This window comes from Lingula anatina, chromosome 1, assembly GCF_051362555.1.
Source record: "Lingula anatina isolate TDL-2025a chromosome 1, LinAna3.0, whole genome shotgun sequence".
Taxonomy (NCBI): Eukaryota; Metazoa; Brachiopoda; class Lingulata; order Lingulida; family Lingulidae; genus Lingula; species Lingula anatina.
In genome coordinates, this window is record NC_141767.1 from 32,611,447 (window position 1) to 32,736,490 (window position 125,044).

At 35.7% G+C, this 125,044-nt stretch overlaps 15 protein-coding genes across 24 annotated transcripts; 8 read left to right on the plus strand and 7 right to left on the minus strand.

The window, feature by feature from the left end:
* Window positions 1–3,891: 3,891 nt before the first annotated feature.
* On the minus strand, window positions 3,892–19,234 carry LOC106163113 (hematopoietically-expressed homeobox protein Hhex). 6 transcript variants are annotated; one of them, XM_087001505.1, is made up of 5 exons: window positions 18,897–19,234; window positions 9,181–9,822; window positions 6,138–6,328; window positions 5,168–5,218; window positions 3,892–4,744 (listed from the first exon to the last, which is right to left on the minus strand). In XM_087001505.1, the coding sequence occupies exons 2-5, from the start codon at window positions 9,764–9,766 to the stop codon at window positions 4,562–4,564; spliced, it is 1,011 nt and encodes a 336-aa protein (XP_086857631.1). In that variant the 5' UTR covers window positions 9,767–9,822; window positions 18,897–19,234; the 3' UTR covers window positions 3,892–4,561. The 6 variants fall into 6 exon arrangements, with proteins under 6 accessions (XP_086857631.1, XP_086857633.1, XP_086857634.1 ...); XM_087001507.1 differs by lacking the exon at window positions 18,897–19,234 and adding an exon at window positions 14,616–14,781; XM_087001508.1 differs by lacking the exon at window positions 18,897–19,234 and adding an exon at window positions 14,408–14,559.
* Window positions 19,235–26,558: 7,324 nt separating this feature from the next.
* Window positions 26,559–28,131, minus strand: LOC106173782 (zinc transporter ZIP1). Its single transcript, XM_013555021.2, has one exon. The coding sequence runs from the start codon at window positions 27,682–27,684 to the stop codon at window positions 26,635–26,637; it is 1,050 nt and encodes a 349-aa protein (XP_013410475.2). The 5' UTR covers window positions 27,685–28,131; the 3' UTR covers window positions 26,559–26,634.
* Window positions 28,132–29,188: 1,057 nt separating this feature from the next.
* Window positions 29,189–31,081, plus strand: LOC147764269 (zinc transporter ZIP1-like). Its single transcript, XM_087001410.1, has one exon. The coding sequence runs from the start codon at window positions 29,943–29,945 to the stop codon at window positions 30,978–30,980; it is 1,038 nt and encodes a 345-aa protein (XP_086857536.1). The 5' UTR covers window positions 29,189–29,942; the 3' UTR covers window positions 30,981–31,081.
* Window positions 31,082–32,817: 1,736 nt separating this feature from the next.
* LOC106173785 (zinc transporter ZIP1-like) lies at window positions 32,818–35,029 on the plus strand. The gene has a single exon (XM_086999295.1). The coding sequence runs from the start codon at window positions 33,187–33,189 to the stop codon at window positions 34,234–34,236; it is 1,050 nt and encodes a 349-aa protein (XP_086855421.1). The 5' UTR covers window positions 32,818–33,186; the 3' UTR covers window positions 34,237–35,029.
* Window positions 35,030–35,584: 555 nt separating this feature from the next.
* LOC106173794 (uncharacterized) lies at window positions 35,585–39,045 on the minus strand. Its single transcript, XM_086999294.1, is given in 7 exon segments — window positions 35,585–35,918; window positions 36,339–36,432; window positions 37,180–37,313; window positions 37,565–37,689; window positions 38,099–38,226; window positions 38,637–38,729; window positions 38,731–39,045. Coding segments are annotated over 7 exon segments (969 nt in total). The 5' UTR covers window positions 38,998–39,045; the 3' UTR covers window positions 35,585–35,790.
* A 93-nt stretch (window positions 39,046–39,138) lies between these two features.
* Window positions 39,139–45,776, plus strand: LOC106173792 (uncharacterized). The gene is made up of 10 exons (XM_013555031.2): window positions 39,139–39,295; window positions 39,566–39,655; window positions 39,891–39,961; window positions 40,171–40,235; window positions 40,480–40,594; window positions 42,506–42,584; window positions 42,760–42,971; window positions 43,358–43,597; window positions 43,934–44,083; window positions 44,985–45,776. The coding sequence occupies exons 1-10, from the start codon at window positions 39,220–39,222 to the stop codon at window positions 45,372–45,374; spliced, it is 1,488 nt and encodes a 495-aa protein (XP_013410485.2). The 5' UTR covers window positions 39,139–39,219; the 3' UTR covers window positions 45,375–45,776.
* Window positions 45,777–46,164: 388 nt separating this feature from the next.
* On the minus strand, window positions 46,165–57,432 carry LOC106173778 (nucleolar protein 6). The gene is made up of 24 exons (XM_013555014.2): window positions 57,277–57,432; window positions 56,747–56,873; window positions 56,469–56,611; window positions 56,052–56,168; window positions 55,666–55,848; window positions 55,083–55,254; window positions 54,804–54,944; window positions 54,442–54,605; window positions 54,087–54,207; window positions 53,729–53,898; window positions 53,447–53,562; window positions 53,083–53,260; window positions 52,625–52,747; window positions 52,174–52,322; window positions 51,676–51,910; window positions 51,319–51,427; window positions 49,337–49,491; window positions 49,041–49,204; window positions 48,642–48,794; window positions 48,283–48,380; window positions 47,913–48,127; window positions 47,282–47,482; window positions 47,011–47,112; window positions 46,165–46,667 (listed from the first exon to the last, which is right to left on the minus strand). Exons 1-24 carry the CDS (start codon window positions 57,313–57,315, stop codon window positions 46,518–46,520), a joined length of 3,525 nt encoding a protein of 1,174 aa, XP_013410468.2. The 5' UTR covers window positions 57,316–57,432; the 3' UTR covers window positions 46,165–46,517.
* Window positions 57,433–58,380: 948 nt separating this feature from the next.
* Window positions 58,381–64,047, plus strand: LOC106173803 (maltase A3). Its single transcript, XM_013555052.2, has 11 exons — window positions 58,381–58,915; window positions 60,442–60,621; window positions 60,778–60,923; window positions 61,100–61,225; window positions 61,450–61,572; window positions 61,835–61,950; window positions 62,143–62,338; window positions 62,551–62,736; window positions 62,904–63,038; window positions 63,243–63,454; window positions 63,631–64,047. Exons 1-11 carry the CDS (start codon window positions 58,486–58,488, stop codon window positions 63,782–63,784), a joined length of 2,004 nt encoding a protein of 667 aa, XP_013410506.2. The 5' UTR covers window positions 58,381–58,485; the 3' UTR covers window positions 63,785–64,047.
* Window positions 64,048–66,327: 2,280 nt separating this feature from the next.
* On the plus strand, window positions 66,328–70,701 carry LOC147764270 (uncharacterized). Of its 2 annotated transcripts, XM_087001606.1 has the most exons (10): window positions 66,328–66,494; window positions 67,498–67,572; window positions 67,819–67,925; window positions 68,178–68,279; window positions 68,461–68,602; window positions 68,937–69,115; window positions 69,344–69,463; window positions 69,705–69,752; window positions 70,004–70,076; window positions 70,437–70,701. In XM_087001606.1, the coding sequence occupies exons 2-10, from the start codon at window positions 67,528–67,530 to the stop codon at window positions 70,515–70,517; spliced, it is 897 nt and encodes a 298-aa protein (XP_086857732.1). In that variant the 5' UTR covers window positions 66,328–66,494; window positions 67,498–67,527; the 3' UTR covers window positions 70,518–70,701. The 2 variants fall into 2 exon arrangements, with proteins under 2 accessions (XP_086857732.1, XP_086857731.1); XM_087001605.1 differs by lacking the exon at window positions 66,328–66,494 and having other exon boundaries at window positions 67,302–67,572.
* A 1,455-nt stretch (window positions 70,702–72,156) lies between these two features.
* Window positions 72,157–73,764, plus strand: LOC106173793 (transcription elongation factor SPT4). Its single transcript, XM_013555032.2, has 4 exons — window positions 72,157–72,321; window positions 72,561–72,667; window positions 72,888–72,943; window positions 73,123–73,764. Exons 1-4 carry the CDS (start codon window positions 72,253–72,255, stop codon window positions 73,242–73,244), a joined length of 354 nt encoding a protein of 117 aa, XP_013410486.1. The 5' UTR covers window positions 72,157–72,252; the 3' UTR covers window positions 73,245–73,764.
* Window positions 73,765–73,831: 67 nt separating this feature from the next.
* On the minus strand, window positions 73,832–76,724 carry LOC106162188 (uncharacterized). Its single transcript, XM_013539369.2, has 8 exons — window positions 76,571–76,724; window positions 76,271–76,402; window positions 75,872–76,022; window positions 75,308–75,548; window positions 74,828–74,993; window positions 74,520–74,620; window positions 74,202–74,242; window positions 73,832–73,991 (listed from the first exon to the last, which is right to left on the minus strand). The coding sequence occupies exons 1-8, from the start codon at window positions 76,653–76,655 to the stop codon at window positions 73,841–73,843; spliced, it is 1,068 nt and encodes a 355-aa protein (XP_013394823.2). The 5' UTR covers window positions 76,656–76,724; the 3' UTR covers window positions 73,832–73,840.
* A 1,153-nt stretch (window positions 76,725–77,877) lies between these two features.
* Window positions 77,878–85,943, minus strand: LOC106173779 (A-kinase anchor protein 10, mitochondrial). 3 transcript variants are annotated; one of them, XM_087001327.1, is made up of 15 exons: window positions 85,730–85,943; window positions 84,634–84,774; window positions 84,072–84,170; window positions 83,209–83,766; window positions 82,851–82,949; window positions 82,491–82,575; window positions 82,081–82,204; window positions 81,428–81,564; window positions 81,044–81,188; window positions 80,688–80,787; window positions 80,183–80,372; window positions 79,898–79,980; window positions 79,711–79,748; window positions 79,159–79,283; window positions 77,878–78,914 (listed from the first exon to the last, which is right to left on the minus strand). In XM_087001327.1, the coding sequence occupies exons 1-14, from the start codon at window positions 85,752–85,754 to the stop codon at window positions 79,176–79,178; spliced, it is 1,932 nt and encodes a 643-aa protein (XP_086857453.1). In that variant the 5' UTR covers window positions 85,755–85,943; the 3' UTR covers window positions 77,878–78,914; window positions 79,159–79,175. The 3 variants fall into 3 exon arrangements, with proteins under 3 accessions (XP_086857453.1, XP_086857452.1, XP_013410469.2); XM_087001326.1 differs by having other exon boundaries at window positions 77,878–78,922; window positions 79,170–79,283; window positions 80,673–80,787; window positions 85,730–85,942; XM_013555015.2 differs by having other exon boundaries at window positions 80,673–80,787; window positions 85,730–85,942.
* A 1,622-nt stretch (window positions 85,944–87,565) lies between these two features.
* Window positions 87,566–91,102, minus strand: LOC106173809 (uncharacterized). 2 transcript variants are annotated; one of them, XM_013555059.3, is made up of 2 exons: window positions 90,951–91,102; window positions 87,566–90,642 (listed from the first exon to the last, which is right to left on the minus strand). In XM_013555059.3, the coding sequence occupies exons 1-2, from the start codon at window positions 90,953–90,955 to the stop codon at window positions 89,223–89,225; spliced, it is 1,425 nt and encodes a 474-aa protein (XP_013410513.2). In that variant the 5' UTR covers window positions 90,956–91,102; the 3' UTR covers window positions 87,566–89,222. The 2 variants fall into 2 exon arrangements, with proteins under 2 accessions (XP_013410513.2, XP_086854406.1); XM_086998280.1 differs by lacking the exon at window positions 90,951–91,102 and adding an exon at window positions 90,765–90,931.
* A 394-nt stretch (window positions 91,103–91,496) lies between these two features.
* LOC106173788 (uncharacterized) lies at window positions 91,497–107,839 on the plus strand. The gene is made up of 27 exons (XM_024076410.2): window positions 91,497–91,515; window positions 91,660–91,729; window positions 91,938–92,198; window positions 92,361–93,202; window positions 93,456–93,574; window positions 93,725–93,892; window positions 94,070–94,206; window positions 94,457–94,653; window positions 94,812–94,910; window positions 95,292–95,417; window positions 95,776–95,935; window positions 96,162–96,413; window positions 96,686–96,937; window positions 97,280–97,520; window positions 97,746–97,899; window positions 99,354–101,550; window positions 101,717–101,870; window positions 102,183–102,387; window positions 102,558–102,691; window positions 102,937–103,058; window positions 103,263–103,379; window positions 103,508–103,678; window positions 103,927–104,097; window positions 104,307–104,527; window positions 105,171–105,254; window positions 105,484–105,648; window positions 105,948–107,839. The coding sequence occupies exons 2-27, from the start codon at window positions 91,661–91,663 to the stop codon at window positions 106,153–106,155; spliced, it is 7,026 nt and encodes a 2,341-aa protein (XP_023932178.2). The 5' UTR covers window positions 91,497–91,515; window position 91,660; the 3' UTR covers window positions 106,156–107,839.
* A 5,186-nt stretch (window positions 107,840–113,025) lies between these two features.
* Window positions 113,026–121,292, plus strand: LOC106173812 (LHFPL tetraspan subfamily member 7 protein-like). The gene is made up of 2 exons (XM_013555061.3): window positions 113,026–113,900; window positions 120,739–121,292. Exons 1-2 carry the CDS (start codon window positions 113,432–113,434, stop codon window positions 121,059–121,061), a joined length of 792 nt encoding a protein of 263 aa, XP_013410515.2. The 5' UTR covers window positions 113,026–113,431; the 3' UTR covers window positions 121,062–121,292.
* The last annotated feature ends 3,752 nt before the right edge of the window (window positions 121,293–125,044 follow it).

Below are 125,044 nucleotides of genomic sequence, written 5' to 3' on the forward strand. Positions count from 1 at the left end.
TGGGATTAGGGCCTATATTACCTTTGAGGTATGAATTGAGGGAATACAAGTATTTTTCTTAGTATTGCAAGAGCGAATCCAGGATTAGTAACTGGACAAACACGCAAACCTTTATTCTCTTTTTACCTCCACCAAGGAGGTTACATGTATGTTTTCACCCATGTTTGATTGTTTGTCTGTCTGTCATCAATATAACTCAAAAGTTATGAACCGATTTTGATGAAATTTTCAGGAACTGTCAGAAGTAGGCCAAGGAACAGATGATTAGTTTTAGTGGTGATCTGGATCAATAATCAATCAATAATCAAAAATGTCGAAAATTTAGGGGTGAAACGGCATTGGATGGAGACTTTGCTGCCTTGGCGGAGGTCTGCGCTCTCTGAGTGCTTTTCTAGTTGCTTTATTATTTCTAGCTCTCTACTGTGACAGGGGCGGATCCATAGCTATTTTCTGACAGTCTTCCAAATTATCTTTATTGATCTATCCTCCAATTTTGACCGTCTTCCAACAGAAAAAATAAGATACCTTTTAATGTAAACTTGAAAATCTGACCGTCTTCTGGAAGACCCAGAAGACGGCCTAAATCCGCCCCTGACTGTCAGCCTACACTCTATTATGAAAATTATAATGGTAGCTTTTACAATGACGACAAGGAGCTAAAATGCATTCGGCCAGATCACAGTCAACCTTTACCAAAACCTATACGGATAAATGCCAATCTACTACTAGTTTTGCTGCGTTCAGGTAGCTCTGCAATGCGTGTCCATTGCGACAGACCCTGACAGATGGGAAACTGACTGCTGGTAGACAAGGAAAAAGAAAAAAACTAACACAGCTCTTGAAATAATTTTTTCAGAAATGTCTAGGGTGACACCTTACCCCCATCCCACCCCACGGAGTATACGGCCCTAAATATTTATTTTGAAGCATGAAGCATAAGAGAAGTAATTCGTCTCTATCGCAATTGTGCACTGATAGGGCGTTTTGCCTTATGCCTGATGGCTAGCCAAATCGTGTATTCAAATCGCAAAAGACATGAGCCGATACTAGTTGATCATTAGTCAGAGGTGTAGGGGGCGAAACTTAATTTATGATAATCCTTGTTTACTTGCTCAATAAGGTCGCATTGAAGAAGCAATGTTCAGATAATGCTCAGAATTGTGGGGATTATTGTTAATCGCAATTTGATGGTTTAGCTTGAAGTAGTATTTGAATGAGATTCATCCCGGGGCCGATATTAGGGGAGGATTTCTTGTTTAAGAGTTACGAGAGACCAGATTTGAATTTTCCTATTCGTAACAACACAATATTTTACCTGTGAACGCGTTCTTCATATATATATAGTCTAAGGCCCATTTCGTGTTTAAAAACTTGTGAAGGTAGCATTGCCAAATATTGTTCAAGAGCAGACCAAGTTCAGCTGGAATGCTTGCGTTTGTACGCGTGAAACACTAAATATTACTGCAAAACGCATACCGGTATTTATCTTTTATCATTATTCATCAAAATGGTTTTCCCTATTTTCAGGAACGCGCTTGCCCAACATGATATGCCTTATATCTTTTTAAAAAATTTTTCTAGTAGAGTTTCCTAAAAAAAATACACTGAGCACAATTACCTGTATAAGCCCTAGATAATAAAATTTGATAATAAAGAAGTGCCTCAATAAAGTTTGTCGCATCGCCCCCGAAGAGGCCTCTCGTTTCAGGTTCCACCTTCACTTGCAGCCATAGTGACAATCTCGCCCGAACTAGTGGTTCATTACAACTGTCAACAATTTCAACTAATTGAAAAGATATACAGTGCCCTTATCTCTGCATTGCGGAATACCTGGCACCATAGTTGAGACCCAGGGGTCCTATAAAACGGCTAATAATCAAAATAAGACCTACTATATCCTTAATACGGCATGGGAGTGATACTGGGAAAAAAATCACAAAATTGATTTTGCTGAAATTTGGCACCAGATAGACTGCGACTGGTGGTCAAAAATTTCAAGTTATTTGATTCTTGTCAACAGCGCGTAAGTAATCGTGTTTTAAAGGCATAGGGCACGGATTATTGGTGCGAAATACCCAAAAACGGATTTTGGTGACACTTTCGACGCTTTAAACTTATTCATTATTTCGAAACATGTAGGCCTACGTCTTCCAACGCGCTTCCACATTCTCTTATGAAGTAATGGGATTATTTGTTGCGATCTCTCTCCAAATAGATACATATGAAGCTAGAGTAAACTCCCTGTTACGTGTTTGAATTGTTGAATTGTTTATATCAGAAATAAAATCCCCATGCCCCCCCCCCCCAAAAAAAAATGATTATTAATAATCTCCCATGCAACTGAAAAGGGCTTAAAAACTGCATTTTCCAAGAATTACTGAATGCAAATTTGACCTTCTTATTTCCCCTCCAATCCGTAAACCACAGAATGTAAGCAGAAAATATCTGTGTAGATTTCTTTTTTTTTTTTTTCGTGAAATATTGTAACGGAACTCTGTAGTATTCAATTAAAGTACTCTATACACTATACATGTATATCGTGGCATTTGATTGATGATTTTACATAGATACACGCTTGATATGAATATTTAAGAAACTGCGACCATGACCTCAAATTTCAAACCTTTTTTTTATTTATGAAGTTTCAGGTTTTTAATATGATATTCCAAAGTTAAATGACTGCTCTTAAACATGATTCTCGTTTTATTTTTATACATATTAATTCGCGCCAATGTTTTTTGTGTTAAAAAACTGGTAAAACCCACGGTTAAAAGTGGTCAGTGCCATTTATTTGAATTCCTAAATATTTTAATAGGCCCACTGAAAAAATAAATATTTTGTAGGTCTAAGTTACAAAATGACAAATTCTTTCTCAAACGATGCCAGGCCCTAGATTAAGGACAATTGCTCAAAGTGAAGTCTTAAATCATCGTTTTTTTGTTTGTTTGTTTGTTTTTTTTACATTATAAAATGTGCATTACCAATAATTGAGAGCAAGATTTCTGTTTATAAATATTTTCTATTTCCTTTACAGCAAAGACAAAATGTAAATGAAACTTGATAAAAAAAGACCATGTTATATAAAACAGACTATAAGAACCACTTGCTTTTTTTCTCTCTAAAAACCCCGAATCCTTGCTCATTTTACTAGTAGGCCTATTGGATAACATGCGAATTAATTATCATAATTATCAGTACTTTCAACAAACAATTTACAACAGTCATATAACAGGGGTGGTGATATAAATAGAAGCCTAAAGAAATAAAGCATAAATTACGAAAAATTTATCAAAGTAATAAACTCGGATCAAAAACAATAAAACTGAATGATCCTCGCTTAATCGAGTTTATATGCTTTTTTTGTGTGTGCTATGCGCTAACGGTAGCACTGGCGTCGCATTTATCGCGGTTTTAGTCGATATCTCCCACGTTTGAATACAAGTTGCAACTTGTTGAGTCAAAGACTATACGCACTAAAATATATCTAAATTATTCAATAAAGTGCCTTGTTGAGCTATAGTGTTAGGAACAACAGTGTTTGTCTGGCATATTTACGATGATGTAGCAGTTTAATTGCAAAGTCATATCCGATAAAGAAAAAAGTCAAGATTCGTTATTACTAAAAGATATTTGTAATTAGGTACCGCTTCAAATTGCTTCAATCTAACAGCTCTTGTTGTATCAAAGAGGAAGTATGACAAAACGCTTTCAAAATATTTTTATCAAAAATATCTGATAAAACTTTTAATTTATAATTTCTTTGCGACTCAAAGCGTTATTGTTCCTTATTCATATTCATCAATTAAATGATTATCTTTGAAATATGTTTCAAGGGATAAAACTTTCTCCCCACTCATACCCCATGTAAATGCAATTATCACAAGATTGTACTGAATATATATTTTTACTTTATTACATAAATATATAAATATATACAAGTACATATAAAGTCAACTTTTGTTGTTTATAAGTACAAAGAACGCGCGCGCATACGGTGGTCCACCCGTTTTTGACGCTCGTTATACATGATAACGTTACGGTATTCCTACGTACATGTACTAGTATGTGATTTTAAATGATAGACGGGTATATGTTAAGCAAGTCAGTATGTCGTCAGCGTTTGTAATAAACGTATATGGATATATGCAGTATGTATTAAAAAAACATTATGCAAAGTATTGCCAATAAATAGAATATTTGCCTGCATGTGTTGCATAGTCAACAATTTGTTTTGGTCAAGTCAGTGAATGCATGTAGATGCGCAAGGGTTGCACACTCAGGAAGGCTCTTGTGGCCTTCAGCACTTTTCGCTTAAACATACCACACAAAATAATTTTAGTATTTGCTAAAAATAAAATACTGTGTTTTTTTCTCATAGCTGTTTTTAATGCTCCCATATATAAAATTTTGCTTGTTCGCCTGGTGTGATATGCCAAGCGCAATGTTTACAACGGTACAGGCCGTCCACACGTGACAAAGTGCAGATGATTATTAACGGAAGTTCAGATCTGAATTGAGCCCCAGGAGGTCACCGATAGAACGGCGCTTCATTCCCCAGAGTTTAAGTTTTCGATGGGTTCTCGTCACAAATATCAACTTTGACTTCGCCGCAGTCTTCGGTCGATTCGTCATCTTCGTTTTCGGAATCTGAGATGTCGCTTCCCGGATGATCGCTCGATGACGTGTGAGAGTCTGCGATTATTCCTGAATCGTGCTGCGTGTCGTCGGACTTGTCACTGGAATCCTACAGAAGAGATTTGAATGAAATATTTTTTCCATTTTAAAATCAAAATATTTTATGTGTTCTTTATTGAAAAAGAATATGTTAATATCCGTTTCAACCATTACATCTATCACTGTTTTCCAAACAACACCGGATTCTTTTACTAAGCTCGTATGACCATACACAGAAGGTAACGGTATTTGACTTGGAGGGAACTTTTTAAAACACTATACGCCTGCGAAAGTCTTTTTTTTTAATCCACGACCAAAATGTAGCCTGTATGCATTTCAACTACTTCTCTTTAACTTGCTGCTATATTTATTGATTGACACTTGTCAGAGATACTGTATCATAGTGTCGACGTTAATTTTTTTCTACAACTTCAGTTTAAGATAAGTTTTATTTGTTTTAACATTTGATTGGGGGAGTAGCATTCGGCTTTACCTGTTTTAGCCGGCGCCACTTCGCTCTTCTGTTTTGAAACCAGGTTTTGACCTGAAAAGGATTTCGATGTACATATAACAGATCTCTTCGAAAGAAAAAATTAACTATAGTCATTGCAACAAGTGATTGCCAGACCATTAAGTTCTTCATACGGCAACCGAGAAACGTAGACTTATTACACTTTTCTCTTTCAAAAGAAGTATATGGTCACTAGAACTGCTAAACTATCTAAATAACAAACACTTATGTCGCTAAGAATTAAAAATTCATTGAACAAAAGCAATGGCATAGTAATAAATTACTCCTCCTTGTCAGCGATGTCCCTTCTTATCCACTACGTGGGGTTTCAAGTAAGTTCCACGGCTATAACGTCCGAATTGGTCAACATTTATTTCAATTGAGACTTATTAGACGTGATCAAAATAATAGAGGTGGGCCTAATCGGAAGCAATAGAGAAGTTAATTTTCTTCAATGTTGTTCTTTTCTCGCGAAGAACTGTCAAGCATCGCCCCCTAAATAAATTCCATCTACAAAAGTTCCCTGTGTAGGGCTCTATCACGCTGACGATTACATTTCAATCAATTTTCTGAGTAAACAGAGAGACTGAAGATCAAATTTAGGATAGGTAAGATAAGTTCGACATTAAATCTGGCCGCATAATCTGGTCGTCGTTGAGCCCCCTGTGTTGTCGGGTTGCTTTCCTAACCTTCATTTCGACCAAACTTGCTGCTCACAGAATATAGTGAATTCACTTCTTTATTAAATCCGCAACACAAAAATGGATCGCGAAAACCGTGCCTTAATTCATCAGTACAGTATCTTAATTTTATAACGTGATTATTCGACAATATCGCGGATTTGCAATGGGAGAAATTCTATATGCTTTTATGGTATCGTGCTTTCAAGGTGACACTTAAACTGAACTTAATGTTTACGATACACCTGTTTGTATTGTATTACTTTTCTTACCTGTCTTTCAGTCAGTTGTAAAACTTTGGCTAATCTTTTCCTCTCGGGAGGCGACAGGTATTTTTGACTTTCAAACTTCTTTTCCAATTCCACCGTTTGGTCGTTTGAAAACCGTACTTGTCCACCTTTCCGTTTGTGAAGACTGCGTTGCATAAATGGATTCCAGAGAAATGGGGCTGCTTTTGGCGGAACTGAAGCAAAAGGCAGAAAAAAAGCTATTAAAACATTTCGAAAAAAAGTACACCAAAAGCAATAAACAGTTGTCTGTTGGTTAGTCACCACCATTTATATCTATGGTTTCTATCTGTTTTGAAATTAGAATAATTTGTAAAAGCACAGTGGCTTCCGCTATGTTTATCCAAAGTATTTTGCACTCTGCCCCTCCGTCTTCCCTTTCACCATGCGGTTCACCCGCTGTAATCACAATCTTATCTTGACTAAAATATGGTGCATCAAAAATTAATTTTTGGATTAAGTTTGATCCTTTAACGAGACAAAGAATCCATTATTCTTAAGGTGGCATTTGAAGTGATTGATTTTTAAATCATTTTGCATCAAGTTAAATGCAATTAGGGGGAGACCGGGGCAGACTGGCGCCCATAGACCGCCTCGTCTCTGCCTCATAAGGAATTGTGAAGGATATCCTGCACGACAAGGCATAATGTGCGTAAAACTCTGATATTAAAAAAGCTTCTTTTATTTCTTTAATTGATTCTAGCTCTTTTTTCATTATAACCAATTTCTCCCAATATTCCCGTATCCAGAAACAAGTATGTCTGTCAAACAAAGGCTAAACTAAAAATATCTATGATTTCACTACTCGGTGAATTTCTATTCTCTTAACGCGTGGATTTTTTATTTGTTCTGTGTTCTTTTTTATATTCTTGCCTGTCTGCATTCACTTATAAGTACGTTTTCTAAAGATCCCACACTCGCTAAGTCGATGTAGTCGCTGACATAAAAATTTCTTTCTTTAAAGTGGTGCTTACTTAACTCGGTCATAAAATCGCGCGTTTCCTGAATCACTAGTGTGTCTGAAAAATGAACAACCTTACTCTCATATCCTGACCAATATCTCTTTTAGCATATTTCCGTGGTTATTTTATCTTAGCTTATTTTACGATCAATCAGATTGCAGTGTTTTCCGGCTTCGTTATTGTATTGGTTACATTGTTAGCTGTCGACTGCCAATTAAAGCACTCTTAAATGGATACATCGTTGGGCTGAGTGTAGTTTTTTGTTTACAAAATACCAAGAATGTCTTCTATCTGTGTTGACTGGGCGGTGTGTATCGCTTTAATATTGAGCGACCAATTAGTTGAAACAATACCGCAAGACATTTTTAGCAGCATGCGGAAATTTGGCAGTCTTTTTAAATATATTTTAAAAGCATGCCCTTGAAGCGCCCATAAAACAAATCAAACATTTTGGGCACTTGGCGCTAAGAAGTATCGAGCAATTTTAAGACCAATACCGGGGACGTTTTTGGGCAAATAGTAGGCTACGTCATTTCTCTCACTAACAACAGAGGCATTGTTTTCAATCACGAGGCACTAGGCATCGAACGATTCTTCCGACTGTCCCAGCAATTCCTCAATCTACTAGCTATCAAGCTCTTACACGTGGTTGTTGGATGTTTATGGAGGAAACCTCCACTTGTCGACACAAGGAAACGTAGGAGGCCTGGCCGACACAGATAAGACACTACAAACCAAGAGCGTGATGTTTTTAGAAGTGTTGGAAGAAAATAAGCACAATATGTTTAGTGTGTTCCGCTTTATCTCCCAAACGATTGGCTTGTTTCCCTTTTATTTAAAACAATAAAAAAAATGAGTGGTAACCATAATCTTTGTTCAACTTTCTTTTATCATACGAAGACACAAGATGCGTGATTGTATCATATATCAGTTTCGGGTTCTGTTTTTATCAAGTAATGAAAATAATTCTCTAAAAGATGGAAAAATAGGGTAATAGACCAAAATGTTTTGTCCTGTAAAAAAAATAAATATTTGCTTATAGTAGTACGGCTATTTCGGGTAAGTTGAAACTAGTCTTCTTATATAACACAAATTGGCCTATTAAATGAAAACTCGAAAAGAATACTTTAATAAAACAATTGTACTTTATTTGATATTTATTGATATATCATTGAAGCTCTTGATGCCAGACATTTTATTCTTTTATTACCTGTGCGATATTACTCCAACTTCGGAATTCATGTGATATTTTTGATTTACACGCATACACACTTATTTTTCTTCGATATATTAGAGTATAAATAGTACATGTACATATATTATATTTCAATATGTTGACCTGCTTTTAACACATTCATAAATGTTAACAAAAGATTTTTTGCCCCTTGTGTCTAAACTTTAAATAAGTTAGCTGTTCAAGCAGCAGGGGATTCCAGCCTTTGTACTTAAGCGAACCAGGAAAGAGCAGTATTTGACATATTTGTTGTTTGTCGTGACGGGAAGAACTAGAGAAGATAACCCTTAATTTGTAAAAAAAAAGGCTCATATAAAATCAATAATTCTCCTTGTGTCTGTGACCTTTTGAAACAAAGCACTACAGCTGGCTTATAAACGAGGAAAAGGTCAAACGGAAGACATGTATATTTGGTTCAATATCGGCGTGTGTGCGATAAGTGGCTCAAAACATAGTGTAATCTGGTTTCATAGGCAAAGCTAAAACTAACCATTATTTTTGAATGGTTTAATTTTGCTTGCTTGCTTGTAAATCATTTTTGATGAATTTAAATTGAAACAAGTTAGTAAACCGAAAAGTCATACCTGTTAAACAAAACTCTATATGCCACATGCTCGAACACTGAGAAAAGTAAACTGCCTTATTCTGGCTGCAAACAATTTTTTGCAATTATGATAAAATCCTACAGCAGCATGTTATAGAAACCCTTCAATTGATCTTATGTGGATGGTAATAACTTCAAAAGAAAAATAAATAAAAAAAAACAATGCAAGAATACCCCTAACTTCAAGCTAAATTAATCAGGACACAGAACACTAAAATGGATACCTACATTGCAGCCTACCTTTCGCCAGTAGCCCTTGCCTCTCGAACAGCGTTTGTGCATAGTCGAGTCGTGGGTAGGTAAGAGAATAGAAAGGGTTCCCTAGCCCGTTAGCAAACCCAGACGGCAGCCCATTAGAATACCCCGCAGCCGCGTGCGCCGCCAGGTAGGAGCTGGCGATAGGGTTCATTGTCTCATAGAGGGCCGTGGGTTTATATACGCCCCCGCCAAGCCCCGGGGAACTCGGCACGTGCACAGTGAGCGGAGATGTTTGCAACGCCGCTGGGTTGACTGGAGTCGGTCTTGCAGGGTTTTGTGGTGTGGCACTGGTGCTGATCCCAGTGTTATTGTTTATGTTCGCACTGCTTCCACTGCTGGCAGTGGACACCGCAGAGGACGTTTTCGTTCCAAGAATGTCATCTATCATGAACGAAGAGGAGTGTGCTGGGGTGTGTTCCCTAAAAGCCCCTAGCCCGATGGGTGGGGAGCCGCTGAACGTGTGTAAGTGCAGGCCGGCCGGCAGTGGCTGGGGTGCGTAGAATGCCGTCGCGTAGCTGCTGGCAGGGTCCCCATGGGGGATAGGGTGCAACATCATCCTGCTGAGATATCCTTAATGATGATGACGACGACCGGTATAAGTAGCTTCTCCGTCTAAAATGTAATACAGAAATGGAATAAGTGAGTTTATAATTTATAAATCACGTGCGCTCATTCGAAGTGTTTGTCATGGCTCTTTTGGCACTTGACTGTGAAGCTTGTCATCGGGCGAGTTATCATTTGAACCGGATAGGGAAAGAGTCATTGCATATCAGTTGACATGTGGGTGACTCAAGTCTGCAAAGTTCCCCTACCATAGAGGCATGCACAGCGCTTCTTCACTGAACGCCACTGAGTGCAGAGGTTCTTATTTACGAAGTCCGGTTTGGACCGTGTGGCGCTACATGTGCCTTTTCATGTAACTATTGCGTCCTCTTATCTCGCGAATTCTTAACTTGACGTGGAATATTTTGGGTAGCGTGGTTGCCGGCTTAATTGCCTAGTGTATTATACCGGGCTATCTTTAACAACCAGAAACGTGTACCGTTCTCACCACTTCAAGTGGCAATGTGCGATATGAGGATGAATGACACTGCACTTCAGAGGGGTGACAGCTTATCAAAACGCTTCACGTCTTCTTAATTACCACAATGAGTGTGCAACCGTAAAACAATACTAACATCTCTCCTGCCATTCATGCTATTTCAGCGCGCCTATCGGAGCTCATAGTTTGGTGCAGCCCATGAAATGTTCATGTCAAACCGAAGCCACGCCCCTTCTGGGGCTGTCAATCGACCTGTCCACGTCAATCCTAATATGCTTTCTTTTCTAATCCCTAGGAGGAGCAAATTGCCTTAGTTGTTAGAGACCCAATATACACTAACTTATGTTAATCAGATTGTTTGCTATACTCCCGCTATGGCTCCGCCTCTAAACAATGATATCCAGTGAGATGATAATTTTGCGTTCAATAACTTGTTGGTTTATTATTGACCATTTATCACGACTCACTGTCCAGAGGACTTCAGTAAGCAGTGCAGAAACTGTGTGAAAATCAACAATTTTTCATTGAATAGATTTGAAAATTGAAAGAAAATCAAGAGTTTAGACATCTGACTTTTTACTCTGGTTTTGACCATAAAATACACTAGTTTACTTATATTATATAAACTTGCATGGACTGCAGAATAATGTTCACGATTCTCTGCAATTGCTCTTCTCAACGAAAAGAATGATACGTGACTTAATTAAAGAATTAACAAGTGTGAAAGCGACACCCACTCCTGTGCACTCAAATACAAATTACACGATATCTCTCCTATCATTGTCTTTAACCAACATGTAAATCATTACCCTTTTTCTATCAACAACACCGCTATTTTTATTCATAAAATACCACACTCATCAGACTTGGGTCCTGCTAATTTAGGCGCAGTAGCCATAATGTACGATGTGTCTACCGATAGCAAAGTGAAACAATTTATTCTATATTCGAAACAATCAGTTTATCACCGATTATCGTTGTGTCAACAATTAAAACAAGCGTGTTTAGGTGTTGTATCACGGGGTGGAAGCTGATTGCGCTCGGTGGCATCAAATTAATTGCATGTGAATTCTTACCTCCCCTCGTTAAGATTGGTAATATAAATAGCAAATGATGCTCTGTTTAATTTAATTTTTTTTTTCATGTTCATTGTGCAAAGTGCACCTTTAGAACAGAAATATCTCTAAAAAAGATCAAATCGACAGCTGTTATTCAGTGATCACTGCAATCACTAAGATATACGAGAATTTGCCATGTGATTACTTAGGTTGGAAATACTGAGGTCGCTATTACCGCAGCTCGAACGAGGAGCGTAGTTTCTTCACCTTGGAGAAGCGGGTCTTAATCGCACCGTGATGAGAAATTACCAGTCTGCCTATAGCTCTATCTACCTTGGGTGATTAGCTCTATAGACTTCTCTTGATATACAGGTTTAAGAGCGGTGGCAGACAAACTTATCAAAGCTTAATTTATTAGGTTTATGTTTGCCACTGGCGCCAGCGCGGCTTGACCCGACTTCGGATATATGTTTGTACACCTTTTGCAAAGTTGTGTGTTTAGCTCCAATGGTTAACTCCTATGTGAGTGATAGTGTTTGTTTTCTCATTATGGCCGCGAAACTGTATACTATTACATATGTTCTGTCATTCAGCTGTAAAGGCAATGATTCTGGCAAAATATTTGATTTTTTTACACGGTATTGATCCTTTCACGTCACGTCAAAATGACACATCCCAAAGATCAATTGACAGGCATTTCGCGGTCAATTTATTACGCTGTCTTTTAACGTGCCCCTGTCATGCTACGAAAATATTTTGAGCTTCACTTAAACCATCACAGAACAAAACCACAAAGCACGACCTCGTGTTTTGAAAATTTCTTAACTTTGTGACTTAAGAAGTCGGGTTAAACCTCGACGACGTTTACTAAGCAAATCGCAGACAATTAAGAAGCGTTGCTTAATGACTTTGAGGAAACAATATTTTCATAAACTATTGTTGACCGTCGGATGAGTGGGTACTTTACAGAACCAACAACTTCTGAGCGTAGGGGCTAAACGTTTGTCACCCGGCGCCTAACACTTCACGCCTTTGTCCATCTTGAAAGGGCAGAGGAAAAGCACACCTCGTTGACAAGCTTAGAGGATTGGCTTATGGCAGGGTGGGGCATATCACAAAATTTTTCTTTAAATTTCGATGCTGAAAAAATATTAGACATTGAAAGTAAAAAAATGTACAAAAATATTCATGCATTAAGACGACAATTTTGTTCGAATACAGATAGTGGAATATTTCAAACATTTTGCATATACTATTTTTATGCTTTTCCAAAATTTCGACAAGTGCCCCCGTCTAATCCGAGCTCGCGTCGCGCGGGTCGTTGTGAAAACGTCAGCTTGATTCAAGTGGTCTCGCTAGTTGACGGAAAAGGTTAATCAGATAGAACAACGGGTTAATTAAAGGTAAATTTAGCTTTATATAATGCTGAATAATAACGAGTGCTTCCGTGAGTGTTCGCCAATTTGAAGAGAATACTTGACTCGCAATAAAGTGGCTTCCGAGTGGACAGGCATTCAAAGGAGTGAACTTGGCCATCTTAGATAAATGTCCCTTCTTCCTCACCCGGTAAATTATCAGATTAGAAAAAACAATGACAAAATTTATTAAACGGCACTGATAATTTTCGCTTGTCATTTATTAGGAACAAATTAAGTGAAAGATATTGGTTTCCGGATGAGAAAAATCAATCACATCCATTTGCCTTCATCAAATTAATTAATAATACATGGCCCGTAATCTGAAATTTGAATTTAATGGCATTATAGACATAACGGCGAATGCAATATCCAATCTAATCTGTCAGAACAATAACGTTAATAGACAATTACATTTACGCATTATCGGGGTCTAGAGTCCTTAATCCTATTTCTTAATGATGCCTGGTCGATGGAGGTCCTAATCGAAGTGTTAAAGAGAAACAATGGAATACGATATACGTGTACTCCCACAGTAGTAAAGAAGATAAATTTCACTTAATCTTTTGTGAAAACTTGAAATACCAGCTAGCGTTTTCAGCCATTGTCTTATGTTCACAAGCATCACATTAAATATGTAGTTGTTGATTAGACGCTGTTTCATTCATATTTAGCTTCATATAAAGATATTGTTAGATCATAGTCACTGTAAAAGGTGCTCATGCCGTAATAAATAAAAATTAAAAACAAGGCTGTAAAAAAACGTACATTGGATATACAAAAAATAGCGGAAGCACATATTACTGACTTAATCGACGTACTCAAGAAATTTCAAGAACTCACAGCCTTTCTATATTTCGAATTCTAAATTCAAATTTGCCCCCCCCCCTCCCCGCCAAAAAAATGATAACTGTTTTTAGTCGAATCCATTTCTTTGCATGTGAAAATGCCATTGTCGAGCAGCAGAGATTTTATTATTCAAAAGGAATATTTGAAGCAACTAGAAAGAAAATGGAAAGTTTAGGACAAAAAAAATGTTAAAAAAATATTTACCATCTCTTGTAGTAATAAGTTAGGGCATTTCCCTTATAGGGAGGACTCTTACTTTTCGTTTTATTCAAAGTAGCAATTCTAGAGAAAAACGGAAGACTTGATGAAGTTTTATCTTTACAGTACAATCGCTTTTTCCAACTGTCATTTCTATCAAAATAAAAGGATAAATACTTCCTGAACAAAATTGTGACGTCTTACTTTAAATCACAGTCAAGCGGCCTTGTTGGGAGCACTGCTTCTAGTTCACATACCTGAAGTCAATCAACTGATCAGATCTAAAGGAATGATGTATTTTCCATTTCTTTATAAAAGTCACAATATCTCGGTGTTATATCGTAAAATAGCTACCACAAAAGTTTCGTATTCTATTAGTCATAAACGGTAGCAAAGAGGCCCATATCAGCTACTGTGAAAAGGTCAAACTGAAGTTGGTGCTCCTATATCTCTTTATTCAATACTTATCCAAAAACTGACAAGCACTTAGATACCTAATTGATACGCGCATGATTCATGATTGCCACTACGATTCTCTCCAATTCAAGTGTCATTCTGCAATCATTACTCTGCTTGTGAGAAAGGAAGTTAAACAGTTTGTAAAAATGATATTTTAATTAGATATATAGACGCACCATTGTTCCTTGCGCTGCTCCTGCACTTTACCGACCAATACTCTAAAATCCTGACCGAAGTGAGAGAAGACTCTACCTGACCCACAGGGAAGTCTGGCCCGTGTCATGGCTGTCCTTTTACAAGACAGACTGGGTTATCAAAGTATATAAACACATTAATTCTACAGCTATTAAATTCATCGGTGGCTTGTCAACAAACTAGACCTACCTGTAGTTGAAAACCTCGTGTCTGAAAACTCTAGTCCGCTATCAAAATAATGGTCGTCGAACCTGGCAGCAGACATCGACGGGTTATCATTTCAACTTGTTCACGATGACATTATCAGGATCATTGCGCTTTAATTACTGGATAGTGCACAATTATAGCCCCTATCGTTAATCAGTCAGAATCAGAGCATACTCATACTAGTGTTATCTGCATGGGCGCTGTGTTACACCCTCCCCCGCCGGGTGCAAATATGACGTACGTCCTTGTAATAGTTTATACGTCTGTATTAGGTCTATTTTTGAAATTGATACTTGATGCACGTTTTTAAAATTCGTAAAATCAGATTCAGATTTTCATACTGCATGCAATTAACACATAAATACATTTTGTTTTCTATTTCATTTTCTATCTTTTATCTTCTATTTTCATTTTATTTTTGCCCTTTGGTGAGACGCTGTTATTTACATGTATAGCTGTGGTCTCTGCCTGGCTTGTATTATTCACATGCTGTACACCTACATTTCCTGATAAATAATGTATCAATAAAAACGATAATCGATACGAAAATCACTGTGATTATTAGACCTTCCGGTTCTCACACTAATCACGACATGGTGGAGAACAAGTGCACACGATAATAATAAATCTTTTTTTGCAAGAACTGAAAGTTTCTCACGCTTAATTATACAACCCCTCTTTCGCCAAGGACAGAATTTACATGTACAGCGCGACTAAAACGTCTAGGAAGTGGATTAGGGGCCAAACATCACAGATTGCTGTAAGAATTAAATTAATATAATGTATGTTTGGCATATCATTGAGGAATAATACCCATATCATTTGGACAAACGTTGACCAGTCTGAGTCATCTTGACCACAAAATGTCCAATGGTATTTACAAATTGTCGAGAGTTTTTAAACTAAAAACTTTTAACTTGGTCTGCGCAACTGACCGAAGTGCCGAGCTAAATCGCACTTGTATTGGAAGACTGCTATGCGGAGCGTGTGCGTTCGACTCCGCTGTAATACTCAACACGATTCCGGTGTCATTTCGACGATAATTGCCGACATTTACTCCTTTCGCCATTGCCACGAGTAGTGCTTGAGATTGCTATTTATCATATGTTTAGGAAAGTATAATTGAATTTGGTTTGAATAAATGCAAACTTTGTGATTAAGATAATCAATCACTGTGACATTTTGCTGTCAATCGAAAGATATGTGTTTTCCCACGAACCTATTCGAAATCAGTTAGAACGGTTAATGGCAAATTATTTAAATGTTGTTTTTAATTCTGTACAAAAAATATTCGCCATGCAACTAATCATTAAAATTTCGGGTTACACATATAACTTAGGAAGCTCAGGTTTGAAATAATGAATTTTTAAAAAAATAATATTGACTTTTTATTCCATACAGCCCTGTCTACAAACATACAAAAAAGATATATACAAAATAACACAAAGTGTTACAAATTCAAAATTCATTGTGTGCACACATCTGAAAGTCGATGACCAAGTATATGTGGGAGACATATTTCAACATGATTTTTACACATTAGAGGCTTATGATCTACGTTTTGCACGCTTAGAGTGTTTTTCGCCGCACTATTTACATAAACAATACAAACTTTGAAAATATTCTATCCCTATACGTCTACATTAATGTCCGACAATGGCGTTTAATTGTTGTATTTAGTTAAATATGTCAATCAATTTCACGATGCTGTTTTTTCATTTCTTAATCAACTGTCATATCATTTTGTCATTAATAGTTGCCATGAAATTTTGACATTTTGTTTGACATATGTAAAAATATCTAGGATAATATTTACGCTTATATGTCTGTAAATGTTTGAAAAATATAAAGAAAAAATAAATTGCAAAATATAATCGAAATCTTATTCAAGTACCGCTGGACATAAAGGTGCTTCTTGTTGTGCATGTACATTCCAACTTATGCTAATACAACTTGGAATATTTATCTTTATATTTCGTTCATTTATAACCATTTTATAGATATTTTCTTTTACGAATTGCCCTGTAGTCAATGCTATATTATATCTATGTGCTAATTCTATTTAACGACACACTCGACTCTGCTTTTTAAACAGAACTTGCTTTGAGAAGGATGGTAATCGTTAACACCACCGGCTCAGGTGTTACTAAATACATTTACCTTTTGTCTTCTTCTTGCTTCTAATTTAACTAGCAACGCTGCCCATAATTAAATAAATGGAGTGAGTAAAATTTGGAAAAGTCTGTCAATATTATGCTTTACGTGTCAAAATTCACAGTTCGACAGTTTACAGAGAAACTTTATTTTTGGATCTAAAACTCCCACATTTACATCCATTTTTGCTCACAGCTCACTCGATCACACCAAATTTAATAGCATATCTCCACTTTGAAAGCCGAAGCACCTTGTTTGCGCCTTGGTCAACTCCAAACAGCCGGAGTCATAGCCAGACTGTGGCGGACTACGGGAGCCACGGGTCAAACAATTATGCTTTTTTTGATTAAAATTTCACATTTATCGTAGACTACCTGGGTTGTACAAACAGTATAAAGCTAATATTGGGGTAATTAAACTGATAACCAATCAATCTACGAGCAAAGTGATATAGAAAGGGGTGCTGTTTACGACAGTTGCGTCATTGTAGCGCTATACAAGCGTCTGGGCTTTGAGAACCTGATCTACGAATATGTGAAATGAAAAATATAACTGCTTTAGATTTTTTAAGTGTTTTTTTTTTTACTTTCTTTAATGTTTTGTCAAGTTTAATTTATCTTTTAGTCGATATAATAAAGATTGCCAGAAAAGCATCCATACTTAGCTTAACTGTTGTGAATGGACAAGACTTAATGGCGTGTGATTTAATACATATTCCGATTTCGTGCTTTTTTAAAAAATACTATTACCGTTATTGTTGTCTAAAAAAATATGGAAAAATACAGGGATAATTTATTCAGCAGACAAATGTAATAGGCATATTACTACAACCTTTTATGAAGACTCCACCCTTAAATCCCACTGTGATATTTGGGCACTTTGTAAAACGTCATGAAATGTCATTTAAAACGGGGATTACTCTCCACCGCATAACTGAAAACAGGTTTTTCACTAAATATTTGAAGCATTTATGCGGTTGTGTTTGCCGAGGGAGATGGCTATAAAACCTCAGTTTTGTTTTGTAGCTTCCCACCTGAAGATTTTATGTCAACAACTATTAAATTTTATATCATTGCTCGGCAATTTTTTTTTACACAAAACGTATGTTATATAACACTTTTTTCTGGAACAAATCCTAATCCATATCTTAAATTCTATTGCATTCACGCGAGTAATAGTTTATATTTCAGGCATCAGTCTCGCATTTAGAGAACATTATTTTTCTACTTTAAATAATATTTTTAGTTAAAGAAACCAATCTATTTGGTTTAAATTCTCAGACATCATTTTTGCAATTCAAATTATTATTCAGAATTTAGATGAGTGTGACTTGGGGACGGCATTGGTGTAAATTTAAAATCAGGTTTATGTAGTTTTTTTTAAATTAAAAAAAACTGTTTTCTTGATCTTTCCGACCAGTCGCGTTTGTGTGCAATAGTTAGATTTCACGTTTTCATAATATTTATTGATAGAAGCACAATTGTAGTAAAAGTTATACTTCTACATATAACACAAAAAATATAAAAACGTTTACATTGCTATTATTTATGACATGATCATTGTTTTTTACTTGACTCGGGATAAACAGTGGAATGTAAAGAAGACCTGTATTTATTTAGATTTTAGAAGAATTCTGATGGCACATATACAATGAACATGACTACCCTGCAGGTTCCGGGACACACACACACACACACACACACACACACACACACACACACACATCAACTGTTTGTTTATAGATCAGTGAAGACAATACTTTTTAAAAATAGTTAGATGTTTTACAAAAGGATATGTATCATAAACACATCTCGAATAGAGCGCGATCACATAAACAAATTATGTGTTCCGCCTGCTATATGCATATATTATGTGCAGTGTTTGCTTAATAAGGCTTATCTAATAATCAAATTTGATTGATCACATAACATTACTTTGCTGAGATTATAAGTACGCAATATGATATTTAAAATTTCAATAATCAAGAAATACTTAAAAGCGTCCAAAAAGAAACATTACTCTTTTTGTAAAATTGAAAACAAATGTTTATAGCTATATTATATTTTACTGTGTAATAACCTCAGTGAAAAGTATCATCCACCTACTTACCTAATTTTGACCACTTGTTTGCCGTGCGAAACTTCCTTCTTGAGGATTGTGACCTTCTTTACGTTTGAACGTAGGTAATTTTTTTAAACAATTACCCAACCTGAATTTTTCTGTGGTTTAAAAAGTCTTGCGCAGATGTTAAAAAAAACTGTAAGCGATCAAATAATCAAGCAAAGGGAAAAACGAATTTCCCAAATAACATTCAGCGACTAAACGTCCAATTTTGACAAATATGTTAAAATTTTCTGCGTTGTTTTAACTTTTTCGACCCTGGCAGCATTGAGTACTCCCAGACGACGACTGTTCTCTTGAAGAATTCCTGGCCATCTGATTGGCTCTTACGAGTGCTCCATGTATAATTGAATTTCACAGACAGGTGTAAAGGAGGCTTGAATAAGCTGTGAAACACACGGCAGTTGTCTGCAGGCTGGTAACTATACTGAGGCTTCCCCGGGGAGGACACTTTCCTTGCACTGACCACCATGATCTGTACGTGTACTGTGCTGATTAAAGTATATGGATGTAAACTGATAATTGGCGCATCCAGTCATTTCGAACAATGTTTACAAAACGTGTGTGTCTTTGTGTGCACATGCAAGGTCTAGTTTTGTGTGTGTATAAGTTAAAGCAACTAAATAAATATTTTTGTCATCGAAAATACGAAACTTGTGACTATCTTATCATTTTTCCATAACAAGAAAATGACTTTTTGATTACAAAGTATGGAAAGAATAATTTTAATTCCCGAATTTTTTATTCCAATATATGGAAAAAAAACCATTTTCAACAGTGCACTTTTTTGATGAATAAATCTTTGTTAACGCATTCTTCACTTCAGTTTAATACATGATTATCAATTTATCAGTTTCAATAAGCTAAGGAGTTTTAGAGTAAGACACCACCATAAGATTTCGGTTTGAAAGCACCACTTTGAGCCCCGAACACTGATGTGGTAGTGCCCAACCCGGGGCCGTTTAATAAATCTGTCACCACGAGGAAAGATACTTAGTAGTCTCCCACTTTGTGGCACCAGAGAGATCAACCGATAAGCCCAGCTTGGGGTCCGATTTCACTGGGAGAGGCGGATTTAAAAATGTCAAATCTTCTTGCCCCGATCAAATCGCGTTCTGATTAGGTGTATTGGTAAGATGCAAGCCGAATAACCCTCATTGTTCCACGTGGAGTGTTGACGTTGGTTACGCGCGCTGATCCACTTGGTCTGGCGTTACGTAAGCATGAGCGGTCAACGACGGAGTCAGGTGTTCAGAAATAGGTAAAATGAGACCCCATTGTCACTGTTTCTTCTGAAACTGTAACGTTGTGTACCCATATCGCGTAGTGTCACCTAGACGTATGCCTTGCCAATAAGCCCTCTCGCTTTCAAGAAGCATTGGAGACGGTGCCATTGCTTGAAATTGAACGTAACGGCATGTTGACTTCAAAAAGTCAAGAGTTAGAGGAATTACCAAAGGGGGGCCCTACGTTTAGCCAAATACCTAGTTGTTTGAATTTCGCATTCTACTTTTGATGGATAATATGTTCAGAATTATATCAAGTTTCAGCAATTGGCGTGCATTTCTAGAGTATAAAAACAGACAACTATTTTGAAAGTACGGAGATGTCTATCTAGTTAACCATCTATAAGCGCGATACATATGTTTTCGCATTCATGCCAACTGTTGTAATTGCATCAGGTTTCTGAAAGGAGCATCTTTTCCTTCCACATAAAATTTTATTTTTCTTCCAAAAAGATGTCTTTCCCTCACGAAAGAGGAGCCGCTTTACTGCATCATGCAATACACCATTCCCAGCATTATTACGTCAAATTAAAGCATCGTTACAAGTGCTTTGAAACATCGTTAAATGATTCCATAAGACAAATCAAAGTTCTAAAATTAGTACTTAAGTAAGCTGTGCGATTCCAATGCTAGCTGAAACAAAAGCAAAAACATCCAAAACAAAGAGAATCAGACGTGTTAGACGTTTTCAACAAAGCACACACACACACACACACACACACACACACACACTTATAAAACAACAAAATGAATTTTAAAAAGGTGGTTTTAAGAAAATTAGCAAAGTGATTTAGTACTTTAGAAAATACATTTTTATAAGTTAACACTAAGAAGAATGAATCAATTCAAAATGACAATAATTGCCTTCAGTGTCACCCTCCACTCCCAGTAAGATTGGTCATAATGCGGACTTCTGTTTGTCCAGAACCATCATATCTTTACAACTATATCTGAAGAATTGGCATCATATCTACCCTCTCAGCGGGAGATATATTGGCGCAATACTTCTTAAATAAGACAATAAATTAAACGGGTAAGTGGTTCAATAACAGACAAGTGCTTATTACACTTGCCGAAAGCGCTCCGAACGCAACAGAAGCTGTGAAGTGGCATGTAAAAATATAGGCAGCTGAAGTGGACGACGCGATTATTAATTCACCTAACAAGATGCAATAACAGGAACAGGTGGTTCTTAACCTCTCGAAGTTGGAATTTCAAAGGTTTATTCTTTTATGGATATACTATTTATAATTTATATTCGTTTATCCTTTCTTTTTGTTTTTAATATTGTGTGAACGGCATTTAATTAATACTTATCAAATTTGAAAAAATAAAATTAACAAAAGAAATCGATATTACTAAAACAAAAACTCGATCAGTCTCAATGCATAATTGATCGTAATTAATGTTTAGTTTCCATTTCCACACCTTTTTCTCAAGCACACAATCATGGTTTAGAAAATAATGGCACAAATTTATAACCGTCATACCGAACCCTAATAAACATGTTTTGTATTGTATTCATTTGCCAATTATTGATTAAAAGTCATTTCAGGAAAAGATTGGACGAAAATATAAGTGCACGTCCTGGCGGAGTATGATGCACTGAGTGCTACATTGGGATGTCATCAAGAAATTGATACGTGCTCGTTAAACAGCACAAACATAATTTGAAAGTGGTGCAAATCCTAGAGGCGTCATGGCAGTCGAGGGCCATGTTTGATCGCGAAATTGAGAACGTATCAGACTCTTGACTCGAAATAAAAATGCAAATGGTGATTGATGGCGATGGTATCACTTGCTTATAAAACTGCCTCCTTGAGCGGATCGAATTTAGGAAGGATGATGCCGTGTTACTGTATATTTTGTAGTTATCTCTTCAAAACAAATGATATATACTGATTAAATAGCGCATCGTGGGTTTGTGAGTCACTGCCATAATATCTAATATAAATGTCTCGGTAGCTAGACTGTATTAATATACCAACACGTTTAGATGAATTTCCAAACAATTAAGTAGCCGTTTGATAGCTGAACGAACGACTCCTGCGTTGCTCCTATCATATTCAAACGTTTACTTATATATTTAACAATTTCATTAAAAGTAAGCTATATTTCATTAGAATGACTTGATCAAGCGTAGTACTAACTTAGCCCGTCGTCTTATTTATCTCAAGCACTGATAATGTAGACCCGCCAGCTGGAAATTTATCATCATTTTCGCTGCATTATGGCATTAAGTTCCAATGAAAGTTTTGATAAATTTTAGCTCTTGAGAGGAGGGGATTAGTGAGTTCAATTATGCGGATTAACGGGGTTTCACGGCAGTAGAATATACCAGACATTATGTCGCCCTGTGCAGATCGACGCTTATTTTTGAGAGGACACCAAGAAAATGTAAGCGTTGGATTTATCGACATGAGTATACATATAACGATGTTTTTACGATTATTATTAAAGTGTTTGCACTTTTCAATATTTGGTAGTGCATATTTTAACATATGAAATATAGATTAATCGAAGAGTTTCACTCCATTTTTTATATATGTAGTTATAAAGGAAAAAAGTAGAATATTATTTGATTTAAATAATTTTGTGCTAGGCAAATAAATTTTATTTGCCTAGCACAATCATTAAGTATTAACGGTGGCTTATTGTTTACAAAAAATGATGTTAATATATGGCAAAAACTATGACAATTCAGAATATTTTACAACTTATATTGTTGTTATTTCACATATACACAAATGTACACGAAGTTTGACGGTGATTTGGTGGTTTCCTTGTTGAATATAAATCTAAAATTCAAAGTAACTATAACTTGTTTCTATCAATGTTGATTAATTGTTATTAGAAAAATTACAAACATACTTGTATATATATATACGTTCTCCGTTATGATGTGTAAGTGTGAATAACCTATGATACCTTTGAATTGCATCAATATCTCTAATTGATTCTTATTTACTTGAACATTTTCATCTTTGTCATTTGTTTTATATTATTTCACAAAATTTTGAAGTATCCATAGAAATATCCATTCTATGTCTATAAATAAATAAATAAATAAATAAATAAATAAATAAATAAATAAATAAATAAAAATAGCCTACTGACCCTGTGGGTCTCCAGGTTGCAAGAATCTACATTAACAATGCGTAGTAAATGAACAAATTTACATTGTTATTCAGGCCCGGATTCAGTTTTACTAGCCTTTGACGCACGGTCAGTGATTAGCCTCGTGGACTAAATAAATTTTGAAAAGATTTCAAAAGTGGAAATGCAAAAATTAACGATAAAATAAATATTGACATGAAAACTATTTCGAACGGCTTTTGGTAGCTTTTTCGATACTCTTCCCTTTTACAACCAAGATTAGCTACACAATCAATTTAAACACTGAATACAAACGCTTTTCATATGGTATATGTGCTTTTCCATAAGGCGCCTCAGTGGTGTTCTTATTTTCTTATTTAATTCATTATAAGGCAATATGGTATAACGGTATATGAAGGAAACTCCCTTACTTTACCTTGTAAAAATTAAAATAAGTCTACACCAGACTCCAATGAAACACTCAATCGATGTTTTAAAATCACAAGAAAAGGTAATAAGTAAAACTTCTGGATATATTTCATGTAATCAAGAAATTGAGAAAATGGCTTCAAAGAAAATAAAAAGTATTAAAACAAAAACAACAACTTTTGCGTACAGCTGTCATGGCTGTTGTCGGTCATAAATCAATAGAACAAAATACTAGAATTCTTTATACACGTGTATATTTCAGGAAGCATTCGGATGTGATCGCGAGACCAGCCGGTCTCTCTACCGCAATTAGCACAATTTGCTTAGCAACATAACAGGAGAAGCTTATTAGGTCAAATGTACCCTCTACCAGGGCCACAGATTGATTTTTCACTAGATATTAACAGATATGTCTCTGGTTAAATAGATGGCTTATCTCTTTACTGTGTGCTCGCCTCAGCAAAAATGTTCACAATAATAACTGCGGCCCTGGTAGAGGGTCGGTCAAATGTGAGTCAAACGGTTCAATGCATGCAAAATAATTTACAGAGAGAACTAATGACCCTGATCATAGATAGACTTTACTACATACTAGAACCAAAGCAAACTGGCAAATACTCGCTAAGGGCATCTGAAACTTTTAAAAGACGAAAAGTAAAAATTCAAACGATCAATGGGTGACAATTTAATGAGTGCATAAAACATGCAAGTTTCATAGCTGACAGGCAAAGCAATATTCTTTTCTTATCATTTAGTAATTTTATCTATCTGTGCCATTATGTCAACATATTTATCCATCTCTTCTTTGGTTGTCAGGTTATTTTAATAATAATAATAAAAAGAATAATAATATGAATAATAATAACAATAGTGGTGATAGTTGTGGATCTATTTCTGTTCTTGGTTGGTGTAGCTGTGAGCGGTTCAGTAAAAAAGAACAGCTTAGTTATAGACAGCAACGCTACCACTTGCCCTCTATATTGCGTCCCCTTTATATCATGAAGACGCATCGTTAGGTTTCGTCGTGTATCAGTCTGTTCTTAAAGAGTTCAGTATACACTTGGACATAATAACGTTATTATGTCCAAGGTATACATCAAGGTCTGCACATATAATATAGGCCTACATACATTGCAAATAAATAAAAGAAACAGGTAGTCTAGGTACATGTATACGTGCCATAACCATGTTGTAAAACGGAAAATAGATAAGTATAAAAATTGGGTATATTTCAGGTATATAGCATTAGCAATCGTGTGTTGGGCAACGATAGTGACAGTAGTGACAAGGACAGTGCAGGTGATAAGGTATATAATATATGTATTTGCAGGAACTGACGGTGAGTTTATATGAAAAACATTCATACAATGGCGACGACATATTATATGATATTTCATTATTAAGGGATTCATTTTCATTACCTGCCCAAGTGAGCAGGCAGACAAATTACAAATCGTTGTCACGAGGGCTTTTGTTATCGAGAATTTCAAAGGTATTCTTAAGCAAACACAAGCTTTTTATCAGCCCTGATAGTACTTTGGAGGGAGGAGACATTCCCTATTGTAAACAAGGATGCGCATGCCTCTTGTATCACACTAGTCAGCTATCACACTAGTCAGCTATCACCATATCGTTTGAAGTTGTCCTAATGGCCGATAAAATTCATATTATATATCATCAAATTTGAGCAATGGTTTTTATAATTCCATAATCTCCCTTTTAGTGACCACATGCCGATCTATCCTCCGATAACAGGGGTTTCCTAAAAAGTATACACAATTATAGTATATAATACCCCGAGTGTCAGAGCAACGTAAAAGCTAGCTTGTTAAATATATACCTTGTGATGGAGTCGCTTTTACTAGTATTGCGACATGGGTTATATATGAAATCAAGATCGAGCTGGCAATATCGGAATCTAGAACTTACGGTAGTATATAAAAGCTATACAATAATTTTGTAACATAGTACTAACGCACCCTTGCGGTTCGAGGGTATGCTAGATCTTCGCTTTACTGGTTACATGTATGTCTCTACCACTAGCACTTATTGTGTGTCCTGCAACAACGTAGCTCCATATGAACAGGGAATTATATCCCAGACGATATTATTTCCTGATGTGAACTAGTGCATCGTCCGATTACTGATGGGCTTATTATGCCAAATCATTGTGTTGCAACTCCAGATAACAATAGAACAACTATTGAGTAACTTTATTAATAATGAAGGGCAAAACGTAATCAAATTTTCATTAATATTTAGTTCCTGTATTAATTTAGCTCCTATGGCTGAAAAATACGAAACTGGTATAAAAATCAGATCGAACATCTGCTCCAGCACACACATAGATTTACAGTGTACGCTACAGACAAGACAATAGTCTTTAATTCCTTGCAGTGTGCGAGCTCTAACACAATTTGTACATAGGCCCTACTGGTGACGACCTTGTGTCACGCAAATTTTTAGGAAAATCGAGGTAAATTCAGCAAACCAATTAAAACAATTCCCCCAGTGCTCTCAAAACCAAACATTTGGAATGGCGGGTCTAAGAAGTAGGTGGAGGGCACTTGACTTAATAACTTCAATATAACTGCATGCAGACAAGCCAATCGAGGTGAGACAACAGCATCTTACCCTCCCCCCCCCCCAACCCCACACAGACGCAGGTCACATGTCAATTGAAAATTGCACCTTTATCTATTTTGCATGTATTTTTAATAGGAATAAGATGTTTTGGGTATTGAAAAAAATGTTGAAAATGTCTTGATCATGTTGCCAACTCTCAAACATCATGCCATTAACATATCCAGTTTTTCGATAATAAAAATAAACAGTGGAGTTACAGAGTAATCCTATGATACTGGTTTTAATTGAAATATTTTTACATTAATTGAATAGAATCACAGCACATTTCTTCAGTACTCAAAGAAAGCCAGTAATACCATTACACACACTCCGAGTATTATAAACAGAATTTTCCTCAAAACTTCTGGCGATACATCTCCCTCAAGTTCAGCACCGAGAATTTCAAAGAATGTTATGTATAAAAATGATCCTGTGCATACACTCTGTAGAATTCCATCTACAAATTCACTGCCCGAAGTTTTGGAATATGCCACAGCCATTCCAATTCCTGCCCCTACAGGAGTCGCCGCAGAAAACGTTAAAATAAGGACAAAAAATTGCCAGCGTTTAAAATTGTCAATCATCCTTAAACTCAACGAGAAAGCTATGAAGCACTTATGAACCACCATAGCTCCAAAAACTGTGGAAATATCTATTTCAGTCTTTTGTATTCCCAACGTTATTCCTTCAAATATGGTGTGAACCAGAAGTACGAGAAACAGCAAAGACACCCGAATCTTGGCAGTTCCAGCATTATCTCTAGGTTGATCATGATATACTTCACCACTAGCATGGCGTCTCGATGTAGTCTGACTGTCAGGAGAAATTTCATCCGGTGCTGGTTCAGGATCTTGGTTGGAATTCACTGAATCTCGGGAATGTTTACGATCTTCTGTCAAATCATGCTTTATAGCCGCCATCTCAATGCTTGAATACTGCCCTTTATTTGATTGTGGAAAAATATTAGTTGCTTCGGAAACGTCAGTATTTTTATCAGGCGCTAGTCTTTGAAAACAAACCTCAGCAATTTTCTCAAAACTCAAACAAACGAATAATCCCATAAGAACTCCAAATTCCGTGATGGGGAATATGGTACGGACGGACGACTCTTTCACAGCATTCTCAGTATGCTCTCTGGCCTCTGGAATCAAATGCATAAACGCTGATCCAAGAAACACACCACCCGTAAAACAGTTTAGACCCCCAAGAAAGGCAGTGTTGAGAGATCCGTCCTTAACCTTTCGATGCCATCTCAGAATAAAAAACGGGAGTGCGCCAAATAATAGCGTAAGGCTGAAAAGTGCAGCGATCAAAGCAATGTGAAGTTCGATGAAGCCCATATCTGAATCCGGACTATCGAAATGTTGACTGAAATCAAAGACTTGCAGAGTAAATGGTGTCTGTAAAGAATGTCGCCTAAAGTCCGCAGCAAGCTGCTTGATGACGTGAAGCTCACGAATCACTCTACGGTGTATTATGGTGTACTCAGGCGCGTAATGGAAACGACACACTGTTGCTCTTCCATTCTTTCTATCTTTTCATTTTGAGCGGGTTTTTTGAGGGGACCTTGCCATATAACACTAGGCCTATATATGTATATCACGGCGGGTTTGTGGATCTGATCCACCGCGACATGATCCAAGAAGCAAGGCTTAGTACGTACTTCCACAAAGTCCGGTTTATTCCTTGTTGAGAGCTGGGACCTCCAGTCAGCTTGCTCAGCTATCTGGTGTGGCCAAGTCCATTCTTCCCTCTCAAAGAATACATAAAAGTTATATAGCCTATTTGAACAATGAACTACTGTTAGAGGTAAATGGTCTTAATTACAGATAGGAAGATGACTTAAGTTGATAAAATTATAATGAAAGAGCGTGGTCAGAGACCATGCACTGTCTGACCATTAACTGTGTAGATAAATGATGTATCTGACCCATTAATTTTCATAACAGTACAGTTGTGATATGCACATGAAAACCAGTGACAATTCATTGTCACAGCATATAGGCATAGGGACCATTCCCATAGATTTGGATCGATCTATCTCCCTGGGGAGTCTCACTAAATGCCTATCAACTTAATCGTCTTAGACCCCATTCCCAGAGATTAGATCGATCCAAACTAGATCGACCTAACTCCCCGGGGGTTCACGCTAAAAAGCTGTCAGTTAATTACCCCTGACATTTAGATCGATCTATCCCCGTTGGGAGTCTCACTAGATTACTGTCAGATAATCCGGCTTAAATGTCCGTCCCGCCTACTACAAGCTGTAAGGGGGTAATTATCTTTACCCCCTAGCTGATACGGTAGGCGTGACAGACATTTAAGCCGGTTACGTGGTAGCAATTTAGTGAGACGCCCCAAAAAATAGACCGATCCAGATGGATCGATCTGGCATGGAACCCAGTTTTAGTGTTATATGGAAGATCCCCCTCAAAAAGGCTGTTCAATATAAAAAATACGGGTTTTATACATGTTACCTTCAGGGCCCTCTTTCCTAGGAGATGTTGAACGTATGGTAGAAAATTGAACTGCACTTTTCGACCATCATCATTGTGCCTAGCAATTAAATTAAATTGTTCACAACGCATCTTATATTTTATTCCTAATTGACATTTTTAATCAGACCCCATCAATTAAACATCCAAGGATGCACTATTAACAAGTGCATAATCTTATATGGAAAGAGAAAATGATTTTAAATACGGCCTTATAATCACTGAGCGCATTCAGATCAGCGGACTCAGGCCGCATTCAGAACAGATGATCCGCGGGTCAAACATGCCGATCCCACTTGAAAGCGATGCCACTCATTCCCTAGTGATCTCCCGCCTCAAGGTGCGTCAATCATTTATTTTTCAACACCAAATAACCTGTAATCTTTTTATTAAAAAAAGTCACGCCCGACTTAGTTGTCTTGTCAGCTGGCTCAGTTGACAATGACATGAGTTAACTACGACTTTTATTTCATTTACCAAGGTAACTGGAGGGTCCTACTGGGTATTTTCGTTACCCGTGACAGCCAATTTCCCCCCGCGATGCATGAAATGTTCATATTATCTAGCGTGATCCGTGGAGCACCTCATCCCCATGACTCGTGAATGTGGCTTTTTATTCCTTGTTCTTCATGAAACGAAGTTATTATACTCAATGATTCGTGATTTTCAACTCACATAGTTTGTAATTTAAATGAGATGTAAATTGAATTTTATACACTGTGATTTGTGATTTGGTGATTTTATTTCCCGTGAAATGTGAACACTACCACCCCAACCCCATGGAACCCTGTAACTGAAACACCCGTTTATACGAATATTGTTCAACGTGATTCACATAACAGCAGCCCAACCGAAACTACTTCACAAAGCGATCACGTGTGAAGAACGCCTACAGTGCAAAATAGCATGTGACCCAGGCTGCCTTCACATTGCAGGAATCAATAACCCGCTTCACATAGCGCTGTACTCCGGTTGAATAATGGCAGTGTAACGGGAAACATGCAATGTGAGACGGGAGTGTTGCCGGGGCTAGACAAGAGGGACGTCACTGACTAAGTCAAAAACTTTTTATCTTATGAGTAATAAGCAAACTTTCTGTCACTATGAATCTAGTTGGGACCAAAGTCCTCGTTTTGGCTATCTTTTTAGCGCTAAAGATTTTATTCGGACTACTTCCTTTGTTTGTGACCCGTTGGTGGACTCTATACATCGCCAGGGACATGGCGCTTTATAATGCACTACTTGGATCCCTCAACTGTTTTGCCGGTGGGGTATTCTTAGGAGTGGCTTTCTTGCACCTGATCCCAGAGGCTAGGGCCGAAATGGACGAAATAATGACTGAAGCTAAAATTCACACCCATTATCCTCTAACTGAACTGGTGGTGGTAATAGGACTCTTTCTTGTGTTGATTTTTGAAATGGTTTTGATGCTGTGTGTAGACCGCGGCGGCTACTTACTTCGACATCTTCATGGTCATTCTCACCACGATGCGGACATGCCGACAGACGTGGGGAAAGTGAATTTAACAGACAAGAACTATGAAGAGGACAAACCAAGCGGACAGCCGGGCGATCCCACATTTTCAAGTAACCCAGATAATAACAGTAGTGGGACGCTTCCTGAACCCAATGTTCTCGACTGCACAGACCGCACGGAGTTAATAGCAGCCAAGACAGGGGCAGTTCCAAAAATACGTATTCTTCTTCTGTATCTTGCCCTTTCATCACATACTGTCTTCGAGGGGCTGGCTCTTGGATTGCAGGACAATAGTGTCCAAGTATGGACTTTATTTGGTGCCATGATGGTCCACGTAATTATCATTACATTCACCCTTAGTATGAAACTGGTGGAAACCTTCAGCTTAAAAACTTTCCTGATTTTCATATTTTGCTTTTCGGCCATTTCTCCCATAGGAATTGGGATCGGGATAATTATAACTGACGTTGGACAGGACACCTTGGCAACGGGTCTAACAACAAGTATTCTGGAGAGTCTAGCTACTGGTACATTTCTGTATGTGACATTTTTCGAAATTCTAAAGAGAGAGCTTGAAAGTGTCACACCATCACAGGGATTGAGAAAAACATTTTTCATCGCTCTGGGTGTTGCTGTAATGGGAGCTCTTGCAATCTTCGAATAGCACAGTCACTAGGTCCAGTGCTTTTCACAAACTAGTTTTGTTTAAAAAAATTAAGTAACGACATTCTAAAATTGCAATTCTGACTGAAGCGCAAAAAAGGACAGGCCTCTGTGACTTCTGTTCACCTTTAGATTTTATTTATAAATATTCTAAAAACATACTTGATCACAAGAAAACTGGCTTTACTATCCAATAAAGATGTCTATAATCATTGACATACGTTAGGTAGTTCTTCACCGACCTAAAACTCAAAACAAAAAATTACTATGTGCCCCCTACGCTGGGAGCACTAGGTTAATCTATATCATACATATACATATATTTTTAATTCAGTTTTCATGCGTGAACGCTTGTGTGTAAATAATAATAATAATAATAATTTTTGCTTGATATAAGCAATTTATTGGTCAGTTATTTAATGGTATCAGTGCTAATTGGTGACACTAAGCAATGTGGATTTCTAAAAAGCATGGAAATGCTGATTAACGTCGTAACGAATAGGCCTATCCCTGCTCTCTTTGCTTTAACAATATGCAAGTCAGCAAAACTTAACTGTTTGATAAGATATGGTATATTGCAATGATTTAAGGTACACAACTGATGACAAACAAAATCACAAATGATCAGTCTCTCACGTTAATTTTAACCCATATCATTTACCAGGGTCATTTGGAGTAATGTCTTCATTCAATGTGCAAATCTGAGAATGGGGCCTATCTATCGCCTTCAGGGCCCTCTTTCCAACGAGACTTTTAACGTATGGTAGGAAATTGAATCCACACTTTCCGACCATCATCATTGTGCCTAGCAAATTGTTCACAACGACTCATATATTTTAAAACCGATTCCTAATTGGCAGTTTTACTCTGACCCCATCAATTTAACTTCCAATGGCACGTGCAAGATAAGCATAATCTCAAATGCAAAAAGAAAATAAGGTAAACCACAACCTCATAATGATTCGCGCATTCTGGTCTATCTTATCTGTCAAGGTGCGTTAATGGGGTCATTCAGAATAGAAGATCCGAGTATCAACTGATCCAAGGATCAAATATGGCGGACCCTACATGAAAGGAAAGCCGCTTAATCCTGTAATGATTTCTCCGCCTCTCACACGCCTCCCCTTGTGTGTCGTCCCTGCAGGGGCACAGTAATTAAATATCGGCTTCCTTCGACCGGACGCGTGGGGAGGCGTGTAAGAGGAGGAGAGACCATTTCAGGATTAAGCGATCTTCCTTTCATGTCGGGTCCGCCATATTTGATCCTTGGATCAGTTGATACTCGGATCTTCAATTCTGAATTGCCCATATTTACTTATCAACTCAAACTTTCTTTTAATCTTTTAAGTGCTGCTTATAGTTTCGCAAGTTCTTTATAACACAACATCTTTTCAATTTTTTTTAAATGTCACGTCTGACTTGGGTGTATTGTCAGCTGGCTCACCCAAGTCAGACGTGACATTTATAAAAAAATTCACGTCTGACTTGGGTGTATTGTCAGCTGGCTCAGTTGACAATGACATATGGGTTAACTGAGTATTATTCGGAATCGACATGTTTTTGCTGTCGTGTTGTTCTTTTATTTACCAAGCTAACTGGAGGGTCCCTTTGGGTAATTTCTTTACCCTCGAAAGCCACTTTTTATTTCCCCCGCGCTGCGTGTAATGTTCATATTATTTAGCGTGATCCGTGAAGCACGCCTGAAGTGAACGCGGCTTTTTATTCCTTTTCCTTCGTGAAACGAAGTTTATTATACGAAGTGATTCGTGATTTTCAACTCGCCGAACTCGCATTCTATGAGATATGAACAAAGACTTAACAACGATTTGATGATTTTATTTCACGTGAAATGTGAAACTACCCCCCATGGGACCCTCTTACTGGGCCTCCCGTTTATATTGTTCAACGTGATTCACATAACAGCAGCCCAAGCCACTTCACAAAGCGATCACGTGTGAAGGCTGTGATCGTCTGCAGTGCAGAGTACAATGAGACCCAGGCTAGGTCAAAGGGTCGCTTTCACATTGCAGGTATCAATAATATAACCCGCTTCACATAGCGCTGTGCTCAGGTTATATAATGGCAGAGTAACGGGAAACATTCGATGTGAGACGGGAGTGTTGCCGGGGCTAGACAAAAGGGACGTCACTGACTAAGTCAAGAACAGATTTTTTATCATATGAAGTATAAGCAAACTTTCTGTCACCATGAATCTAGTTGAGACCAAAGTCCTCGTTTTGGCTATCTTTTTAGCGCTGAAGATTTTATTCGGACTACTTCCTTTGTTTGTGACCCGTTGGTGGACTCTATACATCGCCAGGGACATGGCGCTTTATAATGCACTACTCGGATCCCTCAACTGCTTTGCCGGTGGGGTATTCTTAGGAGTGGCTTTCTTGCACCTGATCCCAGAGGCTAGATCCGAAATGGACGAAGTAATGACTGAAGCTAAAATTCACACTCATTATCCTCTAACAGAACTGGCGGTGGTAATAGGACTCTTTCTTGTGTTGATTTTTGAAATGGTTTTGATGATGTGTATAGGCCGCGGCGGCTACCTACTTCGACATCTTCATGGGCATTCTCACCACGATGCGGACGTGCCGACAGACGTGGGGAAAGTGCATTTAACAGACACAAACCATGGAGAGGAAAAAACAAACGGACAGCCGGGCAGGCCCTCGCTTTCAAGTAACCCAGAAGATAACAGTAGTGGGACGCTTTCTGACCCCAATGTTCTCGACTGCACAGACCGCACGGAGCTACTAGCAGCCAAGACAGGGGCAGTTTCCAAAATACGTATTCTTCTACTGTATTTTGCTCTTTCATCACACGCGGTCTTCGAGGGGCTGGCTCTTGGATTGCAAGACAATAGCGTCCATGTATGGACTTTATTTGGCGCCATGATGGTCCACGAAATTATCATTACATTCACCCTTAGTATGAAACTTGTGGAAACTTTTAGCTTAAAACCTTTCCTGATTTTCATATTTTGCTTTTCGGCCATTTCTCCCATAGGAATTGGAATCGGGATAATTATAACTGATGTTGGACAGAACACCTTGGCAACGGGTCTAACAACAAGTATTCTGGAGAGTCTAGCCACTGGTACATTTCTGTATGTAACATTTTTCGAAATTCTGAAGAGAGAGCTTGAAAATGGCACACCAACACAGGGATTGAGAAAAACATTTTTCATCGTTCTGGGGTTTGCTGTAATGGGAGCTCTTGCAATCTTCGAACAGCACGATCACTAGCAGGCCCGTAGCCAGCAATTTCAAAAGGGGGGTTCGTTTTTTTGAAAAAGTGGACCTTTTCCCATAAAAACTTCATGTACCTAGATCAAATTTTTACCCAGAGTGGACCTTTTCCCAGCAAAAGGGGCGGTTCTTTCGAACCCCCCGAACCCCCTGGCTACGGGCCTGCTAGGCCCAGTGCTTTTCACAAACTAGTTTTGTTGAAAAAATAAGTAACGACATTCTAAAAGTGCAATTCTGACTGAAGCGCGAAAAAGGACAGGCGCCCGCATATCCTGCTCAGTGAAATTGAACGAATGTGAATGAAATTAGTTAACCAGCATTGTATTAAGCAATTTTCACGAAATGGAAGATTTTCCTGTCGAATTTTGTCAAAAGTTGTGTAATTGCGAATTGATTAATGTATTATTAACGGACTATATTGCATTAATGAATTAACACTTTATATTTCGATTCTCCTGTGTTTAATTTTTTTTTTTTTTGATTAGGTTATCATTAAGTCGTCCTTCGAAAAGGGATCCTGGTAAATAAATGAGATTTTGCCTCTTTACTAATTATGCATTAGTGAAATACACGTATGAATGTAGTAATGAAGTGATCTTTGTGATTCATTGCAATTTTCTGCTATTACCGCTGTTCATACTGTAACATGCATGGAAATCTAAAAACTGGATACATGCATGTCCCTATGTGACTTCGGTCCTCCTCTAGATTTTTTAAAAATTATATTCTAACAACGTACTTGTTCACTGCAAACTGGCATTACTATCCAATAAAGATGTCTATAATCATTGGCATTCGTTAGGTAGTTCCGCACTTATATAAAACTCAAAACAAAAATTAACCATGTGTCCTTTATGCTGGGTGAACTAGGTTAGTCTAGATCATATACACATTTTTAATTTACAGTTTGCATGCCTGCGTGCTCGTGTAAGAAAACAAATATAAATTTTGCTTGATGTAAACAATTTATTGGTCAATTATTTACTGGCGTCAGTCCGGTTGGTGACATTAAGCCATATGTAATAAAACAAATATAAATGTTTCCTTGATATTAGCAATTTATTGGTTCTTTACTGGTGCCAGTCTAGTTGGCGGTACTAAGCAATATGTAATAAAAAATATAAATTTCTGCTTCAGCAATATGCATTTCTATAATGTATATTAATGCACATTGTCATAAGGCACATTTCTGTTCTCTTTGCTTTTTTTAATGCAAGTAAATAAAACTTAACTGTGAGTTAAGAAATGATATATTGCAATAATTAAATGTACATAAGTGATACAAAACAAAATCACAAATAATCAGTCTCTCAAGTTGATTTCCATCATTTTCATTTTTTCAAAAAAAAAAAAAAAAATGCAAGGAAATAAAACTTGACTGTGTGATAAGAAATGATATATTGCAATAATTAAACATACACAAGTGATTAACCAATCACTGGGGTAATGTCTCCATTCAATGTTCAATTCTGAGCACTCTCAAGAAGGCTTATTCATATAGAGAGAAATTCCACAGATCTCAATCTGAATTTTAAAAAAATCATTTAAATTTCACACTTTTCTTGGAAGAAATTCGGCAACCATCATTCCATAATAACTTGGGTGGTAGTTTACGAGTAGCCTATGAGTCCAGCTGTCCAGTCCTGCAGCCTGTAGCATACCATGCAGCATCACCAGCCCTGGAAAACAATACACATGAATTCAGACCAAGACTATTGCAGACAGGAAATCTGCAAAAAAAAAAGTTATCAGATGACTAGATTTCAGTGAAACCACCATGCACAGAAACACAGGTATACATACTGAAGTTAAATGTGTTGGACAGTTTATAATAAAAAATCCTTGGGTAAAGAATCCTGGTTATGATGATGTTTTCAGGCTGATGTCTGGTCTAAAAAAAGTCCTGCTCTGAACAGGGCATGAACAGCGAAAAAAAAACAAAAAAAAACATTTAATTTACAAATGAATATAAGAGTAACAGTTGATATTTCTTTAACAGAAGCTACTGTTTCTGTAATAAGTGTACTCCTACAGTAATGGTGGTGCAATGCTGTAAATTGTTTTGAAACGTGCTTATAAATAAACATAAGACTACTAACCTGTGTATCCACAGGATTTAGCCTCATCTACATAGCTGGCTGCAGTCTTCAGGAGAGCGTCTGGCTGCAGTGTAGATGCCCAGGTTCCACAGGCCTACAGAGTACAATGACATTACCATGTTGTCATGCAAACAAGAAAACATTTTCCTTCCAAACTTAAAATAATTTGAACATTTTCTCTCATCATCTATTACAGCAGTCTGTTATTCTGTGTTTGTTGTTTAAATTGAAGAGCCTTTGTTGATTGTAATCGTACCATGGTAACCAAGTTAAAAGACTGCCACTGAACATAATATCAAATGATTTTTCTCTGTAAACCACAAACACAAGAACATATGGTGAATTGAACTGAACCCTTAAAAATGATGATAACTGATGTAAGATTTATAGATATACTCAGACATAATTATGTTAACTTAATTTAGTTAAATGTAACCACAATTAAGCTTTAATGTATTCAGATGTGTGTGTCAAGTTGCATGTCAGCTAGAACAGTTAATTTTAAATGCAATATGTTATATGGAAGAAGTGGAATACATGTGCAATTAATTTTTAATCTATTAAGATGTATATAAGCATATGGCACAATGCACGGCAGTTATGGAAGTTAATTTAAAATGCAAATTAAGATCAATCATAAAAGAGGCAACAGAGCAACACAGAGAGATACATGCATAGACAGTGAGATAGACAGACACACTTAAAGAGAATCTTACAGTAAAAGAGTTTTGCAGAAACAAACCATGTTACAGGAAATTATAAATGCGTCTCAGTTGTGTTGTTTTTGAAAATCAACAAGACCCTGTATGGCTGTTACAGAATATTAAAGAAAGTCTCCAACCTTGTCAAAGGGCTCCGAGGCATTAGAATACCCATAAGGCCCTTCTTCAGAGTGGGTGTGGGCCAAGTCAGCACTGATTATCACAACAACTTTCTTGTCAGCTAATTCTTCTAGTTCCTGGTAAAGCTTTTGTCCTTGATATTGAAATAAGACTTATTAATGAATAATTAATGAATTCAGTGACATATGCAACCTGTCACAGAAGTGCTTTTAGAAGACAAATCTTAATAACAAATGTTCTCATCTTCTACACAAAACAAATCTATATACTTATTAAAATCCATATTGCATCTCAGAATGATTATCATAGCTCAATGACACTAACTGATTGCCTTTTTAATAGAATATAAAAATTTTAAAAAAATATTCACATGATTGAAATTACCTAACATTAAAAGTTCTGGTATCATTTTTACTGACTCTTTATATCTTTTTGAAGGCTGTGAAATAACAACTATCTTCATATTTTTCAAGTCCTTGATAAAACTGAGATGAATCACTTCTGCCCACCTGAAAAGCCAAAATGCTCAAATCTTCATTTACAAAAAAAAAAAAAAAAAAATATATATATATATATATATATATATATATATATATATATATATATATATATATATATATATATATATATATATATATATCCTCGTTTTTAATAATCTCCCAATGCATAATTTTCCATATAATTAATTGCTTCCAAGACAACTTGCATCATTTTGGGATCAATTTCAATAATTTAATTTTAAAAAAATTAATAAATTTAATTACAATATAATTTAATCAATTGATTGTTATGTAATCTATACTACCCTAATTGTAACATTTATATCAAAACAAATATGATAGTTAGGATATTTATTTCCATCTACAAATGGTTTGTGGCAGTATTAATTAGATTAAGTTTAAGAAACATCTCTCTGACCTCAAGGGGAAAGCGTCGTTGCTCTCCCCTGGTGGGCCAAACGCGCTCAAGCCAGTTACGTCAAATTTCTGTCCAGACAGATTTTTTAAGAGTCCATTAGTGGTATTTACATCAAAATTAGCCGTCATGTAGGGGTCCATGTTCCACCCTACCCAGGTTCTTCTAATATTCTACTTGTCACTGATGCTTGGGAGAGGGAATATAACCACAGACTCACATCTTCAGTCCCAAGTCTAAAAGTCCTTTATTAAGTCCAAGCATTCAGCCTTTATACACATTATCTCCTGAGAATCTATCTGCATGCCACAGTGGCAGCAACTCATTTAAATACTAATTGCAATGCAATAGATAAGAATTGAGGGCTTCTACTTTTAAGTTATATCAGTTCTACTTATCAGGTATACCTATACAGAGGATGATAAATATTCATTCAAGACTGAAGTAAGGTGAATGATAATATGCTGACTGATTACAATTATAAACATAATATGTAAATGAGTGATTTCATCACATGCATTTAGTGGAACCTAACAGTCAGTTCATAACAACAAGGCGGGCAGGCACAGTTGTCAGTGTCTGCAAAACCATGCCCAGTAGGGTTCATATAAAACGCAAATCTGCTGAGATCAGACGTACACTCCATGCGGGGTGCTTAAAAATATTACATCTGGTTTCTTTTCTGAAATTTGATGTCCAATATCCACGCAGGCTTTATGAACTTCCCAGGCTTGTTGTTTTGCTGTTTCGTTTGTCGTATTAAAATAGGAAGGATCTAAAGCAATACCACCGTGGGGGATAACAAATGTACCGATTATCGCCATAGCTTCACTGACAGGGAAGCTTAAAGCTGCAACTAAATGTATTCCAGTAAATAACGTCTGTAACGTAGACACAACCATTAGGCCTGATTGCCACACACACGGTTGTGTGGCGGAAGGATCCCTTTTGGTTGTGGTGCAACAAGAGTTAGTTTGGTTTGGTATACAAGTCATAAAACAAAGAGATTGTAAACTTCATTGAAATTGGACATTATCTTAAAAACTTGAATAGTTTTATACATTTCTGCCTTGTAAGACTATTGTAAAAAATAGTCCTCTGTATCAGGTGGTGAGGTGGTCAAGATGGCGGCCTCCATGTGCTGCCGTAGACTGGAAGGTCTATGGAAGTTAAACACTAATATGCGCCTGCAGTATATCGGTAATATTTATTGGATTGCTGTAAGATATACCGGGTCCTTTACATCTCCACTTTATACCTCAAATTCACTACAGAATTGAGTTTGACTGCCTTTTGGTTTATTCCTAATTTGCCTAGTACTACCCGGTGTTGTGCATTGGTCTACTATTCAAGTCGTATGCCTTTTAAGTAGGCAGTCCATCTGTGGCTCCATACGGTTCTATTTACACACGTTCACTCAAAGACACACCCGTTGTTCACATAATATTGACCCCTTTATTTTAATTGTAGGAAAGAGGACCATTCTCTCTGATGCATACCGATGTGATAAGGCTTGGAAGGTATATCTACAGGCCCCAACACTGAGAGAGGTTGATGCAGGTGTGCAATTAGACATTTCTGAAAACTGTAAAATCAGATCTAGGAGACTTTCTGTAAAGTAGTAAATTTTCTTATCAAATATTAATAACTGATTTGAATGTAATGTCACTGGGCATTATATACAGAAGTATGTTATTTTAGTGTATATACCAGTACAGTGGGTTTATAAGTAATATGCACCTTGGATGTGAAATGTCTTATATTATTTATTTAAACCTTTTTTTTTTATTTTCAGTTTCTTTCCAGAATGAAATTTACAATAAATACCAAAAACTAAAGAATGTCAGTGCAGTAGACATTGATATTGTGAGTATTTTTAAAAACAGCAAAAATAAAAAAAAGTTTACTCGATCCACAGGAAATGTATGCAGTAAGATTTAAAATCCATTTTATATATATATATATTTCTGAGACTATACATAATACGTTTATATTTTCACATATGCTTGGGGTTTGTGCTTATGTTTTAGAAAATTCAGCAGCCTCTGGCAACATCTATTTGCATTATTTTTCAGCTAGCCCACGTTCTGCCTTCAGTACCACCAGTTCAGTTGCCATTTACAGTGGAGCTCTTTGAAATGTAAGGGAATGACAACCCTGTTTATTGCCAAACATACCATTCTAGGTCTTGTTTTTAAGATTAAATATTACCTAAGGCTACAAAAACAGAACAAGAAATATAAAATAATGTTCAAGTTAAATGATCTCATAATGACTATTTTAATTTGCCAAATGTTATACTTGATCAAATATGGGTTTTGTGTATATTTTGTTTGACAATTTTTAAATCATGCACATTATACAAATGCTGTTATTATAAACAGGTTCAGACACTGTAGGGAAGCTGTGGAAGCGAAAGAATCATATCATTATGCACTCATTCGCAGTTGTATAGAAATGAAGAATGAAAAAATGCTCATGAGCATGCTAAGTAAAAAGGTATGTATCACTACAGGCTCTTAAGGATATTGTCACCTTTCGCCCAAAACCCCTTATTTACTGCCTTACATACATTATTTTGGGTAATAGATAAATTTTCAGTGTTCAGTGAATAAATTAATTAAATTTAAACATATGTCATCTTAGAGGTGATGTCATAATTGGGATTTTGGGGTAAAAACTGAAAAATTGGTTTCTCAAATTTCTCTCTCAGCTGAGCACCCACGATCACTGTTTCAACACCAATTTAATGCACCATTTAGTACTCCAAAACCAGTGATTTTTCTTAAAATTCTTAGTTCGATTTTATCGTAAATAAAGCAAAATAATGTTTCAACACCAATTTAATGCACCATTTATTACTCCAAAACCAGTAATTTTTTCTTAAAATTCTTAGTTCAGATTTTATTGTTGATAAAGCAAAATAATACCTTTGTTTAATGAAAATCTGTAATTAGGGGCTTATAAGGCCACACTTTTTTATTTTTATGGATGACATCCTCTGGGTACCCCAAAATCGGTGCGAGAGGGCGAAAAAAAAAAAACGGTTCAAAAAAAAAATACTGCTTAAGTAAAGGAATGCTGTCAGTACACAGCTGGAAACACAAATTTTACCACAGAAACACGTATCAAACTAACAATATGTCTTTATCCATGCTCTCAAAATATTAAAGCATTGTGAATACTTCGTAGAAATGTAAAAAAAAGCCATGAATAGATATACTTCTTATTACAAAATCTATTAAGGTTATTTCATGCATTTTGTTGGTATAGCAATCAATAAAACAAATATCAAACAAACAGTGTGTCTTTATTTGTATTCTCAGAATATTAAAGCATTTTGAACACTTCACAGAAATGTTTAAAAAATGATGCAAAGATATGCTTAATACTACCAAATCTATTAAAGGTCATTTCGGACGATGCCATTTTGTCTACTTCGACTCACACGGCCAAACTGTCAGGTGGCCTGTCCGACCTTCAGCCCACCAAATACCTCGACGCCCTTGTCGACCCTTTTTTCGCTACAGAAAACCTGGTAGCCTATGTGCTGCTTTGTACAGAATGTCACTGAAATTTTTCGGGCGATAATCGCTGGCGGCCGCCAGCCTTTCGCACAATTGTAAAAAGGTGATATCTCCATGCCCAATATCAATGGCATACCAATCCAAAACGACGGCACCCGTTCTCTTTATGACTTTAATTGTCGTGTAATTTGAAAGTAATCCTAGAGATGAATTTGACGGCAAAGCGATTCCACGTGGCGATAATGCGCATGCGCAGAAAGCTCATTTCCTGGCAAATTCAATAACGACGTTTGCGCCAACCGACTTCGTTGGGGGCTGGGGGGGGGGATTTTTTTTTTTTTTTCGGAGAACGGGCGAAAATCGGTGCGCGCGCAGGATGTCATCCATAAAAATAAAAAAGTGTGGCCTAACTCCATAACAAAAGCATTTAAACCAAAATGATGGCACAAGATTATAGCTCATATACTTGTGATCAACGCTGCCAATTTTTGTGTTAAAATCTTGTTCAGGGATGAAGTTTCTCCCAATACTAATTGTATCTCACCTCAAAATAGAAAGGTGTGAAATTGACGATTTAACCTTTGAGTTGTCTTTGCTTTTACATTGTAACGAGAAACATAAATGCCAATATTTCATATTTTCATGGGTGTTTTTAGTGTTTTAAATCAGCACAAAGATTGAATAAGATGCATTAGTGAATAATTAGATGCAGGAAAAAACTCACTATAGGTTTCTGGATGATATTAAAGAGTTACAATATCCTTAAGTATCTTTTGGTAAATATTCTACATAGTTTATAGAGGGTGCCTGAAATGTTAATTCTAAATATAATTTTTAGTCAGACTTTTACCAACTAGATATTTATACCTCTTCTGTTTTACAGCTTAAATATGGTGTCTTTCCTGACAACTACTCTGGCAACATCCTTATGGACCATCTGATAAAACAAGAAAACTATGCAGGTATGGAACTGTTAATAATTCTTATTTGAATGAACAAAAATGAGTTCAAAAGATGTACAATAGTATGCAATAAATTTTACTTCTTTAATAAATGTTTGTGTAAGACAGTGCAGCTGCATCCATTTTAAGATGCATTAAACTGATATTTTCTTTACATTTTCCTCGTATTATCTAGATGCAGCAAAGGTAAGCTATGGGTTCATGCTACAGAATGAACTGGGTCATCCATCTACCAGACTTATGTGTTTATACTCATGTGCCTTACATCTACAAAATGGTGCTGTAGTGAAGGTTGAACCACAGGAGGAGCAGGAGACTGTTTTAGAGGAAGAATCACAAGCTACTAGTGAACTTATAGAAGAAGAAAAAGAAGTTGAATATAAATTGGTAGGTTATGCTCTGCAAGGTGAAGCACCATATATTTATATCATTTTGTAACTTACCATATATCAGTCTTTGGAAAAGAAGGCACAAATTAATCCAATAAGAAAGATAGGACACTTTTGGAAAATTGTTTTGCCAAAGCAAAACTGCACTGATAAGTTATTGAGTCATTGAGCTGCAGACTGCATTGCATTTGAGGGCATTTATTTTTAAAATTATATTTGTAAGTTAAAAGGGGAGCCCCCACCCCAATAATAATAATAATAATAATGGTGCATAAGAGATTATTTTAATACTTAATTTTCCTTTGCTTTTGTAAGCATTCAATCATGACATCAAATATTTTATTTCATTTCCATTTTGGTGCCAATTAACTCCTCTCATTTCAGAGACCTGTACTTTATATCTCTCTGCCATACTATGATGATCACTTTGACATCCGAGATGATGTGCTTCTGCTGGGTAAAACCTTTCATGCCCTTGGACAGGTGTTGCCAGAGGAACAGAAGTTAATGAGCCAGAGCTGCAAGTTCTTAGGGCTAGGCCTATACCAAAAGTTTGAGAAAGGACTAGAGCTAGGGAGAAATATTCTAGAGTCAGATGACAAAAATGTTTTATCAAAAATGGCAGTAAGTGCTTTTGGAAAAATACAGTCCATCCATTGTGTGTCTATTTTAGACTTTTTTACAGAGCCAGTGAAGAATCTCGATATACGTATATTCATTATTTATAGGAATACAGAAGTATTTACTACAGTGATTGTCACGTTGAAAATGTTATAACATGATGGTCGTGAAGAACCAAGAATAAGCTGTTTTTTATGGTGGAGAGAATACTTGAATGTACCAGTAATTTATAGAAAACAGTTTGTGAATTTCTTGGTCAGAAAGAAAGTCTCATTTAAAAGTGTACCAATATGTCAGATGTATACATGGTTTAAAAGTTTAATGTAATTTTTTCAATAGGTTGAGTTTTTCACCCAAAGTTTGGAGAATGCTCCTACACGGGAAGAAGAAGTGCCAGATATAGATCCAGGGCTGTTGAAAATGAAACATGTAAAATACAAGTTGAGACTGACTGAAAAAATGAAGGAGGAGCGTTTGTCTGAGCTAAAGGTATGATATATAGCAATTTGTAAATTAGTCATCTAGTTGTATTTTACGTAAATGAAGTTATGAATCTTTTACTAGTCTTGGGTAGATTCCATAATGAGATTTAGAATAGCTTCAGCTGTGTGCTAGATAGACTGGCCAAAGCCTCGTGAGATGAAGATGCATTAGATTTTAGTAAAGTTTATTTATGTAAAGGTATAGTTTGAAGATACGACAGTGAGTTCACAATGTTGACTAGTTATGTTGGTAGTATAGTTTTGTGTGAAGTTTTTTTACATTCCTCTTTATCAGATATTAAATGGATAGCCACATTTCTGCTGACATTGTATGTTATTACTAAGCTACAGGTGGCTAAAGAAAACTAGCTGGGTTAGGCTTCGTTCACATGCAATGTCTATTTTGTAAATTCTATTTTCTATTTTCGGTATGTCTTATGATCACGCTCTGTGCCCTGAATATCCTGCGGCGTAATTACTGGCAGCGCGAGCCAGTTACTATAGGTTACTATAAGTAACTGGCTCGCGCTGCCAGTAATTACGCGGCGGGATATTCAGGGCACAGACTGTGATCATAAGACATACCGCGAATAGAAAATAGAATTTAGAAAATAGACATTGCATGTGAATGAAGCCTTATTTTCTGTTGTCTCTCACTTTTTTTGAAAATGACCGAGTAGATCAAGCCAAAGTGTTGAGTCCTTGACAAGTATTTTATTACTGTCATGGTAATTAATCTTTGGCACATTAATGCCAGGCTAGCATTCTGTAAAACATCCTGATGCATTTAACTTGCTTGGAATTTGCTTGCTTCTGGTACATGTGAACATATGCATGTATGCCCATGTGAAATACTTATTTTCATATTTATTATTTAAAATCAGCAGAGATGTTTTATTCCATTTCAGGATTTAACACAGAAGTTGTCCAATGAAGGAAAAATTGCTGAAGATGATTTATGCGAGGTGGCGAAATCATATGTTGAAAAGGAACTTCCACAATATGAGGAAAATGATATAAAAGCCCAAGAAGATTCATTTAGAAAATGGAGTGAGGACAGAGAAATATCTGTTGATAAACAGATTAAATATTACCTAAGGCTACAAAAACAGAAAGCCATTCATGTACAACTGAAGAAGTTGGAAATAAGAGAAAAAGAAATGGAATTTAGGCTTGATCCCAAACACTTTAAAAAGCTGACTAAAAAGCAGAGAAAGCTTGAAAGGTTGAAGGTGAAGGAGCGTGCCAGGGCAGTGGCCGAACGTAAGAAGAAGGAAGAGGCTGGATGGGAACTTTGATTTCTTGTGAAAATTTCATTTCAAATTTTTTCATGGACTCGTTTTTGGCATCCCCCCACTTTAATTATTTTTTTATTGCAGTGTCTTGTCAGTTTAACTTTTTTTTGTATCAATCAATTTTTAAGCAAAAATTATTGAAATGAAATTAATAAACATGCGTGTAATATTATAATGAGTAAAAAGGAATTGTACTACGCAACCCTGCTTTGAGTCATCCTTTCACATATTGCATTTGATAACATATTTCTCATATCACACATTTACATAAACCAGTCAATTACCAGAAATAAAATAATATTTTGTAGTAAAAGATAAAAAGATCTCCCTTCTTTAAGGTGTACAATTTTACGTGGTTATTGTATTTGTGAAATAAATACCTTTGAATATACTGTATTAGACAAATTGGCATGTGTTCTTACCTGTGGATTAAATTTTTTTTACATTTGCATTCTAATTACTATTTCTAATCACCATTTAAAACGGGCCAAACAAAATGTTTTAGATAATTAATCAGCTGCAAGTCTTAGTAAACTGGTGGATGAAATTTGCTGCTTTGTAAGCATGATATTCAATGAGCATAACAGCTCAATGGGATTTTTTTGTTTTCTCTGGAGGGGGGGGGGGGGGGGGGGGGGAGATGTCAGATCCACAGAATGGACAATTATAGAGCATAAAAACACCGCTTAGATTTTTCCTGGGTCAACTGTAAATTTCTCCCACTATCCAAACCAATACACTATGAAAAAAAAAGTGAAAAGGAAAAAATCCTTTTAAATTAACAAAGCCAGTGTGGATTTTCAGTAGCACATATAAACCACTTTTACTGTCATATATATTCAAATGAGACTGCTGAGTGATATAGCACAGAAAGAAAGAAAATATCTGTACAAATATGTTTCAAGAAATATGAAATGTTGTCCTTTGGCATTTCTCTAAGGTATACTATGTGAAACTATATGATGGCATTTGGTCAGGTTCTGTGGCAAAATTCTGGCTGTAAATGCATCTTTAATGGTGCTCCATAACCAACTTGGTAAATTATATCCGGATTCAATTGTGATATTCTGGTGAGAATTCCTTTATCCCAGTAACAAGTCATAGAAAAGATTGTTGAATCTATATATAAAAATCCAGAGGTGCACATCAGTGTTTTTTCTTTTTCACCTCTATGTGTCTAACTAGTCCAGTGCCAATGTTTTTAAAATCCTCCAGAATCACATCGACATTTGTCTTGAGACTGACATCACTGTTTTCTCCATCTGTGACTGGTGCTCGACAACTAATGTGAGACAGCTGAAACAAAAAGAAGCCGTCTTTGAAAAAACCCAGTTTTCATAAATACAAGCAGCAAATAAAATGGTCAAATATACATTGTATACATGTAAAATGTTCTACTATACATCCATTTAATTTAAAGGTGACAATGGTGCTACTGTGATGCACTTTGCCATATTTTCTGAACTGAATCTTGTAATGCATTAACAAAACTCTATAAAATTTCAGAGAAAATCTTCTGTATGGTGCCAGTTATGTCTGTAGATCTACAATAAAATATTGACAGATTGGAGCTTCATAAAATATGTGCAATTCAGTATTCATTTCCTTCAATGTAAACGAAAACACTCAAATCACTTGCCTTAAATGGCTGGGTTTCAAAGAAGGCTGGCTTCCACAGCACAGCAATGAAATCCCCTCCAAGGCTGTCATGGAAGAACAGAGCAAATTCTGAGAAGGTCTCCTGAAATTTTATTTAGAAATGAAAGGTAAAATACCAAAATATTTCATTTGTATGAAAGTACAACGATGTTGAAAATTGTAATGCTTACTGCATATAGTTACTAACATCCTTACGTATAACTGAACTTATCCTTACATATAACAGATATATCCTAACATATCAAACTTACCCTCAATTCTTTGAGGTAGATCTGCACTGGGTCAAAGTTAACCACTGGCATGGTTTCTTCCTCTCCTCCTTTGCTGTATTCCTTATAGCTTGGAATGAAAGTCTTTGCAGTGGTGTCTACAGCATGATAATGTCTTGCCAGGTTCTTGGTATTCAGCTGGATAATAACATCGTAGGCATCCAAGGGTGGGCGAAATATTTGCTGAAAAAAATGTTAAATAGTGAAATAAAAAGAGTGTCAAATCCCATTCATGTGATTCATAAATGAGAGAGTGACTGTTCTGATTCATCGAAGAGAGTGATATCACATAAGAAAAAACGCAAAGGAGGACCAAGATTTAATCTCTCCCATATCTGGGATGAGGCCTTTACACAAATATCTAGTCATCTGACCAGTCACGTGACCGGCCTATCGGGTCACAAACACTCTTTTCCCAGTTGCAGATCAAATTGTTGTGTAATCATTATCAAAGTCCAGTTACTGTACCAGATTTACTTTTTCCTGTTATGATTCATAAACATCTACATCATCTAGTATTCGAACTTAATGCAAAATACAATTTAAAAAATCAATATATATATTCTTTTTGAAATTGAAGTTAGAAAAGCAAAAATGTCTCCAGAAATTTTACCTTGAAATCAACTATTTGGTGAGTTTCCATCAGTTGTTCCTGCAGGACAGCGAGTGATTCTCTAGCTAGTAGCACTATTCTCTGCAGTATGGGCACAGTGGGCTTATGTTTAGTGAACATGCTGCTGTTTTTGTCATATGGGGTGGCTATGAACATCAAGGGAAGTGTGCTCCGCTCCTTGGTGAATTTTGTCCGAATTTCTGTGCATTCTAGATCTGCATAAGATATGAAATATTTTATAAATGCTTTGAATATACAAATGGTGAAATTGAAAATACAAATGGTGACAGCTTTATAAAATAACTAAATTTGTTGCCTTTCAATCATGATTTTGGCCATCACATCACATGCGAACCCAATATTTACTTACTGGTTAATTCATTGTTGAGGTTCACTATTAGAGGAGACAGGGACCAGTCATGGTTTGATAGGAGATGGAGAAAACGCATAAGGCCAGAGGCCACTGAGCTACAGTAAAGAGAAAATAATGATTAATAACAGATTGGTTGCAATATCATTTCATAGCCTGAAATTGTATGGTTTCAATATTTCTGCATATTAAAATATCCTAAATTATTACGTGAATACTGATGTCTTTTGAAACAATGGTATTTGTTCTGTTATTCAATTTATGTTAGCTTAAATGAAAACAAACTTGTGCAATTTTGAAAAATATGAAAAAAAAATAAATAAATAAATAAATTTAATGATATTTGTTTGTTTCAATACCTGGGTGGTGTGAAAGGGGCCGGGCACAGGTACAAATAGGCTACTAGTAGTTCTATAGCCTCCTCTGCTATATGGTCCCCTAACAGCTGAGCACACACCCATCTCTTGGCCAGTCTCACTACACTGCTGAGGGCATGGTGCTGCTGTTGTAAACTGGAGAAACAAATAACAGAAATGACCGAGTAAAATATATAGTATAACTGAGCAAATTTCAAAGTTGATTTAATTGGTTACGTATCACTGACCCTAAATAAACTTATTAATTGCACCGCTAACCTAAATGAATGCAAAAATGTTTATTGGAAAATGGGACATATCATAAGACCCTAAACTCAATAAACAACATGATAAAATGGTTGTTTTGCATCATTTTTGCCAACATTTTTTTTAAAAACATACCCATGCATTGCAGTGCTAAACTTAGGGAGTGTAACAAGCTCCTTTTCCATGGCTAATGATTCTTCAGTTTCTCTCATTGTAACTAGTCCCTCTGTTGTCTTCTTCATTTTCAACATGGCAATTTCTTTTAGGTAACCAAGGGTGATTCTGAACACAAAGCCATCCTAAAACAAACAGCAATAAAACTATTTTGTTATTTTTTGATACATGTAAGTTTCCATTACGTAAAAATTGGCATGAAAATATCATTACTAGAAGTATTCATCTAAACTTGTTTTCTGTAAAGCTGCACTTACCTTGAAAACATCCACATGGTCAACATTAGCACAGCTAGTCATGGAATGCTGTTTCTTTAGCAGGTTTGCCAACTGAATGTGAAAAGCTGCCTTGAGCCTCCTGATTGCCTCAGCATCCTCTGGCCATTTCCCACTGGCCTCTAACAGACAGACCACTGAAATTAACAATTCAGCAAAGCTGTCAAATGTACAGACAAAAAGCAGGAAATAACAAAAAAGGCTACTGTCAATTCTGATGCAAAAGTACATTATGTTAAACTGCAAATTCAACATCAAATTTTAATTATGCTCAACAGGTAATACCAACGTAAGTTAAATGTGTAACAAGCATAAGGCTTCAGGCCCATGGGAGTTCAAGTTCACACTTTGAAAATGTATAACTTCCAGAAAAAGAAGCCAATTAGACTGCTTTTCCAACTCAGGCTGCATGTCGATTTTTGAACTTGACCTGCGTTTTAGTAAGATCGATTACTCCTGAGAGTTTCATGACAACAGGCCTATCGGTTTTCCTTGAAATGTGTTTACAGTGTTGCATATATGTTGAAAAGTGAAAAAAAAAGCATAACTTCTACAATAATGGCCCGATCATCCTGATATTCGAACTTGACCTGCATTTTATGAAAATTCATCAGCTCTATAAATATAAAGCCGAAAAGTAAAACTGCCTTCCACTTATCATGTTTACAATGAAAGTGCAAGGCGCCGGCGTCGGCGATGATGACGACGACAGACGCAGGTGATGGCAATATGTACAGACACATTTATATATATTTACTGTACTGTTTGAGAACAGTAATTGACATGGTTTTTCTTAAATGGTCACAATGGGAGCAGTGCCCAAATTAGGTTTTTTTCAAATTTTGATGCAACATTACATAATTTTTAACAGCATAATAACCATCAATTTTTAATAATAAAATATTAGTATCATGGATATTCAGAAAATGTGACTAGCAAAGGTCTTCAGGCCCATGGAACTTCAAAGTCACAACTTGAAAATGCCAAAATGTAAACAAGACAGCACTGTTCTGAAATGGGTTTATTTCCATTTTTAACAATTTTTAACATAAAACAAAATTAACAGTTTACTGCCATTTTTATATGACCAACTAAGAAAATTGATGAGATGGGAAAAATATCAATAGAGCAGTGTTAAATGTCCAATTTCTTCCATTCTGAGATTCTGAACATAGTGAATGATTCAGTCTGACAAACTGCAATGATATGAGTTTATTTCCATTTTTGAAACTTTATTACACAATATACAATAACAAGTTTAACATAATTTTTACAAAATCAACTAACAATGTTGTAAAGATGCAGGAAATGTCAAAAAAACACTTTTACATATCTTATTAATTAAATAATGAAACTGTTAACATGCCTAAGAATTGAATCTAAGGAAATGTAAAAAACAGCATAACTTCTAAAATAATGGCCCGATTATGCTGATTTTTGAACTTAACCTGCATTTTAGCAGGAATGACCACTCCTGTGAGTTTAATGACAATTTGCCTATCTGTTTTTCTTATATTGTGTTAACAGTGTTGCATATATGCTGAAAAGTGAAAAAACAGCATAACTTCTACAATAATGGCCCGATCATGCTGATTTTCGAACTTGACCTGCATTTTATGAAAATTCATCAGCTCTGTAAATATAAAGCCAAAAAGTAAAACTGTCTGCCACTTATCGTGTTTACAAGGAAAGTGCACGGCGACGATGGCGACGGCGACGACAGACGCAGGTGATGGCAATATGTACAGACACATCTGTGTCTGTACATAAAAATGAACAATGCTCAAAATGTCATGTTAATGGATTTGAAGGAATTTCATTTAGATCATAAAATCATGAGAAAGTTGTGTTGTTCCCACTGCCAATCGAACCAGTTCCCTCTGCACTCCTCTACATCTTTTACAATTGATCTTATCTACATCTGATACAATTTTGATCAAAAGGAAATCTATAACATGAATTACCTTTCATCGATTTCACCCAAGGAGGACAGGGTTTGTCTGGCAGAGGTAGTTGTCTGCCACCCACTACTTTAATTGCTGCCTTGAATGTAGCTGGCATTGCTGGAAATACCTGAGGAATACATTTATCTATTAATAATATACTCAAGACTAGTCATGCAGATAAAATGCCTCTAGTTTCTTTGTAAGAACCACAGGACTTAGTTTTGATATACTAATTTCAACTATTACTGTCTGTAGCTCTTCTCCCTCTCTCATCTTAAATAAAAATAGAATAAAAAGAGATGAACACACACACACACACACACACACACACACACACACACACACACACACAGTATGCCTTAATAGTTAGCTTACATCAGCATATCTGAACACAGGATCGGTTCCCTGAATGGTATGTATAGCAAGAGGCAAGTCCTGTAGGTTCCTCAGGACCTTACAAAGGTGATCATAGCTTCTGGTGACATTATAATGCTGCTCTTCTCCCGTGCCATATAACAGGGTGGATTTATTTGTAGGTTGTGGGAGACATAATAAAGAATTCAGCTGACCACATGTATAGTGTATAGTGTCACGTGGGATCTCAGCATGTCTAGAAAAAATGAAAGTTGTATCAATGTACCAAAGCTTGCAGTTCTGAGTAAACATCAAATTCAATCCTGCATCTTTCTAAGAGATATAAATTAGAAAAATGACTCTCTCTCTCATTTGTTTATTTTCAAACAGGTAAACCTCAAGTTTCTATTGCATTTCTTTGTGACAGTTAAAGAACATTGTATCATTTACAACAGAACAATACCAAGGAAAAAAATCAAAGACATCTTTTTTATTACATATGTATGTACCTTCCCTTACCTGACCAAAATGTGTTTCATAATTTTACCACACACAAGTCTTCTATCTGCCAAAGTTTTGCTGGACCACACAACTGCCTCGCAGATTGTGCCATCTTGAAATCGTCTCAGCTCTGAAATATCTCCCCAGAATTCTCTGAATGACTTTGCCTAAATGAAGCAAAAAAACTGACTATACAAAAAAAGTTAAGATAGAAGTCCCTTCTCCTTTACACATTTCACTGATTTACATCATGAGTAATTTATGAATAATTTGACCAGAGTATTTGGGATATAACACTAAAAGATTGCAAAACAATCTAAACTAAATATAACTTCCAATAACTACTTTAAGAAATGAACAATTAAAATTTTTCATATTAATTGCTACAGGTAAGTGTCTAAGTTTAGAATTTTGATATTACTATGAAGGCAGAGATAATTTCTACGAAAAAACTGCTGGTTAATACTACCTCTGGACTGTCTGCAGCAGGTCCTTTGTCTAGAATGGTGGTGCATGACTCAGCATTAAATAGCAATCCAAATGTGAGTGACGGCTGGTCTGACCATGATGGTGGAGGTTCACTGATAGACCACTACAGGAGCAGACAATAAATTATTAGGACATTAATTACAGAGTATATTATTATTATTAGTAGTAGTATTGTTATTATTATGGGGTCCAGGAAAATGAAAAAAATACATTGGGTTTTTTCTTTGCCTTGTCAAAACAAAGCAGATTGCAGTTGTTAGGGCAGTGTCGACAATTCTCATAGTCCCACACCAAAGTTCAACAACCAAAGGTTTATTTCAACAACGTCCATACGTAAGCAACATTTTTTCCCTAAAATAAATTAAAATATCTTAAAAACAAATATTGAGCGGAAACTCTCTTCCATCCATCAAAATAAGATTTACACAGTAGCCATACCTGACTGGCTTGTGCAGGTTTCTGAGTCACCAGATCCACCCTCTTGCCAAAAGCTTTCTCCAGTAACTGCAGCAAACTGGGCAGACACGCTGACACATAGTCCCCACCATGATCTAACAGCTGGTCCTCAAGACAGAAACTTGCTACTGTTTTCTTTAGATTTTCTACATGTGTCAAACTGGAAATAAGTTATACTATCAGAGTGGATTTAAGAAAAAAATGATAAAACTGATATATCTCCTTTATTTTTGAATTTACAGTCATTTTACTTGTCACATAATAACACATGTGACACTTCGTTAGTTTTTGCCCAGAACGTCATTTTACGGACACTAATGCTGGATACATCTCTTTTGGAACTTACTGAAATAAGTTGTCAAATTTCCTGATGAAAGGTGCCGGTGTCATGAAAAGGACCTCAAAGCTGTCAACAGCACCGTTTTCAAGAACTTGTATGGCCAGACCGGCCTCATGTTTCACCTAAAATATCATGATGATGTCAGTGTATCATTTGAAGCATAGTTGAAAAACCTACGTAAAGGTGAACTAAAGATATACAGTAAAGAACATGCTTTTTAACAAGAATAAAATGGGGGGATATGGTATCAAACACCTTTACCTTAAAAACAATACAAATAATATTTACTCTATTAAACATCTGTCTGCTCATTTCTGCAGTGATATTTATGTAGCCTGTGGGGTCTACAAATACTACTTCAAAGGACTCGTGGAAGTTGGCCAAGTGAGGTCGCTTGGGGTCATCTACACCACATACATCGGCTATACTGATTCCTTCCTTACACCAATCTGATTGTGCTGGAATAACATAATAATGGTTATTACTGCATGTCTTTACTGTTTAATAGCAATCTTCATTTATTGATATTTTTTTAATACAACCATAAGCAGTTTCATTCAAAAACCCACAATCTCACTTTACTTAATGTTCTCTAAAACATTTTACCAGTGGTACATAAATATTAATATTGTTCATAAGTGCTTACCAAGACAGAGAAGTGTGTTTCTCATGATTTGATAGCTACTCATTGCAACATTTAATTTTCTCTTCTTCAGTAAATATCCAACATACATGGACATAGTAAATGGAGTGAAGCAGCCCTGGCCCTGTTATTCAGAGAAAAGAAAATAACAAAATTAGGGTTGGCAACATATACCATGCATGTTTCAATACAAAGAAGAAAGGTTCGCTTGTCACTTCTCTCTCTCTCTCTTTTGTGAAAATATCTTTTTAACATTTTTCATTCAAACTGCAACATAGGACATCCAAATACTTATTTTACTTCCACTGCAATAAAATCATTCTATAATTTCTGTTCAAAGCACTTAATCCAAACCAACCTGATCTAACTCTCTCTGATGTAGCCAAACTCTAAGTAGTGCAATCCCTTCCTTCACACCTACAGAGTCCTCTATGACTTTATGTAGGAAATGGAGATGTTTTTCCAGAGCCAAATCAATCAACACTGACGTATTGTAGTGGGGAGTAGCAGGCTGGCCAGATTCTTAAAGCATACACCACAAAAAATGGGTTAATGAGGAGACATAAATATATTTCACATCACAAAATAAAGAATATAAAAGATAAGATGCATAGAACACAAAAGTTTACCCTCAATTACATGGTTACTTACTTAGTACTCTAAACAAGCAAGTTCAATCTCAATTAAGGTTAAAATTGGTATCTCAGGAATCAATTTTACCTTCATCTCCTTCTGTTTCCTTCTCTGAATTAAACCACTGCATCCTTACGTTGTTTTTTTCAATGTCAAACCTGTTCATCTTAAAGGCACCACCCTCTGCAGTAGCATGAATATGGATCTTGACATTTTTGGACAGTTTACCTAAAATATTAAACTTTCATTATGATCATCCAAAATTAAAGTTTTACCTTAATACTAGACATAAAGACAAGTGAAATTAAAAACAAGATGAAACTCATTTTAATTTAAGCGAAACACTTGTTAAAATGTCTAAAATACCTTTTGGTGATATAATTATGATTGGCTTCAAGTAATTTCCATGGTGGTATGAAAACTTCACATCTTCCACTACATCTGTTTGCTTGCTCAAGTAGCTGGCCAGGTGAGTCAGGTACAGAGCTCTCTTTCTTAAATATCTATGGTTTAGATAATCTTTGGGCTGAATGCAAAGCTGTAAAGGCAAAATGTCACACTTAATCTTCAAATATCTAATTTGCTATCAAATACTTTATACACGTGATCATCCCAAGGCATTTAAAAATTTTTAAATGCAGCCATCCAGTTGAACATGTGATTAAGATCAGCTCACAATGAGAAACCAATCTACTTCCTCTGATGTCCAGTCCACTTGACTTAATTCGTGTTCCATGCCCAATGGCTGGAGTTGCTACTTATCACAATCACATGGTCTGCTGAAATAGCACTGTTCCAAATCAAGCTGTCACAATTAGACTGGAAATTTGTTATCAAAAGAAAATTCTGCCTTATATCATATGTCATTAAAGGTCAAAAAATCATTTTGAGTGAGGACATAAAATACTTATTTCTTTTTTAGAATTTCATGAATATTGAATAGTTTTACCTTTGGGATTTCTACAGCCAAATCAACAGAAATAAGTGGTTTGATTGCAACACCAAGTAAAAAACTTCCAACCACTTTGACTGATTTTGGTGGAATAAACTTGAACTTCCCCTTTACTCTGAATGGCTCCTGGATAAGAGGCACTTTAATTTTTTTCTTTTCTGTCCATTTCTGGTTAACAAGCTGAAAAGATAGATTTTCATACAAAATAAAAGCAATACAACTATTAATATATCAGATCCATATAACTAGGAGACAATTTACACATAAAAAGTACTCATATTTATATTATCTATTTGCTTTATTATTATACTTTATGACCTCATTATTGCTGGAAATTTAATGTTTACAATAACTTAATAGCATTCTAGTTTAAGTATCCCTACATCATGTTCTTTTCCTCCTGGTGTTTTCATTATTGCATCCTTAAGACTATATAAATATGCTTCTACTTGGTGTTTCTTTTTCTCTTGAAGCATGACTTCTTTTAATAGTTCAGTTATCTAAAAAAATAAAATGAAATAAAATTTATATATCATCTAATAACAGCATAAAGGCAAAAAATGAACTTGATGTGTAGCTTATTTATACATTTTGGTTTTTTACAATATCTTTTCGAACTTTTCAAAAGTGAACATCAATTACCATTTCCAGGTATTACCAGTATACTTAACAATATTTAAGTTTTAATGTCATATTAAATCCATAAGCTTTGCGAATCATAAACTGTATATTTAATAAAATGCTACCTTGCTTTTTCCTCTGATTTAGGACAGACAGTTCTACTACCTTGCAGTATATACCTGCATTCTGAAAAGACTTGAATGGAACAGATTCTCTGCCTCCTTGAGTTCATTCAGTTCTTTGTTGGTGGGCTGCTTATACAAGACCTCTTTAGATACCTTCCTCATCTTTGGTGGTGGATGAGCAGTAGCACCATTCTGACCTATAAAGGATTGGACATCAATATGCAAATTGACTTAAAGTAGTGGTTTAGTTTTATCTAGAAAAATATTGCACTAGCATAAATATCTTGAAAGTATTTTCAACCAAATACATAGTTCTGTAAAATTAAACATGCCTATTTTATCCTGTTCACTCTTCTTCAAGTTTTTCTGTTTGGATTTGATATTGGACATGGCTGCTGAGATGTCATATGCATCTCCCTCATCCTCTGATTCATCTGAAGATCCATTCTCTTCAGAATCCTGTGATATAGAAAAAAAATAATTTCAAAGCTGAGAATCACTTCAGTGTAACCAAATTTTAGTCCTCTTTTCTCAATTCAAAAGTAAATGCTTAAAGGTACATGTATCCTAACCTTTAAATCGAAATTTTCCTTGGAAAATATGCAATTTTCTCATAATAATTGATAATAATTGCTCGACCCATCCATGTTTTATATAATGCCTATTAAAATTTGGAAGATTTTTATGTTCTTTAAATCACTTGCGCCGGGGTATGTACAAATCCTTAAATAAACATAAAGCACCCGAAGCCAAACGTTCCGTGGCAAATTAATACACTATAAATTTAAAAACTATATCTTAGGCTGTTTGAACGTATGGCACCACATATAGTTCTATTTGGAAATGTATTACGAAGCACTACCTGTGGTTCTTTTTCACTCAGAGCTCGTTTTAGTGGCATTGTAAAGACGTCCCTATAAATAAACAATTAACAGTACATTTTTATAGCAACACGCTTTCTCAGATGGGCGCAGACATATTGAAATGAAAGCGAGGCAGCCGGTCCTTGACCGCAGTGGGATTTTACTAAGGGGGAGGGGGGGCAAAGATGATTTTTTTTTCCCTCAGCAAAATCAAACAATAAATTAGGGCATTTTTTACTGTTATAATATGTGCAGCACAGTGGTGGGAAAGTTGCTGTGTTGCTTTGTTTAGTATCGTTTCGCTTACAAGTAGGTGATTTCGAGGAGAGAAAGAGGATACTGAAAAAAGGTCTCTCACAGAGGGGAAGGACACGCGCCGCGGCTGTTCCCCCTGGACAATGCCGTACACTTCACAACCACTGACGGACGTATACGTAAGACTAACGAATTTTTTTTCTTTTGTTATAATTGTTTTCAAGAAAATAAAATCGTGAATAAAACTTAAACAACTTGGATAGTTTATAGACATTAAATTAATTCAAGAGACCTGATATTGATTATATTTGTGATGACTTTTTTTTTAATAATGAAAAGCTTATGAATAGATATTAAAGTCTGACGAAAGAAAGTGCCTCCTGGCCGGGGGGAGTAATAAAATTTTTTGATCTAACATATGTTAATAATAAAACTTGGCTATCATCCAACATGCTAGACATCCTACGACATTGTGAATAAAATAATAATAATAATCTTTATTGAGCACTAAAATGTCTACAAGTTACAATTTACAGGCTCTCTATCTAATCATAACAACTTTACAACAACTATAGAAATCTATACAAATACTTATGGAATGATTACTGCATGGGAACATTTTTTCTAAACGGGGAAAAACGGAGAAAAAGAATACTAGTACGAAAAACCCTCTCTTCCATGTATTAAAAGGTTATTATGTTTCAATAAAAACGTTTTTTCTTGACAGTTTCATAAAAATGACGCAAAAATAATGACATCGACATGAATACAAAATATCTGGGCTAAATTATACACGTATCTAGGCAAGCAGTGCGTATTTAGAATAGTGTGACGTCAATATAACGGGTTCGCCCGCGCAGTGGCATTTCATCAGCCACGTTGCGAAGGGAAGCCATATGTGTTAAGCGTGTTCAGAAGTTTCAAGCTGATTTTGGCGAATTTTTTGACTGAAAATGGCAGATCAGACACCAGAAAAAGTTGACTTAGACAAGACCGAGCCAGTTGCTGAAGTTTCGGACGTTGATCTCGATCTTCACGACGACTCTAAGGTGAAATTTGTGAACGGCGGGAAGAAAGATGAAGCCCAAGTTGAAATCGGCGTGAGTGATAGTGCTTCGGTCGACGCCTTCGTTGGGTTGAACAAAGAAGAATTAATGAAGTACACAGATGATCCGTTTTGGGTGAAGGTCCGCTATGTTCTTTTCATCTCATTCTGGGTGATATGGCTGGCCATGCTGGTAGCTGCTATTGTCATCATCGCCATCGCACCAAAATGTCCGTACAGGCCTCCCCTTGAATGGTATCACAAGTCAACCGTCTACCAAGTTTATCCCAAATCTTTCTTGGATGGAAAAGGAGACAATGGAGTCGGTGACTTAAAAGGTATATTTCCTAAGCATTATTTCATATTGAACAGTTGTATACTATTCTCAATAAATTTAACCAGACTGACCAGATCAATATTTGCATTGACCCACAGCTAGCTAGTCTTACTAAATCTAACATAATATATTTTTTTATTTTTAGAGCGAGAAATTGTTAAAGTATGTTTCTACTGTGTTCAATATGTATATAACTAGTTAGTTTTATTGGAGCTTATACATGCTGTACATTCCATATGTACATGTGGTATTGTTTATATAAATATTGATTTGCTTTGTTACTAGTGGTCATTCAGTGCTACTTGCAAATGCATGTATGGGCCTTTGTTAGCTACTCTTGATTCATATTGCTCAGTCCAGGGAAGTAATCATATGCTCCACTGCAGACTGATAGTATTCCCACATCTAATCTAATCTAATCTAAGGCTCTGTTCTCACAACTTTTAGATCGATCTATCACCGCGGGGAGTCTCACTAGATTACTGTCAGATAATCCCCCTTAAGTGACCGTCCCCGCCTACTACAAGCTTTAAGGGGTAATTAACTTTCGTGTCCGCCCGGCTGACAGCTATTTAGCGTGAACCCCCAGGGAGTTAGGTCGATCCAATGTAGGTCGATCTAATCTATGAGAATGGGGTGTAATAGTCTTGAAGCAGAGTGGTGTATTGATGATATTCTTCACATGGAGCTCAATTTCGTAACCCAAGCCAGATTTATATCCCTGAATAGAGGGCACCTCCACATCTGAAAGATAAAGATACCTTTCAGCTTGTTATTTGATCATGTATCAAGCTGTGATTTGACTGCTTACTGGTTTTGAACTGAGATAGTGACCAGTGCACTGCTAAATAAGGCAGCATGTTTTTGCACCTGTTGGTCCTCTATAGATAATCACCCTTCTCAATTCTCTTTTTGTTGGACATGTACTTTCAATAGGAAGTATATTTGAATAGAAACAAAAACTAAAAATTGTCATGATCCCTGTTTTAAGGGAATAACCCTAGTCTTTTACTAGTTGCTGGTTATCAATCTTTTTATAATCAGTTTCAATAGCACATAACAGCATGTGTGAACTTCTTAATCTGTAGGTTGATTAGAAATTTATTTGTTGATAATGATTTTAAAAGTCCAACTCTACTGTTTTGTAGTAGTATTAGTCGCTGGTATTGTAGAGATGAGTTGTCTTACACCCCATTTCCATAGATTAGATCGACCTACTTTAGATCGACCTAACTCCCAGGGGGTTCACGCTAAATATCTGTCAGCCGGGCGGACACGAAAGTTAATTACCCCCTCACAGCTTGTAGTAGGCGGGACGGACATTTAAGTCGGATTATCTGACAGTAATCTAGTGAGACTCCCCGCGGGGATAGATCGATCTAAAATCTATGGGAATAGAGCCTTAAATTAACCATAGAACACCTTTAGTCTTGAATCCCTAAATCTGGCTTTATTTGTTAGGAGATTTGTTAAGACAACACTCATATGTAAATTAAAGAGACTAAATTTTGATAATTTTCTTTTCAGGAATTAGTGACAAGCTGGACTACTTCTTATCTGCCCAGGTTGGAGCCATCTACATCAATTCTATCTACAAGTCGGGCATGAAGGACGGAGGCTATGATGTGGTTGATCACAAGGACATTGACCCTGTTTTTGGAACCATGGCAGAATTTGATGATCTGCTGAAAAAAGCACACAAGAAAGGTATGGATATATGTCTTCAGGGAAATAATATTTATAAAATTCCTGCTTCAGTATCAAGTTTTTTTATTGATATTTTAAAAAGATGGATTTATTGTACGTAAAATATTATTTATTTATTTATTTATTTTTAATGAATGATATATTTTATATTGACAGAGCTCAAAGTCATCATGGACTTCATTCCAAACCACACTGGCAAGAACTGCAGCTGGTTCCAGTCTAGTGTGAAGAATGAGTCCAAGTATGATGACTACTACATCTGGCACTCTGGTGGTGGGCAAAGTACACCTCCAAACAATTGGGTATGTGATTGATATTTAACAGGCCTTTATTTGACTAAGGGCACTAAGACTTGAGAGAAGAAAATAAACTTTTTAGATGTTTAATTTTTTAGGGCGGTAATCATAATTTTGACATAACTGGGGCAATGGCAGCTATTTGACTATCTCAGAAATGAAGTCTCTGTATCATTCTTCAGTTGAGCCGTTATGGTCATCGTGCCTGGACATGGAGTCCAGAGCGTGGGCAGTGGTACTATCACACTTTCTTGCCTGACCAGCCAGACCTTAACCTGAGAAACCCAGAGGTCCAGAAGGAAATGGCGGTAGGTTTTTTTTTTTTTTTTTCTCTGATGATTCCAACTTTTCTGTAAATCTACATTTTACCATAAGGAGATAAAAAGACCGACTCCTAAAGAATTATGTAAAGGTAATTTTTCGATATGCATTAATATCATTGACGTGTAGTGGTGATTTCTTGTATGATGGAAATATTGAACTGGCAGTGGGAAATATTTCTATTCTGTTTGAAAATGGTCACATCTTTCAGGACATCTTGCGTTTCTGGCTGAACAAAGGTGTTGATGGCATGGTGGTGAATGCAGCAGAACATCTGGTGGAAGCAACGAGCTTCGAGGACGAACCTGCCAGCAACGAACCTGGCCTTGTTAATGTGAGTATTCAAAAGAAACCAGTCTTATCTAATATATTTGTAAGCATTTTCTGTTTGTGGAAATAATATAAAGGATGTTTATGTAATGGAGAATAGAAATGTTGCCATATTTAAAAGAACTGTTATTTGTAGTACAGGAGAACCAGGGGCAACGTTTATATAGTCCCCCCCCCCCTCCTGGTTGCACTCAAATAACCTTATAAGCATGATTCAAGAATGAACTGATTTTAGTACCAATACATATATTTTATTGGTATTTTAGGAATCTTATGAAACCCTGAAACATCTATACACTACTTTCCAAAATGAGTCTTTTGATCTGATTACCAAGTGGCAGGCCATTGTAGATGATGTTTCTACTTCCTCTGAAAAGCCTAGGTGAGTGTCTTCAACTCTCATGGTGGTTGAAAGATATAATATTCTTAATAGATAATGTAAAATCACTTGCTCTAATCCAAAAAGGTATCATCTTTGACGAGAAAAGCTGGGTATCTCCATTGACTTGGTATTTTAGAAAAATAGACTGTTTTCAAGCAACTTTCCTTTCAATTTTTCTCCTCTCTTTTCCAGAGTTCTTTTGACGGAGGCTTATGGTCCAATTGATGAGATGGTGAAGTTCTATAACTTCAACAACAGCAAGGGTGCAAAGCTGCCGCTGAACTTCAACTTGTTGTCAATTGACAGGGACTGCAAGGCCAGATGTCTGCATAGTTTGATCAGCAGTTGGATGATTGAGAAACCAAGTGATGCCTGGTCTACTTGGGTGGTGTGTATTTGCCAGTGCTATTTATTATTCGTGAATATATTTTGCTGATGATGTAACCTATTTGATGTACATAATATTTTTCTCATATGTTGGATGGGAATATGTTTTGAGGAAAATGTTTTCTTGAGTTAGCACAATACTATATGTATACTTCTCAAAAATCATTTATTCAGGTAAAGAGAACTGTTTTAATGCAAGAATTTATTTTTTAGCTTGGCAATCATAACAGCCATCGTGTGGCTGACAGGAAGGGAGAAAGATACGTCAATGTGTTGAACATGCTTCTGATGATGCTACCAGGAACACCTTTTACCTACTATGGTGAAGAAATAGGCATGAAAGATGTGCAAGTCCCATTTGCCAAGACAGTGGATAAGTTTGGTAAAAGTTTTGGCGAGGTTGGTATATTTATAGTGAATTGGATTTTATAGAATCTGATATAAAATCATAGAATCATTTCAGGTACCGGGTGATTTTCTATCAAACTTTGATTGATTAAATAATTGATTTAAAATAAAAAAAAAGTTGTTTTAATGAATGTGTTATTTTCTTTGTTATTTTTTAGGCAAACTACGTGAATTTCACTCGTGACTTTGAGCGCTCCCCTATGCAGTGGACAAGTGGTAACTTCTCTGGTTTCACTACATTCAGTTCCACTTGGCTGCCTGTTGCATCGAACTACAAGGAAAATAATGTGAAGGTAATGTTTGTGGACTGTCAAGATTGTACAAAAACTCCTATAAAACTGTAACTTAATTCTTGAATTTAAACATGTTTCCATCTGCTGTTTTTATGCTGCATGTTATTTAAAAAAAATCTTTTTACATTTTGTTACATGTTTTCAGTGGTCAATTATTACTGTGTAATGGTGTTACTAACTAGAAATTTATTGTCAAAATTTCAGGGCCAGGGGAGTACTGGAGCTGGCTTTACTCCACTGGAGGTGTACACAGAGGTGGCCAAGCTGCACTCTCAGCCCTCCGTTCTCTTTGGGAAGCTTCATTTTGCTGTGGTCACAGAGAACATCCTGTGCTTCCTCCGCAAAGCAGAAGGGTTCCCAGGCTTCCTGGCTTTCTTCAACTTCGGAGACATGGCTGAAGGCGCCTTGACTCTAAGGTAGGGGGCATGAGATATTGATTTCACTGGTTCATATTTTGTTATTTGTTGTTTGGCTTTAGAAATTATTTGATTTTACAATACTAATCAATGATAAAATTTTCTGAGGTATAAATACAGTATATATAGACAGAAGTTCAGCGGTTTCCGTAAAGAAAACGTGTTACTAATTTCAGTGGGACAGCCGATGGTTTGGTCCCCAAGAAAGGCCTGGTGGTGGCCACGTCTGGGAACTTGGCCAACACTGACTACAAAAATGGAACCACAGTGGACCTGAGCAATGTTCACCTGGGACCTGCTCAAGGCATCATCTTCATGTTGGATAATTGATTGATGTTGAATAAATTAATGAATTAACGCATAATTATCTTTAACTAAGCCATTTGCGTTGTTACTGCAGCGGCCAGTAAACAGACTGTTTGCTTTTTTTCTCACCTTGTATTTGGTTTTAAATTAATGAATTAACGTATTAATATCTTTTACCGAGTTATTTGTGTTCTTTGTGCAGCGGCCAGTAAATTGTTTCCTTGTTTGTTACCTTGAATTTGCAATGAGATAAATAAAACTTTCTAATTTGAGCTCTTAAAAATCAATCTCTGCGTGACTTGTACATTTGTATGCAATAGTGGTGTACTTTTTGGAATCACTTAATCACTAAAATTGCAATTCTTAAATCTTTTTTGTGTACAATGTAACGTTATTTTATGTAAACTGGACAAAATATTGGCTGTGTCGATGTATGGGCCGTGTAAAGAACTTGTCTACCCACTATCTTATGCCTTTGGCTGCGATCGCCAACATGGATTTTAAAAAAATTATATACATAAATGAGAAATAGTTGTATGGGATGGATAAAAGGAGTGAAAGGGGGTAGAAACATGCAAACACTAATAAGGGATGTTGGAAAATGGAGCTTTGTCTGATCTTGTATGGAAAAGAACGTTTCATCCCTTAGCAAAAGTTTATCAAGGGTCAGGTCCCTCTACATCAATATTTCTTACTACCCCTAACAACATTATTAAAGCCCAGACTGCATTCTAAATTCATACATCGTTCTAGCGGGGTTGGTCCAACTCCACGGGGATTCTCGCTAAAGTGGAATCGGCTTAAATGACTGGCCTCCTCGAGCAGCTAGGGGGTAATGATTTGAGAGAATAATTTGTTGGTCTATTCCCATCCTGCTTCTATGTGTGGAATATCACATGCTGATGTCGAGATTTTTACCGCTTTTATTTGTAACTGTCATACAGCTCGCTATAGAATTCTTCGGCCTATTCTAATATCTTGTCGCAAAGAAGTTATTCAGGAGAGGTGGGGTCACGTTCGAAAATTTGTAAGCTGCGCAATCTTTGTGGAAATTCAAGAATTGTGCTTTATCCTATGCAGAAGTGCCTACTGAAAAATTAAAACATGATAGTAGTGTTTATTGTCTCTGTGTGATTTACCTGGAAGGAAGGTGAAATGAATGAGATACACCTCGAAAAGTCAGTAAACAGGAATTTTTGTCCATAGTAACACAGTAACATTTTGCGATATCCCCAACCACAGATAAGAGGGCGTCCGTAGGCAATGGCTTTTCACAACACAGAAATAAACCTACCTTCACACAAGGTTAATTTTTAGCATGCTCATGTGGGGGCCATGGACAAAATTTTAATTTATCATGTTTTTAGCCACGTAGAATAAAGTTAAATAAATAAAATGAATATAAAATGTGCAATACATTTGTAAATAACACAAAACAGAAAAAAATTACGCATGTACATGTATGATTCCCGTATGCATGATTTAAAAGGCAAAGCGAACTGTGACGTCATTTACTCGTGCGGGAGTTTGCGTGCAAGCGAATTGAGTACAATTTTTGATTTATTTTTTTTTTATTATTTAGTTTTACTTTTAGAAATATTTATGTCATTCATTTAATTTATCTAAATATCTAAGGTTCGGGTTCTTTTCTGGAAGGAAGGCACGATGCTTCCGATATTGAGAGGTGGAGGGTTCGGTGCAGTGTACAAGGCACTGAAATCACCCAGATAAACTTATAAAGATGATAATGGGAGTTACCGACAGTAGCAGTAGCATGGTAATACATCCATAGTAGTAGCAGTTTTTAATTTAAACAATAGCAACTGAGCTATAGTACCTGGGTAAATATTAATTAATTAATTAACTTTTTATTGTAATTTTTTTACTGATAAAACATTCTTCTAACCGTTCAAAATGTTTCACATTTAGTTTACAAACAACCTTGCATTAAAAGTACCAACTTCTGAGGCCTATAGCTATGCAAGGACCATGTACAATGAAGTTTCCTTTATAAAGAAGATAGACAGCAGCTTCATTTTAAGATGTTTTATCAGTTGGATACTAACGATTCAAATATCGATTAATATGTAAACTTACATTTGTATGAAATGGCAGCGGTCATTGTAGAATACTTTCTGATACTTTCTATTTTATCTTGTTCGATAGTACAAGTAGGCCAATCTATTTTGCAAGAATTGAGCTATTTGATCAGAAACATCCTTTTTTTCTGAAATGTGATTTAAAAATATGTGAACAAGAGTCTCATTTTGACAGTTGCTTTGATTTGTTTCTTAGGGAAGAAGTTCTTCTTCAGATAGTAAAGTATATTTCCACGTGCGTCTGTATGGCTATTGGGCACTTGCACCAACAGAACATAGGCCATTTTGATTTAAAAACAAATTACGGGGTGATCAGTATGCAAGGGATCCCAAACTAGTGAGGTTATCATATATATATATTGTTTTCTAAAATGTTGTTAGTGAAACATTTGGAATATGCTCAACATTTTAAAAACAGAAGGCCGAACACCCCGTTTTTTTTTTTTTTTTTTACAGTGTGATCTAGGGTCCATTCACCCTCTAAATGGGGCCGCGAAGAGCATCCATACGGTGCGGTTAATGAACTTCACCCTCTTCAAGAACATGATTCCAGAGGTACTGAGGGGTGGCGCCCCCTCGTTGAGAGCAGATTACTACGCCTTGAGTGTCATGTTGTTTGAATTAATGGAGGGAAGGTAAGAAAACAAAACATCCATTATGTGCATGATTCATAAACTGCTCATCGTGAAAATGGGCCCAATTTTGATGTGAAATATTGGGTCAAAATGAAATGTGAGTAGTTTGAACAGGAAAATCAGAATATTGGAAAAAATGGCTTGCCATCATCAATAATCCACGGAAATTCCCTTTCCTAAGTTGGCTGAAAGGACCTTTGCATGGAAAGTTCATATTCTTTGTTTCTTTTCTGTTTTTTTATAGGCCTACAGCGATAGGTCTTTTTCTCCTCCATTCCCACTGCTCGGAAGAAACGGACATGTCGTAAACAAAGCCGCCGCAAAACAAGGCGACCATAGTCTCATGGCATCATTTGTCACCGAAATTTTTATGACAGTCACGAAAGACCGTCACAGACAAAGTTAGAAGATCGTCAACGGAATCTTGAAAAATTTCAATTAAGGGCGCATGCATATTTCACGTGATTGATATATCCTTAAATGGCAAAACATATTGTGACGTCATTGGCCCGTGCCGACGTTACTAGGCAGCACAAAAGCTATTGAAGAAATGCTGCGCGCAAGCGAAGTGAATACGACGATTTTCTTTTGAGTAAAATAGACGATATTAACAATGATCGTTGCGTCTCATATGGCCTTTTTAGGCATGAAATACAGTTACATGTATATTTTTCACAGAGAAATATTCAGACTCGAAAACGAGGTAAGATATTGCTTTTGAACAGAACAAAAATCGATAGCTCGGTTGTTGGTTTTAATATATCTGTATACTTTTTTCTTATTAATCAAAATCAGATTCCGTGTGGCATCTTTAAGTTAAGTTCTAGAAGTAGTCGGGCCATTTTATTTAAGTATCTATTTTACTAATTTTGATAGTTTCACTCGTCAAGAATATTCAATTTAAAACGTAAGTCCTGATAACGAGGATATGCTAAGATTTAAACGAATTTTAATCTACAGTTTTACACTTTTTTTATCAATTTCACTTTATTCAATGATTAAGGTTCGGGCTCTTTTTTGGAAGGAAGACACGATGCTTCCGATTTTGGGAGGTGGAGGATTCGGTGCAGTGTACAAGGTATTCAACTTATCATGACAAAAAAACAAAAGTGATACTGGGATAGCGGGAGTAGCAATGGTAGCACTAGTAACGTTGGTACACACAGGCATGGCAGTAATTATAGTTTTAGATTTTTAAAGCAGTAGCAGCAGAACAATATAAGTTTACAGTGATTAATCATGTACTAATTTTACATTTTTATCTTTGCAACTATTATTTACGGATATGACTTTCCACTAACCGATCGAAATATTTTACGTTCAGTTCAGAAACAACCTAGCATTAAAGGTGCCAACTTCTGAGGCCTATGCAAGGTTCATCTACAGTGAAGTTTCTTTCATGAAGAGGATAGACAGCAAATTTATCTTAAGGTGCTTTATCAGTTGAATACGAACAATTTTGGAAATATGTTGATTACAATTATCAACAAATTTCACAATAACATAAATTTAATGAATATAAGAACATATTAGACGGATAAAAACGTCATAAATGGTAACTGTAAAATCTCTATTATATATCATACAATGAGTCTTAACTCTGTAAAGATTCAAAATTTTTCGTCAACCCGATATATATTTGTGTAGTTTATCTGAGTCTGATATGAGAAATTCCCGTTCCAGACTAGTTCACTCCTTTAACGTTCGACCTGGCTTGCCAGTTCTACTTTCGGAATTATGCCCTATGGACCTGGAAATTCTCCAGGAGTACTGTGAAAGATTTTTGTAAGTAATTATGTAACTTTCTTATCTATTAATAACCCTTTCATTTTTCTCTAATTTTTATCTTGATGGATCTTAAAAATATCTTTTTCATAAGAAATACGTTGTTCAAAATACTTATTACCTTAAATGTTGACCAAAATACAGTGTAACATACTGACAGTTGCTATAATTTATTTCTTAGGAACAAAGTTCCTCTTCAGATGGGGAAGTATATAGCCACATGTGTCTGTATGGCTATTGGGCACTTGCACCAACGACACGTAGCCCATTTTGATCTAAAAACGAACAACGTCTTGATTAGTCTCCACGGGATCCCTAAACTGGTACGATGTTCGCTTTGTTGTAACTCAGTTTGTCTATCTGATTAAATAATTTTAGATTATTGGTCAGAGTCTGTTCTAGCTATAACGTTCCTTGGTTGGGCCTGATTTCGGATGAACTGTCTCGCTCTTCGCTAAAGCTCGGTTTTAACTTAAAATAACTGTACATGTGTCACAGATGTGTAATAATCTGAATGAAAGCATGTAATGACTGGTCAAATATAATTTTGTATTACATAAATAAAAGAAGACTTTGGATGTAATGAACACTTTCATTTTGGTAACCAGAACATTCCCTTTTTTATTTAATTTTTAAATGCGGAGTTCTTTCTTCCAGTGTGATCTAGGGTCCGTTCACCCGCTAAACGAGGCCGGGGAAAGTATCCATGGGGTGGAGTTGATGAACTTCACCCTCTATAAAAACATGACACCAGAGGTACTGAGGGGTGGCACCGCCTCGTGGAGGGCCGATTACTACGCCTTGGGTGTCATGCTTTTTGAATTGATGGAGGGAAGGTAATAAAAAAAGATACAGTTATGTGAATAATGACTGAACGGTTATTCATGCCAATGGTACTGACAGAAAATATTAGGCCAAAATAACATCCCTTCCTTCTTTAGAGCTGCTAGTGGTATGAACAGGAAAATTAGAATGTAGGCAATAATTTTTCCAAAAAATACTTTAGAATTTTATAATAGTAGGGAGTGTTGTAAAGCATGAATAATTTTAGTCAATTTATTTAGACACCCACTTTGGACTGAACTGCCAACTAGAGCAGAAGCCAGAAGAAAAATCCTCCAAGGCACCATCATCTACACAGATACAGAGCAAGCCTTCAGGGATCTGATTGACAGATTAGTCTGGTAGGTAATACTACAGTATGACGACAGGCAATGGTTATTCTGGTTCAAAACATTAGCTTTAGATATTTTCCATAGCTATGAAATACCATGGACAACTTTAAACCAACATAAGCATCGTTCTGGCTGAGATACATGTACACAATGCACTGAATCGTTTTAACTTTTGTCCTCCCTCCTCCACAACTGGTCTTACATTGAACTAGTTACTCTGATTGAACTGTTTCTCACTATTTCGTTTCAGCCACGTAGACCAAAGAATTGACAGCATGACTGGTCTTTTAAGTCACCGGTACGAATATTGTAGAATTTTTTTTCTAATTCTGGTTGCTTTGAGATCTCATTGTAGCTGACGATTTTATTTCAATGCTCTCTCTTATTTTATAATTTTGTTTAAATTCATTTTCACGTGTTTATTTTTTTCTATTTTAGTCTGTTCACCTTATCCGTTTGTATATATTGATCTATCTTAAACAATTTTGTCGATCATTATATTATATTATATTATATTATATTATATTATATTATATTATATCAATGCAGCTGGCTCTGTGACTACTACGTGAATAATTTTCCAACCGATATGGTCACCTCTCCCATTTTAGACATTGCTCAGGTAAAAGCCCGCGTATACGCCTTATTTACTACTGTCATCTTCTAACAAAGCAAATACTCACTTATTGCTGAGAGTGACCTTTGACCACCCTGAGCTTCAGAGATAACTTGACACGATGAAGATAGGCTATAGTGAAGAGGTTAGTGTCAAGTTATCTGTGAAGCTCAGGGTGCCTTTGACGGACTTTATGGAATTTGTGTATTTATATAATAAGTCAATACATCCACATGCCGTGAAAGTCTGTATGAAATTACAAAAATTGGGAAGTATATTCTGTAAACGTACACTAAAACATTCTATTCATGTGATATTGAGATATTCTTTATTGTCTGACTATATTCAATGTTTTTCTTATGACAGGAGGTGTCGGCGGAAGAACAGCTGGAGATGGGTCCTTTGACCGCAAACAGCAGCGTCCGCAATATCGTTGACAATGGCTAGAGGACTGCTGCAAACCGCCAGCTGCTTCACTACTTCCTTGCCTTTTTTATGATTTATTTTGAAGCAGTCATCTCTGTGCAACTAACTGTTCATTTCATTACAAATATAGAACTTATAACTTTACAACTGTTTAGAACTATATGCACCACTTTTATATAAAAATATATAAATGATAGATGATATAAATTTAATTTGGATTTGGCATAAATAAAATTGTTCTTTACTGGCCAAATATCAATTAATCTATATATTGCGTTTGTCATTTGTCATTAATCGTTTATTGATTATGATATTGCACGGGATACGGGAGATATTAAGAATGACCGTAATTTTTTTAGTGTTACCAATCCGTTGTCTGCCTTTCCTCCAAGGCGCAAATTTTCGAAAAGTCCCAATTTCGCTACTTCTGCACGCATTGAGACAAATGGCATTCAAATAAATTTCGAATTTTAGGAGTTACGGGCTGATGAGGTAAAATGCACAAGAACTAAAAACTGCTTACAATGTATACTATTGATTCGCATTAGAATATACCCCAAAGTCATTTTGTCTACAACCTACAAAGCTATTGATCTATACCTTCTTCAGACCTTAGAAATAATAAAGCCCCTCAGGTAGTACCTGCCCTGATGTCGATATTTTCTCCCTGGCGAGCTTAACCTTACGGGAAATATTTAAAACTTAATTATTGAATTAAAAATGACATAAAACAGCGAATATAGGTGCAGAAACGGGTCGAGAAATGATGAGTTGGGTGAAATTCTTTCAAGGAAATTTCGCATAGGATATCTTTATTAAAATTGCCATGGTTCTTAAATTACTTGATTAGTTTTATGATTTAATGATATCATTTTATTTATATTGTAAAGCGCAGTTAAAGAACAAAATTTCTACTTCCAAATAAACCTTCCAATGTCCGTTTCATTTCTTTTCTTGAACGCATCATATTTCTTCCCAGTAATGTTAGCTTTCCTTACTCTCTACTTATATCTTATGTTGGATCCTAGCTAAACGATCCTTGGAAGGTATTCTATATACGGCATTTTCGTCTCTTTCTGGTACTCGCGAATCGTTGGTCGACCCGTCCCTTTCTGGTACTCGCGAATCGTTGGTCGACCCGTCCCTGAAATAAATTAGTTCTAAACCAAGGAGTTATAACAGAAGGAGATTACACGCAAGCCTCTCTATTATAACTCCTTGTCTAAACTAATCGTGACATTTTGAAGGAAATATTATAACAACATTAGGTTTATTTGGGAGATAGGGATGTCTGAATTAAAAAAGATAAGAAACTTTACAGGATGTTCAAACATACCAATTTACTTTACGACATTTTAAATCACGCAAACCTATAGAATAGAATAAAACACGAGAAATATTGTCAAAAATTCATGAAAAGTAAATGAAGAGCACAAGAGGTCACCATTCCAATCTTCTGATTATTTCAATTTAGTTATACCACTCAAAGTACTAGAGTTCACTAGAAAATCAGTCCTATATTATCTGTAGGTCTCTGCCGTTTACAGTGTCCGTTTACTGATAGTTGCAGAGGCATGCTAACAAATGCTAAGGCAAACTGCACCCTGTGCGCCCCTTATTATCCATCAGCAATCTCGTCTTGGTTAATGTGTTATTAGCATCGATGACATACTACGATTCTTTGGTCAGGCAAGCATAACTTTGAGGTAATATTCACATCCTGTTTGTTTAAAAGTGGTTTGAAATCTAGGAAGATATGTCATTGGAGACCGTCCCAAAAGATCTGAGAAACTTAAGAGCATGTTTATTATGTTCTCTTGTAAAGGTAAGTAGTTGGAATCAAAGCTTTCTTTTCCATCTGCTCGTGGCTAGCCGAGCCATTGTCTACGAACTGCGAGTAGTTTTCAAGCCTTGCACAACAAAATATTACCTGGCTGCATACAGCGGAATTACAACATTTTAAATAACATCTTACGAATTTAAGCATGATTATAATGCTCACTGTCTGCGATATAACTTTTTAAAAACATTTAATCATTTGTTTCTGCTCCCTATTGTTTTCAGACATTTGAACAGTTTGAGCGCGATGGCTGTGACAATTGTGAGGAGTACCTGCACATGAAAAATAACAGAGATGCTGTATACGACTGCACAAGTTCAAGTTTTGATGGGTTAGTTTGTGATCATTTGTCACTGTAAATTGAAGTTTATGTTTTAATTCTGAAAATGATTGGTATTTATTAGTATAGCTATGAAGTACTGAGTAATAGTTGGGAAATATATTGTAAATTGAAATGCAGTACATTTTATGGCGTAGGACTTAAGCATGTTGATATTTTTACTGATCAAACTAGTTTTTCTGTAGATTTAACAATTATTCATTTTTTGTAGGTTAATTGCAGAAATGGGCAATGAAGACAGTTGGGTTGCCAAGTGGCAGAGGATAAGTGAGTATCACAAGTTACCAGTGTAACCAATCAATGCTTTATGCCATCAGTCTGTCTCAAAATTAGCTCAATATGTCACATCTGCAGTGTTTTTCAAATATTTTCGAGTTATATAAATACATAAAAGTAGCAGGACAGGAAAGATTTGAATAATACTGCAATGTAAATATGAATTTCAGATCGTTTTGTGAAAGGATGCTATGCAGTATCAGTGACTGGACGGTTGCCACCAGGGATAGCAAGAGAACTAAAAAGCAAAGGCATAATATACAGATCAAGAGACACCAGTCAGAAGACATGATAACGTCTGTCTGAGACTTTATGGTGGGGACTTTGTAGCAACATGTGGGAACTGCCAATTGTGGCAGGAACTGAAAATCTACACAAAGACTTATTGCCAGAACTGTGTACACTAGTCTGTGGGCAAAAGAGTTGGTTGATGTTGAGATAGGATCGTAGTTCTGGTATTAGTATTATACTTTTTTTAAGTCTTGGAATATAATTATTTGTCTCAAAATTGAAATCTACTGCAGGTAAGGCCATCATTCCATTTTGAGATGCACAGCCATGTTCAATTTTTTTAACTGTTCAGCTGTGACCATAAGCCTAATGCATAGAAAAAACTTTCAGAATAGCACATAATGTTGCTAAATTTCTAGAAATTATATTTTTCTGGAAAGGTTCACAGATGACCAATACTAAGAGATTTGTTGATATTACTGTCACTTTATTACAGCTGATGTTGGATGTTAATAAAGTAACAAAAGTCAAGTTTCTCAGTGTTAATTAAAAGACTGAATAAAGAGCTAATGACATCTTCATGGAGTTTTTTAGTACATAAAAAAATTCTGGTTTTACTATAGTAATTGTGTCCTTATCTATATCCCAGTTCTACAACTAACTTTTTTTGATCTGAGCGACTATTTTCCGCATGCTTCTGTCAGCAGCAGCAATATTTTGTTGAATAACTTTCTTTTCCAAATCTAGGGCTGGACGCACTGACACACATTTAAATGTAGTTCCATCATTATTGAGGCTTCCTACACACCTAAGAAAGGAAACATAATTTGACTGTTGTGTCAAGTTTACCATTTAAAGGATTTCATTGTTTTCAACTGAAAAAGAAATTCCATGATTATCATAAATAATATGGATTGACACAGTCCTTTGACCTGAAGAGAGAACTGTTTGCCTTGTGAAATTACCTCTCATCAACAAATACAAAAAGTATCTACTTAATTCAAAGAATGAAATATACCTTAGCAATTGTCCCCTGATCAACCTAGGGAGGGGGCGGTCCTAAATCGATATTTGTACATGTTAAAAGTCAGTCATGAAATGTGCACATATTGCCATATTGAGAAGACAGATGAAAGGACATATAACTATTCACCTCAACAATGGATGTATAACATTATTTTGAATATTGAATTTTTTTTTATTATTTTCAACCTTTTAGGTAAATTTTCCAGGAATAATAAAATATTCTTACCAGCTTACTCATCAATGTAACAGTAGCACTGTGAAAAGGGTATGAAATAAAACTTGCGGCAATTTGCCGCTGATGTTCACTTACTATTTCATAAAATGTGCATAAAATTCTCTGCTTGCAGTCTTTCAATTCAAATGTTTTCCCAAGGTTGTCTGGGGTAGAAGATATGGCAGAGTCCAAGTGAGCTGAAAAGGGCAGGACTGTTTACATATAGCAAAAAAAAAAAAAAATAAAAATAAATAAATAAATAAAAAATAAAAAACACACACAAATAATAGAATGTAGAATGTTTTATCGATTAATATAATTACAGATTGTTCCATGTTTTATATAGTTTGCTATGCCTTTGAAATGGCATAATAAAAACTAAACCACAGAAATTACCAGCCTACCATATATTTCAAAGATAAGAGGAATGTCCTTCTTGTATTGTGACCAATGCTTCATGCCTTCTATGGTGGCAGTTAGGATCTTTAAACTTGTGTCAGGTTGAACAGGCTTGTACAATTTGGTATCAACTGCTTCATTTTCTACTGCAGCTAGGCTTCCATATGGTGTCTAGTTAAATATGAGAAAAAGAAATGCTAGTTACATTCATAGGCCATCTAGAAAAAATCTCAGAAAGCAATGGCAGTATGGGCCATGTATTCAACAAAAACCTGTTACTGGCAATCCTTCATAAGATTATTTGTTTAACATTTTCTACACATTTAGCTCAAACCATTTCTCACATAAAGATCATCAATTTTTTCATAGAAATAAAACGTTAAAAATTAAAATTCTGTGTATCTTAAGGCCCCTAAAAACTGCAAATCAACTTTTTACTACAAGTAAATGCTTACATAACAGCTTCATTAGATTTAGGCACATACCTGTTGAGCAAATTGTTGAAATTGTTGTCTTCTGTTTGCAGGTGGCATACATGGCAAACCATATGAGTGTGGCCTTTTCTGTGGACTGGGTTGAATTTGTGGCCTTCCATACTCAGATGGCATATGAGGCATACCATATGGCTGCTGTCCTTTTAGTGGACTTGGGTGAACAGGGTGCCCACCACCACCACCATCATGTTTTGTCACATGTTGCTTACTGACATATGAACTTGGAACAAGTCTGAATGAAACAAACTACACATTGTATAACCAAAAGGGAAAATGCATTTTCAATATAACTTTATTTGGAATTTAAAAAAAAGATGTATTTTCAAATAAGTGAAAAAATTAACTGTATTTGATGAACAAAAATGTTATCATGAAAACTGAATTAATATGTTTTCTTTGAAATGTTTTGTGGTTTGTTTTGTACCTTCTATCCTGTGTTGGTGGATTTTTCTTTAAGTAGTTCATTGTTGAACTTGTTTTTGAGAAACAAAAATGTTATTAATGAAAATTGAATTAATATGTATTCTGTGAAATGTTTTGTGGTTTGTTTTGTACCTTTTATCCTGTGTTGGTGGATTTTTCTTTAAGTCATTCATTGTTGAACTTGTTTTTCTGGGATAAGGCATCAATCCTGATTTGGTCTCTGGGGCATAGCTTTTCTTTCTTTGATCCTGTTGTATAAAACTCCTTCTGGATGTATGGCCAACTGTTCATGCCAACAGATTTATGTTATCATATAGATTAGTTTTTGTTACTTTAAATATATATAAATATATATATCCCAGTACTACTGTTAGTTCAAAATGTTTTATTAATGAAAACATATAAGCCTTGCAACTATAAAAATTGGTGCATTACATTTTTTATCTACACGATTATTTATCTCCCTGTAACTTATGGTGAACTAAAATATCCAGTTTAGGTTCTGAGAACAACTTGAAATTATCAACTTACCTTGATTTTTTTCCAATTCCCCAAAATAGTCAGTATTTGGCCATTTATATTGTTTTTGAGGTGCCATTTGGCTCTTATTGTTCTGCATATATGCCTGGCCTCTTGATGCCCATGGCCTCATTTCTTTTTCACCTTTTATGAAATATAAAATATCAATGCTGTGATTTAGATTGCATTTTTAACCATTTACGTTATGTATTTATGTTATATATAACCCATCTAGTTATATTATGTGTGTATTTTACTGAAGTGACACTGCACAAGTTCATTGTTACAATGAAAAAACATTTGTTATCTCACCAGCTCCAATACCCAAATTATGTTCCATTGACTGCAAAGCCTGTCTTGGCCTCTTTCGTTTGTTAAAAATAGGTGCGAAAGTCATTTTCCTGCCGAATTAAGGAAGTGTAGATCTACATAAATTTCCGTGCAGTTTCTCTCTTATCGTCTGCAAGTACAACACGAACATTCTTCCCTCCAAACATTAAAGAGTGAAAATTCCCTTGAAAGACGTTCTATTGACGTATTCTTACTGAAATCAACCAAACCACCTCATCTCCCTTTTGCTATCTTTTAAGTTAAAATAATCTCTTTGTTAGTTTTCCTTTTTCATGTCTGGTAGTTTTTCCTGGATTTTTATTGAAGGGTTAAGAAGCAATGGAGGAGGAGGTGGGGGGGGGGGGGGGGCACTATGGGCCATACTAAACTGCAATAACGTTATATACCATTCCGACAAAATTTGTACCTGGTTTTCTCTTCAACAGCCAGAGGATAGCAGCAACATATAATATGAATATCAGGGTAATTTTCTTGACTGATTGGCACAGATTAAAGGAAATGAGACGTCCATGATTGGATAGACATAAATAGAAACTAGACAGCAAAGCTTGCAAATATAAAGACACTAAGCCAGCAATTTCAAAGGAGTGTTCTTTTCTTAAAAAAAAAAAAAAGGTCTTTTAATCTTTTTCCTCCTTCGATCTTTGACCCAAATTGAAAAATTGGCAGAGAATCTAGACCAAAACTTGGTTGATGAGAGTTTATCTTTTGCCAGCCATAAGCTAGGTTGGTTCTTTCAAATCCCTCCCCCATCACCTCTCCTGCCTACGGGTCTGAAAGGGAACAAATTTAACGAGAAAAGGGGAGAGAAAGAACAGCCTTATGTCGTCAGCAATGGACATTTTTTTTAATATATATTAGATGGCTGGACCTAAAGCAGTGAGTATACATAACCTCTGTTATTATCATGCCTGCAAGTTTCCAGAAGTTTGGAAATGGACAGGTGTTCTGATAATAAAGGTCACTTTTCAGTAATCTCTGAAACTCATGGTGGAATGACATAGGTCAAAATTCAGTTCTTATCTTAAAACTGAGTCAAATGTTCCTTTTATGCCTGCTCTTCCATACATACTTAGTAAGTCGATGGACCAGAACAGATCCAAGGGGAACAAACTGACTAAGAAATTTTTAATGTCTTAGTGCAATTTGGACTTTTGAAACTATTAGTGGTCCTTTCTCCATTTTCAAGGTGGCAAAATTGACCTTTTCTTTAAAAGGGATCTCCCACCCCATCCCAAGATCAACCTCCTGTAGGAAAAGCAATAATATAAAAACACAAATATTTATTTATAACAATTTTATATCTATTCATATTCTTATAATCATTCAGTTTTAATTAAATATCAACATTAGCACATGGTTCAAGCAATAATCTCATTCATTCTTCTTGTCATCTTATGACGTGCATTACACATCAAGTAATCACAGTTACTTTTTTAAATGTACCTTTCACAAATGACAAAACACTGTCTTAACAATAACAATCATTATGTTATAGAAGCTGTTTAACAAATAGCTACTTTTTGTCCTGAAAATTGAATGTTCAACTACGATTTTTTTTAAATTCAAACTGGCTTATAACTCATAACAGTAATAAAAAAAAAATGCAGGGAAAAAACATTAACTGTAATGCCAATTTCTAAATTTTATGAAGTCCTGTATTGATTATAATCATGACATACTCATACGATGTATGGCAAAATCATACGTAAAAGAAAAATAAATGTTTGTTTAGTTGCCTATACACTTTAAGAGAGTGGAAGAGACAACAAAATTAACAGATATGCGTAATATTAATTCAAGTTGTTTTGGATGGTGTTTGATGTTGGTTACTTGTCTTCCAAGTAATGAAAACGGACAACAAGACTGAACAATCAGTACAATCACAAGTTATCAAACTTAATACAAAAATATTTCCACTTGAACTACAATTGCAAATCAAAACAATTACTTTTAGATCTTCAGTCTATGTCTGCTAATTAACAAACTAGAGATCTATCAATAATAAAATAACCTAAAAAGTGAGTTAATCTTTAGACCTGAACTAGACACTTGTGCATTATGGCTGGAATTTCATATACATATACCGTGATAAATATACAAAACATTTTAAATCGGATATCATGTGAAATTGATTGCTAGTTTTAAAATGTCCAGAGGAGGAATTTTTAGTTCAAGGCCAAAGAAAGATGCTCTTTAAAGTTCTCAGGTCTTTCTTCTCTGAACTTCTGGTGGGTTTTATTCATGTTGCATCATTGGTGTTACTTCTTTGCATATGGATCCAATGTATAACTCAAAGGCAAGTCTGAAATCCATCAATGGGCAATATTAAAAAATTTGATCAAAACAATAGGGACAGGATTACTGGTGCAAAATACATTAAATATCAATTGAACTTACATTTCCAATTATCATCTCATTATGAGTTCAAATTCATGCAACATGTATATTTGAAATATCCCATATTCCTTGCTAATCAACCATCTACCTATAGATAATTAACAATGAGACCTTACTTGTACCTTGAATTCTTCACACAAAATACTTACCATTTATTATGTGTGGTTCAGTTAATATTCCCTGATTTCTGTTTTTCTGGAGTGGATTCTTTATTCTGATCAGTAACGTCTCTAACAATCATTTGAGCAATCTGCCATGCCATGTCTTCCTGAGCCTAGTGAAAAGAACAAAATCATAGGAATCATCATCAGCATAATGAAATTTATATTACATATTCAATTTCTATCTAAAATAACATCCATTGCTTTAAAACTTTTTTTAAAGCTTTTTTTTTATGCATCTTTCATGAAGATACATGTATTAGTTACAACATGAGTGATCCACTGTATGCGACATACAAAAGAATACTTATATTGAGGCACAGCTGAGATATAATTTGCTCTCGTATGCTACGTACAGTGGACATCAAGTAGTTTTAACTGACTTATATCAGGGTTTGTGCTTCGAACAATAGGATGAATGCACCAAAGCATATGAAAATACAGGCACGCCTGTATGCAAAATACAAGTGCAATTATCCTATGGTTTGAAGCACCAGTCGTGGTAAAAATTGTTTAATACATTGTTCCATCACTTCCTACCTTGTCTTTTTCTTTCCTCTTCTTTCTCCATCTTGACTCTAAAAAGGAAACAGTTTCTTTTAAGTTTGAAATGCAAAACATGGGGTAGCGAGTTCTAAAACTTTGTCATCATTATCATCATATGTTTAATAAATCTTCAAACTTGTATTGCTCTTTTGGCATTGTATATTACTAAATCTGATCTTACCTTTCTTTTTGTCATGGTCAGGTTCTGGTTCAAATTCTGAGACAAACTGCCCAAATTCATCCACTTTCCCAAGAGACATAGTACTGTTGAACGAAATAAAATATAGTCAAAAATTTGAATGTAAATAGGATGAATTCGCCAACTATCATAATTAAACAATTAAGCAATCTTATCTTGTAATCTTAAGTACAACGATCCACTGATAAATATCTCCTTGGAATATTTTGGCCTATCATTCCATCTTACATCTAATTTGACCAGAAAGTCACATATATCTCAACTAACTTGGCATTTGTCCTTGTCCATAAGGGTACATCAGGGTTCAGTGTATTAAAATCTATCTGTATATCATCAGTGAATTTGTTAAATGCTTTCTGTTGCTGGGACCCTGTGGCAAGAAGTGTATTCTTTGTGTTCACATCCCCTCCTGTGCTATGGCTACCAATGCTGTGAGTGTCTGAACTAGCATCACTTCCTAAATGAGAAAGTGAGAAAATGCATATAAGAAATCACTAGTGTTCTCTATTCATATTAAATATGTCAAAAATACTGTAAAGAGATCTCTTTATTCTTTTCATTTTTTGAAAATTAACTTTTGTTTTTGGAAATTAACTTTGGGCATTACAAAGATATATAAATTTATACATCAATTACTGAAACTTTTGGAACACACAACTTGCTTAAGTGTTTGTAGACATGCAATTGTTGTAGCTAAAACAGCCAAATAGGAATTGAGACAAAATTTTAGAACTAAAGTACAGAAAAACTTAATTACCAGTGCGTTTCTTACGAGTTTGTGGGACTTGATCATGGTTGGCTTGAATTGTACTGATTAACTCAGATAAGTATTTGTAGTACAATTCACTCTTGTGAAATTGTGGGAAATAGTTCTGGAAAGAAAATTAACCTTCATTTTTGAAAACATATAAGTGATTTTAAACTTTTCAGGGATCAATCTTTTTAAATACACCATTTTTTTTTCAAAAGACCATTCTAAAATTGTGTATCATATTAATAAAAGAGTTCATCATATAATGAGAATTTCAGGCTTAAACTTTGTATTTGTTTTGTGGGTAACTTCAGAAACTGATAGTGTTAAACTTATATTACAAATAATTTATATTATCTGCTTTCTTTTAGGCTTACCTTTTCTAGTGATAGAAAGACTATGCCTTTTGGCCAAGCAAAACAATCAGGCAAAGGACCACCTTCCCTGCATATATTGGATTCAACTTCAAACCGCACTTTATCATCAAACCCAACTTGACATGTAGCTTGCAAGGAAAAGTATCTGAAGAGAAAAAAATATGATAAAATAAATCGACTAGACTTTGAAGACTTACAAATTGTTTAGCTGTAAAACATCTCATTATGTTTAAATACAGTGAGGAAAATCCTGTTTTATGTAGTAATTGAAGTTCAATTTTTGGACTAATTAGCAAATAAAAAAGGGTATTTACTCACAAGTTAAAACATAACTGGCATTACCATTATAATTCTTTTGAAATAAAAAAAGGAAGAAAAAATTACTTGTCATATAGCACCATGGCATCTGCTTGTGCTTCCTGCCCATCATACCGCCCATGCTGGGATGCTAGGTGTTGCTGAAAGTTATCCAGAGCCAGATACAACTGCAGCAAATCCATGGCACCTTCTTGTTCCATATACTGGAATTAACAATTTGTTGAATGAAGTTGCAATGGTGCTACATTCTCAAAATTACACATTGTACTGATTAACTCAGATATAAGTATAAATATTCAAATATCTTGAAAGACGAATAACAGTCACACACTGATACTTGCACCTAACTATTGTAATTACTTGATCTTTTCAATGGGCAAAAATTATCAAGCTTTCTAATACATAATATAATCACAAAAAAAAATACATTTCTATATGGCATTTGTGGTGCTTTTACTGCATAGAAGTGAACTTAAGAGCAGCCTGCTTTTTAATTTATTGTTAACACTCAATGAAATGATCTAATGCTAAGAAATTATGACTTAAAAAAATACAGTATCTGTAAAATTCACTATTTTTCCCATTGAAATCATGCTATCTCATAGGTTATCAGAATAACATTTGAATTGTATGAACATTTGCTTCTGTAACTTTAATGTCTCCAATCACAATAAATATGCCTACTACTATCATTTTTCATGCAATAATCACTCTCTCACCTCCATAAAGTAAAACATAGCAGTGTCATTGTACAAAATATCTGCCAAGTACACATCTCCACTTGTTAAAACATCTATCTGGTGTTTACAGTGAAATTCACTTCTGAGGAATTCTGGAAAATACCTGAAAATAAATTTATAAATAAGATAACCATAAGCTTTTACCTGCAATTTCACTAACAATAAGTGTTTTCTAATGGAAACTTAATTTAAAAAATCAGACAGGATTTTACACTAGTTGAAGGAGGGACCAGAAAAACTGGCAAACAAGCAACTGCTGGCAGCAACTAATAAAATTAAAAGCTTACAAAAAATTTATTTTCAAATATTTCTTTAGTTGTGTTGAAATATAGTCTATTATTGTGCTTATTTCTCAGGAGATGTTCAAATATCTACTAGTATGTGCTTACTCTGTTTCCATGATCCCTAGTATTACTTCTTGGCACTGAATAAAGCAAAGAGGGTCCACATGTCCATCTTCTCTACAAATTTTGCCTGAAGTTAGATAGTGTCTTTATTTATATCATCTATCATATCCATTTCAAAATTGTAGTCAAATAATATGTTATAATATTAATAAATTAACACATGTATAAAATCTCATGATGTAATATCTTAAATCTGATGTGTGAGGTTAACAGATGTGAAAATACTGCAAAATTTCTCAATAATATCTGACTGCAAGGGTATTTATATCAGTTGCCTGATAAATGTACATTCTTTATAATAAGATTGAATCATGGACTCAATGACATAAATGAACAACTTACTAATGGCCTCATTTCTAAGCTCCTCAGTTATTGGTACAGGATGTGGAGCATCATGAGACAAGTATTTGGAATATATGCAGACTGCATCTTTTTCTATACCTTCAAATAATAACAAAAAAAAAACTTTACAATAAGAATGTGTCATTTTCTTTTTTCATTTTCTATTGGTACAGGATGTGGAGCATCATGAGACAAGTATTTGGAATACATGCAGAATGCAACTTTTTCTATACCTTAAAGCTTAAAAAAACTTTACAATAGGAATGACTCATTTTCTTTTTTTCTTTCTTTTTCAATGAAAACAATGGATATCAAATTATCAATTACACAGATTCGGTTAAGGAATATAGACACTCACTTTTCCTGAGTTTGTCTCCCAGATTATCCTTTGAAGTTATCCTTCCTGGACTAGGTTTCTGCTGAATATGTTCCCCCTGAGCACCATGACCAAGTCTATCTTTTGCATCTTTGCAGTCTTTGTTTTCATCACTGTTAGAATTATGTCCTGTCACAGTATCACTTACTGTTTGCACATCATTTCCGGATTTGGCATTATCCGTATCCGACTTTTGCCTTTCACTGTTAGCACAATCAGTGTCCTGTGGTTTGTGCTGTGGTTTCTTATTGCTGTCATCCTCTGATTGCACATGTTCACCAGAACCAGCTGGTGGTTGTTTGGACCGTTCTAGTGTGGAATTCTTTCTCAGTGTCTGCAAAGAGTGAGTTCTAATTCGGCTATATGAAGATGCCTGGAAACTCTCAGCATCTAACCAAAATTTGATGAGATGAACTGCATGTTTTGAATCCATGAACTGAATGAAGTAAGCCAAGGCATCCTTGTCATGTAGCACCTCATGAATGGTTTTAGACAGACGGGAAGAAGTGACTATAGGATCTGTATTCTGAGAGCTAAACCCTGCAATAAAGCAAACACACCATGCTTAGTATAAATGTTTTAGCATTCATATAACATAATTTTCATAAGAATATATCAAATATCTCTAAAAGCTTTAAGGGTTAAAACTACCCTATATTTACAGATTCAATTATTTCAAATTGAAAATGACAACAGGAATAATAATTTAAAATACAGTCAAAAGCACTTCAAGTAAATTTTTGCAGGATTAAATTTAGCAGAAAAAAATACGACTAAAAAATCAAATATATGAAAAAATGCACATAAAGACTTATCGAAACTCTTTAACCTCTACATAAACTGACCTAGATCTCCCCCTGTGTTATCTATGTGGCTGGCAGACCTAAGTAACATAGGCTTCGGCACAGAACCACTAGGTTCTTTAAGAGGGTTATCAGGAATTCCTTCAAATAAAATTATGTTAGTAGTATAACGTAAGTGTGAGAATCATTTAAAGAACTAATTTCGTACTTATTTATTAGTAAATTTTATATAAAAGCTGCTGTAGAGTACAACTAAGTCTGTCTTTGAACTTCAGCCGTACAGAAAAAAAAAGCTATCAAATCACAACAAACAAATGAAAAATAACCATTTACTAACTTTATGCATCTTGCATATTTACTAATTTGAAGTTATGGTTTCCATGCAATTGACAATATTATCCTTTTGGTAAAATCATGACATGAGTAACCCATGCATTGAAAAAACAATTTTAACAACCTAACAAAATTGCAAATCAATTTACTTATTAGTTATTTATTATAGTTAAATCTTAACAAAAATACATAAGAACAGAAAACATAGCAAAACATAGCAGAAAACATAGTCAAGAGATTAACAGGCATTATTTCTATATTTGCTGTATACCTATGTCTCCATTTGGTGATGTTGGACTACGCTGTAGCTGGTAAGCTTTAGATGCCATACCAGTTATCTCTTTAGCACCCTGTACAGGAGATGGTTTGTTTGGCATTTTAGCTGTAGTAGCTTTATCTCCCTTGGATTTAGCTAGAATGAAAAAACAGGAAGCGATTATGTGACAGTGAGCCAGACATAAACAGTAGCAAGGCTTTATGTATGTATATGTATGTATGTATGTTGTATCCTTGAAACTCTGACAGTTGACTGATAATGTATGTGATAACAGTCAGAGTTCATAACTAAGGGTCTAGAAATTTATCAGTGGACTGGCATTTGATTGCGTGATTATATGGGAAAATACATATCAATGAAAAGTATAGCATTCGTGTACATAAAATTAATGAGCAAAGACTTATAAAGCCAAAACATTATTTTAAAAACTCAATTATTCAATATTGAGTAGTTGTTCAAAAGGGAACCTACATACGTTTTGGTATTGACAATGTAATTTTTTCGGTCACATCCCCTTAGGTCTCTGCATATTTGCTCACATGCACAGTATGCACAGTACTCCCCCACCTCAATTATAGCAAAATATGCCAAATAGTTACTCAATGTTAATTCTAAAACCCTTTCTTTAAATACTTGGAGCCAAAAGTGAAAAAAAAAATTTGAATCATCATTCTAAACCAATCAATGGAAGTAGCAATGTAGGTACTATCATAATTTCTTTTGCTTGAGAGAGTGACGTTACAAGAAAGCTATGATGTGGTGGAGTAATATAAAGCAATAGCAGCATATAATCCAGTTAAAATTATATCATTTGGTTTATGTCCACTCATTGCATAAACGAGTATGAGATAACATATATTCTTCAATAAATTCAAAGGCAAAATTAGTTTCCTCATTGTACATAACCAACAGTAGCAGCTTTTAATGGGTTAAAACAAAAAGCTATGACTGCATTAGTGAAAATAAATCTACATCAGTGGCAATAACGAATATTGGAGGTTTAATCTAAATCGTTACACTAAAATACCAAAGTCAAACACATGTTGTGATTTTAAATTAAACTTGAATTCAACTTGACAAACAATCTCACTTGATTTCCGTCCAAATAAAGGCATAGTTTCTGCGCCTTTTGTGATATCTTGTTATCTCCACTGTAGTTGCTCTAGCAAGAGCTTTTTGCAAAATACTATAACCGCATCTCACTGGTGTTAAAAACTATGTAAACGAACACATTTTTTCAGACTGTCTGCAGCAAGCGTACGGAGGTCGCCATGTTGTTTCCGCCAGGTGCAGCAAATGCAATGTCCCCATTGGAAATTGAACTAGCAAGTTCAACTAACACAATGGGTGCTGAGACACGAACTTAATTCCATGATATGCAGGCAAAATTAAATCAATGTTTTTGTTTCTGTAGTATTCCACGAACAATTTGAAGTACGTATCTGTGGGAATAGTGTCATACGTTTAATCAAATTAACTGCGATCAATGATAATTCAATGACACTGCGTCTAACATTTTCATTTTATTGACTGTGGAACTTATAGTAGACCTATAGTACATGTATATATCCAGTTCTATTCACAGTAGTTTGGAGTCAGGTGCTGAATCATGTGTTCACAACATGATGGTAGAAAACACTGAGGTTATTTGCAAAAAATAAAAATAAAAATAAAAAAAAAAATAAATAAAACCCCTCATATTAAGACTACGATTAGATCAATTCTTGTTGGAGTTTATGTATTTGGTGCGGTTCAGTATTAATTTCTAGTGCATGGGAGCTGAATTTGAATTATTATTATTATTATTATTATTGCTGGACATGTTAATTAAGGCGTTTAGCCATCCTTAATATTCGGTGTGATATTATTTTTGATGCAATTGGATAGTGATTATTTAATTTAAATACATATTTGCCTGGTTCTCACATATTTCATTTACTTGGCTGAATTTTTTTTTTTATATACCCACAATTGTATAATATTCAAAACTGTTTCTGTAAACATTATTTATGTGATGATCTGATTTTAGTGAGACATATGGACCTAATAACCAAAGACTGGTTATTTTGTCAGTCTGGTCTGAAATTTTTTGTTGTATAATCAAAGGAAAATTCCCAAATTCTCAAATAGTTGCCAATTCACTTGCTCAGGGTTTTTTAAAAGAATACTATTCATAAACTTCCAATGCTAACAATATTTAAGGTCTTTTTGCCAATCAATGCAATATAACTACATCAATGGTCAATAGCTAGGTGACCCAAAAGCCTTAGTATTATAACTTTAACATTCCCAATTTTTAGGTGTACTTGAGACTGATTGTTCAGGTGATCTATATAATTATTATAACTAATCATGATGGAATTGTCTCCTTTGTTCAATGGCTTGAAGTTGTGTTACAATAGTTCTGTTTTCAAGTTATCCAAAGCAAGAAGCATCTATTGCCTGACAGGGACATTTGGTAGGCAGGACACTTGCATAATATTTGAGTGCCTTTTTAGCCCAACCTCACACTCTTATTGTTCTCACAATACCAACCACACCTTCCTTTCCCTTCACACTGAAAAATAAATACACATTGTCCCCATAGCCTAACAAATGACTATAATACTAGTGTAGTGAAATTGTCTCTGTTCAGCAACTGGCAATACAAAATTACAATATACCCAAGTGGAAATGTAACCTTTACACATGAATAATTCAGAACCTCAGATGGCAATGAAGCATTTAATATGTGGTTTATTGATGAAGGGGTTAAAAGGGAAATTCTACATTTTCTCACTAGATCTGGCTCATATTTTCCCTTCAACAGATATTCTGTATAACTCAAAACACCACACCGTGTACATTTAATTTAAAATCTTTTAACCAAAAATATGTGACGTTTGTAAGTAGCACGTCTGCTTGAGATTACTAAAAAACACTTCAGTGAAAATATTTCTTTATTTGAAAACATGTAAGCAACTGAGAGCTTACAAAGATAAATCTGCAGATCATTAACACTTTCAATTTGCCAGTGCAACTCAAATAAATGACTTTGTTTTAAAAACAAATGCATCATTAACTGAAAAAGAAAACTGAAAAAGAAAATCAAAATTAATTTATAAAAAAAAAGTGAACCAATCTAGCACCTAAGCTACTGAATTATGTAAACAGATTGGGTTTTTGCATAGCATGGTCTCCAGGGTTGTCTTAATGAACAGCCAACTGTTCAAACACAAAAAACTTTTAAATGCAGAAGTTACTATGTAAAAGTATGAGATTACGTGAAAACATGACTACTGAACAGCAGTGAACTATAGTGGTATTAACTTATCTCAATCAGTGTTATATCGACCCCCCTCTTAAGATTAAGAACAACAGCATGTTATAAACACTACCTTTGCTCCAACTCCCTCTTATTAACCCCATTTTGATAAATGCGAAATGTTGCATAATAATGCCAGCAACTGAAGCCATTTGCCCATTTTGTGGCATATACAAATTTTTTAACCATAATTCTTCATTTTCAAAAATTACCTGACAATAAAAATATATTTTGGTATATATGTGACTAAAAATTGACATAACACTGATAAATCTTATCAATATTTTCGAAAATAAGTAATATTTGCACTAAAACTTCTAAATCTTATTTTGCTACTAATTTTGAATGTATTCTTCTGCACTATGTAAAAAAAATATCAAAATAAATAATTTCCTACTGGGAACATTATTTTGTTCTAAATGCCAGGAAAATGAAATTCCTACAGAACAGAACGGCTCACAAAAATGCACACTTAAAATTAATCACCATATTTAACACTATCATGACCAACAAGCACAATCCATCTGCATATATTTCAAGGGGCAAAAGCTTAACAACAAAATAATTACATTTTTTTTTAGTAATGTTGCAATTCCATTAGGAATAAAAATGCATATATCAATTTAAGGAATGCCTGTAACAGATCTCTCCAATTACTTAAACAATAAGAGCATGTACATTTTTAAAATATAGTTTTTTTTTCATATAATATGCGCAATTTAATTGTTTGTATGGTAATTACTTCATTAATTCAAACTGTGCACAATTTTTCTCAATGTTTTCTAATTTACACTTTACACTTTTTAGATTTGAATTAAAAAGTCTGAAAAGTGAAATGGCTTCATATCAGAAGTACACATGTTTCTGGAATGATTTATTCAAAACTACAAAAGAAATAAAATATTAGAAAAAGTGTGCAGTTTGTACATCATAAGTAATTACTCTCTGATAAGTTGCTTCTAATAAAATATTTTTTAAAAAATTAACCACGCAGATATAAAGTAGAGAATGTTTCCGTGATATAGGAATGTAAATACGATTACTGGAAATAAGATAATACATGTAGATAAAAAATATTACCAGCAGTTAAACATCTGACAATTAGTTATACCTCTAAATTGTGCAAGTAAAATTATGCAATTATTGACATGGTCTGTTAATTCACAGTGACACGACTAGAGATATTGGAAACTTGCACATAATGTAAGCCAAAATATCTGGCCATTTCATCTATAGATATTTTCACGGACATAAATGACAACACCAGTGGACAGCATCCTCAATGATATACTTCCAAATTTGGCATACCCCACAGAGATATATTCATTGCCTTTGCCATCTTGGCAAGACCCTCTGTCTCGATGTGATGATCAAATATAAATGGGGGAAATATAAGACCTTGCTTGTGATGAATAGCTTTTATCAACAGAACACATCCTCCAACCCCATCTATTTGAACTACATCTCCTTCAGATTTTAAATCTGGTAAAAAGAGCCTCTCACTCTGATCATATCCTTCTAGCATGAGATAATCTGGAGATCGAACTTTCTGTAGGGCAAGAGAGGACTTGGTTTCACGCCATGTATTTCTGTCATAGAGATGAACATCACCTCTCTCATCCATTGACATGCAACTTGGAACCACCACGTCTTTTTTTGCAGCCAAAAGTTTTTGTATCAAGTCACTTGGAAAACTGGTTACATCACTGTCTATCCATAGTGCCCAGTCTTCATCTCTAAGTCCTTCAAATATCAAATTGTTGCGTGACTTAGCCAAGTGGGAGCGTCTTTTTAACTGAATTGATTTCCTGTGGATTTCTGACCAGTCTTGCTTTATATAAAAATTATCACTGAAATGGAAGAACTGGACTCTACGAAACTCGTGTTTCAGTCTATCTACTACAACCTTGACTTTTTCAAGAGTCCCATCTCCACTTGAGTCTTCTCCAAACATGACAGAGATCAGACTGTGTGGGTAAGACAAAGACCTAATAAGGTTAGCATAGCGATCTAGCCTACTCTCAGCATTAGCTATTGGAGTAAGTATAGCAATTTTGTCTACGTACTGAGGTGACTGAGGTACAGTGCCCTTCGAACTACTGGTTTCTTGCACGACCACTGAATTTTCCTTTTGACTTGAATCTTGGTTCTTGACATCAAAGTCACTCAGCAGAATTTTCATCTCTTTTGCAAGCTTATCTAATCTGTTGTTGATATTTGCTGCATCCTTGTTAGTTTTAGAATCACCTGGTTCTGATTCTTGATTTGTGAGCATTTTCTGGGAGACAAATTTTTTATCATCAGCACCAAATACATCTTGCTTATTCCTCACAACAGGGCCACGGCCATGTAACTGTTCTCTTTCCCAGTCATCTATGACAGTCATCATCCCACCATGATCTGGCAGCTTCAAAACTGAAGTTCCATCACCCTGAGGTACATATTCATTATCTTCTTTTTCTTTGTAAAACTGATCGTCTGGTTGCTGAAGTTTTCTTTTTTCCCATATTGGAGGAGCCAATATAATTCTTGTTTCGTCTGGATCTTCTTTTGTCCCCGATGAACTTACAAAATAGAGTAAGAGCCAGCAAAACACCAAGGCTAAGGCCAAAAGTAAGGCAAGCTTGCCGTGTCTATGAAGCCTCATCTTACCAGCGTGGTGGATTTCAAACAATGTGAAGCACGAAGTTCCTTTCCCGCTGAAATAATACAAAGTGAATGTACATATTCGAAACAAATGTTTCATCCGCTGTAAAATTATTAGAGGTGACAGGAATGAGAGGGCAACCTTCTAATATCGAAAAAAACACCGTCAACTTACTGTAACGTTACATGAACTTCACTGCAGTGCAAGCGCAACTCATTTACTTTTTCTCTACTCCTCTAGAAACACGTTGGCGCCGAACTTAATTTAACAAGAGAATAAGAGCTCAGAAACTATGCCAAATACTATTGCAGTAATTCTTCGTCAGAACTGATGTGAACTAACAATGGGTTTTGAACTTACAACATAGCTGAAGACGTCAAAACGGCGCTGTCTGCCGCCTCAGCAGCGAACTACCAGCAGAAATGGATTACCAATAGGTGTCTACCCTCTCTTTATTTATTTCAAGACTGTCCAAAACCAAGGTTTTATTCTCGAGACCTCATAATATTTATCTTTGGTGGCATTGTAGCCTTTATCTCATAAAAGTTGAATTAGATTCCTCACCACCCAGATTATGATGTAAACGAGACACTGATAGATTTAATACGGTCTGCTTCAATTTTTAGCCAATAGTCGGCCCTTCCTTTCGAGTGCCCTTGAAGGCGGCCATTTTAAATGATATAAACTATGGCTTTTGAATGAAAACAGATTATATATCCTTATTATCAAATGTAGAGCAGGTAATTGTCTTTTAAAAGTTTTTCAGTGAGTTTCAGTTATTACCAATTGTGTATATTTGGATAACTTGCATTTAAATTGATTTGACTGCAAGCTATTTAGTTTGTCGTCTTTGGAATCTTGACCGTCTGCCACCAACTTGACCAAGACTGCTTTAATTCAAAACAGCCTCATCTTACCTTCGTCTGTAAGATATAATTTTCTGATACTTTTGAATACATATCTGACATGATTTAAGTATACTCCGTCATACAGGTCTCTGATGTCTATCAGGAAACCAACGTTTAAAAACCAAGGTTTTAATAATAGAATCTTTCTAATTTAATTCTAGAATGGCTGGTGAATTGATTATAGAGGATCTGAAGAATGGCCAGATTCACAGCCTAGGGTTACTGTTAAAGGTAAGTATAATTCGCTTTAAATGCTGTTGTTTACTGTAATGAAGTGAAATCCAAGGAAAGTATAAATAATTGATAAAAAAACTCAAACTAATTGTCTTTATTTATAAGAGACTTAATATGTTTTGATCTCATACATAAATGTCTAAGATGTGATACAAGTAAAATGCATCTAGAGTCTAAATGAGAGTGTTTCATCCTATTTTTCTAGGATTATCTTGGCCCTCTCTTGGAAAACCCAGATGTGTTTTCAGCTACAGAAAAGTCCCATTATGGCATGTTTTGCGTTCGTTTTCTACATGCCAGTGTGGTCACACTGGATGCAGTGAAAGCCAGTGTTGTGGATGAACTGTGGTCTTCTATTGAATCCTGTTTACAGTGTATCCATCAAACATGGGAACATTTAAATTTTAAAGAGCCACTGACAGTACAGAAAGTGGTCTATCACATTTTAACTAGAGGATCAAAGAAGGTAATTATTTTTAGCAAGTGTCAAATCACATGACTTTGAGTAGTATGTCATTAACATTTAGAACTGTCCTTAGTTTCAATTTTTCTAATAAGTAAAAGTGAAATATGTCTTTGAAATATGGAATATGTGTCAGATAGTAGATTTTCTCGCTTTAATTCACAGGTTTCTCTTCGGTTTGTATTGGAACTTGCCCAGCATCTCTTCAAACTGCTGAAAACAACAATATTGGATAGCAGCGAGAGCCAGACATTTCTTTCCATTGTTAAAAACTGTTATGCAACCTTATGGAATTATGCCATGCAGGGAGAGAATGGATCAAATTCGTTAGAGATGCTGATGATAAGACAACTTGCATTGCAGTTTTACACATTACAAAACAGAGATCCTCATGAGCTGGTGGAAAAAGTCAAGGTTGTTTTAACAAGATGTGTGATAGGAAGAAAAATGCTACATGATCAGCTAATTGATTGCTGCATGAGGTTTCGCAAATCTGTGACAGATGTGCTTGGGGAAATGATAGCAGAGAGTCATCAAAATTCTGATCAGATGCTGGAGTGTCAGAAAGCATTCTTGTTGACTGAGGTTTATTTCATACAGTTTTTAATGAAGTGCAAAGCTACAGATAAGGCAACACTGCTAATCAAGGACGTTAAAAATCAAAATGAAGAGGGCTATTCATCTAGACCCAAGGATAGTGCTAATTTTGTTTCAGAAGTATGTGTGTCTGTATGTGAAGCAGCTGTGCTTGTGAAAGAAATCCCGCTGATGAAATTTGAGGGGTTACAAAAACTCTGGGACAATTTAAACTTGGATATAAAAGAAATGGCCAGTGTGCTTAGGGAACAGAAAAATACCTTAAGTACGGAAAGTGCAATCCTTGAATCATGCTCTCTTCTGAAAGCTGAATTAGACGTCCTAGTGAAGTCAAAGTGTTTTCAAGAAGCTACCTCAGAGGTCATAGACAGTATAGCACAGTTTATGGAAACCTACATTACATTGCTAAGGTATTGTATGCAAATTAGTTTGTGGTATTTTAAAAGTAGGATGTAAGACATCTTGACTGGCATTAAGATTTAATCTGTCATTATAATTATAACAGATTCTTGTTAGTATATTGTTTGTCCCTCTTAAGGCTGACAAGTTGAAACACTTATTCAATATTGAAATAGATTTTCTTTAGTTAAATTTTCTGATATAATATGCTTATCTAGAAATCATTTCTTCTTTTTCTTGTATACCTTGTAATTAATTTTTTAGAGAAAACTGTCTAAAGCAAGACTTGGGCAAGAAATCAAGCCAGATATTGAAAGGCAAAGAAATTGAGGCTCGGACCCTACAACTGACTGTTCTTTTGGAACGACTAATCAGGACACAAAGTGAGAAAAAAAGGAAGTACTTCCTGTTGCCATATTTCAGTTGATGAAATATTTACATTCTGAAGGTCATTTACTTGCTTGTAATTGTGCACACTTACTCTGAAAGATATTGTCACTTTGTTAACTTTCATGCTTATTCACTTTGTGTAGGGTCACCACTTGCTCAAGGGGAATCTAAAGGAGATCTCACAAAAGATACTAACAGGAGTTATGTGCAAAAGCAGTGTCTTCAGGCAGTTAAGGATTTGGAAATGTGCTACACTTCAGTAGAGAAGACAAGAAAATGCAGCATGACAGGACAAGAGCATTACTTTTTAGGTTTGTTTTAAAGTATACTTTAGGGTGGCAAAAGTGACATAATTGCAAACAATTGTCCAAGAAGCACAAGCAGATAAAAAACTAAAGACTGTTTGTTGTGAAGTGCTTATTCAGTTTGTTTGACATGTTTGTTACATGCCTGCATTCATAATGCTTTGTTATTTTTTTTTTAATTAGGCTTCCATGCATACAAATTTGCTGGTCATTTTTTTATGAATGCTGAGTACTCCCATGCAGTGGACTTCTATCAGTTTGCCTGTGAGCACTTTGCAGCATGGAGCAAATCTGATTCTGACAGTCAAAAGGTGTCTGAGGTAGAGTATCTTTACTCAACGCTCAAAATGTAAAGATGATAATTTATTGAATTTTGTTTTTTATTGTATTATTCATTTTGTAAATTAATAACAGGCTTTTAAATCAAATTGTATTTCATTATTTAACATATAAGATTAACTGAAGCCATGAATTTCAACGTAATTTTAACTGAAATGTAAGGCAAAATGCAAATTGGCTCTATCAGTGGTCAAAAATAGTTTAAATTTAAATGTTGACATGTATTTGCAGTTTCAGCTGTACAGGCGCTTTGAGTATCTGGCAGAGAGTTTGCGTAGGTGCGGCAGGTATAAGGAAGCAATGGAGGCTGTTGTTCAGGGCGTTCTGTTGGATCAGGGTCCATGTAACCACAAATCTGCAGCAGAAATATGGGTGAAGATTAAGAGGGATATTTCTAAGGCGGAAACTAGTGAACAGTTGAAACCAGGGTCAGTGCTAGATGCATATGTTTTTACTTAAGTCAGCAAACACTTTTATGTTTTCTTTCTCATTTATCATGAAAGTTTTTAGCACGGAGTCAATACCTTTTGTAAAATGGTGTAATTTCTGGTGTTTTATGTCTCAATGCCTTTTCCTAAATTTGTAGATTGCTGCTGGATGCTATTGAAGAAAATGGAGGAGACCTTCAGGAAGGAGACAAAGTTGATTTTCTCGAAAGTGAACTGAAAGCTCACAGAAACATTAAGTGAGTTATATTTTCTCTCATCTTGCTTTTTATGAAATTTTATTAAAGGGATAATAACTCTTCATATTAGATCTATATTTCACAATAAAAACATTGTGAACAACTCATAGAAATATAATATATTGAATTCTGTTGTACCACAAAAACGGCAGTAATAGCTATTATTCTGATATCTGAGCTTGTCTTTAATATAGATAATTTAAAGATATTTTGTGGCACATGGTAACAGGTGTTCGTTGAGATTTGTGAAATATTACATATAGATATATTAAGTCATAATTCTGCAAAAACCATTTTCTTACCAGAAAGTAATACCGAAGTTTTAAAGCTAATTTTTTTCCTTACTTGCAGTTAAATTACATTTTCTTTTGACTTGGCTAGGACTTTGAATCTTGAAGACCAGGGAGAAATAATACAGAAATTGATCGACACCTCCTCCAGTCCTGTGGTGCAAGCTGAGGCTTTGATTGACAGTGCAGTGCTCTTACTGGCTAAAGAAGACTGGAAGTATGTATCTTATGGTACTACCTGTTTACCTTTTGTGGTAGAAAAGGAAATATTTAGGGTGTTGATTTATAAAAAAAACCATTCAGTTTCTGTTTATGTCATTTCACTGTTGCTTTTTTTTTTCTTTCTTGCCCTGAGCATGTCTTGAGAGTTAAGTATTGGTTTTTTAAAACTATTTATTGCCAATGCATCTTAAAGCAATAAACAATCTATTGTTTTATCAAAGGCAATATTTAATTGAATATTATTATAATTCATCTTTGTCTTTCTTGAAATTCATATGTTGCCAATTTATCAAATAAGGGATTGTACCATTGCCAGTAGATTTATGTTAATATTTTTCTTCCCAAAAATCTAGGTCTCCAGTGGAAAACTGTAAGAAGGCAATTGCTCTGCTTGAGAAAGAACAACAAAGAAATGGCAAAAAATATACAGCGTCAATATTGAAGGATGTGTTGGCAAGAGCATTTTTCTGGCTATATGTATGTGAGGCAGAAAGCATAACAACTGAGTCACAGGTATATACTATTCAATCATATACAGATGTTACACTTACATTAACATAGCAGCTAGATTATTTGGAAATACCCATATGATTTTCACTTTATATACCACCCTTATGTTTCTGTCTGTCAAGAAAATTTTCATGTGAGATTAAAAGATACAAATGGTGCTTTATAAAGTAACAAATCAATTTTTAGGTAAAGTTTTTTTTTTAATTTATCAATGCATTTATTATTTCAGTCTAATCTGGGAGCAACTGATGAGGCAGTGGAACGTGCTGGTTCTCCAACACCTGAAGAAGAAAATTGTGTACTGAATGGCCCAGTGTTCACACTGCATATGGAGAACCAAGCCATTGCCAACCTGGATAAAGCACTTGACCTGTGGTCTGCTATACTACCAGATGGTTGCAGAGCAGATTGTGTGAGGGACTGTGTTGTAACTTCTGAGGGCCTTCTCCAGGTGGCACAGTTATACAAGATGGCTGGGAAAGTATGTTACATAATGTCATTGGATTTTTGTTTTTATTGATAGGTTAAGTCAGATGCATCAAGTTTCAATATGAGATTCAGTATGTTGTGATTAAGTGACAAAAAAGGAGTCTGAAATCCTGTCCCCTTCACAAACCTCGTCTTCATCTTTCAGCAGAAGAGGATTCAGTGAAGTACTTGCTATTTGGCACGACATGAAATTCTTCCTCTTACTTTTCTAGAAGTATGTATTCTGCTTGTGGTTCCTCAGGTTTTATTTCTTAATCTTTTCAGCCTGTGCAAGCACTGAGAGCTCTCTCAGCAGCCAGCCACTTGGGTGATCACATCAGTTTTGCCTTGCGTGTGTCCTTGCACACCTTGCAGATCCAGTTGCTGTGCAGTCTAAACCAGCCTCAGTCAGCAAAGGCACTGATGGACCAGGTGGATGGCTGGTTAGAGAAATGGAAGCCTGATAGGTCCAGTGAGGAGTATGTTGTGTGGAAATACAGGGTAGCTGTGGCAGAAGTCATGTTGCTCTCACAAAAGGTTTGTTAACTGAATAAGATCTCGAATTTATGTTTTTTTTCTCTATCAAAATTTAAGGGTTTTTATAGTCTAAATATCCTTTTAAATATAAGAGAAATGGCAGAGAGAAAGTATTTTTTGTGTCTTCAATTGAAGAGATGTTTATTAGTTTGATTTGATCAAAATTTTATCAAGGATATCCTTGGAAACTTGAAATAAAAGATTGTAAAACAACATGACCCTCCTATGCATTTTTATATGTGTTTTTTGCCCATTTTATATATTTGCACGTCCTCTCTTTGAAAAATGTTTTAGTCTGGTTCAGTTTTTCATGTGTCATACTGCCTGATTCTTGGTTTACAGTTCAGTGAAGCTCAAGATATATTTGATATGGTCCAGCAGCAAAGCTTGGTGTCAGCACGCACAAGGGACTGGTGTATAGTGGAAGGCACCATGAAGAGATGCCTGGCCAAGATGTTGACCTTGCCCCAGTACCATGCTGCAGTAGAGGAGTGTGAGGATTATGCACTGGACAGAATGCATGAGGCTTGTTCACTGCTAACTGGGGTATGGAAATTCTTACAGGGAAAAGCCTCAGAGAGTGGTATGTTGTTTATTGTTTAATATATATTCGTTGTTGTTCATCATTGTAAATATTTTATAATTAAAGTGTTGGGTTTTGTGCTTATTTCTGAGAAATTTGTGTGAATTGATTAATAAATAAATATTGTTGCTAGATGATAATATGTGAGGACACTTTTTGTAGTATGAATCAAAATGAGTGACCTTTTCCAATATGTTTTACGAGATTTATTGTTGATTTTTCCAGCCTCACTAATGGACAAGTGGTCCATCATGACAGAGTACTTGGACACACTACAAGCCACTGGACACATGTACCTGGACATTGGGGAGAGCAGAGCAGCCAAGTGTTACCTCAAAGAGGGGATGATATTGGCACAGGAGTTTAACATGCCTAGAAGGTAAGCTAGGGTTTCTTTTAGATAAATACCTGGAACAGCTATATGAAGGCATGTACTGTAGTCATTTAAGGATGTAGATAACAGGGGTAGCTATCTTCTAAACCGGCCAAGATATACCAACATGTTACATATCAATAGAAAGCTTATTTGAACAGCTCTTCATTTCATATCCTTATTTTATTATGTAATCGTTACGTAATGAGATATAATGCTTAATAGGTGTGCTCAACATGATCTTTACACCTTAAAAACTAGAAGTCCACTACAAATGGACATGTGTAGACAGCTTGACTCGTGAGCCCTCACAGGGATCAACAAGAATGCGCCTCAAATTAGCGATATGTGTTAAATTAGCAGAGATATCAAAATAAACTTGGTTTCCAGTTCAACGAGACCCCCTAGCCTAACTAAAGCATGCCTAAGTTGAAAATGGAGCTGATGTTATGAAATCCCAGACACATACTTTCAGACAAACCTTAGATCTAACGAATGAATACCAGCTTTCATCGGTTGAGAGTTCTAATTAATTTTGACACTGGTCTAAATCGTTCTCTTGAAGCCATAAACTGAAGCAGAGAAATCAGCCTTTTAGTGCTCCCCGGAGATTCCAACGTTATATAATCAGTGAGCTGCATTGGCAAGCTGAGAAATTTAGTTATTTATACTGGTTCAGCCCTCTACTCACTGCCTATGTAACTGTCACTATGTCTTTCATCCATTTTCAACATTATTATTGAACATTTTCAACCGGAGGCCCCCTCCATGCATTGACAGCAGCCACCATGTTAGTCGTGACGTCAGCCTTCTTCACCACGTGACACCTAGGGGGAGTGCCTTTGCCCATATACGTCTCATCTATATGTCTGCTTTTTAAAGCTTTAATAGATTTCAGAATTAAGTTCACTGATAAATTCAAAATGAAAAGTATTGTTTGGCAAGTGAAAGCGCGACGTTACTCACAGAATGTGAAAGGCTTAGCAGCAATCTAGGATGGGAAATATACAGCTGCACAGTGGAGCTGCCAATCAAACACATATATGGACAAGTGTGACCTACTTTAAAACTCAGACATGCTACCACAGGGGTAAATCAGAAATTAGGCTAAAATTACGGGTTTATTTGTAAACTTCCATTATTTTAAGATAGGCTGATATGTAGTTGATATTTCATCTATCTAATACTGACAAATTCAGAAAAAACCCAAATTTTGACAATTTACTGTTAATTACTACCTTAAACTGAAGCCATGGTATTCCAGTATGATAGAATGTTAGACACAACAAGAAATGTCTGAGTTATGATAATTTATATTCCAAAAAAGCTGGTATTAAGTTGGCAAGGAATATTGAATATTTTATGAAGGCTACATTATTTTGGCTTTAAGCTGTTTAAGTTGTAATAACATCTGATACCCATGCTTTGTACCATTGACATGATTTTTTTTCACATTTTAGACTGTCAGGGTTCCTCCTGTCCTTGGCCAAGCTGGATACATTGTCAGAAAAATTCACTGATGCAGAAGCCAAGTTGAACATGGTGCATTTCATTCTGAACTCAGAGGTACACACTGTAAAACCTGAAAAGCAGCTGGCAGGAAAGATGGATGTTGAAAATGAGAAGGCAGAGAAGCAGCAGAAAAAGAAAGATGATTGCTTTGGATTTGACATATCTGACGAAGATGATGATGATAGTGAAAAAGGGTTGGATTTCCTAAAAAGAAAAGTCCTTGAAGATCCAATTCCAAGTGATGAAAATGACAGTGGAAATGAGGACCCTTGTGCATCTCCAACACTCCGGAAGCACGAAAGTAAACTTCCTGTGTATTTATCCCACAGCAACAAATGCAGTTGTGTCCTCTGTCATGATTTCATTCTTCACACCCTGAGCATGGAATACATCCATGGACTAGCCTGTTTGTCCATGGAAATGTTTGCTGTGTCAGAATGTGCCACACTTGTCAAGACAGGGCTGCAATTTTACAACACTGCCTTCCACAAGTCCACCCAGGTCCTGATGTCAAAGAGTTGTGATAACTTGTACAAAGGAAAAAAAGAAATTGACAAACTTGTGGAATCACTATTTTTACCATGGAGTGTGCAGTTTTATATTCAAGCAGCAGATACCAAGATTGAAACCAACCTCCAGTGGGGTCCCGCTAGAAGAGCATTAGCTAGAGCTGCTTCTCATCTCAACTCTAGTACTGCGACAGGCTTGGTAAACCTCTGGAAAGAGAGGGCATTTGTGTTTTATTTACAGGCACTTGTTGGTTTGAAAGGAATGGCAGAACCAAGTGACTACAACAACATTGTGTCTAACCTGAATGATGAATTTCAGAAGGTTGAAATAACAAACAAGGAGGATTCTACTTTGAACAATATAACTGATATGCTTAACCGCATGGATGTGAAAGATGAAGGAAATTTGCCAGGCTTAGATGATACTAACTTGGTTAGCAAAAATGAGAAAACAAAAATGAAACCCAAAGTGGACAGTTGCAAGGTCTCAACAGAGAATATACCCATAGAAGTTCCAACAGAGAAGATCACAAAGCCTTCAGCTCGAAGAAAAGGGAGAAAAACCTCTGCTGAATCCAGTGATTCAACTCAAGAAATATCAACCAACAACAGACGAAGAAGGAAAACAGATGAGAATGGGGACATTGTTTTGTTCAAGAGTCCACCCCAGAAAAGCAAGCGAGAAAAAAATGGTTATCAAAATGAGGAGGCCACTGATTTCGCTTCCAATTTGATGACACCCCTTCCTCTGAAGACCCCAAAAGCCAGCAGCAGAGCAGTGAAAAAGGAAGAGATTTTCACTCCAATGGCAATGAAGACGCCGAAGAGTGTGTCAAGTCGAAGAGCAGCTCTGGACATGCTGATGGCAGATAGTGATAGCGAAGAGGACAAAATCAAATCCACGAAAAACAAGAGGACAGGCACAAGGAAAACCACATCAACAACTGCAAGAGGAAAGGGAAAAAAAGCAGCAGTATCAAATCGCAAGGTGGAAACTGAAACATCAGTGGTATTACCCAGTGGGAAGGATACCAGACTGCTTAATGAACTTGATGCTAAAAGTGTTGTGAATGGTCTCAAAGTCATTGACATGAATAGCCCAAGACCCTCCATCAGTTCTGTCAAAAATGGCAAATACCTGGCTTCAAATCCCTTATTACAATCTCCAGTGCCAGGAGATGTTTACTCCTTTGACAGCCCAATGGCCAATGTAGCCCCTGCAACCACTCTGGCTTGCAAAGCCCCTGCAAGAAAAGGGAAGATCAAGGGAGCTGCATTGACTGCAGAGGAAAAGGGCATGGAAGATATTGAGGTTTGTCCAGCTGTTGCTGAGAGGCCAAAACGCCGTGGTCGCCCAGTGCGGATGACTAGGTCCAAGGTGGATATTATAGAGCATCAGAGAGAGAATATATCCGAATCTGACGAGGATGTAGCTATACCTTGTAGTGAAACAATAGTTGAGGAGGAAGTAGCTGTAGATGTGGACATTCTTGTACATGACACATTGGACAGTCCAGGTCTAGTACACAAGACTGAAGAAGTTTTCAGTTTAGATGCATCAATAGAGGTTCTGAGGGCTGGGGACACACCACAAGAAAAGAGGACAACTAGAGGGAGGGGAAGGAGAGCAAAGAGTGTATGTATTTATATATTAAATATTGCCCTTTTTTCTATTCTAGAATATTACTAAATTAAAGTAGAATTCATAACAGCGCTGACCCAATTTTGTAATTCACTTCTGTATACCAAAAAAAGAAAAAAATGATACATTTTGTTTAGAAATTTAATTTAATTTTTTGTAGGGCAAGTTGACTAATACTGCCGAGGATGTTGAAGCCCCAAGGACTATCAAAGAAGATGGGAAGAAAAATGTGAAACCAGCAAAAACAATGAAAGTGCAAGTTTTTAAAGATGAACTGAGTGAAGGTGAAGATGACTTTGAAGTTACTTTCGCAGGTAAAGGACATAGATTGTTTTATAAGTGAAAATTCCTTATATATTTTCAGTGTAGTTAACCTTCCATTTTTACAACATTCTGATTGTGAAGGGCATCTGTGGCTCTTAGGAACAGAAAAAAAGGTTTGACAGAAGTGGGGTTGATCATCATGCAACATTAAAGTGAATCCTTTCTTTCTAACTTTCCAGTTATACACTTAATGAATTTAACTCCTATAGCTTGATTTCAGAATTCATGATTCAAGAAAATGTCATACATGAGTTATATTTTCGTCCACCACTTATTTTGGTCTCACCAATGTCTCATTTCAGATCCCGAAGAATGCATTGCTTTGCTGAACAAGGCCTATAATCTTATAAGACAGTTTCCTCCTATGCTTCTGTACCGTAAAGTGTGTCATATGCTGGGGCTTTTGCTGGTGGAGAGAGATCCTACTGCTGCAGCATTCTACATGTCAGAGGCAGTGGCTGTCACATTCAGACATTCCTTGTTAGCCAGCTGCAACAAGAAGATCAAGTAAGTTGGAAAGAAGAAGTAACTTGTATTTTAATTGAAGGCTCAAAGTGGTTGGTAAACTTTATTTTCAAATAAGTGTAATGCACTTTTCACTTTATAAAGGTTTATTTATGTGGTGAATTAGTGATGTTTTATGAATACTGATATGTTGGAACCTTGCATCTTTTCAGAAAGCTTGCCAAGGAGCCAGCAGCGTACAACAATCCAGTGCAATATCAAGAAGAATTACAAAAGATGCAGAAGAATTTTAGTTTTCATCAGTCACCTGAGAGCATTCAGGCATTTTGTCACAGTTTGCCAAAGGGTAAGACACTAATTATAGCAGCTAAATATACCCCTGTTTTCCTCAATAAAGAACAATGTTGATTTTCAGACTTTTGACAAACCAGTGCTCTCAATCTCACCATACATTAAGATATGGTCCTTGTATTAGTTTAGGTACTTACTAGTGCATAATCTTTCTTATGTTATGTGTGTATGTATGTATACAGTAAATGTACACACAATGCGTTTTCTTACATATACAAGTGTATCTTTTCCTCACCCCAGAGTGGACAGTTTGCCAGTTGTCTGGGTTTATCTATGAAGGAGGGAATAGCAAACTAGTTATCACCAGATACAGATCACAACAAGAGCCCTTCATTGTCAAAGTCCCAGGGTTCATGTTTGCAGTAAGTGTTGTTAAAGATAAACATGTAGTGTTATACTGTGGATAAGGCTAATTGTCTACTGCTGGGCATGTTCAAATCTTTTTCAGGGAGATAATGAATTGTATTGTTCAACTAGTTGAGGAAGTAATGAAACATTCTAATAAATATTTTAAATCAACTTAAGTGCACATCTGCTGATAAATATGGATTATCTCTGCCTTCCAGTATGGAGAAATGCACAAAGAATTTGCCACCATCATGACAGCATGTAAGGAAAGCATGAATCTGACAGAGAAAGTAGCTTGGTGGACCACAAGGAGGGAACTAGATGAAAGACTCGAGGTAATGTCCGTCTAAAACACTCAATTTTGGTTAAAGAGATATTTTAAATGTTCAAAATACCAAAAGTTAAAAATCCAAATTATGAAAGTTCACATGTATGCATAGTGTGAGATTATGTCTGTATGCAGGATATGATGAGCTACATAGAGAACAAGTGCCTTAGAGAATGGAGAGGGGTGCTTCTGGGACGACACTGCAATGACGATGATGCTGAAAACCTTAGCAAAGCAGCCTTTGCTGTTCTCAAAACAATCAAAATCTCTAAAGTCAGTAAACCTCAACTGAAGCAAGCTATTGAGGTATGTTGCTCTTGTGAATAATAGGTGAATTTGTATAACAAATATTCAAATTGTTGCATATTTCTTCTTCTTCTTTTTTTTTTTTTTTTGGTATCTGGTACCAGTTTTGTATTAATCCATAAAAACTATGTTTGTTCATAGAAAGTAAAAATTTTGTTTAAAAAAGTTGATGGTTACTGCTATCAGATAGAAAATGAAAAACTGTAGTGGACAACTGATCAAATTCATGTCCTGCATTATCTAAACAGGTCCTTATTGATTCTTCACACTTGTTGAGTGATGGTGATATAAAAGAAGCATTAAGCACAATGTTAGAAAATGGGGATACAGAACACGTGACCAGCTTCATTAGGAGACACGCTAAACAGTTGAACCTGTGCATAGGAAAGAGACAGCCCATCATACTTATACTTGACAAGGTAATTTACCATTCTCATATTTAAAATTTTTTAATATAAACCATAAAGAAAAAATATGTTTGCCATATACTACTTTTGTTATTGTTGTTTCAATGATATCCTCACACTCCTTCACAAACAATCTTATTTAGAATAGGAGAAATGAATAAACTGAGGTAAATTGCTGCCCTTTTACCCTCACTTACCATGTGTTATGATCTTATTGCCAGATGCTCCAGCATTTTCCCTTTGAGAGTCTCCCCATGTTAAGATCTCACCCAGTGACTCGCCTTCCGTCCTTGCACTTACTGGGAGCCTTCCTCAGCAGTATTGAGAGCAATAAGGAGTCTATCTTGAATGAGGGGATTGACCCAGAGAAGACCTACTATATTCTCAACCCAGGCAATGATTTACCTCATACCCAAAAGCATTTTGAAGACTGGTTTGAGGGGTAAGTTTCCATTAATGGTTTGTGTGATCTGTTTGTTGCTTGCATCTTCTTACATTTTTAAGTTTGAGTTCTACTTACAGACTGACTTATATATGAATATTTTGAAGTGCGATTCCATAAGCCAACTTTGACCAAGAATATTTTAAACATTATCTTTGTTTTTTGACTCTGTGTTTTATGACTGATAGAAGAGGGTTAACCTGTGTTACTGCAATAATGAAGATGTTTTACAACGCTCATTTAAAGCTTAGACTTGTATCATTCTCACAGGAGTAGAATAATTTATTTTAAGCATGATGTGCATAATTTTTTTCTGAAATTTTACACCCTTTATTGTATTGGGGCTCATGATGATGTCTCAAGGGTGTGCTGTAGGCCTCTGGCATATGTCTCAATTTCATTACATGAAGTCAAGAAACGATATTTCCTCCCTTGGACAAGCTGTAATTATGTTGTTGATCGTTTTGCACTGACTAAAAAATCCCTGAGACGAAATATATTACCTTTAATATTGGAATTGCGATAGTTTAAGATCTGTTTAATGCTCTGAATTTTATTATTCTCTAAAATTGCAGTTCCATTAAAATATAAGTAAATTCTATTGACTTTTCAATATGTGTGTTCTATTTTTCATTTCTTGTAGTGAAAAGACTTGGAGGGGTGTAGTTGGCAAAACACCAACATCAGACCAATATAGGGAAGCTTTGACCAAACCAGACCTCTTCATGTGAGTCAAAGTATTACCTTTTAAGACAGTTGAATTATCTGAAACACTTATATTAAAACAATAAAAAGAACCCCAAGTAAAAGTTGTTTGGCACCATTACTAGTTTAGAAAAATGCTATTTTAAAATGCTCATGCATATTAAATTAAAGTTTGCCTGTGTTATGATTAAAGGCATATTATTTCGATTATCTCAAATTAATATTAAATACGTTTATGTATCTCCCTTCAGCTATTGTGGTCATGGGACAGGAAGTAAATATCTCCATGGCGACAATATACAAAACCTCCAGTGCCGTCCTGCAGTGCTACTGATGGGGTGTAGTAGTGGTAGACTGAACAACATAGGGGCACTGGACCCAGCTGGGATGATACTCAGTTACTTCATGGCTGGATGGTAATGAAAACCTTTTGTGACATGAAAACATTTTGTATTTTCAAGAGGAGTGTTCCCTATACAGGGTTCTATTTTATTTCTTTTTTCTTGATTGTGCTAGGATCAGTGAAATTGAGGTCTTAAATCTTTATCTGTAGACTTAAAGTGCAGTTCAAATATAAAAGGAAATCCATTTGTGATTTAAAAAATACAGACTTACAGTTAAAGCTGTAAAATACCTCAAAACTATTGTCAGGATACATATATTGGCTGTGCAGGAAAAAAAGGGGATATTTCATAAAGTTGCATCTCTTTTGCAGTCCATGTATAGTTGCCAACCTGTGGGATGTAACAGACAGAGACATTGACCGTTTCCTGGAAAACCTGCTCAAGGCCTGGTTACCTGGAGAGAGTGATCCCATGCTCTTGGAACACATTGAACAAGCCAGGGACAGCTGTAGGCTGCCACACATCATAGGGGCAGCACCTGTGGTGTATGGACTGCCTGTAGCATTGACTACAAAATAGCAATAATTGTGCCCATCCAACCTCTATTTAACCTTAGGATATTGGTTGGGTGCATTGAAATCAGTGTGCAATTTTACTGTGGATAGTCAAAGAAAACAAGAGCCATTGTAGAGGTGATATTCCACCATGGTTTGCCCAGCAACAATGATAAAAATTGTGTGTGGTACATCTGTCCTATGACAAGGAAGTCTTGGATACTTTAGAAAACATAATATTATGCACATTCATAATTGATGATTAAGAGTAGATATGCTAAATATTTCAGGTGGAAGAAAAATTAGTTTTTGTTTTTCATTCAGTAAGGATTTCTCAAATTCATTGATAGCTCATTCAGTATTAATGATGAAGTGTAGAAATGCTTAATATCTCAGGTGGATAAAAATGAGATTATCAGTAGTTTTTTCTCCATTCAGTAAGAATCTGTCAAATTCAGAGATCAATGCTGTTTAGGTTTTGAGATATACAAAAGAGAGATTAATGTATTGAGCCTATTCACATGCTGGCAGTAATTGGGCAGCTTGTCAAAGATGAACCAAGCATGAATGCAGCTTAGTCTGGAACACTTCTTGTGCCTAGGTTTACATTGGGTTCTGGATTATTTCAAATCTGTTACAACTGGTTATTATTTGCTTATCGTAGCAGTATCTACCAGTCTGACTGATGAGAAGGTTAATGTTGTTTTGGAGATTATATTGGGTCACTTTATTAAAATAAGCTCTTGGAATCCTTATTAGGTGGTTTGTTTTTCATTAAACAATAGAAAAGGTGAATTCAAATAAATATCTTGTTAGTGATGTGTTGAAAATACAGCGCCAGTCTTTGTGATTTGTCATGAAATTTGAAAGGGACAGTAAGGCTTCGTTCACATGCAATGTCTATTTTCTAAATTCTATTTTCTATTTGCGGTATGTCTTATGATCACGGTCTGTGGCCTGAATATCCCGCGGCGTAATTACTGGCAGCGCGAGCCAGTTACTATAAGTTACTATAAGTAACTGGCTCGCGCTGCCAGTAATTACGCGGCGGGATATTCAGGGCACAGACCGTGATCATAAGATAGCGCAAATAGAAATTAGAAAATAGACATTGCATGTGAACGAAGCCTTATACCAGTGAATTAAACGATATCTTTTAATATCCTGTAAAAGTTTTTCTTATCAGAATAATTCTGTTACCTTTGGCTAAGTAGCACTTTGCCTCCTCAAGGAACATTTCTTCAGATAGAAAGTAATTTATATGACATGTTGCCCTTTTTGGATCTAATAAATGTTCTTGCAACGACTTCATTCTTGACAAAATATTGAGTAAAACTCCTGCTAAATAATTTTATTATATTAAATCAATTTGGCATGTGTCAATAAATGTGGAATTTCTCAAATGTTTCAAAGCAGTCCCTTTATAATAGAAGCATCCTAATTCAGGAATGGGGAATTGGAAATGGTGGGGTTATTTGAATAGTTTAGTAATCTTATGTGAGTAGATTGATGATAATTCAATTTTATCGATATCACATGTTTGTAGAAATTAGAATGTTTGTAATCTTGTTATACGAAAAGTTATGTAAGATTTATTTTTAAATGATATCAAATGTTTGTTTTCAGTAGAACCCATAAGATAGCATACCAAATGGGATAGTTGGTGTTACAACCTGGGATAATTTGACGAATAAATACTTGAATTGTTATTGTCTTTTCAAATTTCTGTTCATGCTTATTTTTCACTAACCGTGGAGTTAATTTGTACCATTAGAATTTCAATCAATTACTTAGCCATAGCAATGATTATGGTTGGAGGCAATTTGCATGAGAGTGAGGTTTATGTTATTTTTTTGATTTCATCAGATTAAAAAAAAACTTGATACATACTGGTCATTAAATGAACAAATGTGCAAGATTTTTTCCAGAGTTCAACAAAAACTGACCTTCAGTTGGGGATAAGCTGGGTATGATAGGTGTGCATTTTTTTTTTTCGTTTAGAATTTAAAGTGAAATTCACTGTCTGTGGTCCTCATTATACTATAACATTTTATGCCCACGACATATCCAATAGAAATAATTAAAAATTCGAAGCTTGTGTATATCTCAAATTGTCTAGATAAAAATTTGAAAAGTGAGTTTTTGTTAAACGAACAATCACAAGGAGAAATTAGTTTCAGAAACTAAGACTAATGAATCATCTTGTGGGAATTGCAGCAGAAAGTATTGGGAATAGGGGGACCTGTTCATCTGGAAATATGGTTATTTTGAAAATATGATGAAGTGCCATCTCTGGAGACAGGAGGATGATTAGTGTTTAATGATAACATCTGTTTTTTATGGAGTTTTTTTGTTGACTATTGTGCCAGAGTGCTTTATTTTACCAACTGGAAAAAAATCATTTTGACATGTCTGTGTATTAAAAAGTGCTGCTAGGTGAAGTTATTTATAAAATTAATCCTAACTATAAAAAGTACTGGCTCTTATAAGAGGTTGGATGATTTATATCTAGATTATAAAGCACAACCTGGTCATGCATGATTGATTGTCCAATATTCTCCGTGTAGGCTCATTTTGTGGGTTCCTATAATATAGTGTGATAGATGAGACATCCCACAGGTATAGCAGTCAGACTAACTTGATATTAGTATTCAAGGACCATTCCACACTACCTTTACCACCCAATACTTCTTTCCTGTTATGTTTTTATTCATTTACTTAGCTTTTTTTTCATTTCAAATTTTATCAGTTAAGTCAGTTTTTAGGATTGCAGGCTTTTTTAAGTTGTCTTTTTTTCATGAGATGGAAACATTTATTAACTCGATTTAAGTTTTTCCACAGGGTACACATGTTATGGAGGAGGGGGGGGGGAGGGGAGAGAGAGAGAGAGCACTGTATGTGGGATGGCCCAAAATCTAAATTAAATAGACTTGGTAACCATCCAATTCTAAAGACAAACACATGTCACTGCCATGTTGGTTTCATTTCCTGGATAATTTGTAAGTAAACTTGTATTGTGCATGTTTCCATAATTACAACTACAAATTATTTGTTTGCTTCTGACAGGTTGGCATTGGCAGGAACAGTTATGTCATTTTCAATCATTAGGAATAGTTGTAAAATAATATCCTTCCTAAAGCCTTCATATTGTTTGTTTTTGACAACTTGGCAGTAGTTTGAGTGCTTAGACTTGGCTGTTTTAATCAATTTCGTAGATTTGACCTGCTTGAGGCTATGAACTAACATTGGTTGTTCGAAGTGGACAGGTTTTTATGTTGCAGACAAATCCCAGTTTGAGGAATTAAATCAAAAGAAAAATGGAATGGCAGCTAACTTCCTGGTTTAGTTTCTTTATTATCTACCATGCCTGACAACTTCTTACTGCTTTTACTGTATGCTTGACATATTGTCCATGTAAGGTAGCAATTGTTCTACTTGTGAAAAACCACATATTAGAACTCATGGGGATTTTCTTTATAGATTATTCATACCACTTTAAGTGGTATCATTCAATATGGAGTGTATAATTTTAGCCACTTATTACTGCAATTCCAGCGTAACTGAGTAACCTACAGATGGAGCTACTATCAAATATTTCAGCTCCCACGACACAAACTAAAACCAATTGTGATCGTTTTGTTGATTTTACGATAAGTTCACATTATCCTATTTTGTCTTTTTTTCTCTCATTTTGCTACCGTTTGCCAAATCACATGCAGTATGTTTATTTCTAGTGCATCATTTTTTTTCAGAGCATGTAGTATCTCTCCCTGCATTAAAACAAATTATCTGATACGTGGCATTAAATCTAAAGCCTGCTAATCCTGTATTTTAGATTGAGCAGCACTTACCATAAATTAAATGTTTTTCACATCAGATAGAGAATGCTTTTTATATTTATTAAGTGACAGATGGTTGTGACCACTGGGATAGAGAAAGTCTGCATCTTTCTAAAACTGTGATGCTTATATTATTTCTCCAGGGAGTCCATGTATTTACATGGTTTGAAGGTTGACTAGATCTAATTTGATATTGGAATAACTTTTTAATGCACACAGTATAAAGATTCTAAAATTGTGTATCAAGACTTCATATTTTCTAGTCCCTATTTCTATAATCTTGGTACAGTTTATAAACCCAGATATAACTGTCACATTAAAATTATGGGACTATCAAAGCTAATATTGTATAATACATATGATCAAATATATCTCAGAAATTTTTGAGAGAAGGGTGGCGTGTCAGAAATGGTAAATTTAAAATTGCAAACACTTGTTCTTGCTAAGTGCAGATCTATTTTTTAACAATGGAATAACACGGTAAACCTCACCTGAAAATATAAGTTGTCAAAAATGCTTAAAATATATGAAGACCACATGCTTATTATTGACAACTCTGATTATACATAATTCAAAATATTTGTAGCCTCGGTTAATTTATTGTGAAAAGGTATATGTGAATACAATATAAGATGACCTCCATAAGCAATGTTTTCTGAGTGAGCACTAAGTATCTATATAATGTTCAACTCCAGTTTCCTACAGCTATTGTAATTTATCTTATACCTTAAGCTAGGATATCATCATATTGATTTTTTTTTTGTGAAAATTGTTGTCAAGGTTACAGAGAAGGTTTAATTGATATCACAGCAGTTTAATCAAATTAGCTTAAATCAAGATGAACATTGTAAATCTAAGGTCAGCTTTATCTTATGTTAATGTGATTGATGTCAAAACAAAACCACAAAATGATTTTGATATTTTTAATCAATATTCATATTGTAAATGCTTTCAACAGCTAGCCTCTGACAGATGTATATCTGATGTAAATGTGATTTTTTAAATCAAACTTCAAATTTCTCACTATTAGTTAAATATTAGTACTATTCATAGAAGGAATTTCGTGATGTACGTTCCATATAATGATGCTACATAGAATACACAACTACTCTATACCAGAGGCCATCTGAGTGATGACATTAATTCCATACAATAATTCTCACTGGACAGGGAAGAGAAAAAGTGAAGAATAAGCTAGAGTCATATGTGAATATCTAGTGAAAAATCAATCTGTGGCCCTGGTGGAGGGTACATAACAATACCCGGAGGGGTTTAATTTTGTAAGGTTTTCACGTATTTTGTAATGTATTGAGCACCCTTCAACCCTTCACCCTTCAAGCATGCAATGAAGCACACACACGAACACACGCACATACATGTACCAGGGGCGTAACCATGCAGACCTTTTAAAATTGTACGCACAGATTTTGAAAATTCCCAGGTACAATTATATTCCGTGAAAAATACACTGAATTTATGGAGAATAATATCATGGTTGGCTCAAAAAATTTTACGCACAGTGCATCCGTGCGTATGCCTGGTTACGCCCCTGCATGTACACACGTGCATGCTCACATTCACCTGTGGGTGGTCCCAGCCAGCAATACACGTCAATTTGATTTTAATGACACACCAATTTTTGACAGCCTCTGTCACCCCAGGGTATGGGTGAAACATGCAGGTGTGCTGCCTTGGTATCACTTACAACAAATTTCATATGTTATCAGCATCCTATTTTAACAAATTAAGGAAACAATAAAATCTGTTTAAAATGTTTACATAAGTAAGTTTTATCGATAAGCACTGTGCAGTGACTTTGAGAGTAGTATTACTTTCAAATATTAGAAGGTGCCGTGAAAGAGAGTACATGTAAATAATGGGTCGCTTTGCACAGGTAGTTGATTCATGACAGTGAAATTCATCTCACTAAAAGCCAATGGGCAGATTCCCCACTGTGTTCAGGTCTTTTTCCTTGCTAATTAAATCTCAGTTGGATCAACGTGAATACGGGGTCTTGTCTGCAAGAAAGAGGTTGGTCGATTATACTGATGGCATTTGAAGTTCGGCTTAATGTAATAAAACCTCATCTGGCCCTATTTTTTTCTGTAGAATCAGCATGCATTGGACATTCATCTTCATGTTTGCTAGAAAATAATGGTTTTAGTAGTAAGTTGTGGATTGAAGGGTTGTCAGGACACAATTGAGGATGCTGTTATACATCAGTATTGCCAGGGATGTGTTTAGAAAGAGGAGTGGGGGGTTTAAGAAGAGACAGAGAGGAAGCTTTCAAAGTTTACACAAAATTAATTTCTAGGACATACTTAGTATGTTATTTGTTTTCCATTCTCTCTTTCTCTCTCCCTCAGTGTTTTGTTGAGAATAATAATGTTTTAAGATTTTAATTGTTAGTGCTTAATAATAATATCAAATTATTTTAAAAACGTGAATCAGATTTTTTTTTTGAAAAGATCTGACATTAATATCACTATTGGCACTATTACATATTACAACTTGTAGTAAGATGGGAGATAATTTCTGGAATAAACACAAGAGGTGACAATGTTTGAACACTTCAAAGGCAAAAAGTAAAGATTTATGTTCACTAAATAAAGAGCACACAGACATGTGATAGTTCTCATCATTTAATGCTTCAGTTTTGCACTGATAGGTGGTAGTTATTAGCTTCCAGTAAATGATTAATGGCAACAGAAACTGCAAATTTCTCACCATTAGTTAACATTAGTGCTATTGATGGAAGCATGGATGTGAATGCTCATATCCCGGGATGATGCTACACAGAATACATAACTAACCCAACTCCAACTTAGGCAATAACATTAATTGATCACAAATGCAGTTTTCTAGAGATTATTGGCTCTTTTTCCTCATTCTTGGATGTGAATGCCCAGTGCTGCCTGAGAAATCCTAGCCCAGTTAAGTAATGTGATTGGTCCACATTTTCACTGCCGCCTGCCTGGTGAATGGACTCTTCCAGAGTGATTGTTATTTCAATCTCATGTTGATCTTCTGAGTAGTTTATTAGGAGAGGTTTTACATTTTGGGGGCACTAGTGAGAGAGTGTACCTCTTCAGACGTGATACCAAAGTGTTTGGATATAGTGTTTTTTATAAGCAAAGATTTGAAAAAAGCAGATCTGCTAGTGTCTATTTAATTTTTTTTACCTTGGACCAAGTTAAGTTACTCAAGTAACTTAGGAAGAAGGCTGTTAATTATAACTTCACAACTAATGACAAGATACATTCATCAACACCACGCAGAGGGGAAAATACTCAACAGGAGAACAATTTTGATTAACATATTTTTCAGCTTTTAGTGCCAAAACTCATTAGGGAATTGTTACCCCCATTCCCTCATGGAAAAAACATCTTTGCTGGAGTGATGGGATCTTTCTAACACAGTGTGCTGAATGCTTGGATTTTTTTTTACCAGACAGTTTGCCAGATGAGTATTTTTAAGAGCAAGGACTTGGATTCAGACAGTATGGAAGAGACAGGCTACCACTGCTGCAGTACCTCATGTAGGGACAGGGCAAGGGTAATGGCAACCCCTATAAGTCTCCTCTGGACATTACTGTCTATGCTAGTGGCAGCATCTTGTGCTTTCAGTTTCATGCAACCCTACTGGATTATTGACTTTGAGCAATGGAACAGTTTTGGAATTTACAGTTTTTGTTATCAAGAAAACCACAGCCCTGACAGGACAGTTCATCATCACCACTGCCGGATATATGGTGGACATTTTGACTTTTCTTTCTTCCCCTCAAGTGCTTGGCAGGCCTCCTGCGTGTTATTTGGAGGGGGGTGCGCCTTCCTGTGTTTAGCTGCAATATTAGCCATAACTAGCCTGTGTCTCCCTTCTGCCTGTGATAAAAAAGTGGCCCTCAGCGCTGGGTACATGCAGCTTGTTGCAGGTAAAAGAATATAATTCATAATAATACCCATGGGTAATGGAGTCCCCATTTATTCCTGTTAGTATTCATTTTCTGCTTTTATGAGATAAAAAAGGCAATTCCACAATCTGTTGTTTGCAGTTTCCTGTGCTGTAATGACTTGGCCATTAAAATTGGGCTTTTGATAGTTTCTATGGGTTTATGTTACCTATTATTTTAAGACTTATCTCCAAAATGTTGGCAACATATCTGAACGCGTACTGGTGGCTTAGGGCGGATATATCCACTTGTGTAAGTGAAGTGGTCAACAACACGAACCATGAACATGTGTCTTCTGTGTGTCACATTAGTTCGGGCTGGGCGTCATTTAAAATCAAAGAACAGGCAAAATAGCCAGTGTGAAACCCAATGCTTGTCTTACACACCTGGGTGGGCAAGGCAAAGACGGAACAACAATCTTCTCCATCTTTAGAACTTAGATTTCAGCTGCTATCTGTCCACTCATCTCATTGCATCTATCTTAATGGGGATCTCCATCAAGTTTCTCTTTAGAATCCCCCGCTGGCTTGAGATTGATCAGTAAGACAAATTTAATGTGTGTGTGTTTGGGGGGGGGGGGGATTTTGTAATAGGCCTCTTTCTCTCTAATTTTGATATTGATGTTTCTAAATTGCTGCCTGAATGTCTCTCCTTTTTATGTTTTTTTCTAGAAATTGATCCATTTAAAGGTGTGTTGTGTGTGTTGGTTGGGGGGTGGGGGGGTGTAATTGCAAAAATACATCTGGCTGTTTTTGTGAACTTGGTTGGACTGTATCAATTTGATTGATTGATATATCTCGCGAATTGCCGTTGGATGTCATATGCTAGCAAACCAATTTACAAGTTCAATGAATTTCTGCGTCTTTTTCTGCCCAGTGAGATGGAGGGGTCATAAAATCTGTTTTTATGGGGTTTACATAAAAAAGGCAGTATCAATTTATGTGAGTTCTGATGTTGAATAATCACTTAGATCCTCCATGCCAGGTTAAATTAATTGAGGGTGGATTTGATATGGAAGCAAAGAATCCAGTATGAGACCCATGTCTATATATATACCTATATATATGCATAGGTTGGTTGACATACTATAATTACATATATACTGAACACTTGACAAGTTAAACACTGTTCACACAGTCTCAAATAGCACTGAGTAATACATATAGGTGTTTAGGGAAGGTTGAAGATATTTTCTGTAGAAAAATATTTGTTTATGAAATTTAAAACCGGCACAGTTGTTTCTGGTGATCCATCTGCTAGCCTTACAAGGGAAACGTTATATTATCAGTGTATCTCGTTTATGTCCACATAACTTTTTTATTTGTCTTCCGTTTTATTGAGCCACTACATGGGGTAGGAATTTAATGGTCATTTTACACCCATTTCTTCACAATTTGTGCTTCCTTTCTGTGGTCCATCAATTCAGATGATCAGGTGTCCATGCAGCGACCAAGATATCAGTTACCAGATTTTTTTTTCAATTATCAGCACCATGGTGTGGGCTAGGGTGCTCACAGGTGGGGCTTGTAAAATAAAAGGGAAAAAAAGGAACAACAGCAAAAATTCCTCCAGGTGTCAGAGATCAAAGATAGCGAGGGACTTCCCCTTCATTCCTCCCTATCATTAAGTGGGCTTCCCTGCCAGCTGCAATGTACAGTTGGAATAGTTGTGCTCTTCATCATGTGTATCTCCTAAAACCTGAATCTAGTTGAGGTCAGGTGATTTAAAGCATTCATGAAAAAGTCTCATGATTATGAGATGGAGAGTGTATTTGTTGTATTTTATCTGTTGATAGTTAGTAGTGTACATGAAATTAAGGTCTGTGATGTTAGTTTTATGAACCCAAATTGATGAAAGCAGTGTGGAATTAATTACATTTTAAACATCCCATTAGTACTAATATATGTCATTTTCTCACATGGCAGATAAGACCTGAAGATTTCACACTCTGCAGCTCAAATACATTCACCATGTAATTCCAGTTAGAATTAAATCACAGAAACAGAAATTGTAAGGTAAATTAATTTTTGACAATGGAAGAACGATCAACTCATTACATAAATCATGTTAATTCTTGCTGTGTTTTCCACAGCACAAACAAATTTCCAACTGTACAAGATTGTTCCCACCATTCTTAGGTGTAAATACCAAAAGGTGTGATATTTAGCAGCCACTTATCAACAGAGTGCTGCTGTTATGTCATCTGCTTAGATCTACTTACATTTACACCTCAATATGTCAGGTTTTGTCTTTTACAGTTAGCCTTAATTCCTGGAGAAACCTCATGCAGTGGTGCATGTAGGGAGCCAACTGGGTAGCCTGTTAATCCCTTGCTATGTAGTATGTTAAGCTGTAAAATCATTACTAATCCCTGCTGGCAGGGGATTAGTGAAATATTGGAATATTTTGACACTTACCAGAGCCCTGTTATTACTTAAATAGAAAAATTCTATTTTTTTTTCTTTCTTGAATAAAATTTTCTGAAATTGGTAGATCAGATTCAGTGAGTGTCTAAAGTTGATTATTTTTGGTAATTAAACTGTATTATAGGAATACAAAATAAAATTTCCTGTATCAAGTTCTGTGGTAGATGTCTGTAGAAATGCTTTTAATTTACCTGATAATGTACTTCAGATAAGTTTTTCTCATTTCCTGAAACAGTTACATGTAGATAGCATTTCTCCTCATGCAATGAACAACTACTGCCAAATAGATGAGCGTCATCAGATCTTTTATTAGTATAATCATATGGTTTGGTAAATGATGAAAAACATTTATCTGTGTGATAATAGCCTCCTTTTAAAGTTAGTTGGCCATAAGACTGTTCAATCATCACATTATTTCCTGTGCACTGAGGCCCTATTTAATGCCTGGATTAATGAAGACTTTACAGGGCCATCCAAACACCAAGATGTTGCTGTCACTTCCCAAGTGACACAGATATATTGTTTTGATCTAAGATCTAATAAACAGATATATTAGATCTTAGTTTTGATGAAGTATTGCTTATTATTGAATTCATTTTGACTGTTAACAGTCTCAGGAGGTTTGAAGTAGTGATATTATTTTAGACGTAGTAACATTTTACCCGTGTTTGGATAGCTATTCATCTTTATGCCAGAGGATACATGTCATCGATCAGGAAATGGGAGGAAATGTAGAAGTGATTATCTTCAGAGGCATAAAAACATATTGAATGCCTCAAGAATGAAAATGTATTTATTTTAACACAGAAGAAGCATGATGCGACAATGCATCCTATTTTAGAGAGTTATTGTCCACTGATATTCTACAGATCTTCCTGAAGTGCACTTACTGGGGTTAGGTTTCTTTATTATGGCAAAATCTCAATAGAAATCTCAAAAGGAATATGACAAACAAAAATATTTCTTACACTTGTGGTTTGTTTGTCTGTGTGCTTTACAGATCTAAGTACAAACCCCTCGACACAGTGCCATTTGCCAGAACGTGGTGTGTAATTGGTAACTGGAGGCTCTTTGAAGTGCAGATACTTAGAGAACTATATATACATCTTTCTCTTTGAGGGCAGCCAGGGTAGATCATTGCTTGGGTGGTGGTGGAGACAGAAGTCTACACCTTGGAAAAACTAGGCCCTACTTCATGAGTTCTAAAACTGCATGCTCGCTGGCAGATTAGCTCTTTTCAAAGACAGTTGACTGAGGGTGCATATGTGTAGTGCAGTTAATGTTGGGCGAACAATCTTATTTCATCTCGAGAATCTTTAATTATCCCATAAATCTATTGGTGCACGCAAGGTAATAATACCCCAGCACTGCAGCAGTGCAGCACACACCTAGAGAGTTGGGATAATAGGGTTGAATAGCAGTAAAGACCACTCCGCCTTGCTGTCTTGGTCAACTGGGGTTTAGTTTAATGATCCTCACAAAAGTTGTACAACGACATTACCTAGGTCTGTTCTGCTTCCCCAACTACTGAATTTGGAGGGGTATTGATCTGGTCATAATGAGAGATGCTTAAATGAGATATTGCAAGTAATTTGGTGTAATGTTTCTCAAAACAGTTCCAGGCAATTCCCACAATATACGTATCTTAAGGCGGCTAAGACCCACTACCCCATTGATTAAATGATAATTAGGAAGATGTTGATTCTATCCGAGGTAGCAAAATTCAATCATCTTAACATCTTAGTTAGTTTCAAAGAATCCAGATTATCTTGTCTTGTCCATCCTCACAAGCAACACATTTTATTTTTCTGAGTATTTTGTATCAGATAACCAGGTGGCACGTGTGATGTATGGCCAACCAAGGGGAAGGGAGGCAAGTCATGCTCAACTGAGTCTAATTGAGCAGTATCCCACAGCTAATTACAGTTGTTGTTCTAAGATGTTTGCTGACATAACGGAGTAAATAACATGAACCAGATTGTCTGGGAAGATTTTCTCACGCCTCTCACCTGGTATTACCACTGGGCAGTCGGTGGTCAGTTTGAATTAATTGATCTAATCTTTTTAGAAAAGCCCTGTGAATAATCAGTACATAATATTTATTTCATAGTTATCTGGTTACGGTAATGCCCTTTGAGGAAGTATGTTATGAACGGGACCTCACTATGTATTCCTGGTGAAATAAATGAAATTATTGCCAGAGTTTTATTTTAAAACTGGTTTAGGGGAAAATGTGCTGAGGGACTAAGGCTTCATTCACATGCAATGTCTATTTTCTAAATTCTATTTTCTATTCGCGCTATCTTATGATCACGGTCTGTGCCCTGAATATCCCGCCGCGTAATTACTGGCAGCGCGAGCCAGTTACTTATAGTAACTTATCGTTACTGGCTCGCGCTGCCAGTAATTACGCGGCAGGATATTCAGGGCACAGACCGTGATCATAAGATAGCGCGAATAGAAAATAGATTTTTAGAAAATAGACATTCCATGTGAACGAAGCCTTATTTAGGATTCCCATAAGGCAGGATATTTCAATAGAAATGGCCAATAGATAGATTTCTGCCCTGCAACATGTCCCTTTTAAAGGGTTGTTTGTTTTAAAAAATGTACCTCTTTGGTAATTAATAACTCGTACAATCCATTTCAAAAGCACACAAAATTGTGGAATGGAGATTTTGCATACATACATCACATTAATTTATCTGTCACCACAGAGTATCTTTATTATTATTTCTAAATCAGTTCAAACAACCATCAGTCATGGGAACATAAACCGTAACAGCTAATCCAATTTTCTTGCTGGTTGGATGTTGAGTTACGTTGCATCACATCTGTTTTGACATTTGCCACGTCCAAAATTGCCGTAATTCTGCACAATTTCTACCATTTTGCCTTGCCTTTAATGTGCAATTAATGACAGGGGTGCACACCAGCAGGTGCCTGTGAAGACTTGGAGAAAGAACAGTCTTTGATGTAATTCATAAATCAGGGTAATTTTCACGTCTGCTGTCCTCCAGCCTCAGCGCTGACGAGGGAACATTACGTTTGTCATTTGGTAATGTAGTTTTGTTGTGGCATGTTATGAGAGGAAAGTACCTGCAGGCCTGTATCAACTTGGACCACACTCACCTATGTCCCTCAGTGGTTTTGATACTGGGGTTTGGTAGCTAACTTACCGGGCAGCCTGCTGAGGTGAGATGCCAGCAAGGTTGAGCACCCAATGCACACAGTCTGGGCCATATTTTTAAAACAAACAAAAATACTCCCCAGCTCTGCCAGAAAGAAGTAACATCTTTCTTTTACAAATAAGGTGTATGGTGGCAGTCAGCTGCGCTTTAACTCTGGGCTCTTAACTGTATTTAGTGTCTGGAGAGAATATGAGACAATTTCATTGGTAAAACTGCCTTAGTTTTCACCACCTGCTTCTCTGTGTATAGATGCTGTAATGGCTATTGAGGAATCCACATGTGGTCACTTCTAAGTCCATTAGAAAAGGGGATGGTTTCAGGGTTTCTAAATTCAATATTTATTTTCAAACCTTTCTACTGACCACCTAGGTGTATACACAGTTGTCAACTTTCTGGCATAAAACAGTTTGAATTGAAAAGATAAACCACATGTAGGGATTGGCTTATTGAGATCTTTAATGAACTTTTGGACACTCCTTTGAAATGGTGAATGCTACTTCCATAAAAAAAATAAGCTGGTAAAAGCTATTATTTTCTCTTTTTGTTTTGCACTGTTAATCCTCTCAGGGAAATTTCTCACCTTTTGGGATTGAAAAGAAGACTAGGATATTTGAGTTTGATTAATAGTTCAACCTTTGCCTTTAATTATCAGCACAATACGGATGAACACCTTAATATTCATTGGTAATATCATCCAATTCTCTAGGCAGCACAGTGGCTAAAGACTTAACTGGAAGAACAATGGGGGATAATTTAGACACTCATTGATCTTTCACACGTGAGCAGTGAGCATGTAACTATGTTTTACAGCTCAATCCCATCTCTTAATTAAGTGGTAAAACTGCAATTAAGCGAATGGAAATGTAATAATGTGATCAAAGACCGAGCAGCATGGGATATGGATATGGTTGAGGATTTTTTCCATGAATAGAAAATCATCTTTTGTTTATTAAGGGCTCTTTTTAACAAGGTATTGATTGGAAATATGACAATCTGTCATGTTTCCAAGAAAAAACGGATCTGTAAGATATACATCTTTCTTTAAATTGCAATTCCACAAGATATACAGGCTTTAATATGAATTTTTTCCATAAACTTCTGCATATCTGATATTATTACATTATATGCATATGTTCATTTCTGTTATAGATTTATTTAAAAATTGAACATCTTCAATAATAAACATGTCCTTTTTCTTTCTAGTTCTCATCATGATCGCAGGACTGATAGTTTATCCATTTGGGCTGGATTCCCGACTGGTCAGCTACTACTGTGGGAAAACGGGGATTTTCAATTCTGGGGACTGTCACTTTGGTTGGGCCTACATGTTGGGAATTGTAGGCACAGCTCTAGCCATGTTCTGTCCATTCCTAGCTCAGTACACAGACACTAAAGCCTACGGGCCCGTCTGTGGCATGGAATCCTATAAACCATACATGCCAGAGTACTCAGAATCCAATGTATTTAGACCTGTGGAGACGGAAATGAAAGTACTGCATTATCACAGAGAGGAAGCTTTTCTATAGCAGTGATCCAAGACTCATTTCGCTTCAGTGCGTGGTTGGAAGCAATCGTGGCCCTGTTACCTTGAATTCTCTTAAAGAAAAATACCAGACCAGAACTGACATCAAGAAAATGTCTTGTGTGAGACATTGAATGCTTAATCATTATAAGTTTTTAAGGAATTTGTTTGTGAAAAAGAGACCACAGCTGTTATGTCATATTTTATATAATAAAATCTGTATGTAGTTTAGGAATGTCACAGTCTGTTTTTTTTTTATTATTAAATTGCTTTTTATAAAAGCCAAACAAGGTTTTGTGTAATGCAATTGTATACAATTATCTCTAGTTACTCTGTTTTATGTGCAGATACTTTTTGTGTCTGTATATATTCAAATAACTTTTGGCTGTATTTGCCAATTTTACTAAGTTTAGTATTTCCTCTGGTAAATGCACTTGGCAAACACAACTAACAGAAAAAACAGTATCTTTAACTGATTTATCAAGTAAAATGTTTTTTAAGTTGTCACAAATTACAGTTAAATGTCAACAGGCAGTGGCCATTTTTTACTCTTTTTTTTCTCTAATTTTGTTTTGGCTCCTGACAAATCACAAGATGTTTCTTTCAAAAGGGACCCCCTGTATGGCACCACATGTGCAAAATTGTTACTGAAACAAATAGCAAACCAGTTGCAAGGAGAAATACTCCAAACTATAATAGTTGAACCTAACAGAAACCCCCCACTGCACTGAAAAACATATCAACAAGCAGTTTGGCAACATTGCTGTGTGCAGCCTGTCAAAATTGAAGCTGGGGCTCCACACAGAAGATAAACATACTCATCCCTTCTGTAGGTGTGGAGTGGCCAATGACTAAAACCTATAGGCAAAACTTGAGATAAACATTGGACTGTATCAGAAGTACCAAAGGCTTGCGCCATATGGGTATCCACTCTCCGCTGTCAGTGTGGTTACCAAGATTGAATCACTGTGATAATAATAACGAACTTGTAATCTGGTTTAAGTGCTGACGATAAATGGCAGTAAAGCTTAGAGTGAATTTTCGTGTCTCTTGGGGCCTCGAGCAGCTATTTTAATGTACAACTCAAATTTAAACAACAATATCATCTTTTTGTGAACAAGTAGACATCCTAAAACTGGGTATAGGTATTATTACAATACTCTAGTCAGTATTTAAATAAAAGGTTTATTTAACAAATACATTATTGATTCCCCATTTTGCAGCTATTCTGTTAATGATTATCTTGTAATGTACAGGTATTTAGAATTTCAAGCTTCCTTGAAAGATTTCAGTTAAATGTGTTCTGAACATGATATTCACCACATTTTTGTGTAATTCCGTCTATTCAGGCGTCACACAGTATTTACTGATCAAGTCTACTTGGTCATTTACCCTGGAAATGACTTTTAAAATATTGATGTCAGTTAATGGACACACTTTGTATGGATTACTGGCAAGTAATGTGATGCTACTCTAATTGCTACATGGTTGGTTCTCTGTACTGTTTTCTATTTAAATTACCATCTTTCTTCTGTCTGTTTAAATGGCTCCCTCCGACAAAACACTCCGACTTAAAATGTTTCCTTTGAGTTGAATTGCTTAAGTGCCAGTTGAAATTTACTTCCCAGGGATGGAGACTTGTGAATTCAACACTGGGATTGTCAATTTGTGTCCATTGGATGCAGAACCATGTGAATGTCTTGCATAAAAATAAATGAGACACATTCCTGGTATTTTTTCCCAAAATTAAAATATTCATAACTGCATTTGTTATATATACAATGTAAATGTTCGTTTTTTTTTTTTTTAAACATAATTTTTGAAGAGTAATCTACATTATAAAGAGATCAATACAGACAGAAGGATGGGATGTATACACAATTCATCGAGTATTTGTCATTCAGTTTCAAAATCGAATTAAAAGCCCTACTTGTTTTAATTGTATCCAAATTACTTTCAAGACAGCTGCTTATCACACGTGCAATCCCCACAATATGCCATTGACCGTGTATCCCTTCATTATGGAGTCAGCTTTCATCTCCTGCTGCTATGTAATAGATATCTGTTCAACCCAAACAAACATAATGAGCTGGCAGCATATTGTTACAGGTGACCTCACCGAGTGGCAAGTGCCCATAATGTGGGTGGGCATGTAGCACTAGTTACATCAGAGAGCTGCTGGGTCATTACACTCCCATTAACATCCTTGATCCTACCCAAGAGCAGGATCCCCTTAGATCCACACAATTTATTGAATTTCTTCACCAGGCAAAGTCACTTAGGAATTGATGTTCATAGCAGGTAGAATGAGGCACCCTGAATTTCAGAGGACATTGGAAACTCCCCTTTCTTCTATCCATCCCATGCTGACACTATAGAGGCGAGTTGCTGATGTCCTATGAAACTCGGGGTGCAAGGAGAGGATTAACTTTCCCATATGGCCACTTGAAAGATCAGATTCCAATGTTACCTAACATTAAGATTATCCCACAGTAAACTGAATTTGTGGCAAGGAGGAACTGGGATGACAATGCATCATCAATAACTCCATTAGTGGTCAGAAATGTCATAATGGAAACACAGCTGTGGGGAACTTCAGGATACGAAAATGAATTACCTAGATCAGTTCTGTTGAGATGCATAACAACTCAGTCTTTGGGTCTGTAGCTGAAATGAGCTGGTTCATGTTGCCAGACACTTCAGGTTTTAAAACTTGCCTTGTAAGTAAGCTCTAACAGGTATTGACAATTTCAAGCTGGGGTCGAATCGATTATCAACTCGGTATTTTAAAGGTGCAAGTGATTGTGATCGATATAGGCGAGATAGTAGTTGACCGGTTAAGAATTTCACATAAAATTGAAATACAATAAAGCCAATACCAAAACATACAATATGTTCATACATTTATTCATAATGACAGATGATCACAGTTACTGCATACAATATGCACCAATGACGATGAGAAATGATGTATAAATATTAAGTCTGTCTGAGTAACTTCTTTAAAAGGTTGGGGAACTTTCTAGCTGTTCAAAGGTTTACAGCTGTATTAACTTAATGCTGAAAGAGAATGAATTGCACACCTTATATCTAAAATAGACTTTCTTTTCTACATTTCATTAAGCCCTTATCATGATAAGAGCTGGATTAATTTCAATTTTCCATAATTTTAAAGCAGTTTACCATGATATGGGAAAATTACCTCAAGTGTCTCCATAAATAATTTTTAACCTTAAAAAAATACTTAAAAAAAAAAAAAAACTTAAAAAAAAACTTTTGTAAGATTTTAAACTTTTCCAGCAAGCTTATCTGAGAAAAAAATTGTACTCTTGTAAATAGTAGAGCGTGGAGTTTTATAAATGCATTGTCTGGTATTCTTGCAAAACTGACATTTATGGATATTTTATAAAGCAACATTATGACGCATATAAAAAGATGAACTGAAATAAGAAGGAAAAGCAAAAGGAGAAACTAACATTAAATATAATCTAAGTTACCAACAAAATTTCAACATCCAATAAAATAAGGTTACTAACATCAGACGACTTCAAAGTATGAGGTTTTAAGCACTGACGAGGACTGTGCATTTACAGTGCATTCAAATGTTTTCAATTTGTCAGAAAAAGATACTGTTATTTTTCTGGGAACTAAAGATGAAAGGGGTCTCCAACACTATCTGTTACCATGTTACTCACTGAAATTTCGCATTAACATTCTTGTGTATAACTGAAGCACCATCAATGAATTATACATGGCAAAATAAAACAATTACTCACAAAATGTTCTGAAGATTATGAAAGGATTAGTGACTTCCTTCTACCACCAAACAATTCAGCAATATATGTCAGTTAAATTGATAAACAAATATCTGAATTTTACTAGATCATGTTGCATGATGGATCCAGCAAGATTGCCCATGCACACCAGAAAATGTCCTGTGCTTGCGAACATTGGTGTTAACTGAATTTCTGCAAATTGAAATCTAGC

Excerpts from the sequence above, each read along its gene's own strand:
- LOC106173812 (XM_013555061.3), top strand. The coding sequence starts at position 113,432 with ATGAGTATTTTTAAGAGCAAGGACTTGGATTCAGACAGTATGGAAGAG. Across the intron at positions 113,901-120,738 it reads GTACATGCAGCTTGTTGCAG|TTCTCATCATGATCGCAGGA; the intron begins GTAAAAGAATAT and ends TTTTCTTTCTAG.
- LOC106173788 (XM_024076410.2), top strand. The coding sequence starts at position 91,661 with ATGGCTGGTGAATTGATTATAGAGGATCTGAAGAATGGCCAGATTCAC. Across the intron at positions 94,911-95,291 it reads AAAGCTCACAGAAACATTAA|GACTTTGAATCTTGAAGACC; the intron begins GTGAGTTATATT and ends TGACTTGGCTAG. Across the intron at positions 105,649-105,947 it reads AGTTACTTCATGGCTGGATG|TCCATGTATAGTTGCCAACC; the intron begins GTAATGAAAACC and ends TCTCTTTTGCAG.
- LOC106173778 (XM_013555014.2), bottom strand. The coding sequence starts at position 57,315 with ATGCCACTAAAACGAGCTCTGAGTGAAAAAGAACCACAG. Across the intron at positions 54,945-55,082 it reads CATAATTATATCACCAAAAG|GTAAACTGTCCAAAAATGTC; the intron begins GTATTTTAGACA and ends TTAATATTTTAG. Across the intron at positions 52,323-52,624 it reads CTGCTGCAGACAGTCCAGAG|GCAAAGTCATTCAGAGAATT; the intron begins GTAGTATTAACC and ends TGCTTCATTTAG.
- LOC106173803 (XM_013555052.2), top strand. The coding sequence starts at position 58,486 with ATGGCAGATCAGACACCAGAAAAAGTTGACTTAGACAAGACCGAGCCA. Across the intron at positions 62,339-62,550 it reads ATGCCTGGTCTACTTGGGTG|CTTGGCAATCATAACAGCCA; the intron begins GTGTGTATTTGC and ends TTTATTTTTTAG. Across the intron at positions 63,455-63,630 it reads GAAGGCGCCTTGACTCTAAG|TGGGACAGCCGATGGTTTGG; the intron begins GTAGGGGGCATG and ends TACTAATTTCAG.
- LOC147764269 (XM_087001410.1), top strand. The coding sequence starts at position 29,943 with ATGAATCTAGTTGGGACCAAAGTCCTCGTTTTGGCTATCTTTTTAGCG.
- LOC106173779 (XM_087001326.1), bottom strand. The coding sequence starts at position 85,754 with ATGCCTTTATTTGGACGGAAATCAA. Across the intron at positions 83,767-84,071 it reads TAACACAGGGGGAGATCTAG|GGTTTAGCTCTCAGAATACA; the intron begins GTCAGTTTATGT and ends GCTTTATTGCAG. Across the intron at positions 82,576-82,850 it reads GCTTAGAAATGAGGCCATTA|GCAAAATTTGTAGAGAAGAT; the intron begins GTAAGTTGTTCA and ends ATCTAACTTCAG.
- LOC106163113 (XM_087001505.1), bottom strand. The coding sequence starts at position 9,766 with ATGATGTTGCACCCTATCCCCCATGGGGACCCTGCCAGCAGCTACGCG. Across the intron at positions 6,329-9,180 it reads GGCGAAAGGTAGGCTGCAAT|TTCCGCCAAAAGCAGCCCCA; the intron begins GTAGGTATCCAT and ends CTTTTGCTTCAG. Across the intron at positions 4,745-5,167 it reads AGTGGCGCCGGCTAAAACAG|GATTCCAGTGACAAGTCCGA; the intron begins GTAAAGCCGAAT and ends TCTCTTCTGTAG.
- LOC106173793 (XM_013555032.2), top strand. The coding sequence starts at position 72,253 with ATGTCATTGGAGACCGTCCCAAAAGATCTGAGAAACTTAAGAGCATGT. Across the intron at positions 72,322-72,560 it reads TATTATGTTCTCTTGTAAAG|ACATTTGAACAGTTTGAGCG; the intron begins GTAAGTAGTTGG and ends TATTGTTTTCAG. Across the intron at positions 72,668-72,887 it reads ACAAGTTCAAGTTTTGATGG|GTTAATTGCAGAAATGGGCA; the intron begins GTTAGTTTGTGA and ends CATTTTTTGTAG.
- LOC106162188 (XM_013539369.2), bottom strand. The coding sequence starts at position 76,655 with ATGACTTTCGCACCTATTTTTAACAAACGAAAGAGGCCAAGACAGGCT. Across the intron at positions 75,549-75,871 it reads CCACCAACACAGGATAAAAG|ACTTGTTCCAAGTTCATATG; the intron begins GTACAAAACAAA and ends TGTTTCATTCAG. Across the intron at positions 74,621-74,827 it reads TCTTATCTTTGAAATATATG|CTCACTTGGACTCTGCCATA; the intron begins GTAGGCTGGTAA and ends TGCCCTTTTCAG.
- LOC106173782 (XM_013555021.2), bottom strand. The coding sequence starts at position 27,684 with ATGGGCTTCATCGAACTTCACATTGCTTTGATCGCTGCACTTTTCAGC.
- LOC147764270 (XM_087001605.1), top strand. The coding sequence starts at position 67,423 with ATGCTAAGATTTAAACGAATTTTAATCTACAGTTTTACACTTTTTTTA. Across the intron at positions 67,926-68,177 it reads GACAGCAAATTTATCTTAAG|ACTAGTTCACTCCTTTAACG; the intron begins GTGCTTTATCAG and ends TTCCCGTTCCAG. Across the intron at positions 68,280-68,460 it reads GAGTACTGTGAAAGATTTTT|GAACAAAGTTCCTCTTCAGA; the intron begins GTAAGTAATTAT and ends TTTATTTCTTAG.
- LOC106173785 (XM_086999295.1), top strand. The coding sequence starts at position 33,187 with ATGAATCTAGTTGAGACCAAAGTCCTCGTTTTGGCTATCTTTTTAGCG.
- LOC106173792 (XM_013555031.2), top strand. The coding sequence starts at position 39,220 with ATGGCGGCCTCCATGTGCTGCCGTAGACTGGAAGGTCTATGGAAGTTA. Across the intron at positions 39,656-39,890 it reads ACTGAGAGAGGTTGATGCAG|TTTCTTTCCAGAATGAAATT; the intron begins GTGTGCAATTAG and ends TTTTATTTTCAG. Across the intron at positions 44,084-44,984 it reads AGCGTTTGTCTGAGCTAAAG|GATTTAACACAGAAGTTGTC; the intron begins GTATGATATATA and ends ATTCCATTTCAG.